Below are 129,407 nucleotides of genomic sequence, written 5' to 3'. Positions count from 1 at the left end.
ACTGTGTACATCCTGCTCATGCCACCAAAACAACTTTTACCTTTCAAAGCATGGACGCAGTTCTGTGGTATCAGCAAGGCAAGGCGTTACCAGCAGATTACTGTAGTCCTGAGTCGTAAGGTGACACCTCCACCATACTTATTTTTCAAGAACACTACATCCATACTCAATTTGTTTCAGATCTGGGGAATCTGGTAGTAAAGGCAACACCTTTAATTCTTTTTCATGTTCCTTAAACCATTCCTGAACTTTTTTATTTTTATTTTTTATTTTTTCCATTTTGGCTATTGCCCTGCTAAGAGAGGCCACTGCTATTAGAGAATACCGCTGCCATGAAGGGATGTGTGTTGTGTACAAAAATATTAAAGTAAATAGTACATGTCAAAGTAATATCCACATGAATGCCAGGAACCAAGGTTAACAACAGAACATTGCTCAGAGCATCACACTGCCTCCACTGGCTTGCCATAGAGCAACCTGCTGCCATCTCCCTCGCCAGCAAATGACGCACACACACCCAGCTGTCCACATGATGTAAATTAAAAGTGTGATTCATCAGACCAGGACACCTTCTTTCATTGCTCCATAGGTGTGGATGGGGTTACGACGAGAGCTCTGATTGGTCTGAGGTTATGCAGCACTGTGTCTTGTCACACCTTTCTATATTTTTGGTTTTCAGTTTTGGTAGTCTGGTACAGTAGCTCTTCTGGTTGTACTAACCATTGCATGTCAGGACCAGCCCATAAGACCGTCTGTTTTAGAGATTTGCTGACTCAGCCATCTAGTCTGTCCCAAGGGTCACTTAGACCCTTACACTCACCCATTTTCCTGCTTCCAAACTTCAACAATTGACTGTTCACTTCCTGCCTAATATATCCCATCCCCTGACAAGTGGAATGTAATGAGATAATCAATGTTATTCACTTTGCCTAGCAATGGTTTTAATGATTTGGCTGAATGTCGTTATTTAACACCTGAAACAGAACATTTGAAAACAAAATTTTGCTGAATTGGGTTCTTTAAATTGCTTGCAATATTTTGCATTTGTAAATGCAAAAATTATGTAACAATGCTCTCTGTTTGAGATTTCATAGGTTTTGGGGGTTCTTCACTTTATTCCGTTAGTTGTTACTGGGTATCTGTCTGTGTCCCTGTGGTCCTGAATGGTGCCATCAGGAATGGATGTGGTCTAGATATCACACAGGCCTCTCAGTACCATGCCAGATGCAGCTTTGCCACCCGTGGCACCATCTCAACCTTTTGAAATTTAACGGTTCATGTACGTCAGGGCTCAACCATCTGGTCCTCTAAAGAGTTTTTGCATGTCAAAATGACTTTGGAGGTGATGAATGGACAGCCTGATAAGTGCAAAATATGCATTTTTTTTCTGTTTATATTTCGTGCTATTTGTTCAGATTTTTTTGGTTTCTAGCACCATAAAATTAGATCCTTTAGCAGTCTGTTACATTGTCAATTTGTATATATCTGTTTATCATTTCTCATATGCCAAGATATTTTAAAGTTTGAATTCTTCTTACAGTAGCGGGACAGTAACAGATACTGTATCTTGCTATGGAGAGCCCCCAATCTGTCTCCTTTTTCGGTCAGCTGTTGTTCCAACACATATTATTGCATGTATTTTGTCTTTTTTTTTTTCTTTTTTCTGTCTTACTAAGATATATAATATTTGAGTTTCAAATCCTCATACCTGTACATCAGTTAAGATGTGTTGTCAGTATGTTCGAAAATGTCTGACATTACACTTATATAATCTTCCACCTCTATGATGAAGGTATAAAAGTACCTGGTTATGGTATTAAGGGACAGATTCACACACACAGAGAATGACAATATCACACTTCTCCTTTCTTAAGCTGCTGTTTTTCTTTTCTTCTTCTGACTGAGTATGCCTCCCTGCTCTTTGGCAATATGTTTATGTGGAAATATTCATATTAAATACCAATGTGTCTCGTTAGCCACTGTGAGATATGTAACCTGGCTACATGAAGCTGGTATGAAGGTAATAAAAACTTTTGTCAACAGCAAAATCACTTCCTCAATAAATCAATACATCAATAAACTAAGATCGTTGCATGATTTTCTATAACAAGATAAATAATTCAGTGTGATAAATTTGCCCGAGTTCATATCCGTTGATGTGCGATGTGACACCGCATTGTAAACTGGTGTCAGGCACATTGTGTCACACAGACAGTGGATCTGAGACAGCACTGTCACTGTCCTTCTGCCACTCAACTGACACTTGGAAAAAAAAAAAGGTGTTCAGATGTGCACTGGGCTGTGATCTGAGCGGTAACACTAGCCCAGATGCACGACACATGCACAGTTACACACTCACGTCACTTGCTGTGATAGTCTGGGTGGTCCGGAGGAAGAGAAAGAGAGAGAGAGACAAAGAGAGGCAGGAAAAGAGCAGTATATCTGAAAGGTGAAACATTAGAAGGGCATCTCTAATGTTTTCCATTAAGGTAACGGAGATGTGATGGCAGGGATGTTTGACCAGATAAGAACAGAAAGAGACATAAATGGATATGGACCGCTATTTTGTTTTTTGTTTTTTTCCCCTGGATAACCTAAGGACAGCATAATTTAACTATGACTCCAAATGCTTATCTTGTAGCAGTGCTTCAGTGGTAGCTTTGCTTTCAATATAAAGTTGCATCACTGTCCCCAACACAGGCAAAATATGAGCAGTGTGAGATGCATAATGTGCAGTACTATTATAGGCACTACAGATTTGTGTAGTGGAACCTCAAATAGAAAGAGGCAGATGGAAGGTACTACAATTGCTGAGCCAAAATTGAGAAACCTTAAAGATAATTTCCCTGCAGTTGGTTAAGTAAATGTCAGATAACATTCAAACAAATCAAACACCCAAACCAGGGAGTCTTTGTGTTATGTGGCACACATCTCTGGGGAGTGCCTGTTATTTACACCCTCTCATCCTGTCTAGGTTGGTGCTGTGTGGATGCATCACATTCTCACTTTGTTGTAGATCAGCTTTAGACTGCTTTAACTGTCAGCCGCAGCCCTTTAAATCCCTCAAGGCCCATTCTATTTGCACTAGCCATTAGCCGAGGAAAAGGCCTCTGTCTGTCGCCCCGCTTATTTAGCAACTCTTTGTTTGTTTTTCCCCTGCTGATTTGTATTTGATCGTCCCGTTCCTCACTCCTCATTGATGCGGACGGCACATTCATTTTTTGCCTGTGTTTCAGCGTATAAGTTTGGGGAATAGACGGGGGTGGGACTGGGGGTTCAAAGCTCCAAAGGATGGTCTAATCATATGCAGGCATGCTGTCATAGACTTTAATCGCCTTTGTCAGCCGTGTCTCTGAGTTCAGAGAGGGGCCGACGTCCCTCTATGATACCCACTGCTGTGTTCATGCTGGAGATACATAAACTTTGAAAACAAAGGGAGGAGGGCAGAGGGACAGGGCTTTGATCCGACAAAAAGTTGCCAGTTGTCGCTGTTGTATATACTGTACAATATTAAAGCCAGCAGCTTCACCAAAACAGAGCCTTTGAAAAGATGCCAACAGACAAATGTCTCACAGATTTTCACTGGTCAATTGACTCTCAAGGCTAAAGTCTTCAGCCATTTAAAGTGAAGTATTTTCCTTGTGGAAGCATTCATCATGCAAGTAGACTCTCACTGAGCTGCCATAGCTTCAATCAGATATAAAGGATAGATTTCACCTTAAAACAACAAGTTTATTGAGATCATTCTGCTTTTTCTTGCTGTTCTTTCAAAGGCGAAAGTTCAGTTTTCTTTCTAGGTATACTTGTATCACAGAAATGAAAATGTTTAATGCTCTCGCACGTGTTTCTGTATACCCCAGTGGACAGAAGGTGTTTAAGGAGAACAGCACTGCTGATAAGAAATACAGAATAGACAGAACTCCTGGCATTAAATCACATAATTGCTTTGAAATGCCATTTATGTTCTTATTTTAACAAAGGGAGTCAATATGACAGATAAAGAGCATCAGCTATTAAGGTAAATTTAATTATCTGCTCCGCTAATTTATTTTTCCTATCAAGAGATTTATCATGCAGCAAAGGTAATTGGTGCGAGGTACATGTCTGCATGTGTGTGCGTTTACAATTCTGTATGCATACTTATATGAGTGTAATTTTACTCACACATTCTGTTTACCGGCTTGTATTGACCTCAGATCGGGAAATGACTCATCCCTTCAAAGGTTTCTAACTCCGCTTTTAGCCCTACCTCGAATATGATTTTATAAAGATCACACTCCCACAAGCTTCCCTTCCACAAGAATGTCTAAATATAGAGCAGACAAAATGGGTAGCTCAGGATATATTCCAAAGAACATTGTCAAAATGACATTGTGGTGAAGCTCAGTTAATGATGGCATGGCTAATTGATATTAGAGCAAAGGATCAATGGTGCAGCTCTGCCAAACGAGAATGGCTTCAGTAGTAAGAAGTTCGTCCCCAAGGTCATATTCTGTTACTGTAATATTGACCTTCCTGTTCCCTCCTGACATTCTGTCCAAATCACATCCTGTTGTTATCGTCCAGCCATTTAGGTATCTGTCTTCTCTTTCATCCAATACATCCTTTCTGTGATGGCCTCAGTGGCAGGCTATCAACAAAGTCTAACAACAAAATCACTAAAGTATTGATTGCTAAAATAACTGATACAAGCATATTGTGCTTTGGAAACAAAAGAAAAAAATATTTTTATGCTTTCAGCTTTCAGATTTACAAATTATAAGCAATAACAATAGGTGTTCAGCATGATCCCTTCACCATTTGCGAAATTAACATTAAAAAATGACAGTTTCAAACACGTATAATTTAGGAAGCATTGCATTTGGTAATGAACCCGCTAATGTCTGTGTAAACGTAGGACAAAATTTGATGAATAAGAAAATAACCTTGACAAAGAAAGTACAATTGCAAAAAAAAAAAAACTCAGAGACTTGATTCTCCAACTTGACTAGAAACACCAAAAGCAGGAAAAATGACCAATAACAGGAAACAAAATAGGTGAATAAAATTGCTTTAAAAGTCCAGGTGGCATTTAGTGAAAGGTCCTCTTAGCACTTGAGTGTCTTACACACCAGACATTGGATATTTATGAATTGATTCAGCAGTGTCAGTCAGTCCCGCACTTTGCCAGGGGCACTAATCCATGTGATGGAATTCATATGTCTACTTCATATTAAGTTTCCCGTGTTGCTTATTGACCTTTTCATCTAGCATTTTCCCTCACTGATGTGAGCTGGCCCCTTCACAGAAGCTGTCTAGAGCCATTATTTTGCTGCTTTCGATTCTGCTTCGGGTGAGAAACACTTGAACACTTACAACATTGGGAAGGAGGACTGGAATGTGAAAGAGAACTGGCAGTCTGCAGTGCTGGGTGCAGTCACAAGTTTCTTGAAGGGATGCATGTAGGGATGCTTGATCTATTCGAAAAATTATAGACATGAAGTGTCTAGTCTTTGTCTTTGTCTTTGTTGTCTCGAGTTGTCTGCTCCTTCAAAGCCCCTCGTAGCGCCTTGAGTAGGGATGAGGGCAGACCCAGTTAGGCTACTAAGTGGTCACGCTTGGTTTTGATCAAGTCCCTTCATGCGCCCACTTCTTGGTCCTGCGGTGCTCCGTACACCTCCTGCAGGTCTAGCGACCCCGAGTGGTCTTCGGTCAGTCACTGCTGTAGCAGTCCTAAGTCTCTGGCTCAGTCAACTGCTTCACTACGCAAAAACTCCTCAGCAGGTCTCTTCTGTGCAGAACTTTCACTCCCCGGTTGTTTCAACAGGAAAATGAGGCCTCTCTTTGCCTCCGTGGTTCTTCAATGGGCGTGACAGACTTAGCCACGCCCCACGTTGGGCGTCAGCTGTTATTCTGCACCGGTACTACCCCGTACAGGGCTACTGGTCCAGCTCTCTGTTACTAGGGTTAAGTTCTAACTGCCTACAGGCCCTTGACCTAATAGGACTCTATGAACTGCTTAAGCTGGTGTCGAGGAAACTCGCCTAGCTTCTGACTGCCTTAATCCAGACGTCTACCTCTCTTCTTCTAATAGGCAACCCAACTAAGTAGCCTCAGTAGCTAAATCACCCACTAGACACGCCTGTTGGTGGCAGCTTTCCTCTTAATGGAATGAGCACTTTGGTGAATTGCTAGGTTTGATTTTCGAGGTTTGGCATTACTAACCCCAGGGATATGTTTAAATGTTTTATTTTACTTAGACTTAGAATAACCGTTAAGAACCACTAAAAGATTTTGTGCACACAATTGTCTAACTTTTTACCTCCATCAGATACTCAAAATGATTCAATAAAAGTTCAGTCCATATTGTCTTTAATGCAAGGTTTATGATTTTATTGCAACTCTTTGAGCATGGGCAAAGCAACAGCAATTGATTGTTTATTCATAATTATTCACTTTTTGATTAAACCTGATTATTGTAAAAACAGTAATATACTCTGTGCTCATCTAAACTAAAATTTAATAACAAATTACTTGATTTGAAGAGGGAGAGAGCCTAACAGCCTGGCCAGACCTGATCAACTTTTGTTTTTTGTTTTTTTTTTGTTTGGGCCACGCTATCAAATCACAATTTCCAGGAATAACTGTTTCTGCCGTGCCACCCTGTCTTCTAAATTCCAGCAACTTATTTGCACTTTGAAAGAAATGTAATTGCGACTGGAGATGTTGATACTGAACACATCAGTAACAGCATTTTTTTTTTTTTCAGGTAAAATATCTGATCTTGCACAACAGTATCCTTCCAGACTGACTCCAACATTAATAAACTTGTCACGGGTTTGTTACGCAGTCTGGTTTAATACAGAAAAAGTCCGCCATGACTTGAGACACAAAGTTTTTAATTGCATTTCACCGAAACCACAATCTTCTCCTAACCTCGACCAAAGTGCTTCTGTTGCCAAAATCTGAACACACAGGAGTACGGGCGTGAACCCCGATCTGTGCTGCAAAGATTCCTGCACTTTAGATGCCTGCCATCCACCTCAACCACCTCTGACTCCAACAGAGTTCATAAATGAGTCTGAGAAAGCGTAATTGGGAAAGCAGTTTAACTGTATAGGAATATAATTTCTATGAGACAGGGTTGTGTTATGGGATGTACATTCATATTTCTAGTATCTCTCACATCTCCTTTACACAACCACACACACACACACACACACATGCACACTCTCCCCGTCCCTGTCAGAGTCATACACATGCACGTATTTCAATTTGCAGTACCTTCCTGAACACTACCACAAATGAAAGGAGGACCCTTGTCCTTTAACAATAGAATATGATGAATACCCCTTCTCTTCTTCATGTTGAAAAGATCTCCTCTCCATTTGCCCTTTTAGCCAGCTCAATACGGAACAGTACTTGATTAAATCCCATCAGCACGGCTATTTGGATCAAGGACCTTGATTAAAATGCAGAAATATAATTTTCCTATCTAGTGTTACGCCTAAATCTCGAACTCAATTTGCCGGAGACTAAATAACTAAATGTGTCGCAGCCTCATTTAGCTGTTTATCCACCAAAACTCTTTGCATTATTTCTTTATTTATTTTTTCTGCTTCGTAAAATAAACTAACAATAAGATGTAAAGTCGTCTTCCTAATTAGTACATCTGTTTCCATTGCCTCACATGTGCTTTTGACCGATCCATGCAGTGAAATGCAATGTGTGTAAGATGTCAGACATCCGTAGATCCGTAGAGTTCTGAGAAATTATGATTGAAGTAGACTGACACATAGAAGCAGACGGCATGCTTTTTGCTTGAAGGTACGCTGCGGGTTTAAAGGAAACTCTTACCACTGGGCCAAATGAGACAGCCCTGCATTTAGACACTGCGGTCCTAGAAATGGTGTTTTTTAAGTAAGAGTGCCTCTACTATCTTTTTAATTAATATCTGCCTTGAGGCGACTAGTTAGATACAAACAGAAAAAAAGCCCTGGTGCATACCAATGGTCTGTAAATCCAGTATGGGGTAAAACATTCTCTCTGTGGTAAAAATTAAAATTAATTTGATCGAGTCCTTTTCAAATAATAAATAATTCTAGGAATAATTTATCTTGATGTATTTGAATAAGCACTTTGGCTCCGAATTTTAGTACACATAAAGCATTAACGTTACTGTTGCAGTCACTTTAAGCGTATTAAGGCTGTTTTTGAGATGGCTACAAACATTAGTTGTTCATTTAACTGGCACAAACACGAGTGATCAGTGAGAAAAAAGTCCACATCAACAAATGTTTCTTAATTTTTAATTGCTTTAGCCCCAAGATAATATCTACACTTTAAGGTTGTGGGATGCCTTTGAGTCAGGATATGAAGAGTCCTGTGCAAGTGTTTCGAAGGACAGCAGTCTGGGAGCTACTAATCTTCAGACAGCTGCATGCTGATTGATGCGTGGAGTCACAAAAGGAAATAACCATATGTACTCTTGCAATTAAACAGTGATGATGAAATGGTTTCCTTAGATAAATGTAATGGTGTATCATTAGCTTCCATGCTCTGTCATTTTGTATTGGGAAACACTGAAAAAAGACATTAAAAACCCATTTCAAAGCACTAATACTTTAAGCACCAGTCAACGCTAAAAAGTTTGTCTATTATTCTTAGGAAACTGAATGCTATGAGGAAGGTCACACCTGCCAGTGTGCTCCACTCTGAGCATCTACCTCCTAATTGCCATAAATCAGGAATTAAGCAAACCAGACTTGACTGAGCAATTGGGAGTCATATAGTATATCTCTCTAACCACAGGCCAGTTTTGAAGACACTTCAAATTGGCCTCTGAATGCAAATCTAGCTGAAGGGTGGAATGCAAAAATCTTATCTGAGAAGCATTAGTACACATAATTTCAAGCACCAATTTATTTGCCTCAGAAAATAGGGAAAAAAAAATAAAAAATCAGCATAAGCAGTAATCTTTTGTGCGCCGAAAATGTGAACTAATGTGATGAATGGAGAATCATTAGCCCAAAGCAGGACGGCATTTGTGTGCATGCGTATGTATGCTTTGGTAGGAGGCGCTTGCATATGCTCATTTAAAACTAAAGAACACAACTGAAAAGATTTTTAATTCATTTTTTATCTTTTCCAAAGTGAGCTGGCTCGAGAAGTAAACAATACAAACCTATTTAACAACAAGAAATTGGCCGTGTAGTTGCCTGAGCAAAAAAAAAAAAAAAACAACTATTGGGTGCACAAGGTTATCTCTGGGGAGAAGAAAAATAAAATCAAAGCCACGACTAACACCTCAACCAACTCATACAAAGACAAGAGCAAACGTTATTAGTAATTGCTTTTTTATTTGATCTTTTCATATTTTTTTTTTCAGATAGATCACAATGAACACAGCCTTTAGACAATAGCAGTTGAAATAATCCATACAAATGAATGTCTCTGGTCTTTTTCACCAGCTGCCCATTGTAGCGTGGAGCCCTATGCTATCAGTGTGGGCCTGGGGGTGAGGGGACAACACTGACAAACATCGGGTGCTTGTTTTAACTAACCAAAAAAGGCATGTTGTCTCTATGTGTGTGTGAAGCAGTTGCTGTCTGAGTCCGTGTGCACCTGCATCAGTGTGAGTCAGAGACCAGAGGTGGTTAGCCACATTCAACAAGGCCCTGTCCTAATCACTTGGTAAAACCAACAGTCTCAAGTGGGCAAAAATAACCCACTCTAGATTTGAGTAATGCACTGCCAACAGTGTATGATGCCAACAGTGTGTAATTAGACAATAATGAGAGGCCTTAAATTATCCTCAATCTCCAACTACGTGTTGACCCCAACAGCAGCCTCTGCTCTATTAAACAGCAAATAGCTCAAGAGAGGGGTGATGGCTTTAAAGAATACCTCCTTTCCACCGGACCCAGCTCATTTCCCTTACCCTCGTTTTGTGAGCGTGCAGACGGTAACTGGGCCCGGTGAACACCATTAGAGAGGACAGCACTTTAAACGTGCCTCAATTGCAACAGTGACTGCGGCAGCCTGGCTCTGAGTAAAAAAATAAAAATAAACAGAATTCTGCAATGACCTCCGTTTTAATTAATGCCAAAACAAAAAACCACAGCAATAGAGGTTTAATGCGAAATGTTGCAATTAAATCTATAGAAGGGAGGTAACAGAAATTAAAGAAGAAAGGAGTTGTTTTGTCAGACAATGAGGGCATGAAAGCGAATCAGGCACATGCACGCACACACACACATACACACACAGTGTAGAGAATGCTTGTTCTAGCATGAAGATTGAGCAAAATGAGATAAAAAGAAAATAAACCATGAAGACAAGTGTGGAAGTGTCACATTTGTCTGGGTAGAGTTTTGCCCCCTCTTTTCAGCCTTTACCTTTTGACGGGCTATGCATTTAAATGAAAGGCAGGGTGTTGCTCAAGTGCCTCTGTGTTTTTGTGTATGCGTGTATGACAACATTTTTTTTGTTCAGATCACAGTTGTAGTGAGCACGATGAACAGCACGTTTTAACTGTTTGTACGATGTAGATGCCAAGTTTGCTAGATATAATGAGAGAGATATAACCAAAACAAAAAAATTCTGATTTAAAAGAGAACCATAAACATGTTCTTTCCTCTTCCGTCAAATCCTCCAAGCCCTCTCTAAAAACAGCCTCTGCCATCTCCTAGGAAAAGAGCAAGGGTAAACCAAAACCAAGTACTTTACAGACGAAAAAGAGGAGAAAAGGCAACAGTTAGTTTGCTCCTCCGAGGTGAGAAAGCAAACAGCTGAAGAGGAGGGATGTAAGCACATGAATAGTAAAAATACAAAAAAAGAGAGCGATGGCAAGAAGGAAAAGGATCCAGCAGAATGGCAGATTGACAGGAGAATGTCCAAACATACAACTCAATTAAGAAAAAGGAAGCAAGAACAGAAACACCAAAACATTCAGATGCGATACGTCTACGGGACAGAATGTGTTATATCTGCTGTTGAGATTCCAATTCAGCTCAGACACTCGTTCTCCAGTGAACACACCAGGAGCCATATGGATGTAAGTCACTGTTCCCTCTCATGGCTATATCTGACATACATTTGGTGATTGTGGTCACATTTTCCAAAACATATCTAGTCTAGTAGCCTACTGTTCTGCGTATTTTACTGTCGGAGAATATTAGAAAAAGCACCTCCCACTATTATTTCAGAGAGTGGCCGAAATGTGCCAAAATTTTCAAAAATAAATGTCTGTATCTTTTTTTTTTTTTTTTTAAGAAAGCCTGAATGAGAAGACACCTGGTTGTACAAACCATGTACCTAAACAGCTAAGACATCAAATCCAAAGGAACTTCAGATAGAATTTCAGATGTCAAGTTTCTCTGCAAAGTATGAGAATTCTAACATGTATTGAGGAGTACATACATAAACAACACAGACTGCTGAAAAAGAACCTCTTTTGGTCCTTTATAGAAAATGCACATTCTGGTGGACCAGGGCTTTATAAGCAGTCACAAGCTCCACAGATACAACAAGCTCTCTGCAGAGACAGTAAGGCAGTTTTATGATCACCAAGGAAACCACTCCACTTTCCATATGGCAGGTTTCTTTTTTGGAAAGAAAGTAAAAACATAATGAACACAAACTACGCATACTAGTTATTGTTAAAGAAAATAGCTGCCCTGTAAAAATCTGCTCAGTAAAAATATTCAAACTGTTATCTTGTGGTTGTTGCTTTTTGTAGTTGGTTTGAATTGTATTCTAGATCAGCTGGCTCATTAAGCTTTCAACAGTTATTGTATTTGATCCAGCTGGATCTCAGGGTAAAAAGAGGCGACATCTCAAAAGCACTGAAGCCAGCCTGCAAAGATGCAGAATAGAGATGAAAAAAATAAAACACCAACAAAAACCGAAACTAAAGCAAACTCACAGAGTTCGACAGCTACTAAGGCAACTTTTGCCAAATACAATATAAGCCCATGTATATTGCAACACAACTATATATTAATTTAATAAAATACACAATATAGCTTTTGTACACATAACAATTTGGCTCAAATGCACAGAAATTGCAGTAAAATCAATAAAAAATATGTCAATTTTTTGATGTAAAACACATCTAAATTGGATACATTTACACATATAATGATATTATGTATAGTGATAATGTGAAGGGACATTTTCTTGTTTCTTTATATTTTTCGGATATTTGTCTTCGAAACAATGGCAGTGTCCTTTGCAGTTCTTTGAGTTAATACTCCGCTCTTGACCTTAACTCCAGGACACTTTTTGTTGAGATTCCTCATTTCTTTTTTTCTTATAAAATGTATAAATATTTTGTTAATATTTGGACACTATACATGGATTCATACATACAGTCATCTATATATTCATATAGATATCATCTTTTCACAGTTGAGGAAAAATGTCCCTTTTTATACAACTCGTGATTGCCTTAAGGCATAGTCACACACATGATAATTCACTGTACACAAGGGACTGAAAGCTGATGATGTACATGTATAAGACAAATCCACAGATGGACAGTTGTGTTTAAGCATTCTTGTGTATGTGTATCTGTGTGTGTGTGTGTGTGTGTGTGTGTGTGTGCACATCAGTGCATGTGAGTGTGTCAGCAATATGTATGTGCAAAGTGTAGTGCACATGTGTAAAATTGGTGTGTGCAACTACACTCGTCAGCAACATGACCATTTAAATAGAGGTGTGAGACAGACACAGCTTACACATGTAGCTACAAATGACAGGTGAAACATGGTTACACTGTTAATAATTCTCCTTCAGCTGAGCTTTTTAAGTCACTCCAACCCCAAGTCCAACACAAAGCCCCATGTGAACACATCTGATTAACCAATCTCTTCAGACACAGGATCCATCACATGTTAAACACCTACATTAAATTCAAAAAAGATAAGGTTGTTTTGTGTATTCCGGTCTTCCACTGTCCCGAACAGATTTGAATTTATTTCTGTTTCTGCGTCGATTGTCATGTCTGACCATAAATAGTCCGTTTTCACTCAGTTTCAATGTCCATCACACATAACAGAAATTCACCTACACACACTTGGATATGTAGGATTTTACAAGAGACCATGAACAACACACTTATGAGCTGGTGGGCACTTAGATAATAGCTTGCGAGGTGCCAGAGGCTTAAACCTCTGCAATTTGTTTAAGAAGCCAAAACAACAAAAAAAATAGTTTATAAATTCAGAAGAATTCAGAAGCTTGTTACCCAGTTCCTTTTTGTTGACGGGATCTTAGCACCAAAACTGGTGCCAAACGACATAATAAATGTTTGTCTGTCCAGAGTTGGTACTTTTCTACAACAAATGCAGTGAAAAGGGCTCCTATCATAAGAGCCATTCAAACTTTTCATTTTGTTTTGGTGACAGTTTTGGCGTGAGAGTTTTTGGAATAGCATCCTACTCCTCTCTCTACCTTCCCACTTCTTTTTGTCGCAGTCCTTTGTGTCACTTCCTGAGTGTGCCAGTGGCCTCACTTCCTCTGCAGTCCTGCAATAGTTTGTCGATGTCTCTCACCACCTGGTCAGCGTCCATTCCGTCGCGATTTCCATCTGGCTCCACCTGCTCCAGGACACACTCCATTTCACCTGTTGCCTCTTGGCTGATCCTGGAGCGGGCCTCTGCAAGCACCTTGGCCACGGGGTCTGAGGGAGGCAAGGATGGGTAGACTCCCTGGTCTCTGGTTTGTTTGGTTGGTGACAGGTACTGACCATCGGGAGGCCCGTAGTGGCCGGAGCAGGTGGCTGGAGGAGGTTTGCCTTCAGCTCCGTCGGCTGGGCTTTTGACTGACGAGCAGGGCGACATGGTGGAGCAGCCCTTAGTAGGACTGCTCGAGGCCGAGGGCACCTCTTGGAGCAGTGGGCTGAGGGCACGTTTTGCCTTCAAGTAGGGCTTGACGTTGGCAACAAGAATGGTGTGGTCACGCCTCTCTTTGCCAAAAGTACAGAACGTTTTCTTTCCATTGGGGTTGACAGTCTCGTAGGTCTCTGTCTCGGGCACAGTCTCCATTCCTGCTGGCACAAACATATTGTTGCGGTAGTCGATGCCCTCTGCTTGGTTTCCTCCAGCAGGGAACTGGGGCATCCAGCAGCGGTCAGAATGACCCAGTACTCTGCACTCCTCTGTACAATTCACACAATCCTCATCTGTAGAGACAGAAATAAAGGGAGGGGATGGATAGAGAAGAAAGTGATATTCACATCAGTAGTGTGCATAGACCAGAGTAAAACCACACAGTGAGAGAGTAATAGAATCATAGCACTATTATGACACTGAACTGAACAGTACAAGGAGTTGGAGCCTTAAGTTAGAGAAGTAGAGCCAAGCCTAATGAAATTATGTAAAAAAAAAAAAATTAAAAAGGAAGAGCCTGTTAGAGATGTCCTATTCCAAGTACACATATAAATGCATGCACATGTGCACACAAACAAAGACACACACATGCCCACAGCTTTCCAAGAGGACTGGGGGACACCTGCTAGCATTTTCCAAAGCTCTGATCAAGGGGATGGCAGAGCATACAGAAAGGATGGGGAGGGAGCGAGAGAAAAACAACAACAGTTGAGGTTTGGCAAAGGCATAGTGCCGTTATCATAAATTCATGTCAGTGGGCTTTGAAGCCCTCCCTAGACAGAGAGGCTGTGCCAAATGGCTTGTGCTTCTTCCCTGTGTGTTTGTGCCTGTTTATTTGTGTGCTCCTTGTTGTTGCCGTGTGTGAGCACATGTGTGTATAAGTGTGAGTGTGTGTTCCCCTCTTTCATCTCTATTCAGAAGGATGCACACTCTGGCTGATTATGGGAGTGTTCATGCCTGTGTCAAATGGATCCAGAACTTGGTTAAAAAAAAAAAATAAATAAAAAGAGAAGCACATTTTTTTTTTTCTCTCGGGCGTGAAGTGAAAAATAGTAGGGGGGGGGGGGGGGGACGGAGCATCTGTTGTCCCACAAATGGAATTTTTCCATTGGCAGTGTGGGATGAAATCAAGAGAATACACACAGAGAGACAGGATACTAACAGTGGTGACGATAGTGACTGAAAATAGTTCAACTAGTTCCTTGTTTGTCATCCTCATCCACACATCTTACAGCGAAATTAACTATAAATGGTCGGTTACAACAAACTTATTAAAAAGATATGGAACCCATATTGTTTATCATGGTTGCTGCTGCTACTACATTTCATCTTTGCGTTACTTAAATATGTGGAAAGTTGGCACGATGCAGGTTAAGCAAGGACAAGAACGGTATAACTCACAGGAGGCTTTAACAAAGCACTCCAGTAAAACCCACAGGTTGCTTGCGCAGGCTTCTAAACAGTAGCTTGGTCTAATTTGCATATTGGTTTTGAGATATGTGATGCATCTGTCTGTGAAAGTGAATGCGGAAAACAACACACTTCTAATTTCTTATAGTGGTGCAACACTGAAGCAGCCTTCTTTGTTGAGAGAAATAAGGCAGTTCTAGTCACAGGAGTTTGAGTGTCTGTGCAATTTATCTTCCCGCAAAACAAGCCTGCTGTGGTTTGAACTCTGAAACCAAAATCAGTAGGTGGGATTTTGAGGATTTCTTTTCTTTAAAATGAGGACTGAAACTGTTTTCTTGGGTTTTGTTTAAACACTTATAGGAGTTCAAAGTTACCCGGAGTCGTACAGCATCCACACTATAATTCTTAACTAAATGTGAGAAGACAGCAACATTACTGTTCGGAGTTGGAAAGCTAACCCCATCAATTCCATTATGCAACGCATGAAGCTCTACAGCACAGCGAGAGTGCTGCTTTAAAGACCACAAACTTGGGACTAATACAATCTTCCGTTGATGCGAATGAGCGGGCAGAGTGGATGTGCTTGAGTGCACTTGGCTAGGCTGTCTTTGCTGTGTTGCGGGTCAGCAGCCTAGATTCCTGGGAGACTGCCCTCCTAAGCTGTAGAGATGAGCTTAACACTTCACAAATGTTTGAAGAAGCCAAACAACGCTGACAAGGAGAGCCTGACATTTCCCATGTCAGGGCAGTCATCTGAAGAGGAAATAAGGTGAGCTAGAAAGCTGAGGCTTGACCAGTATGAGATGGACTACATTTAAATGGTGTGGGGCTGAGTGAATGCATCTGCACACACTGAGAAGCATATGACTGTGAGTGTGCCAGTGTTTGTGAAAAGTGATTCGAGTAGGAAAATATAAACAACATGTCAAAGCACAAAGATCGATGATTTGGTCGAAGGCTTGTACATAAAAAATTGAAAAATACAAACCTGAATGCACTTTCCGACCAAAACACACTATTACTGTAATCCATCACCGAGGTGCAGAATACAGAACCGACATGTAACCACACTTACCGGCTGACAACCTCTGTCTTTCAGGTACCCGGCATGCATGAATTCCAGACACAAACAATTAACTCGGCCTCTACAATGTCTTCATACTCTCAGAGGTGATTGTCCATTCACCATGTGCATATTAAAGCATAAATAATCCATGCAGACATATTTCCCTCTATTTAGTTGGAGGAAACCTCTGATAGATTATTCATGTCTCAGCTGCACATTCAACCTTGAGGCATTCTCTTCATATCTATGGCTAACAATATGACATATGAGAGCAGGGGTGACATTCATCTCTCTCTCTCTCTCTCTCTTCCTCTCCCTCCTTCTCTCTTCTCTCTCGGTTTCTTCACCATGGCTCCACCAGCTCTCTTGGATGTGCAATAGATGCTTCCACCAAGGACACATTTGCCAGTGATGATTTGGCTACCAGTCCCTCCCTCTCAAGTTTCTCTCTCAGCACCACGTGTGGTCTGAGATAAATTACACCGATAGATAAACTGAAACATGCAATCATTTGTCACAATTTGATTCACCTGTCAGCCAATGATCTGATAGAGTAAAATGATGAAACAGACTGGTAATCTGCATAATTAAAATGTTTAAATATATAGAATCATATTACCACACAGCATAACTATATTAGCATCATTATTTCTCTATTATTTTAAAAGCTGCGTATTCTGTCCAATCACTTTTGTTTTAGAGGGCCTTTCTGAACCAATATGCCAATGTTTGCTTTCATTTTGTGGCTGAAATTCTAAGCATTTGCAGTGAAATCAAAAGAAAAATTTCATTAATTTATCAAGTGCGAAATATTCAGCACTGATATTATATGGCTAAAGAAACTTCATCTTAGATTCAAGCCTTGAGAAGGACAGTTTTATAACCACAGGGCCTGTGAACCAAATGGGATCAAATGAAAAGGACAGGCCATGATGGAATGATATGTAGTAAAAATTTTAGACTGCGCGGTGTATATCATGACCAAATGACATCAGAAGGAAGAGAACAGGCAAGTTTCAGCGGCACCTTCAAGTAAAAGCGTCAGTGAAACTCTGATCGAACTGTCCAATCAGGAGTCAAGCACAGTTGATGTTTGTATCTTTGCAGTCCTATTGTAGACACTTGACCTGAATGCCTGATTGAAATCAGATATTTATTACACCTCTACTGCCAACAAAAAAGGCTTAATTAACTCCACAGACTCTTTTGTACTTGTGGATGCTTTCTTAACCGCAAGCAGCTGGAGCTATCTCACTACCTCTGGCAGGGTTAATTGCCTTGCTTTAGGGCACAATTTCAAGACTAGGTAACAATGACTTAGATAGGACAGCTCCATAGCTGCCACTTATCTTTAATGCTAAAAGTAAAGAACTGAAACCAATATAAAAGCAGCAAAGCTGCTCTAAGAAATCTTTGAGCAATGCCAGTAGGACATATGGTGTCAAAGAAACTTTTACCAATTCAGAAAGCTCCTTAATACTGCAAAGAGATGGAAAGTAACTAAATGATCCTGGTTCACTGTGCTATTTGTCAACATCAGATATTTGCTAACAACACCCAGGGTGAGAAGGTCAGTGAAAGTGAAAACATAGATGAATGAAGGATTTGTTAATTACTTTCCGAACCAACGAAGTGAAAAAAAGAAGTATAAATATAGGCCCCTTCATGTATCTCTTTAAACAGACTTTTAAGAGGTTGATCTTGCAGAATAAATTTTGAATAAAATATGAATAAAATCCGAATGAATCATTTCAGGGACAAATTGTAAAGGCAGAGTATGGCATCTGAAACCTAATGACAGGCCAATGTGTTAACAACGGAAGATGATGAAGAAGGAAAATTGTATACATACATCTGTGCAATTAAATGTTATGTGTTAATTTATTTCTTACCAAAATGACACAATGATTTAAAATGATCTATAAACACTGGACACAGCAAGGTCTTTATAATCCCCCTCTCCCCACCTCTTTTTTTTTTTTTTTTATTAAATAATGTTTGAGTATGATTTTGTCCTCTCTGCATTCAGTTAGTTGAATGGCTCGGTCTCAAGGAGCACTGAGCCTTTGTTGTGTAGCCATGGTGGATTTACAAGAAGAGGAAACTATTATTGGTATCTCATTTTTCAACCTACCATTTTGTAATACTCCTTGACGAGCACCATACCAGTGCAGAAGCAACAGAAAGTGCACAGAAAGAATTGTGGGTGGAGGTGCATACATACACACCCACGCACACAGTATCCACCATCACAAATCCACTGGATATGATTCACAAGCAAAGGGGCCAATGTAAAATGTCAAGATAGAATGAAGTTGATATTGGAAAAAAAACAAAAAATAAACTCCAATAACCCAATGTGGTCACAAATTAATGCTGGAGGAAAAGAAAAAGTTTGAAAAGTCAAATCCAGTACACAGCTAAATCCTGTCTGGCTGTTATTTAGCAAGTAAACGTATACATGAGCCACAATTTATTATCATCTCATGTAATGAGTTAATACTATCATGGAAAGCTCAGCATTACAGCAATGGGGAAGGTACTTCATCTACCGAGCCAGAAATGCCTCTCATCTGTTTCCAAATTAGATTAAAAAATGCCACTTTTTTTAAAAATCCCCACTAGAAGTCTTTTACTAAATTAACACTTCATTAACGAAGGCCAGGCCTCGTGACATCACACACAAGTGGGCATGAAGGCAGAGCACTGACTAACAGAACGCAACTGGTCATATTTCTAGGAAAACACAAGTTGTTTTCTATTTTGTTTCTTTTTCTTATTCTTCATTTAATTTCCCCAACTTTTAGAGAGAGAAGCGTTTAGCATGGTGCGTAAAGGATGTGCACCTAAACCTGTGAGCGTAAAAGTGTGCTTGTGTATCAGTGTGTGTCATAACGCACGGTGTGATTTCCCTAAACAGCCTTTTCTCCCTCCAGACGCCTGCCCCCCTGGCCCTACATGCCCATCCCTTCTCGCTTTATTACTCGGCCCTGTGATTAATGTCCCCCTGTCACACACTGTGGTTCCCTGGGAGGGAGGGAGGGATAAACCAAGAGAGAGCTGTACTCACAGGCTACTGCCAGCAAAAGAGCGGCAGCAGCAGACTCAACGCTGGACGAACCCATCATGTAGTCAAGTGTTCCCCAAGTTAAAAAACAAGAGCTGCAAACACATAACACTGGTGGTTGATCATTTTACCATCATGTGCACCTGAGTGGTCATTAGACAGCTCAATGAGCTACCAAAATAGCCCACAAGACTCGAGAACGATCTGAGATAATGCATGCGTGCATTTGTGTGTTGAGGTTGTGTTGCGGTATATCTCCCCCAACCCACCCAAGGTGGACAGGAGGAATGGCAGCTGACAAATTGTGCAGAGCATCTGTGGCAGACCATGACTGCACCTGTTCACCTGAGGGAGCTCACAGTGTGTGTTTATGTGTGCATGTGCACGCGTTATTTTGTTTTTAATCTCCTCGCCTACTGCTATCGAGCCCAGCTGATCCATGTAACCCCCTCCCCGCATTCGCAGCCAATCAGGGTAACTAAATATTTGAACTGCACAGAGGAGAGAGTCTCCACTCTGACTGAGCCTAATGTTTAGTAAATATCTCACGACTGCTCAAGTCACCCAAGTCTACCGAACAACGGCAGCTTGAAGACAGAATTTCAAACTTTCATTTTTGCTTTCGAAGGAATCGGTTGATATGGTAGTCTGATTTCTCCTGGGGTCTCGAAAACAAACGATTAAATATTGTTGAGGTAGATCTTAGAGCTGACACATTTGAGAATTTGTTAAGCTGTATTTATTAAAGAAACATTGTATTATGAAACTGTCTAATTTATTTAAACTGATGTGAATTGATTTTACCTTGACACAGTTCCCAAAAATATCACAATGTTAAATTTTTCATTACTTGAAACAAAAAGTTTCTTCTTGTTGTGGTGAAAATAAGAACAGTCCTCAAGTGAATTACTGCATCTGAAATTGTTTTGGTCCTCAAACAGAGTTGTGCTGGTAAAGTTAGTTGTTTTCTACAGTTGGCCAGTCTGTTTTGCCAACATTATTTCAAGTGGTTGCACCAGAATAGTATTTCCACGAAACTGCGTTTTTGGTGTGTTCATCACAGTTTGCTGTGGGACCTGCAGTTTTTGCTGGTCTAACACTCTGCTTGAAACCCATAAACAACAGTAAATTATGCCTGTGATGCAATTTCAAATGTTGCAGGTTAAACCAAAATTTTAAAGGCACTTATTACTTGTTTTGCTGAAGCTCTCATAAGTAACATCCCTGTTAATTTTGTATTCATGGTATCAGAGTCCACAACCAATAGATTGTAAAGCATAGCTGAATTGTTGGTTAGCATGCAATTATTACTTCAAAGTTTTGCTGCGAGTGTAGTTGTGGGAGTGGGTCTGAATTGTTTTGTGCAGTGGGTGGCTTAGCACAATGAGAAGGATACTTCTCTTCCGTGTAATAGATTTTATCTCAGTGGGAGGCGGAGAACACCGATGCATAGCAGGAAATGCTTGGCAGTGGCGGCGGGGAGCACCAGTGGCTGGCAATGCAGAGACGGAATCAAGGACACATATCTACGGATCAAACATGTCCTCTCTTCAGGCGATCCCTCACGAACTGCAGGCGCGTCCGTTAGCTAATGCCTGGCTAAGTTGTTCAAAGAACACCCCGAGGAGAGAGTATTTATGCATAGGAGAGAGAGGGATGAAAACCCAAGAGGAGGAGGAAGAGGAGCCTAAGCTCATATTCAAACAAAAACAAACACACAAAGCCTAATCAATGATGAGCAAGCAGAGCTGTGTGCTGTGGGAGGTAAGAAGAGTCTGTGGGTTGTAGAGATGAGGGGCATCTGGGTAGCCACACTGATGTTCTCAAACAGCACTTTGCCTTCAACACAAATCAGCAATGAGGGCCCTAAAATGTAGGCTGTGGCCCTTATGATTACAAATTTGTTTGCAAATAACCTACCTGGCTGCAAAACAATAGCCATATGTAAGTGCACATGTGTGCATATGTGTAGGTGCGTGTTTGTGCCAAGGCGGAATGTGCACTTAGACAATTCCAGTGTCAGTGTGTCTGCAACTTGAAGGCATATCGATTGTTTTTTAATGAACCTCATTTAAGCATACTCCATTTAAATATGAGTAGCTTTTCCCTGCATTCACTATGCTTTCATTGCATGCTTTAGACTTGTCATTCACAACAAAGCCATGTGCCGCTTGCTATAATCTCAATTATCAAAGATTTCTACTAGTTTTAATTGCTAGTAAAAGGTCAGCCTTGAGACAACTGTGTAAGAAAAGAGGAGGGAAAAAAAAAAGATTTCAACGTTTCCCTGTTATCCACTGACAATCAGACCTCACACTAGGAAAAAAAAAACAAAAACTCAACAAACAGGTTCAACAGTAATGAACGACCATGGGAACCGATCCAAGGCCAAAAGGTGCAGAGCACAGGCAAACTTCTGTTTATCTCTAACCAAATCTGTAGCGTGTGACAACATCTCACAGAAAGTTCCCAGTGCTGTGTTTGAATAACCAATTCTCCCAGTATTTAAGTGTTCATCACTGAGGTATTTCCACTGCCTGACAATGAAATAACAAAGAGGAAGAAAACTAACTGCAGAATAAACAAAGGAAAAACTTCTTCTTTTTTAACTGTGCATACAGCAGCTCTGAGCCTTCACTGTTCATACCAGTGAGAGGAACTCGATAAATATTGCAAGGTCAGTAAAGGAAGGTCCTAGCCTCAGCCAATCATCAAACCTGAGCCTCTTTTCCAACTTGTGACTTAAGACCTTGTATAATTCACATTTCCTCTGGCTATAGATTGCCTCTCTCTCCCTCTCTCTCTTTTTCACCCTTTAAGTGGTTTAATGGTGGAGCAATTGCAGGGGAGCAGCCACAGGCAAGCTATTAGATGTAGATGTCTGAGAGGAACAATCCTTACATCATCCTTGTTGTCATCAAGCTATTTATACCTGACAAACAATTAGCATGAAAAAGCTATAACACTAAAAACAAATAAATAATCTTAGTTTAGCAACATATCCAGTAATTTATGCACATATGGCAACTGTACTCTATTCAGCTACAACATCGGTTGTGCATTATATATCTGTGTATTATATATATATATATATATATATAAGACATACACAGGTTGGAATAATGTTGAGTGCAATGGGCGGCTGTGGCTCAGGTGGTAGAGCGAGTTATCCTCTAATCGCAAGGTTGGCAGTTCAATTCCCCCGACCCCTCCACAGTCCTTGGGCAAGACACTGAACCTGAAGTTGCTCTCAATGGCAGGCAGGCACCTTGCATGGCAGCTCTGTCGCCACTGGTGTAAGAATGGGTGAATGAGAAACACAATGTAAAGCGCTTTGAGTACCACTAAAGAAAGGCGCTGTGTGAGTATACATACTGGTATAAGCCACTTTGTTTCCCATTTACAGAGCCAAGGCTATGTAAAAACACCCGATTTTTGTTTTTCAAAGTGGACACATCAGGAGATGTTTACTGAATTTGACAGAAAGCGTAATGAATCCCGTCCTCCACCTTTGAGTTCAGAGTCATTTAGGTACATTTTTGTAAATTTAACTCCCACTGTGGACCATCTTTAGACCATCTATAAGGACGCTATCCCTGGTTTTATTTTCAGGAAATTCAGAGTTAGTCAAAATGTTTTGAAAAGAGTGTATGTGAGCACTGTTTAACATCTCAAGTCTGGTAGAGTAGTCTGTGGTACATAAAAACCAATTGGCAAGGATTGTAGAAGTTGATGGAAACATTATAGGTAGACCACAAACAACATTTGATTTGTTATATAAGACTGGCCCACTGCTACTAACACTAGACAATCGCTTTATTTAAAATTAAAGCCTTTAGGTGAAGGACACCTCTGGCTAGTAAATATAAATATAAAGAATCATGTCAACTGTACTCAGTCCAATAAATACGAGCTGTAAACAGCCCATATTGCATCTCTTATGCTGACTGCACACGTGTTAATTGTTTGTATTGTCTGACTAAATTACAAATATTTACACAACAATCTTAGAGAACGATTCAAGGTTATCAAAGATATTATTTACTACCTGGAAGCATGAACTAACAAAAAAAAAAACAGTACAAAATAAAACCAGTAAAATCTACTTACATGTAGAGAGATTATATCACAGATCAGTTTCTCCCTTTTACAGTATACAACAGAAATAACTACACCCTTGAACAATATCATCTAAATGTCAAATGATTCAAAATGAGTCTCACCTTGCAATAACCGGATGTTTTTTTCTAAATTGACATTTACAGTCCTTTCTCTAATGAACAATCACATACAAATTCTTTAGGAAGGCTTTATTTTTTTTAAAAGAAAAAAAGATGCTGTCGCAAAAAAAACACTTCTGATCACTGCCACACCAGTTAGAAAATCAGTGATCACTGAAATCAAATTGAGAACACTTTTGATTTCTAATGAACAGTGATGGAGATGAACACAGGAAGATTGAGACCATATAAAAATGGGTCAAAAACACAGTGGCAGCAATAATCAGGAGGTACAGAATGCGTGAGTGCCGCTAATCTAAAGCCAGTTGCCATCCTCCTAAAACGCACTACTTGCACAGCTTTGAAAAACAGACAAGTTCTTCAAACTTGGCACATGGGCTGTTAATAAAAATCAAAGTTTCTGTGACAGCTCAGCTGAGCATTCACAATGTCAGCCTCTATGGATGCCATCCAAGACAAACCTCCTTTCTTGCTGTTTGGTACAAGACTGCAAGAGTGATGGGAGCACATTCTTTGGTCAGATGATGCCAGCGTAAACAGTTAGCATGAACCTGGACAGAACTACAATGGGTGGATGCATAGTCCCGACAGTGAAGCACGGAGGTGGGAGTGTGCTAATATGGGGCTGCAAAAGTGCAAAAGTTGTTGGAGAGGTGACATTGATAGATGACACCTTGACTGCATGTGGATATACAAAAATAACAGTTATCAGGATGACTATCAGTCTCCAGAATCTTGGCAGAAGATGAATATTCCTGCATGATAAGGATCCAAAGCACACTGCCAAAATCACATGAGTGTTTTCTTCTAAAGAAGAAAAAAGCATAAACTATGACCTGGCCAACCATGTCGTCTGATGGGAATCCAATAGAAAACCTGGGGGTATTTTAAAGAGAAAGGCAAAGCAACGCAACCCCTCCATCAAAGAGCAGCTAAAAAAAAAAAAAAAAAAACTGCCTCTGATGATTGGCAGAACATCTCTCCAGAAATTTGTGCTACACTGAAATCCTCCATGCCAACGAGGTTTGAGTCTGTCATCAAAAATAAAGGTGGACACAGGAAGTACTGAAAAAATAAAAGATTGGAAACTCTGTAATGCTGCACTGAATTCCAACTGTGGGGTCTGTATTTTTTATTTATTTTTTCATAAAGTAAGTTTAAACTGTTTTCAGTTTTATATAAACGCAAATACTCCATTGTTAAAGTTTAAGTAATGCAGTTACGGCACCATGATACAAATCATTTGACATTTAAATGATATTGCAGAGAGATACATTCACTTCTACATCAAAGTTTTACAAATTTCTATGTGAAAAAGGTCTAGAGACACAGTCATTTGAAGAAAAGCATCTTGGAGACATTACCACAGTTCTGCAGATTTAGCCCTGCTTCTCTATTTTCATTTTATCCTAGATTGACATAATGATGTCCAGATCAGGGCTCTTTGGACCCAAACCATCTGTTGCAGGACTTCTTGTTCTTCTCATAGCTGAAGATGGGTTTGATGACTCTAGCCTCAAGTCTGGGGTCATTGTCACGTTGCAGATCGAAGCTGGGAACAATCTGATACTTCTCTAATGGTACTGCATAAACTCAAAACATCTGACGTGACTAAAACTTCTGCACAGCACTGTAAAGTTGGTTATTTTGCTATAAATTGAACATACTCGGGATATGCTGTATACCATTAAATAAATGGACTCAAGAACTACAGCTGATCAGCAAAAAAAAAAAAAAGAAAAAAAACATATATTCACCCTTTAATAAATAGGCAGGGTGTACTCATTAATACTCAAACAAATGAATGCTCTGTCCCATAAGTCCAAATACTGAACATAAAATGATTAGAGCAGCTTGAACAACAAGTCTGCATCAGAGCTTTCTGTTCAAATGGGATTAGGTAGTGTTGTCTGAGGCAGACATGTTAGTAAAAGGGAACAAAGGCAGGCAGAAAGTCACAGGTCAATAGTATCTTGCTACCTTTACCTGGAGAAAGACATGGGGGGTGGCGCAAAGGGTGGCAAGGAGACAAGAAGGGGACTTATTAGAAGATGAGGCGAGAAGCGTGGTGAATCAGTGGCTAATCCTCCGTTTCCTCTAAGCCTGTGTAATTAGGACATGGGGGATTGCACCGTGACAGGGGATGCTTCTGGACCGCCTTGCTTTTTTTCCCCTCTCTTTTGTTTATTTCTTCCCCCTTTAGCCTGGGTTTATGGCAGTTTGTCATCTAAATATAGCGCGCTTGTGTGTGTCTTGTCTTTATTGTGTGCGCATCGCAGCATGTTCACTCATAAGCAACACAAATAGACACAGCGTGTCTGCACCGTATTTTATTTCTATTCACTAGTACTTGCAGACATGAGGGGAGTGCACTCTTTCTTTTTTTGCTGCTTTGGTCACCGCATGACACTCTCAGATTGTATTTGGGCATATTTGTGGGAATCAAATGGGCTGTTTCAGTCAAACAGCACTTCCTCCACCACACACCCACACCAAACAAACAAACACACCATGTTTGAAGGATGCCTATAGCTGTAGGCCCTTAGGAGAAAGAGAGCACAAAATGGATCAGACATTAGACCAGAGACCAGAAAGGCTGATCAGCATCCTTCTGCCTGTTAATAGCCGTAATCTACTTCCTTCCCCCAGTAGACGGCAAAGAAAGTTGCCTTGGCCCATTTAGAGAGACATTGAGCACGAGAAACAGAAAGCGAGCAAGAGAAAGAGTGAAAAAAAAAAAGAGGGAGGGGGCAGGGAATTTAAAAAAAAAAATTAAGCCGAGAGAATCTATGACTCACTAGCTCATTACAGAAATCCTGTTTCTATCCAAGTAGAAAACAGGTTTAAAACACCCTATTAAAGAAAGAATGAAGGGAAACCTTTTGTTGCTAATTCACAGAGGGTCGTCTTTTGAAGTGCTTCACTCCACCAAATTTTTACATTTTAACCACACTACTTTAATGACGCTATTTCTAACACTCTAGAATTGAGGGATCTTTTCTTAAACTAACTGGATTTAGTGTCTCAAAAGAAGGTGTTGTGGTCTTTCCTGATAACTAGCCTAAAACAACAAGGAGAATTGTGGAGGCTTCATTCAGACAATCCATACAATAACAAGATCCACCAGACATACAATACTGTCACATTTGCCGAATTAAATCACTTTTCTTTTATTGTCTCCCTCTCTCTGTCTGCCGCTCTCTTTTGAACAAAGGGATTTGAACAACTCAGGGTGTCATCGCTTTGTGCGAGTAATCATTCCCATGTGTACTGCTTTAGCGGGATTAGGGAAAGTGCTTCTGATTTTCTGTCTCAACAGAACCATCACTGTAATACAACACATACACATACAGTATGCAGTAGAAGAATGCTGTCTTTACTATTGCATTGGGGTTCTGTGGTATCAAATCGCCAATGTTTAAAATTGAGGTGTTGTATATTGCAAGAAGTTAGCTAAGTTTTGACAAAAAGTTGCAATGGTGAAATTTATCAAAACCCTTCTTGTCTGCCACTTGCAACACCTTTGTCTTGAAGTGGCTAAAACAGATGAAACTAAACAAAGACAGAGTAGGTTGGAGAGAAGCTTAACAATCGAGCGGAATGCAATCCAAGAAAGGGGGGAAAAATCTGGAAGAATGCGTAGGTCACGGCTGGTGCTGAGTTGAGGTTATTGAAAGATGTTCCAGGCGTCAAATGTATTACAAAAAGTACTGGAAATGCATGTTTTCAACAAACAAAATGCACATCTTCAATGATTTGAAACCCAATGAATAATGCAAAAAAAACAAAATGTATTGGTTCTTAATCCTTGTTAATGCAACAAAGCCAGCTCCCATATTGCCGGATGATAAGGGAAACCAATGATTTGCTATGCTATTTATTTGTATTTAGATTTAATTCTGCAGAACGAAAAACCATAACCAGAACTTTTGGTATATCCGTGACCAACCCTTCTTCACAAAAGTTACATTCCTATACAACTAAACTGCAGTGTTAATTGTGTTTTGCAAGAAAAGTACTTTCACTTATTAAGTTAACAGTATGACGTGGTAGGAAATGGTTATGCTTTTTCGGCTTTACTTGCTGTTTGGTTTGGGTTAAAGTTGACCCTTTTGCAACAATGACTATAAGTTACAAGTTTGATCAGGTTTATGCACTAAACCGTCTTGCTTAGGTTTCAGACGATATGATGGTTTGGGATATAACACACCCTTTGACAACATTTTAAAGCTCCTCCTAATCTTAGGAGATTTCAGTAGAAAGCAACTAGACTTCTCCTTCAGGTTTCAAGAATCTAAAAAAAGACGTCCAGTTGCTTTCTACTGAAGCTCCTAGGATTATAATAACCAGGATGACTGGGAATCTACACAGACATGAGCTCCTCCTCGATTTTCTGCAAAACGATGAGTTCCACCACATCTAAAGTATGACTGATTGACAAAAAAGGGGTAACAGTAAAGCAATATTATAAATAAAGATATGTTGATTAGAAATGTATGTGTGATACGTTACAAACAAATGTAAGCTGGAGGAAAATACATTTCCTTCAAAACGTTATCAGGGTGCAGTTTAGTCGTACTGAAAGGTATTTTCTGTGAACCGGGGGAAAGATCTGTTGTGTCTTTCTCTTCCATTAATTCAGCTAAACTAACAGCATCTATAGCTGCATAAAAAAGATTTTAAGAATTTAAGCACGCACCTGCTATGACACTAGTCAGATGTTTTCAAACAGCCTAATCTGACAGACCAAGCCTGCTTACTAGCGTGTGCATAATATTTTCATTTTTCTTCCACTTTGACAACTGTGAGCAGATGAAAACAGGTATTTTTGCTATATGTATTATTTATCATTACATTTGAAATCACAGGTTTGCACTGTTTACACGTAATAGAAGAATAATATATAGTAAAGTTTAATTACCTGTAATTTTTCTAAATAGAACACATGAAACTCATACAGTGTCATATTATAAAATAGTATCATGACTTACCATAATAAAATGGAATCATCCTCAGTCTCACTGCCTGCTAAACAGTGAGATGCAGCTGCCAAAAAAAGGCAACTGAGTGTGGAAGCACACCACCTGTAAAGCTACCTGCCGTGCTGCATACCACTACACTACTCTAAATTCATCTTCCAGCACATGTACTCATGAGACTAATATGTGCAATAAGAAAACTGTACACTTTAGCATGTAGGCATTTGATCAATTGAGCCAATGAACAGCAATGTAACTCCCCTAAGGATATTGGCGGGTGTTGAACAGAGGCTAAGTGGAAGGGTGGAGAGAGGTAGGTTGAGTCGATGGTGTTGGCTTTCTCAGCCCCGGGGCCTAACACATTTAGAGAGCTAACTGACACACTTTGGATGTATTAGCCACAGTGAGCTCTGCCAACCTCTCCTCTATTTCTGCTGCACCACCTCCTCCTCCTATCGCCGTCTGTCTGTCACTGCAATCTCCTCTCCATGCAAGACTGAGGAACATGCCTAGTGTTTCAGCAACATTGCTTTAGCATTGATGTTTCTCCATGGCCCAGCCAAATTGGTGTTTGCCGTCTAGACACTGGTTGCTTATGTCTCTGTATGGATAAATATACGCACACACCAACGCTCTCACTCATCTGTTTATAAGTATGATTAGATTAAAAGAAACTGACGGAAATGCAATAACAGTCTATTAGTATACCCGTCAGGGGGGATAATCATTTCAAATAGAAATGTGTTTTCCATCTCACTATCTAATTTATACTTTCTTTGCCTCTCCATCTGTTTCACTCCTGAGACTGGTGGGTTATGAGCACAAGGCTTTAAAATAGGCTGGGTTCAAGTCCAGGCCACTGCAATAAAGCACAAATAAATAGAAATATATAGCAATAAATACCTTTCAGACTCTGCTCACGAGAAAGAAAACTCAAAAGCTAGAGGCCCCGTCTCTTTCTGAGAAATGTATGCATTGAATTTGAAGGTGAGAAAAACAACTCTCCTCAATCCACACTGCCCTGTTCTATGTGGCGGTTTAAGATTAGGGTCAAAGATTAGAAGGCTTACACAAGATAAGAATGGGATTAAAAGAGCTCAGAGATGTAAAATTACAGATCAGAGAACTGGTGAAAACACACCTGAATTGTAAACAAATTCATGACAGGGCAGCCACCTGCCTTGCTGGACAACATCGGCATCACGGGGGAGGGGGGGGGCAAAACAATGTATTCCTGACGAGAGAGAGGGAAGTGAATATTATGGAAGCAGCATCCAATATTCCAGAGAGGCATTCAGCACACATCAAAGGCTGCCTCTGCAGTAAGTCTGTTAGATTTGGGATTAATGGACTCCAGAGGGGCCTGGACACACACACACAGGCACACACACACACATACTCACACACACACTCACAAACACACACAAAATCCACTACCACAACTCTGCCTGATAAGATTCACAACCCAGGATAGCAAAGCACTGCAGTGCAGAGTGACTATCTATCCTAGTAACTCTCCACAGTAGGGTCTCTACTGCAGTGTGATACTGTGTTACAACATATTATAAGTCAGCGGAGGCAGTTAGTGTAATTTCTTAACATTTCAGTAAATTTTGGACAACAAAGCCTTCAACTTTCCAGGCGATTGGAGTACAAGATTTCCATGACTGCAGCGCAGGTTCCTCCAGCCATGTTTATTAGAGTGTTTGGACAAGTTCTTTATTTTGCTTGTCAAATTACAAAGCACATGCCTAGACACACACGCATGCCTGCGTACATGAACAACAACAACTGTAAGTTGCCTCCAAGCACCAATGAGTTCATGCAAATTACAAAAATGCAAATACGGGTGGTAAGGCTCAGCTGTCCTCTGATGCATTTTGAGGAAAACACAACAAAATGGGAGGGAAACTCGCTATGAATCTATTTTGTTTAATCTCGACAGACAGAAAGACAGCCTAATCCCAACTCCGACTGCCTTTCCACCTCACTGCCCAGCCTCTCCCCATTCTGCCACCCCCCTCCTGCATCCCGTGCCCTCTGGGCTAAAACCACAGGTGCAGGCAAATGCAAACCACTGGGTGGAAAATGCTCGTTGACAGCATTCTGGTGTGTTTGTGATTGGTCAGTGAACAATCAGGGAGTTTCCTGAACCACTTGTCGTGCTGATGGAACAGCTGGACACCAACACCAGACACAGATCAGGGTGGGATGAGACCATGCGGAACAACAGGGAACTTAAGACTAAAATGAGATTCAGAAAAGCTTAAGCTCACTGTCATTTCAAAAACTGCGAGTCGCAAAGAACAGAAAAAAATCACAAGTAACAAACAAAGCTAAGTCGCAGTTATTTGCAAGAAATCCTGTTTTGATCATTTTTCACACAGCAATTGTTTTTCAGGCAAACAACAGTGTAGGCTACTAAATTGAATACAGTCAGTAAAAAAAATGATGGAATTTGTGTACTTTTTCAACAGGTTTGAAGACACAAACGTTTGCTCATCTTTGATATACTCAAACATATAAAAGCGACATTTTGTAGTTATTTTTAGAACTTAAATAGTTAAAAAAAAAAAAAAAAAACACAACAACAACAGAAAAAAACAGATCAGTCACATGGAACAGTCACCCAAACATTTATCACACCTTCAAATCCCTAAAATTAGAATCAGGGGTTCCAGATTTGGTGTTAATGATAAAAACCTCCTTGGGGAGTGACAGATGGAACCCGTCTTATTTAAACCTCTGACATTTAGTGTCTGGTGTTCTCTTTGCTATTGAACTGCATGGTGCCAAGATCTCTCTAAGGCATTTAGAAAAAAAAGAAGGTTTGTGAATATTTGAGTCTTGCAAGAGTTTTAAAAGGGATTTCCAAATTATTTGAAAGATGAAAAAACATATTCCACCAAAAGGAAAATCAGCTGCATGAGGCATAGATTTCAAACTACAACCAATTTGTCCAGGACTGGCAACCCAAGCAAATTCAGCCCAAGAGCAGATTGTTTGATGCAACAAGAAAAACCCAAAATTTCATCACAGGAGGATCTGTAGATAACCGCAGCTGTTATTGAGCAGTACAGTTTTGCCAGTGAACATATAGGCAAAAAACTAGCCTTTCTTAATAATGCTCTGCACAGACAAATCAAAGATAGAGTTGTTTGGCCACAGTACCAGTAGAAATATTTGGCACAGATCAAAGGCAGCTTTTCAGGAGAAGAACCTCACAGCAACTGTGAAGTATGGTGGTGGAAATGTTATGGTTCAGAGTTGTGTTGCTACCTCTGGGACTGGGCAGCATGTGGTCATTGATTCCACTATGAATTCTGCATCGTATCAAAGAGTTCCTTAGTAATAATGTGAGGCCATCTGTCCGAAAGATGAACCTGATTTGCAAGTGGGCCCTTCAACAGGATAATGATCCTAAGCACACAAGCAAAACTACCTAGCAATGACTCAAAAAAGAATAAGAGGGGCGATGCAATGGCCTAAAAGAAAGAAAGAAAAAAAAAAAAAAACAGCCCAGATTTCAATCCTATTGAAATTTTGTGGGGGGAATTTCAAACACGCAGTATATGCAAGAAAACCCGCAATCATCTTGCAAATGAAGGAATTTTGCATGGACAAGTGGTCAAAAAATTTCAGAACAATGTCAGAGACTGGTGGACAATTATGCAAAACATCTACAGGTAGTTATTTCTGCTTTAAAAAAAAAAAAGAGAAAAAAAGGGGGGCAATACTAGCCTCTTAGACCAAGGACGGAATTATTTTTTTCCACAAAAGAATATTACATCTATCAATATCTTCTGTTAAATCATGATTAAATAGCTCATTTTTCTTGCAGCATTATTTAGTAAACCCCGTTTGTATGGCAGCTCTGTATCAAAGACCATCGGATGTTTGCTGAGTAAAATTAATTTTAAAAAGCCTACACCTCCCTATAATGTATACTTTTTCCTGACATTTTAATGACTGTACATTTCTGTATGGAGTAGGATTTCTTGTTTTATGTGAATTAAAAGCTGAGTAGAAGTGGTCATAATTTATCCGCTTAAAATTGAAAAAGAAAGGTGGCGGCAATCACCTGTTGTTCGGTATGTCTTGAATTCTGATGTGGTTGCCTGGATACAGCAACAGCAAGAGTGTGTATTTTCCATGGGCCTATGCGTACTAATTCACTGGCTCACTCTGCTATTGTCTGCCTCTTCTCTGTCGAGCACCAACACACAGGCACACAAGCACATGTAAGCACAAACCCACAGTCGTGAGCACGCCCAAACCCGCTCTCATCCACATGATCATCCTGAGCAGCATTATCACAATCTAGGGAACTAGATTATCCCTCGGCTCAAAACTTCATCCTCTTTGAATCCCACTTGGGAGGGGATGAGAGACAGCACAGGGGACCATTACCAAGATTTCCCACTTGTTAATCAAGGCAGATTTTGATCACCTTCAGGGACAGATGGACAACTGTTTTCGAAACATCCCCACAGAATGGGCATTATGCTACCCAGGAAACCTCCTACAGCAACAACAACCCCACAGTTCTTCTAAGATCCCTTAATAATCTCAGTGGCGCTTATTTCCTAAAACTACATCAGATACAGTTTCAGACATTTCAATTAATATGATGCATTGTGCGGAGCCTCCGAAAAATGCTGCATTTCACCCAAAATGGAATAGCATTTACTTAAAATGCATAATGTTCTGGCACACTCCAGGATATTTCAGTGAATATTTTTAACTTGCTACAATTAATTCCAATAATGGAAACTGAAACTACGATTGAATTCGGTGCAAACAAGTGGGAGTAACGCAGATAAGTTGATCTGATGAGCAGAGTTATCTTTAAAAACCTGTTGCAGAAAAACATATGCATCTGCAACACGTCCATCCATCTACCTCACCACTGTCTGAATTCCAATGAGGTGTGTGCGTGTAAACCAAAAGAGGAGGTGCAAACAACCATAAGCTCTGTAGAAAAATCCATCACACTTAGTTGTTTACACTGCAAGCCTTCTAAATCTCCATAATAGATCTTTGTTGTGGTTTGAGGTGGGATGGTGAGGTCAGCTGTTAATTGGCTGCTGGTAATTACAGATGCATCTTAAGCTTGCTGACATTGTCCATGGGGCTTTGGAGACCCTTGCAACTAATGCACCGCAGAGACAATTGCAATGTACAGAAAATTACCCAACTCTCCTTCTCCTACTGAAGCAATTAAAATTCCTCATCTTAAGTCTAATCTAGTGTTTACCCTGTTGTGGAGCAACTGTAGGCACTGCACATTAGGTGTATAATATATTCACAGTGTAAATTATGTTAAAGCTGAGCAGGGTACAGTTTTTTACACATCTAAGATCAGATCACACCATTGTTGCCCCCGTGCTTCTTCATTTAAATGTTCGTGTGTGTCATTCCACAGCTCCTCTATCTTTCGCTAGTAGCCATGAGACTGTTTTCCCCCCCGTTTGTGGGGCTGCTTCCCCGAAGAAGGGAGGCAACGTCAGGACAATAGCAGCCACCCAATTAAAGCTGTGTTGGCCTCGCAATTCCTCAAGGTATTGCCATGTGACAGTTTAATTAACCAAGCCCCTTATCTTAATTTAGCAGGATCAAAAAGTAACAAACTGAGGTTATCGGAGAAAAACACTCCCAGTCGCCATCCTCACATACTCGCAAAGGCACACATATACACATGCTGTATATCTCTGTCAGTATGGGAAAGCTACACCGCAGTGTCACACGTTCAACAGAGACATTTGATGAAATTCATATGGCTCCCTTTTATTGCCATCCCATCCCACCTCAGTCTTTACAGTTCACGCAAGTATATCTCTGGGTGTGTGAACATGAGACCGGGTTCAGGCGCGTCTTAGCAGGATATATGTTTACTCTGACAGGTTTTTCTTTTGAATTTGAACTGATGGCTTGGCTACCACAGGGAACCAGGGCACCATGCTACTTAAGCCAATCTCCCATGGAGCCTGCCTGCTGTCCCGCCCCTCTTCATCCATCCATCCATCCACCCATGAGCTCTTTCTTCTCATCCCGGATCACATGGTCGCTGCCTTTTCCTTTATTATAGCCCCATATCTTAGATTTCTACATGTCCAATACACCTTTGAGTTTGTATGTGTTTCATACTTTTAAACCACATGGCTGTTGTTGCATATTCTCTTCCCGTCTGCTGACATTGCTGATCATCTCATCCGCTGTCATCGCACAAACCACATATCCTCTCTTTGTTTTAACGTTTCCTCTTCTTCAAATACTCCATTATCTATAGCACTGCAGGCAGTGGATGAAAGGACATTACTAGTTATGGTTGAACAGAGGAGAAGTCCTGATGCCTTGGACAGGCCAGGCCCATTTATCTCTCTGGTTCCTGATGCAGTGTAACATGGGGAAACAATGCCCCAGGGCACCACAAATATTCATTCACATCAGCCAAGAAACAGTCAAGACAGAGGGGCCCCTGCACTTGTATCTTAGCGATTCAGAGGAAGTTGTGTTGAATTCACCGTCTAGGGAAATTTTTTATTGAGCATTGCATTCTCACACAATCAAAGCAGAACAATCCCTTCCTCTTTGCAACGGACTGTGTGGAATTGATCAAACAATTTGTCATTTGGTGTTTTCATAATTAATAATGTTACTCTACTCAATACAGCATAACTGAGCACAACAAAAGTCAAACTTCAGTGCAGACCTTTAAAAAAATATATTAACTGGTGAGTTTATTTTGGCTGTCCCATCAAATTCATGCAAAAATATATGAACATGACTGTGTATTTACAGATGCCACCTCTAAGCTGGATGCTGGTTTGCAAGTTGTACATTGTCAGTGATAAATATGTCACTTGTAATGATGTGGATAGATAGTGTCTAACAGTTGATTGATGACAGTTGATGAAATGTGTTCCAGCCAGTTTGCAAACTCAAATGAGCTTCTCAGGTATCTGAAACGAGCAATTCACTGTTCAGTGTGTTATATTCAGTAAAAGCCTCCTTGATAACACCCATCAGAAGAGACACTGCAGCAGCATTTTATTCTATGAATCCAGCTGCACAGCTTTTACCTTAAATGAGACAAGAATTCATTAACAAGCCGTGGAATTGAAAGTGATATGCATATGGTGAGTTCAGAAACAGAGTCATGTGAAAAAAAGAAAAGATCTCTGCAACCCATGACTTCACCTCCCACTACATTGTTTCCAGTTGATGAGAGACAGAACTTGTGTTAACTGGCTGCAGGTGTGAATTAGTCATACACAGCACTTTCCTGACGAAAAGTAAAAGCCTTGTCGCTCTATAAGTCTCTGCATAACAAAGTCAAATTCTGAAGGTGGCTCATTTGATATATTTTTAGGTATAAAGTGTTAGAGTAAAGCATTAAATAACTCTCACCCAATTAAAATTACATAATGCACCCAACCTGGAGAACTGTTGTTTTGGCACTCCAATAAAATACAAGTTCCTGTTTCCAGTGTTTCTACTAACATGTGCACGTATAAAACATAGCACATGAGTGCAAGTCACAGGGTGCTCTTTATTTTAACCCCAGAACATTAACAGGAAATCCCAAACTGTTTCATGTCATTATCTGTAACATTTGTCATGTTTCATTAATTTTATGGCCTGTACTCTTGGAAGATTAGCTTCTTGTGGTTTGAAAGGGATCCAACTCAAGATGGGATGGGGTTCAATTGCATTTGATCAAGTCTGAATCGTTTGTAGGCAGTATGATTAATTTTAAATTAAGTTAAAAACGCGTATGGTTTTCAATTTACTCAGTATCACTCCTAACTCAGAGATCCTATGGAGCTGTAGCGCTTTAGCACATACTGTATCACTGCTCTGTGACATTACCATTGACCCTGTCCTGACTAATTTCTTCTTTTGTTGCACAGGACAATCGTCTTTGCTCCCCACTGTGGGTTGTGCTGCAGCTGCAGAGGTTATAGTTTTACTTCAGCTAAAATGAAAACAACACAGAAGAAAAAGTATTGCCTTTGTTAAGCGCTATAAGATGACTTGTTGTTGTAAATATGTGCTATACAAATAAAAATTGAATTGAATATTAATTCTACTTCATGGTTCAGTGCATGTACAGTGCACTTAACATTATCTGAAGGGACTCCCACAGGTGACAGAGTCAAATGGGTGACAAAGTGTGCTGCAACACTGCTAAGCTGAGCTGAAGCTCTCATCCTTCTGAACTTATCAGAAGTTTTTTGGGGTTTTTTTCATAGTGGGTAAGGGAGTTATCATTCCCCTATTTGTTGCAAATATTGCATTTTGCACTTGGGTGAAGTGTATCCATAGTGTGGGACATTTAAGACCGTCTGCCGTCTTCAATCACTTCAATCACAACTGACAAAACAAGTTTTCACATACATTACCAGTTTTTTTTTCTTCTTTGGAGATGTCTGTAGTCTCAAAGGAAGGGAAAAGAAGCTTTTGTGAAAGACAGATTTAAGGGATTTGTTGGCCATAGAACTTCACAAATATGGATATTTTACCAACATGAAACCATATCCAAAATGAAACCAGCTGTCAAAACCCACTGTTAAACTGAAAAGACGAAACCACTGATCCCAGAACTGCTTTAAGTGCTACAACACAGACAGAAATCTACAATGAACAATAAAGCTGCAAGTACGTTTTATCAATATTTTCTTATACCATTAATCAACTAACCATTTGCCAATAAGCCGTTGCAAGCGATGACAAATACCAACTAACCAGTTAACTTATTCTCATTTGAATCCAATGCATAATGGCTGAAAGTGGAGCAAAACAAGTTGCTCTATGCTCACAGGCAGTAACAATTTATTTATTTATTTATTTTTTTCCTAACGTACATCGAATTTGAAACCATGCAAATGTGTGCGGAAAGAGATGAGCATGATCATGTATATGACTGAAAACTGATAAGTAGGAAATAAAGAGAACTATCAAAGCATATGTAAAAGAGAGTGGTTAATGTCTAGAATTACATCCGACACACACACAACCACACATATACAAATGCACAAATGCCCAGCTGTACACGGACAGAGGACAGATGGCCGCGGAGTGGCTCTAGTCCAGGGAGTGACGATGTTCTGTATCATTATAATCTGCTCCGTAGTATCCTCCCTACTGCTGTGCTGGACAACATGTTTCACCCACTGAGAGCAGATACTAGAACAATTCTGCTGCTGCTCTGTAACACATACTCCTAGAGAGGTGCTGTGACGAAAACAATACCGTACCAAAAACTTGGATTATGACTGCTCGCTTGTTTAATCCGTGGAAAGTTGGGGGTAAACGGTCATTTAACAGCCCATGACTTAAAATGTCATCATCAATCGTTCCCTTAATACAGAAAGGAAACACACAAGGATAGTCCAAATGTCATACATCTGTGTGTCTAACAAACGCACAGATACCAACACAAGGCTGCAAAGCGTCGTTTTTGAGTCACAATTCAGCAAAAGCCTCACGCGCTACAAACCATAAGCTGAAAAACTGCTGCAATGTCTCCACTCTCCGAATTCAGTGGCAGAGCGTCTCTCTTAAAATATATCAGCATCAAAAGTTGTGATAACATCCTAATTGTGTGCGCTGTAATCACAAATTTAGCAAAGCTTTGCGGAGAGAGGTTAATGCCTGGAAAAAAAATTAAAAAAATAAAAAAAATTAACGTAGGCTGCACTGCCATGGGGCTCAGGCACACAATGTTAATTAATTTCATTTATAGCACAGACACCACATTTACAAGGTTGTTGTTTATGTGATTACAAAGAGAACAACTGGGAGCGGAAACATGTCTGTCATGATGATGGAGCTGATAAATACCCGGGATTGTCTCTCTTGCCGCTGCTTTGAGGGAACATATCTTAAGTGTGTGTGTGTGTGGTAGAAACAAGTTTGACGTGTTTTTTTTTTCAGTTATCTCTCAGCATTGTGTGTAAGCACATACTGGATGAAAATGTAGGTTACTAGTGTATTTACAGCAAGCACGCCTGTGTGCATGTATAAACTGTAAACTTGAAATATGCAAACTAATCAAACCACCTAGCCTCACTGTCTGAGTTCTATTATGCACAAATGAGGCATTAAAACAAACACATTCAAATTCACCCAACAGACGAGGCCTCTGATAAGAGCAATAACAAAAGCATGTCTAGTCAGACAGTTGAACATAAAAAAGTGTGTTTGATGTTGTGCATGTAAAATCTATTTACTGAAAACAGTGAGTATGACTGAGCAAACAAAAAAGATGATGATAATAATAATGATATCACTGATGTGTTACTGGACCTGAGAGTGGATAAAGCTTTAACAGTATGGTTAAAGAGTTATTACCTTTAAATCTCCATAATACTGGACTAATCCTCATCCTCAGTGCCCCTACATTTTTTAATGGATTTCGAATAACATTTTCCAGAGTTTTAACTGGCTTTGTGTGTTTGTCCTGTGTAATATGAGTGAGCACACACTTTGATTAATACCCTGTCATGTTCTCATTACATGTCGGTGTGAGGAAAGAGGGTCGGGCATCTATAAGTATTTAGGGTCAGCAACCTTTACTGAAGGTGCAAGAGAAAAGCATTCTTGATGGAATTTTAGATTTTTTTAAGACGAGAAGTCCAATCATGCCATGTTGAGAGGTTATAATGGTGCTTAAAATGAAATAAGACACATTTTTGCTCGCTGCTTCCATAAACATGCCGTGATTATTCATTGTGGCTACCAGGGTGAAGGAATAATGTCAGAGATTTACAGCCCAAGTGGTAAGAGTTTGAGATATTCATCAATCCTCTTCAACACTGTGGTGCCACAGTGCTTGAGATAGGCTTCACTAGCTGAATGAGGATCAGGCGGTGATCCGCCATGCAGGCGGGCTGAGGTTTAGGGAAGGAAATCAAACCCCACCGCCCGCCCAGCCCAAAATCACACACATTCAGCACAAGACGAAGGACACAAGAATGGACATTACCCTTCATGAACCACAATCATAACAATGGAATTTAATAAAACTTTGTGTATTAAAGAAAATAGACTAATCCTTTTAAATCTTCCATAATGAGAGAGAAGAAATCCTAAGACTGTGATATTTCCCCTCCCTTCACCCCACAAGATTTTAGGCTTTCCACAGGATTCCACTAGCTTAGCCACAAATCGCCTCACTGCTGTGCGATACCGCCACATCCTCTAAGAATGGGGTGAACGCACGATCTGGCACATGTGTATGTGCACACAAACACTCACAAATCTTATGTGACTTTGAGTGATGCCTCCTGGAGAAGTCCAGATTGCTGATGGTTCTTATTTTCCCCACCAGGAAAGTAGCTGGTGATGTTGCCATGAATCAGGCTATCAGCCCAGCCAGGGACAGGCCATGGAAAACCAAGGAGATGAGGAGCAGGAAAAGATGAAAGTCTCAGAGACAAATCCTCTCTGCCCAATGGCTCGCACAAACAGTAAGAAGAAACATGAGCATCTGGCTGCTGTTTTCAGATGATGCTTGTTTTTCTAATCTACTCCCCAAGGCCATGCTACAGACTTAGATAGATTCTTTAGTGGTTTGATATTAGAACTCGGCAGATACTTCAGACACAGGAGCTAAAAGTGGTCCTAATTTCTAAATTAATGATTGCAGATGAAAAGAGCTAACAGGCAAAGAGGAGCTCTGTAACACATCGAGTCATGCTCGCTGCTATGAGAGAGTTCACTGGAATGACGCATGTAAATGTCTCCATTGGAACAACGGGTGTAAACACGGCCTGATGGCCTCAATTAATCATGTTTAAACAGACAGATGTGATAGCATCACATGAAACCATGACTCCCCCATATGCTACCTGTTTCGAGCAATATTTGTAAACTGACTAATTACAATGCTCTCAGATTAAGTTTCTCTCAGCAGATGTTTGTCCATTAACCTGCAGAACAATTACTTTAACATCCTGTGAAGAATCACACATTAACAATGCCCTCTCTGCAGTGGAGAGTACACCCTAACTGAGGCTTCAAACAAGTTTATTGTCCTACCTTGCTAATGGGAAAACAATAAACGCTTTTGCTTTTCACTTGAAAAAAAGCTAGAATCCAACAGAATAAGAATGTGCTCGTTTTGCATGCATTTTGTGTGCAAAAAATACGAAACAATTGTGCTATATTTGTTCATATCACCGATATATATGTTTACTAAGAATACATGGAAGGTTGCAATCAAGTGCCTTTATCACATGGTGAAAATCTATGAAAGGTAGTAATATTATATACAATAATAATCACACATCCTGTATACTAATATTATAGAAAAGGAATTATTTTCTAATGTCAATAAAGTTCAGTTTATTCTTCATTCATTTTTTGTGTAAATCAATGAAAAAATATTGTGCTATATCCGTCATAGTTACTGATATGTATACATTTATGAAGAATATATATAAGGCTGCAGTTAAGTACCTTGATCACAGGGCAAAAATGTGTGAAGGGTATGATATATACAATATTATCGTGCATCTTGTATACAAATGTTATAGGTGGAGGAACTCTTACAAAAGAAGTCTTTTGTAATGTCATTGAGTCATCACTCTGCAGTCCCACACAGCAGCTGTAACTGATGTTGTTTTTTTAGTTTTCATCTGATGAACAAAAGTCAGCTTCATTGTCCACATGATATGACTGAGTCACGTTCTGGCTGTGCCGTTGTTCCATCACAATTCCATGTTGGATTCAATGCCCACTGGAAATGTTTCAGAAGAAGTGCGTCGACAAGCAGCCTGTCGCTCAGCAGCCAGATTTTGTGTTGCTTTGTTCATTTGTTTTCTTGAGTTCCGCTTGTGCAATGTCCGAACTGTTTTTGTCTTCCTTAGACAGTCTTTGTCTTTCTTTTGATTCATCTCAAAACTTTTTTTTATAAACAGTTATTCATCCCTAAAATGGAACCCTAATGATTAACACATAACTAATCATTTTCTCCATTTTGCCTATGGTGGAACAATTGGTCAGTCATAATAAAAATCACGTTATATTTTCTACAGAGAGCTTTGAAAGAAGTTCTAAATATAAATATATCCACGTTACATTTACATGCATTAATAATTGCAACCAATATAGTGATATATACAAATAGCACAGTGTTTGTATGAAAAATTTACATGTAATGATGAAGTTATATCAGGCTGATTGTGCTGGATTCTGAATACAAATTCTGAATCATTCAAATTATAGATGTAATACGCATCTACCGTGCCAATGAAAAACATGTCTGCATTTATCTGTCCATGAAATATGAATGATGTTGAACGGAATGCCCTTTTCCAAGAGTCAGATAAAGGTTTATTGAAGGCCAGAGTGAGCAAGATAGAGGTTGCCATGGCTACAAGTGTGAAAAGGGCATCTGATCTGACTTCTGACCAGTCAATTAATCTTGGAATTGCAATTTTTTATTTTTATCAAAGGTTCACTCATGATTTAAAATTAATTGCTCTGAATGAAAAGAAAAAAGAAAAGATTGAGATTGTGGGGACTCAAGATGCCTTAGAGAAGAACAGCAATGTCAGAGTCTTAAGATTAGGACTGCCGCAAGGGATGATGGGTGAATATGTAAGATGGATAAAAGTCTGAAAATTAAGTTTGTTTGGTCTCAGTGTGGACTAGAAGAGAAACTCTATTATACAAACAAAATAACTTATTAGGACCTAATTTTCTCATGATTTTACAGATGAACAAATGTAAAATTGTGCACTCTTTTAGCTCGGAAGTGTCACAGTGTCATAGTGGTTACTCAAAAATTCTCTGCCGCGATATTGCTTTTTAAAATATAGGTTGTAGTGCGCTTGTTATTTTTGGATATTGCATTAAATTGAAAATGCTAATGACAAACATATTAATTGAAAAGATAAATTGGATTTGTATTGTCTTGTTATCTAAAGAGGCATAATCGAATGAAATACTTACAATAAGATCGCCTATGAAATTGCCAATAGGGCTTCCAAACATATTCTCTTAACTTAAGCTGCAGAACCTAGAGAACAATCCAGATAGAATTCATATAGGATAAAATATACGATCCATGCAAACTAAGGGCTTTAGTTTTTTGACTATTAAGCTTTTGCAACTGCATATAAAGAAACTAGTAAAACAGGAAATCCTGCGTTACAGACTAAAAGGAACAAAGTGCGCCATAAAGTCATAGCCACATCCTCAATTTCTTAACTATGCTCCTTAATCTTTAAACAGGGAGCTAAGAAGAGGGCTAAACAGGCAACAGATGTTTTAGGAACATCCCTTTAGAGTCGCACATCACCGACATCCTCAGCACCATAAATTACTAAACTGCCACAGAGAAGACAACAAAAATAAGGGGTTTGCTGAATAACAACTGAATTTAATGTCAACATTATCATTTATTTAGTTCGGTGTGGTTGTACTAGGAGTTTTTGTATGAGAAAATTTGACAAAGTGCGGCTTTCTCTTTATTGAAGCTATTCACGGGCTGAGGGATGATGTCGAGGTAAAAATTTCTTCCACCCTGCCACAAACAACAGAAAAGTCTATTTCACTGCCGTCACATGAACACATCTAACGCCGTCTCTCCTCACTGTATCCACGCTGTCCTTGTGGTACCACAGCCCCTCTCAGCCCCCTGTCTCCGTCCCACTTTTGCCTCCCTTTCTTAAAACAAGGCAGGAGGCGGTTTGATTACCATAATCCAGTCGCAGCTAATTAGGATAGGTCAGCTGGTACAGTCAAACAGCATCCGTCCCTCTCCGCACTCTCCCTCCTCCATCATCTCTCTCTCTCCCCATTTACTCGGACAGCCCTATCAGTGGGTAACATCTCGCTACACCACTGCCGCCTGTCTGTTCGTGATAGCGACTATGGCAGTCATCTCCACAGAGGCGAACGATGTGCTGCCAGCCACTCCACCAGAGCCAGACAAGCCAGTATTAATGTCTGCTGCAGGCGCGTTGGAGTATCAATTAATCGCTGTTTAAAACTGGCAAAAAATGCATTTGATATACTTAAACTTAATTAATACATTGCTACCAATTTTGCAGGGCTAATTAATCAATTTGAGACTGATCCATGGTGCGACGATGTCCAGATTATGTTGTCTGGAAGGGAACCGTACTGAACATGAGACAAGAAGATAAATTGCAAGTATGGAACAAGGGAGCTTTTTTTTGTTTGTTTGTTTGTCCTACTGATGCCTGTTACCAGAGGAGAGAGCAAGTAGAAACTGATAAATTGACGGGAAAGAAGTAAAATAGGAAAAAAAGAAGAAAAAAAAAGCCAACAAAGGATGGTAAATCAGAAAGAAAAAAAAGGAGAAAGAAACACAATTGTGCATACACTGTAGGCTACAACATAGGGACTGTCAAGGTTAAGAAGGAAAACAGGTTTGCGGATTGATTGGGACTTGAACTACATGCTTTGTGCACTTGTAGTTTTGTTTATACTGAGCCAGTGAATGAGGCCGCAGTGTTCTGGCAGGAAAGCAAAGAGAGCTACAGAGAGTAATTGGGAGGGCTATGCTTAGAGGGAAACAGAGGACTTAAGATGGGATGAAGGAGGGAAGGAGAGGGGGGGTAGAAAGAGAACTATGAAGTAGATGCTAAGTGCTAAGATGTGAAGAGAATAAACCTGCCGAAAAATAACCCCTGGGACAGTGACCGATGACAAGATCCCCTTTCTCCTTTTCCACCTGATAATAGACATACCTGTGTGACTCCATGTATACACTATACGTATATATGCACAGAGGCAGCTTTATTTAAACCACAGATAACTGCGGCTGAATGTAGAGAAGCAGAATAACAGCTCATGCTTCACTTTCCTCTATTTGCTTTACTTTTTTTTACTAAGCCTCATTAATTAGCCATAAAAGGACTATATTACCTGTACATGAGTGGGTCTGAGTCAGACAGATGGGACTACTCCTGAGCTTACCGGGCACCAGATGACCCTCCTACAGGAGCAGGAGAGCAGCAAACTCAAAGGTATACTTGTCAGAGCAGAAAATACTGCAGTTTGAGAAACAGAAGATCAAGTCAGGGGGTGGTAGTTTAGTCGCCCAGTAAGAGTTGGGTTGGTGGATCGATTCCTGTCCTCGGGCAAGACACCGAACCCCACATCGCCCCTGATGGCAGGCCGGCTCCTTTCATGGCAGCTCTGCCACAGTCGGTGCGTGGTTGAGTGAATGAGAAACAAATTGTAAAGCGCTTTGGAACCATCAAAGTAGGAAAATCGGTATATAAGTACAGGCCATTTACCATTTACATCTTGTGTTTGTTTTCTCATGTAAAATCCAACTCACAGTGAGGCCTTTTGAACATTCAACTGGTATTTTTGCCAGTTAATAAAGATGCATTGGAACACTGCCAGATTGATGCTCGTCACCTCTCACTCCTCATCACCGCTCTTGCACCATGTCTTGGCCCCCTGCCCCTGCCCTCCCCCACAGCTTAGCTAAGCCTCTATGTTATTGTCTAAACACAGCCAGCTGCAGCCAGTTAACTGTCTAATCTCACATCAATCGATTTCCCCAAACAAGGAGAGGTAGAGAAGTGGAACGAAAGTCATGGAGCGGGGGGTGAAAACACAGCAGAGGGTGAGAATAAATGGGAGGGTAGCAATGAGAGAGAGAAACAAGTAAAGGCAGGTTAGAGCCTTTCAGCAGCAGCTCCGCTGGACTTATAAGTGCGTGTGTGTGTGTGTGACGATCTCCCGTTAAAGACAAAAATAACAAACCGATCAAGGACAACTTGCAGAAAGGTGGACGGAGAAGGCTGCGGTTGGCTCTAACTGACGGTATCAGCACACATCCACTGACAATTTTGTATCAGGACAGTTTTTCCTGACTGACAACAGCCCAACACACTCTCTCAGCTCTCTCTGCCATGTGTCTTGTGTGTATAAATGTGATCCTTTCAGTCCCTCATGGACAATTAAATGAGAACATTTTCAAAATGAGAAACATATGGAGCTTTTTAATTGGCCAATTTCTCTTGCCAACGTGTGTGGCTTTTTTTTTTTTCTTCTTTTTTTTTCATTCTAAAAACCAATGAAAAGAAAAAAATGCTATCTCGTCAGACATGCATATTGAGGCACAGAGTGTTGCACAAATTGTCATTGTCCTTCCGCAAGAAGTAAAACAGCCCTTCTGTTCCCTGGATTAATAGCACTATTACAGAGAATCCATGTTCAGTATACAAGACTGTTAGATACGTACTTTTTATTTCTTCCTGCACAGACTTTTTGCAAATTTGTATTTCTGTGGGAATATCTGTTTTGCCTGGCAGGTAATGGCACACACCAAGGTACATGACATTTACAATACCTCTTACCTCATTACTTTTCTCTCTGCCGATGTATGATCTTGACTTCCTTGCCTCCCCTGACCCTGCACTCATCTTACGAGGTGGGCGAGGTGAGGGGGACTGCAGCAACTCATATCTGGGGAGTTATTGTTCTACACATGTCATGTGTAATCTGCCCGACCCACAACGCTTAGAATAATTATTCATATTTAATCACCACACTACGAAGCTACATCGCTTGCCGCTCACTAAGTCATTTTCCATGTTCCATTATCAAAGTTTCAGAGACGGGTGCTCAGGGAAGGGGGACTAAATGGAGAGGCTGAAGTAGTTGGGCTTATAAAAACATAATGGGCTTGTCTGCTTTGATAAACTGAGGACGTGTATAGAATGCACACTCGCTCACACCCTCCAATACACACATCGATGCGCACACACACTACACGCACTTTAAATGAGAAAAGTGCTGAGAACAAAGTAGGGGAGAATAAAGTAGCCAAGTTTAAGTTCAGATTGTGAGCGTTCAGGCAAGTCAAAAGCTCAATGATTAATCCAAATAACAGCGGCACAGAAATCGGATTTACAGTCGCTCGGTTCGCTAGTGTTGGCTTGCGCAGCATCTTGCATTTCTCGTACAATCAAATTGGCTGATGAGGGCTCACCTTGCTCCAAAGGTGGTGGTTTCACACTTGAAGCCTTCAACTTGAGGGCTTCTTTCGCAGACATATCACAGCAGGAGCCTTTGTTGGTGTCTTGGTCGCTGTCAGCCTGGTCGCTGTCACCGTGACCGCTGTCTCTGAGGCTCGCTCGTTCCGGGTCTTTGAATGTTGAACTACTAGACGAAGAAAAAAAAAACAAAGACAAACAAAAAAAAACAGAAAAGAGTAAAAGCATTAGTTTGCAGTGTATGGCCGAGAATTTATTAAGCTTTTTAGCTTCTCTCAAAGAGAAAGTTAGAGACACAAAACATTGATAAGCATCCCTGAATCCTGAACAAGCAAAACCGTGATAATAGGATTTAGGATGTAATAAAAATGTTTCTAAAATACTGTCTCACTGTCTACTAACCACAAAAAAAGGATTTCTTGTGGGATTACATTATTTGTGATGCACTTTTAAACCAAATAGATGTATCACTCAGTACAGTTAATTGCCAGTATAGTTACTGTTGTTATGGCATTGGGCAGACACTATTGGCGGAAATAAAACAAAGGTCTGAGATGCTGTGATGGTTATAGATCCCAGCTCTTACCTTTGAACAAACTGTTGTCTGCTGCCCATATAATTAGGCTCAGTGGGGAAATTGTCCGTCTGTGGAGAAGAGAGGGAGAAGAGAGTATGTAGTAAGCTCTACAGATATGAGACCTGCTGTGAAACAAGAATTCCTGGTGACATATGATTAATTAGGCAGAAAAAAACGAGGCAGAGGGAGCAGAGTAGGGGCAAATAAAAAAAATAAAAAATACTATGAATGTGAGCTCTATTGCCAAGGTTTGAGCAATTCATTAACCACATGAAGCAGGCTAATTAGCTATTCGAGAGTAAACCGTAGAGCTGAACATCAAATCTGGCAGGCATCATATAATCCATAACTGCTCCTAGAACAGTCTTGGTGAAAATAGAAAACTTTACAGTTGCTGTGTTGATGCACAAGCTGGATATCTAGCATCCAAATTATAGCACTGTTTGTATGGAAATTAAAATGCAATTTGCTCCTTGTTCATTTTAACAACATTTCAGTTACAAACTGCTGACTCTCTGAAACGCAACACTTCTTTTCTTTTTTTTTTTTCACATTTTCACACAGAGAGATAAATTGTTAGTGGGAACTGGGACTTGCATTTTTTTTTTTTTAACAATGTAGTGTTGTGGGGGCTTCACGCAATATGGATCGATAGGGGGAAAAAAACAACCTATACATGCCTGTACACACATTCACAGTGAAGTCTTATATGTACATTCGCACAAACAAAGAGCGTGTATGACAAAGTACAGGAGTATAATGGAATACTGGTACAAACCCTGCTGCATAAACTGCACAAACACTCAATCCTCAGCAACGCTGCCCTACAGACTGGATCAATCACACTGGCACAGGAAGCACTCTGTCTCTCTCCCAGTTTGTCTCACTCACTTGGTAATTATATCAATGTACAGTATATTAGGGTTTTTAATCATGTCAAAGGAGATAAAAGGTCAAAAAGATTGCAGTGTGCTTTCTGGCATCCCCCGATATAGCTATCAGCCTTTATATTAATGAAAACAACTAATTCAATCAAACATATAGACTTCGCTGGAAGCCACAAAGAATGCAGGAAGAGAGAGACTATGGTAATATTTAGTTGAAATTATTACAAGAATATCTCAAACTCTTTTATACTATAAATGGAAGCGAATGCCTTCAAGAGAAATAGCTTCCATACTGTCGTAGCGGTATTCATCACACTAACACAAATAATTACCCTATGTTGTGCACAACTCTCTGTCTTGAATCCATAGTGGTAAAATGTCATGTTTAGTGAATAATGTCTCCTTGCGCCAGGGTTTTTCACATGCACAGCTTGACTCACAGTCGATAGAGTATTTCAATGTCATCCGTGCTCCGCGGTGGCTCAGTATGAAAAAGGGTGTGTGAAGGTCAAACAGGCCACCTCCGTACTTTGACCTTCTATGCTTTTGCCAGCACCTTTATCTCTACCTACAACACGTTATTCCACCTCAGCCTTCACCAATATTAAAAGAAAACACCCACAGAATATATCAAAGGCCGGAATCTGACCACAAAGTACGCGAAGAATGGAGGCTTGAAATCATTTGGCATTGAAATGATAACAGCCTGAGTTTTTCAAAAATGGCAGATGGAAGTCTTTATATTGATGTGCCCCTTCTGTACTTTTACGGCCAGGGAATCAACCTTGGACACACTTTTCAATCAACTCAGCTCTGTTAGCACTGAGTCTGATCAGGATGGAAAGGACATTAACAGAAAATGGTTTTTCCTATTGTTATATGCTTCAATTTACTCTCCGCACCTGTGCGTACAGAACAAGTGGTATCCTTGTGCATGGAAACATTTTCTCTTTATTCCAGTAGACGAAAACTGTTCATTTTTTTGCTCACCATTGTAGTGTTGATTGATAAAATAAACTCAAAATGGCAAAGGTTCACTGTGTTTTATCAAAAAAACTGCTTTAAAAGTACATTAAATAGAAATACCCAATCACATTGTATGATATTCACTATTGTAGTGTTTTTCTTATCACAGGAAATAAGAATGCATGTCACACTTAAAGTAGCATGTGCTCCACCTTCCACTAGCCAATAAAAAGCACATTACGCCACTTCATAGAAACCTCTTTCCTGCCAATTAGAGTCCAGGCTGATCTTAAACCTCCATCTCTTCCTGACTGTCTATACTGCCCAGCCCTTTCACTACAATGGGCCACTTTCCAATTAATGGGTCGATAACGGCCAGTATGGGTTGCTTTGTACTGAGCCAGTCAGAGCCCACAATGAATACCGGATAATTTGAGGAAGTGTGATAAATAGTGGATAGATGTCCAGTAGGTTTTATTATTGTTATCAAGACATTGTATTATACAACACATAAATTCATTTAGAATTGTAAGTGTCATTCAGTAACCCACACTACATGTTTTTCCAATATAAGGTTTCTTCAAATGAACCGATCAAAAGCAAAGGAGGTTGAAATGAGCTGAACTACAGCAACCTAAAGTGAACCCACTAAAATTGCAGCGTCTGTATATTCAGCCTTTAAGGTTTAAAAATCTGGCTAACTTATTGACCTAAAATATGAGCCTTTGAACCTAAAAGTTGCGAGGTGCACTGAACCTATTCAATACAAGATAAATCCGGCAGTTCTGGGTCAATCCACTTTGTGTGGATAACAGCAGAGGTTAGTTTATTTGGTAGTGTGGATGAGAATTGCAAAAGCATGTTGTTGAATCGCAGTGAATGATGCGGTGTATCTAGTCCATGTAGCAAGGCCACAAAGGTCAGAGAGATACTGAGTACAGTGTGGCTGAGTAAGTGTAAAAAGCTGCACTCTATTCTGTATTCCCATTGAGCCCCCAAGACTGACTGCTCAGGCAGCAGGCCGATTGAGACAAATGGGACGAGCATATTGGAGAGCTATTCTACTCTCAGGGCATGTTGGTGCATTTTGGGGCACTGTTCATTTCTATGGGACCATGTTTGTGTATATCTGTCTTTGTGTTGGCGCGCGTGTGTATATTTGTATTTGATATCTAAGGTAGTGGTGGTGAACGAGGACAAATTGCAGCTTCTCTTTCACACATCATTGGACAGCTCTCTTATTCACAGCAACAAGAGTGCACCCCCTCCCTCCACCTAGCCCGCTAGGTATGATACATGCATTTGTCCTTTACTGTCTTCGAGAAAACACACACATAATTCTCATTCTGTGCGTGTGAGCACATGCATTTCGTCAGGTCAGACGGTGTGAGCAGTTCCTAATCAACCATACCCTTGTCAGTATACCAAAAAGACCTAGACTGCAGTTTTTAATTTAATAAACTGCGTCTCCATTTCTGTGTTTGCCTGTGAGTGACATTACCATCAAGGGAGCTCGAGTTTATTCCTCTTGGAAAACTCTCAAAGTAGATCAGCAACAGCAGCAACAGCCAAATAGGAATAAAGGATAAAACAGAGGTAAACAAGTTAAGGGGGGGGGGGTGCGTGCAACAAAAGCAGGAAATATAAGACAACAGAGAAAGCGGAGGCAAACAGCAAAGTGAGAGGATGACAGAGGAAGTAAGGAAAAAGTGGGGGAACAAGGAAATAACAAGGCTGCATTGATTATCTAGTGACTAAGGAGCAATTGTAAGGGATCAGATCTAATTAGCATTGAAACATCTTCCTGGAGATAGCACCCCAATCAATCAATGGGCTTAAGTGAACTTAAAGCCATCACAGTCTACTGCCTGCTAAGTGTCTTCCACTATCTTCCAAATAACTTAGAAGAGGTCAAGTCCAAATGAAATTCAGACAAGTAAGGTAGGACTCCTGATGACACTAAAAGGGAGACTAGACAGATTTCAAGCAAACTGAGGTCTTATCAGTCCAGACGAACGCCCCCTGACTAATGATTGTGGACAGAAATCAATCATAAAATAGTCAGTGAGAAGACGTCTTTCATGTCTTAGAACAAATTAGGATTTCAAGGTGACACTGTTGGAAATATGCAATATAGGCAAGTTATGCCAACTGATAACATGCCGTTGTATTATTTTTGAATGCCATCCCTATGTCCCTATTGGAAGATTGGGGTTTCTTTGTGAAAAAAAAAAAACAAAAAGCATTTCTTTTTGTCATTTTGATGCTATATTGTACATACGCTTAACTATTTTGTCTTCTACTCTAAATAATGCTTAACATGCCATTGGTCTAAGTCAGTCAATGGTTTGTTAGACCATAAATGCACACAGATAAATTTGAGATAATTCCTGTTTGTACCCCATAATTTATCCTATCCCCACAGAGAGAGCTATTGAAAAAAAAAAAAAAGACAGGTTTAAAAAAAGGTCTCACAACAAATGATTTTTGAAGTATGTCTACCTACGAATAGCAAACAAAGAAGAAAAATGAGCCCCATAATATTCTCTGCTGGTTGCAATTCTACTACATGTCAGCGATACTCAAACACAACCTCTAGCATAATTTGGAGGTACCCAGGTGAGCGGTTTTTGACAAATGTTCAAAATAGTAGTTAAACTGGTACTCAAGTGTAAACAAGTGCAGCGGTATGAATGACTGGAGGCACAGCTGAAATCAAGCATGCATGTTCAACAGACCTCTGCATAAAGTAAAAAAAGAAAAATCTCCAGTTCATACCTACTCTGTTAAGTTGTTCATCTGAACTACTTGTAGTGTAACCTTCTATTTCTGTTGGCTAGAAATCTTGTAACCTACACGTTTTTGTTTACAATTCCACAGCAGGATGCTTACAGACTTTTAAAAAAGCCCTCATTATATGAACATGTTAAGATGCAGGATGCATCGTCTCCTGTTGCTTGGTATCTGTGAGGTATAGCCTTCTGTTGCAGTCTTGACTGACTTCATATACTTTTTGCTGGTCGGACCATTGTATAAGTTAAGCAAGTGTTTGCATCAGGGGCAGAATGATTTGCTAGTGAGTCACCTGCACACAGCGAACTGATTTCGCTCTATACCACAACGTTTGTCACAAGATGGCAGGTGACCGAAACTGTCATATGAACAAGTGAGCTGACAGTGAATGTAATTTGTGTTCAAACAGACTTGATGAAATATTCATCCTTTCTATGCAGCATTAGAGGAAGTATTTTTTTATGGACAGTTTATCCTGGCTGTTATTGAATATTTCAGAAATGTCTGCAAGGAAGGACAGAAATACTTCAGTGAAGCAAGAGAACACACAGTGCAATCAGTGCCAGTGTAATGATAACATATCACTAGAGGCTGTATCGGAATATATTGATTATTTGTCCCACCCCTAGCGATTAGTCATGCAAAGTATCTCCTTTACTGACAGTCTCTCCTCTCCTCCCCATCTCTAATTGTAGTGAACTCGACTTCGGTACCACAAATCTAATACAACTCAAGCTGAATGGAATCGCCCACACGGGCATGTGTTAGAGCTGTTGCTGCCATGAAATATTGTGGCTGCATCTTTTTTTTTTTTTTTTTATAGAACTACTATAAGGCTTTTTGTAAAATTGCTGGTTTATTATGAAGCTGGTGACTCCGGCAGCTCTAATCCAACTCAATAGTCTCATCTTGTTAATCATGGTTTGCCATAATTCACAATTCATAACAGAACTGCATTTCTTTTTATTCTTTTTTTTTTTTCATGTTCATGTTCATTTAGCGGGGAATGGGGCTTTTTCCTTCATTAAGTAGGGCTAAGTAGCACTTTAGAGGCTTTTATATAGAGTTGCATAAACAGCATGACCTGTCCCTTGCATATTCATTGCTCACCAGCAAAGACACAATATTCATAATTAATATGCAACCACTCTCATTGATTGTCTATTATTTTGGTTGACCATACAGTGTCATTAGAGATGTCTATTAGGAGCCCAGTGGAAAGCATTAAGTCGTCTTAGTGGAAAAACGTTTTTCACCCACACCCTCAAAAAAGAAATACTTCACATGGAGAAAAAAAAAAAAAACAGAACGCAATGGAAAGAGTTGACTTTTAACTCTAACCACAGACTGAGCAGAGGGCTAAAATCAACGATAGGTGAACAGAAAAAAGTAAGGACAGCCTGTGCTTTTACTGATCATGTATTATTCTTTTTGAAGAAGAGCCTGAGCAAGCATAGATATAATTTTGTTTTCTGTCTAGAAATGACTACGTTGGTCACATTTCTGAGGTAGTTTCCCTATGCACAACTGCTATAGCTGCATTTGAGAGTAGAACTACTAAAGACCCCATCAATTCAAATAGCTGCTTTAAAAAAAAAAAAAAGGGAAAGAAAAATTGTTTGTCATTTAATTTTGCAGACTAAATTACTGTTAAAGAGCATGCAAAAATGACTCCAAGGCATAAATAGACTCTGAGTCTGAGAGATGGTCAACAACGCATTGTTAAACTTATTTTTAAGCCTGTCATTATCATCTTGACAACCAGCTCACGTAGAGTACAGCAAAATGCAAATCTCCAGAGGGAGTGCATATCCTTAGACTTATTTCTCTCTCATTTACACATACAGGCCACACACATACCAGTACAAGTGCTGGAGATCTTACAGGCTAGCCTATTTTATAATTCATGAAAAATCAAATGATGGGGTAAACTAAATCCTGCATAAGCAAAATGGTTCAGAAGGCTTGCCATAATAGGCATGCAGTAATACAGAATAATCTGTTTACCACCAATTACAAAATATATATATAATAATAATCTGTTTTTAACTCCTTTGCATGTAATTGATTTATTAATGGGCTGATTAAGCTATTATTGAATGAATCATCCTTATCTAACCAAAAAGAACATTACCCAAAAACCATTATAATGTTGACCAACATCCCCTCGGGTAAAGATTACAATAATCTGCCACATTGGAAACACACAACTGAGGGTTTTAAAGTGTGGCAAACTGTCAACTTCTTTTGCTAAATGGAAGTAAATAAAACCAATTTGACTGTGACCCATTTTACAACGCACCTGTAGTATGAAATCAAATTAATGGAAGTCTACATGAGTGTTTCACTCAAAAATGTCAAAAAAATAACCACATTCTGTTAAAGTGAGCATACTGATATATTCAGAATGTCATTGGGATTAAAATGAATTCATATTAATGAATATTGATTACATTCTAAAACAAATTATACTACTAGACTAATACTAACATGCAGAGGCTAGATATATACTTCAAGGCTTTCTTTGTTTTTTGTATGAAGGTATACTGGGAGAGTGTATTGGCAGTAAATTGTACAGGTGATTTGTGATATCATTAGCTTTGCTTTCCTACTTTTTCTCCTAGGGGTCGTCTGGTTATCAGTTTTAGCCAATTACAAGCATTTTCCAATTATCAGTATCATTATGTCTTTCGAAGCAGTTCACAATACAATAAGTTAGTTTAAACAGGTGCTAACATGGCTCTGATACATAGATACGGAACTACAGCATCTGATTGGTTACACGTCATAAGTATGGGTCACTCAACACTGAAGAATAAATGGTAAAAAGTTTTCATTTTATCAAACATATGTAAAGCCTAAATAAACAAAGGCATTTCAAGTTTCTGTCTGAGTTTGTATTATTCTCAATGTTGAGACCACAATTTTCATTCTTACTACAAATTTGTATCGGTGCCAAATATTGGTTATTGGTCTCCTTCATGTCACTGTTTGGTGACAGTGTCCACATCTCTCAATCATACAAATGCGTTTTTCTATCTCAAATTACATCTTATTAATCTTCTTTTTGCTCAGATTTTTGCAGTATTTTTTTTTGTCATCTCTTAATTTCATTTTTCAACCAAAAACATACATGAAAAACAACTCTGACTTTTTTCACATTAAAAATAAATAAATAAATACATAACAATCTCCAACGATACAGTATTGTAAATTCACTCTGCCTGCTCACCAGCTGCTGTACATTTGTCTTTAGGCAAGTCGAATGTGTGATCACTAAAATGCCATGCGAGTGGGATATTCGAGCAGCAAAATTAATTCCAGCTTCATGAGGGTGGCATTGGCACAATTCATATCCTAACAAGCTGCAAACTAAATTCAAATTGAGCGAATTCATATGACTGACCCTGGGGTTTTGGAACTGAGTGAGAAGTCTGTCATAATCCTCTTCTACCAGACCAGGGAATTGGTGTCTACATGTGTGAGGGTATCTGTACGTGGACGTTTGTGTGTGTGTGTGTGTGTGTGTGTGTGTGTGCGTGTGTGTGTGCATGAGTGTGTGCGCATGTGTGTGTGTGTGCGTGTGGTCCCAGTGAAGGGACGCACTTATTAACTAAAAAGTGAGCCACTTGAATCAACTGAAGTGACTTTATTGTCTTCTGTGATGGCGTTCCAAAACAAGCCAAATTACTGTCGGGGCACTATTTATTTTCTCCGGTATGTATATTTAATTGCATTCGCATAAAATGAGTGAACTGGTGAGTGTGGGGATGTGTGTGTATATATGTATATGTTATTACTGAGCCAGTGCTATTAAGTGCAGTCTCACCTTAGTGCAGTGCATTTTAATGAGGTACTCTGTTCAGGTGCTGGCAGTCAACATGACACCAAACCAAAAAATAATTACACAGGACCAGGACATGAAATAAAATTGCTCTAAATCACAGTCCGCGAGACCAAAAAGAATCTGACTGGAACAGGTTGTGACGTCCTCTCTGTTTTCCCAACTGGTCGGCAATTGAAAGGGCAAGAAGGATTTCTCGTTCTACTTACTCAAGAATTACAGACCTCGTTATATTCGCAGTTATCTTCTGCATTATTACTTTTGCATATATGTGGTTCCTACCAGCACTATCTTTTATAAACACTACTGACAACAATTCAGCAGCCAATGCAGTCTCTGCTGCCATCTCTGAAGCCAGCTCAGAGGAAACTTTTTTGCTCTGAAGAGGAGGGGCGACACAACACAGCGTGTTTGTACTCCTATCAACACAATCCACATCTGTGGCAGTTTAGCCCCAGGAGTAAATGATAAATGTAGCTTTTGGCATATATATTTATTCCAACACACAAAACTCCTAGCGCAGCAGTTTGCAAGCTCTCTAAAATAGCAGTGTTGTTTTCCCTCACTACTTGAGACATTTTGTGTAGACACATTTAACCAGCTGGTCTGTGTAGCTTACAGCTGGCAGGCGTCTTATGATTATTGATAAAGGAAAACATGTAAATTTTGTGAAAAAAGTGAATGAGGAATGGCATGGAGAGAAATCCACTTGATGTTTAATTATTTACACACCTTTGCAACTATGGGGAGAGTATTTAAGAGAAGAAAGGGTTGCAGGATATGATCTTGGTGTTTGAGCTACTCATCACTCAGTACTTAATCATCAATAGTTGCAACAGCTTTGCAGTTAACTAATGTCTTGAGTCAGCACTGACCTTGCTTTGCCCTCATTAATCCCAAGCCAACTCAGCCCAAAAATCCAAAGCTGTTCAGAGGAAACACACTGCACCTATAGAGGTCACGCATGTAGTGTAATTAGTACTAGCACATATGTGGCAAAAGAATGGCACTTTAAACAACACGTTAAAGCAATAATATGAACAGCTTGGTAAATACACTTGTTTGCTTTCTTTCTGAGTACATCAAATACAAACCCTACGGTATCAACCAGACTCCAATGTTACTTATTAAAGGTGAGAATCAGCTCCGGACATTACCGCCCACAAAACCACAAACTACTGTCTGCTTAAAGGATCAGTATGTGCCACTACTCCTTTGTTATTAATGACACCAGTTGCCTTTTAAGTGGACTTCAGTCGGCATCTTGTTACCCGTGACATTGGCCAAAAAACAGTGACGTGACATACACAACGCTGAATGTGATTGACCAGCATCATGTTGACAGATGCGATACTAAAGTCACTAAAATTACATGTTAAAATGAAGTGTAAAGACAGGTCTGGCTATGCAAAACTTTTTTTTTTTTTTGTCCCTCCACGAATCCAATGCCCCACTGATGTTGACCCAAGGGCACATTCCCACTTCTTTTTTTTTCAGTCGTTCGATGACGTTGGTGGACTCCATTTCTAAGCTCCTGTTAGAAAGTGTTTTACATTGTTGGTGCTGTAGAAGAGCTGAGGAGGCACTTTGAGGCGAGGCACTTGAGAGGGAGCATAAACTCACATCATCCCAAGTTATTTGCATAGAAAAAGGTCCACAGGGTGTCACAGGCAAAGAAAAAAGTCAAGTAAGGTCTCATTTTCTAAGTTACATTCATGCATTGGCAATAAAACAGGGAATTATGCATGTAAATTGCAACACATGGTACCCTTAAAATGGAAGGATTTTGTTATATTTAGACAGATATATCATATTTACCATTCCAACATGAGAGTGGTATATTCTCCTCAAACTCTTGGCAAGAAAGCAAATAAGCTAATTTCCCAAATTGCTAAACTCGTTCTTTCAAGTCCATACAAAGGAACCTAAAATATCCTGTCATTATCATGCCAGGTTATTTACAGTCATTTTCTGTCTAACCGGAAAATGTCTTGTTAGCGTTTCTTTGTCTGACTGGTGGCAAGACTTGGGCTCACTTGAAATTCCCTGTAAAACTAGTCATTTAGTCTAGTACTATGCACACAATCAAAATAGGACATTACTTAATACTTAATATGTAATTATGATTCCAGTAAAAGCAGCAATTATTATGCAAAATCAAGATTAAAGAAGAAAATGTAATTGTTTTGTTATAGCGACAGTATTTTTTGCTGTTCAGATAATGAGGTTTATACAAGTACTGACCACAGAGTGCACCAATACGATTAGAACAAGCCAGAATGCAAAGAGGCGTTCATAAAATAAACACAACCAAAGTCTGTATCCTTCAAAGGCTGGGGTAATATCTACATAATCATGCTTGTCATTTATGGTGAGCCAGCATTCCAGTTTAGCGCGCTTACACTTTAGCATTTTCATACCAATATTATTAAGCCCTCTTATCTCATACATGCATCAAGTTTTACTTTTAAAAAAAAAAGAAAAAGAAAAAGCTTTTTATAATTTCATGTTGAAACAAACTATACACAATTTGTGGCCTAGTTTGCAGGTTAACAAGAAAGCTGAGAGCTTGTGAACAGAAACATTAAAGAACAAAATTATTCCGTTTGAATTGATGGAGGAAGAGCCATTCTGTGGATGAAAGGATTTTAGATATTTCCCAAAAGCTCAGAGCCGAGGCCAGACATGGATACATAAACACACAAATACAGAGGCAGAATGCGCGCATATGTCTAATATCAATACATGCACAAGTGCACATACACACACCTGGGTTCTCCCTCTCTGTTGCTATACACACATACACACACACATACCCACGCAAACCGGCACACACACAGCAGATGGGCTATGTTTCACTTCAAGGTGACCTATCTACTGTATATGTATCAGGTCATTGGGGGTGGGGTGTCTTAGCGGAGCGTGAGCCAGAAAAAGAAGGAATGGAAGACAGGAAGGATACTGTCCGTACACCTGGGTAAAGGCTGACAGAAGAGGCTTTGGGATAATGCTTCATTGGACGCCGGTTCCCCTTGGTCTCTTTTAAGTGTGTCTATGGTGCATTAAGAATCTGTCAGACCAGCTTTAGCATTAATCAGCTAGCCCACAGAAGAAACAATCACACATAATCTCAGGCTCTAAACCCCGCTGACCTTCTCTTCAAATGCATAGATAAACTCCCCTTCAAACCTCAGTCATTTAAAGACACACACACACGTATACACGCACACACAGGCCCTGGCTCCAGAGCTGGTAATTTGTTTCCTCCCCGCTCTCCCTCCCTTGCAGTCTATTTGACTGGTTCCTCCCACAGCAGCACCCATGTCTCTCCATCTGGGAGTACATCGACTCAGCATGTCGACGTGACCTCGGAGGGGAGAGGAGAGGAGAGGAGAGGAGAGGAGAGACAGGAGTAAAACAGAAACAGGAGGAAAAGGCAAAAAGTTCCATTCATCATCTGAGCAGTGTGGAGAGTGTATAAATAGCAAGATCTCTTCAGAGTTATCATTGAGCCAACGCTTCCATCGTGGTACTTTATTTATTAGGACTGCGCACAGATCAATACAGCAGACATATACACCCTGTACTGTTGACAAGATAATCTCATCATTATGAATTTGGCTTGGGTCGTCAGTAACATGAGCAATTGCAACGCTTATCTGAGATGACAAGAGCAGAGAGAAAGAAAAGGGAATCCGAAAGCGAGAGGCGCTGCAAGAGCAGGGGAAAGCCGGGAAGAGAGAACAGGCACTAGTTCTTTTTTTTTTTTTTTTACTAAACAATGCTCAGAGCAATAGATAATGAAAAACAGTATTTCAGTACCAAACAGAGCAAAAATCAATAACAAACGGAGCAAACCAGCAATTGATCTGAATGCTAAAGGCCCCAAAAAGATTTCTCTCTAAGACATAAACCCAGTGAGGGGCCAATTGAGTACATCTGTGTAGTACAATAGAAAAAGATGAGACCGGCCAAACATACCATTTTCAATACGCCATTAGCACTCAACGTTGCCACTGCTACCCCCGAAGAGCAGACACAGTCAACGTTTGACGACAAATCTTGTGTGCCCACCACTTAGTGGGCCTTTTGTTTAGGCAATAACATCTGAGAGTGCCGACTCATTCGCCTCTGTTGCCACAAACACATAACAGCCACTGCAAAACACAGTGGCTGTCAATTCCCCTCAGACACACACAGGGCTTTAGACATGGGAGTCAGATTTCAAACTGTGCTACAGATATAGGCAGGAACAGAGGAGACAGTGGGATCTCTCCTATTAGAGTGTCAGACTTTCTCAAACACACAAACATACACTGGCTGGGTTACACTGTTTAGAAAAATACTCCTCAAATTGCAAACACAAAATTGCAATTTCCTGATTGGGCGACTGTAACATACTCCGGTGATTGTAGAGAGAAGAAGTCATTTTATAACGGCTTGTTTTGACATGTAGTTAGGTGAAATTAAAGTAAATGAGATGGCATTCATGGTATATCCCTCCAATCAATTAATCATATTACTGATGGAGCTGAAGAAGTGCTGAACTGTAAAAGGCAAGGACAAGGAGAGAGAGATTCAGGCAGAGAGGGATAAATCATTTCTCTTATACTAATGAGATAGAAGGTGAGAACAGATTCACATAACTCATTCTTTGAGCTGCGTGTTGTTTCTACAGCACATGCCTAGGGGGCACAGTGAAGGAAGATGTGGCAGAAATAAAAGCTCTCTCAGGCTGGACCGTTGCCAAGACACAACAGAGCGAGTTCTACTTTGTTTGACTTTGAAAGTGTTTGATTTACAGCAAGGAGACCCGACTGCTGGCAGTTCAAAGAATACATCGCCATGCCATGCACACCTATGCAGCCTTCTGTGGGTTGTGCATTTTACTGCACATTACTGTGTGGTCACTCCTATCTATGCCCATCTATTGCTGCAGCTCTGGCACCCTGCTGCTTAAAGTCTAAAGACCCCAGGAGGGATCTAAGAGCCTTCAGGGGGCAGGCGGCCTCGACAGGGAAGCCCATTCCAATCTGAGGGAACCAGCAAGACCGGTGCTTCAGAGCACAGCTGGTGGTAGCACGGGTGCGCGCAAGTGGGTGTACGTACGTACACACTCATGTAGACACATGGTCGCCGAATCTTGGATTCCTCCACTGTGAAGGTTATGTTTTGTTCTCTTGTTTTTGCGACCTCTGTTAATGCTAGGTTGGCTCCTTGTGCCTGACTTGTTTGAGCACAATGCCAGCCGCACCAAGGTAACTGGGGACATGCACAAATTTTTTAAATATTTTTGATCAGAATCTTCTTTTTCTATTTGTATTGCAAGGGTTGGTATTAAAAAGAACATATATTACAGGAGAAGGACTGTCAGGTACAAAACGCACAGATCCATCGGGTGTAGGCGTGCACCTGCAGGGCTACAGAAATATGGGCAACTGGTTGTATTAACAGGGTCAGGGAAAAACAAGTCGCACTGCCACACAGGAAAATAGTCACAGAGAAGGAAAAAATGACAGTGAATGAAAGCAAGAGCAGTCATGGGCTCGGACACTTTGTAAAAACATAACAGGCCAGTAATTAATAAGTCGCATAGGACTCACCAGCCTGCCTATAGAAAATAAATCAAGCAAACCGGCGGCCCTTGCTACTAAACAGAACGACATGATATTCTGAAGCTCCGGTGTTAGTGAATTAGGAAGAGGAGTCCTGATCATCCACTTCCCCTTTATCACATACACACACACACCGAGGCATACACAAAAACACAATAACGCGAGAGTGAATGTCTCCTGACAAGCCACAGTCTTATTATCATGCCCATGTCATCTCCAATAGGCTGCTTCCTACTGAACCAAGTAAATTGGTTTAATGTGTCCGGCCAATCTGGCTATCACGGAGGTCAACTTGTGTTCTCATATCCTGTCTCTTTCTCTACACTTGCAGCAAATAGAATTCCTTTGTTGCTCTGCAATGCCAGGTTGGGAGGTCTCTTAAAAATAATGAAGTTATGCAGCACAGCTAAGTGTTGTGTACATATGAATGCAAAACAGCTGGCTGAGTGGATATCTAGTGGCTGATGAATGAGATTAATATACTGTTTGCATACATTGCTATACTTATCCATTTCAGTCTACTGTCTGTACTCTGCTGGAGTTTGTTTTAAGTTACAGGGGGAAACTGTGTGTAGTTGTGAGCATAGTCAGGGGCCCTACATTTCAATTATTTAGCAGGGTTAGTTGGATTTTTGAAAACTTGCAATAAATAAAACATTCACTTCTATGGCTGCCTGAAATTTCAAGACATTTTTTCCAGAATATCTATATATGTAATGAAGTACTAACCGCATACATCTTTCATCAATTGCACAATTGAGTTTTTAGCCTCAGTCTATTTAATGTTTTGCATGAAAATACTGGCCAAAAAAGTAAAAAAAAAAAAAAAAAAAAAGTGAGTGGGAAGATAAAGACATTGGTGGTGTGCATTACCACTGGAACAAATTTCCTTAATTTTTATCTCTTCTAAAACTTGACAATGTCATTGCCACGGGGGGGAGTAGAAAAAAAGAACAGGCTTTGAGAGGTTACTACCAGCATCTCTACTTTCTCTGATGCTGCCTCACAATGCAATCAGACCCAGGGCAAGTAAATGAATGCTCAAATTCTTCTTGTACCAGAAAGTTAGGAGCATCTATTTCCCACCTACCCTGTGTTCTGCCCTCCTCTTGCGCCCATGTTCACAAATGTGTAGCCTGAGACCTCCGATGTTTATCGTGACATCTTCCGCTTTCCTCTGATTTGTTAAACGTTATGATTTATTAATGAAAGAGGATGCAAATATAGCTGCTGTTTTCTGCCGTGTGTTACACAGCTGCTACAGCTTGAAGACACTGTGACGCATGTGAATTGAAACAAGCACCTCTGCAAATACCACCAATAAAGTACCAGTAACAGGAGCTAATAAACAACACATCCATTGCCAAAATTTTCAGTTTTGTTTAAATGGAGATAACATAATTTACTGGCGTTCCCTAGAGCAACACTCTGTGGTCTGACTACACTTCCTCTCAGTTGTATCTATCATATGAGCTTTGGGGGAGATGAAGAAAAATAAAACTGCCTATTAATAATTCAGAATTTCGGCATGTAGTGTTATGTACAGTAGCAGCAGGTTTATTTGTGGAAATATGAAGATATGCCCCAAAGGCAAAGTGGTATTTTTTTATGCACTCGGAAGCTCAAATAAAACAAATCTGGCCTAGTGACTCAGAAGCTCAACTGGGGGACAAATGTACACAAATTACACACAGTTTCTTGAACTGTCCCCCATTCCTATAAATGATTGTTTGTGTGTCTACTTGCTGAGCTGCTCAATCCTCTCTGCAAGCAGGTTTCAATATATACAGGTCTACCAAACTTGTTCCATAGAAAGCTCCAGAGGAAAGCAGTTATCTAAAGATGAAGGGAGAGAAATGAAATAAAGAGTGTTTTTCTATTCATTGCTTCAGTGGCCACTGAAGTGTGGGAGCAATTTCAATACAATATACAGAGGAGGCTTTGATAAGACTTTTCGGTGGAATCCTCAAAAACAGCCCAGGCACGGTTACATGTGCATCTGTGTGTTTGTGTGCGCAAGTGTGTGCGTTTCTTGGAGGAAGGGTGTTTCAAGGTTCGGACAAATGCAAGATTGTCACGCTCATAAAAGAGAGGGGCTCTGTCACGGAGTCTGCCAGCTAAAGGCTTAAATCACATGCCTGGAATACACAATGACGTTACACCCACATCCACACACACACACACACACACACACACACACACAATCTCCCTAAATTATGCAGAGTAAGACCATTCCTCGAAGCATCCATTTTCAACATCTGCTCCAGCGACGTTGTTGGCATGCATATGCTCAACCTAAACAGATCAAAGGAGTGAAAATTGTATCTCCTGTATAGCATACACACTGCGTAAATGATCACAGTCACACCTCTTAAAAGCTTTTTTCGGCAATCTTTAAATTCACTGAATAGGATTATGGCTACCAGTCATTTTGCGAAACCATTCTAAAACTAGGGTTGATTACAAGCTGTTGCACTGTTTTTTTCTAATTCATCTGTAGTGAAATTTAGCTGATTTTTTATATCATTAACTACGTCTTGATAAATTCAGTGATTGTCAATCACAATAATTAGAGTAAAATATTGTGAGACAGATAAATCCAGAAGAAATACACTACATTTTCCTGAATTGATGTGTCTAATTTTTCATTAGAGAGCCGTAGGAGCCTTCTTACCAAGCGACAATGTCAAGTCAGCAGAGACTAGAGCCCCTTTTCTCCTTGCCAACCTCATCTCAATGCCACCGTACACAAGGCAGAATGCCGCCACCTAAAGGCAGCCTTTATAGCCTTGCAGAGACCCCCTTTGCCTTTGTACCACTTGCACCTTATTAACACTGACAGTATCCCAGCGAGACAGGCTGCTTTTTAATTAGAGTTTTATGGCAAATCAAATTACAACACTCAAAACTTATCAAAACAAATCAGTATGATAAATTATGGGCCATTTGAAAGTAATGGCACAGGAATCTTTGAATGTTTGTTCGCAATGAGGTCAGATTCTCGAAAAGGTACAAGAAAGCAGCAGAGGCGCGTCTCAACCAGTCAGTGGGCAACAACTTGGCACAGTTGCTGAAGCTAAACATAATGTGCAACAAAATCCTAAAACATAATCAAGACAGAGTGGGCACAGGCTAACTCTGTCGAGCGAATTACTGCAATCCCTCCTTCCTGAGCACTGAGGAATTCTGCTGCAGATTGGTTTTAACCTTGATTCCACACTAAGTAATTCCCTTCAACGCCTTAAGCGGAATTAGGCATCATTACGTATCATCCATCTCCTTATCCCAGGAATTCTCTTTACAAATGAAATGAAGCTCTCCACTGGGCCGGTTGCTGGCATGGTGGTGACAATGATAAGGGCAGCAGAGCTCTGCTGATACGTTCATATTATTCCCCTCTCCCAGCTAGAGACCAAGCCCAGTCTGTCTGCCAGTGCACCACTATAAAACATCATTAGAGGCCAGCAGCAGTATGGAGAAAGACTAGGAGTTGCAGACAGCTACAGTGACTCCACTAGGTGCAGATGAAGACAGCAGCACTAAGGTGCCCTTGTAAAACTGACTGAACAGGCGATATGCTCTCCCACTTTATCCATCTCTTTATTTATTTTTCCTTTTTAGTCTCTCCTCTGTGGCAACTGTAGTGACAGATGGGCTGAAAGGCCTTGGGATCGATGGGAGGGGAATTCTGTCTTTGTTTCCTGATATTTTTCCCATAGCCACTCTCCTGACTCAGGTTACTTACTGTCCACACGAACGGAGAGAGGAGGACGGAGTGGAGAGGAGGGAGGAAAGTGATACGCTTCTGTACAGCCTCTGAAGAAACTTAATGCCTCAGGCCATCTCCCTCTACACAGGTTTCCGTTGAATAATACAATATAGCACCCTGCACGCCTGATGCGTCGAGGGGACCCTCTGTAAACAAGACACTAAGGAATGTGTTGTTCCTGCTCCTGCTTGTGTTCCCTTTGACGGTCTGAAGGGAGAGGAGAAAAGGAAGCGCACAAAATGTGTACACGGCAGCCTCACACAGTCCAATTCATCATCACTACATTAGCAGAGAAAGAGCCTGCAGAATGCACCAGCAATTATTTTGTCCCTCTGATGAGGAAGCCTTAACGGTCTTTTGTGCTGACCTTTGCCCTATGCAGCTGGTTCATAATAGAAACAGGGCGAAGACTGAGAGTGAGAACAACAGACAGTGGCCTTCCTCCCTGGTGGGAACACGTCACATCTGATAACAGTCAAATCCACGTCCAGTGAAAATAGTGGTGGGACACAACAGATAGCAAAGAACTTAACACTATAGTTGAAGTCCATTAGGATGTAAGTGGAAAGAATGTTATTCTATAAAATAATAGGCCAAAGGCAGAACAAACTGATGATAAAAGTTGCTGCAGATCATATGAGGAACACTGAATTTGTGACCGTTAGTTTAATTCAACACTAGTTTAGTTATATTGTTAATCATAACATTTATCATTTCAGGCAATTTTACACACTACATTATTAAGACAAGCCAGATTATTTCCCCTGTAAGCAAGCACTTGGAGACAGTGAGGGAGGAAAAAACTTGCACTTAACCTGAAGAAACTTCTGACAGAACCAGACTGGAACAAAACGTAAACATCACAATAAGGGTTAACTCTGCCCATTATGCACAGTGTTACATACCACTGTCTTAAGCAGACTTTAATCCTTGTCTGACACGACAGACTTTTAATGGGCTTAAGGCCAAAGACATACAGAAGTTATCACGTTAGAGGCTTATACACCAAAGCACTCCACACAAAGACGTATAAAGTGGCCGTGAAAATAAGTACAATCTCCTAATCTCTAGGAATTAAAGTCGCAAGAATAAACCACAAAGAGCCATAGAATAACATGACACACCGAGCAAGCACCAGTAGTGGCTTGGAACAACTTTACTGTTATTGTCAAACACCATAACTGTTGCTGTTACCTGCATGGATGTATATTAATATAACATATGGGTACATATAGCAAAAAAAAATAAATTTAAAAAACATCTGTGGAATAGTTGAAAAGTTTTAAAGCTAGAACTTCAATAATAATTTAAATAATCAATTATCTGTCAATTATTATATCAATCAACTATTTTGATAATCAGTTAAATGGATTTGAGTATTGTTTCAAGAAACAAGGTATTTGAGGACGTTATCTTGGATTCTGGTTAACACTGATGAACATTTTTCGACATTTTAGAGAACAACTAATCGATTAACTGAGAATAAAAATTATAATAACGCAGCTCTATGTAAAATGGCATTGGTCCTACTTATGCCATATACCTGCTTGTAACTCAGCCACAGGCTAAATTCTTCATTCCACAGGAATGAAATGACAGTGACTGAGTGATTAATGGAAATTTTCTACATGTAAACTGATTTCAAAAGCCTGCCGTGACATATTTCAAGCACAACTGATTTGTGTTGATGTCACCAGCTCTGTTCTATGAGAGCACCAGAATGACTGTTTAATCCTTCTAATGCTCACCCCTCCCTTTCTTCTCTTTCTCTGTGCTCCTGGGCCTCTCTGCTTCTGCCTGTCCTTGTCTTCTTTTTTCTTTCATTTTACAAAAAAAAAGGGTCAAATGCTGATAGAGAAAATGGGAGCTTTGTGAGGGTTGTGACGTGCAAACGGTGGCACAACAGTGAAGGAGAAGAGTGCAATTTCTCTTACCTGTATGATGGACATGCGGTTAGTAGGTGTGTCTGTAGTGCTGGTGACTGGGCCTGTGAAGCTGGTGTGGCATCCCACGTGGCCTTGGGGCACGCTGAGGTTATTGGCAGTGGGCTTGAGGTACATGACCTCTGACCTTGGTGTGCTGAGTGGCAGGCGTGTCTGGTAGTCAAAGTACATGGGAGAGGTGGCCAAGGAAGGGCTGCTTACCACATTCATCACATTCATGGCATCCCGCTCTTCCACCTCGCTCTGCACCAGCATGATGTCGTTCTTGTTAATCTTCTTCTTCTTGCCTTTCCCCAGTTGAGGGTGCGAGTACTCTGCAATGCGACAATTATAAGTACGAATCTCCTTGTTTTCCCGCTTGCACTTGATAGCTATGGTCACCATGGCGGCCAGAAGCATTATGGATATGATGCTCAGAGTTACAATAAGAGGCAGAGACATGTCCCAGTTCTGATTGTCCTTCATATGTGGCAGTCCATCAGGGGGGCGTCCGTTGGAGGCCTTGATGATGAGTCTGGCAGCAGCAGTTAGAGTTGGCTTGCCGTGGTCCGATACTCGGATGATCAGCTCCACAATGGGGCTCACGTCGTCCCAGAACGGGTGGGCTGTTCGCACATCCCCAGTCACCGGATCAATCTCAAAGAGGTGCTCCTCATTGCCGTCTGAGATCTCATAGGTGAGTCTCCCGCTCTCGCCGTAGTCATTATCCATCGCCCTCACCGTGGTAACAATGTAGCCGACACCAACATTGCGCGGAACGTGGATTTCGGCTGTATCATTTTGCAGAAGCGGCAAAACTATAACAGGGATGTTGTCATTGACATCCAGAACGCTGATGCGCACTGTCGCATTGCTCTCTAGGTGTGGAGACCCTGCGTCTTTAGCGAGAACCTTAAAGTCAAAATACTTTATTTGCTCATAGTTAAAAGATCTCACAGCATAGATGGCTCCGTTAGCAGCATTCACATTAACGTAGGTGTTGACATCACCCCCACTCACGTTGGAGTTGATTATGCTGTAGTACACTGTGCCATTCTGGCCGAGGTCAGGGTCATGTGCCAGAACTGAACCTAGGTACTCCCCAGGGATGTTGTTCTCAGGGATCTGCAGAAGGTAGACTGACTTGGTAAAGCGAGGAACATTGTCATTCTCATCCAGAATCTTTACAGTGAAAGATTTTGTGGAGTTTAGAGGAGGAATGCCATTGTCTTTTGCCACGATAGTGACATTGTACTCATCCTGCACTTCCCTGTCCAAGGGCCTGTCTGTCACCACTGTGTAGAAGTTGTCATAGTTCTCCTCAAGTTTAAAAGGGACATTACCCAGCACTCTGCACTGAAGCTGCCCATTCCTGCCTGAGTCCTTGTCTGTGACACGGACGAGAGCAATGACAGTGCCTGGAGGTGCTGCCTCACTGATGGCTCCCTGTCTCACAGACACAAAGCCTATAGATGGCCAGTTATCATTCCTGTCAAGCACTTTAACAGTGACTTTACAATGGCCTGGGATTGGATTAGGACCTAGATCCTTTGCCTGGACGTCAATCTCAATAACTGGGCTTTCTTCGTAGTCAATTTCACCCTGAATCTTTATGACCCCTGTTCTGGAATCTATGGAGAAGAGCTCCCGGATTCTCTCTGGGGCATAGCCACTAAAAGAATAGACTACTTGTCCATTGTTTCCCTCATCAGGATCAGTGGCGTTTAAATCAATCAACACTTTACCAGGAGGCGAATTTTCAGGAATTTCCACAACATAAGAGGGCTGATCAAACACAGGGCTGTTATCATTGGAATCAATAACTTTGACATTTATCTGCATGGTACCTGAGCGAGGATATTCCCCACCATCAGTAGCTGACAAAATAAGGGTGTGATGGCTTCGCTCTTCTCGGTCCAGTGGTCGTTGGATAACTAATTCTGGGAATTTAGTCCCGTCCCCACGGGATTTTACCTCCAAGGAAAAGAGATTGTAGTCATCGCGTGTTATTTGATAGGTTTTCAGGCCATTTTCCCCTGCATCTGGGTCATGCGCACTGGTCAGGGGAAAGCGTGTTCCTGGCACTGCATTTTCCGAAATGTCAATATCAATCTGATCTGAAGGGAACGTAGGTGAGTTGTCATTAATGTCCTGAATGTCTATTTTGATCATGCATATCTCCTTGTCATTGGCAAACACTTCCATGGAGAGCTGGCACTTGGGGTTTCTCTTACACAATGTTTCCCTGTCAATGCGCTGCTTTGTGTACAGCAGTCCGCTTTGGGGGTCCACGTCGATGAGATGCGGGGCTGAGTTCTCCAGGACCCTGAAGTTGGCTTTCTTACCCTGTCCTCCCTGCCCAGTTTGTTCGAGTCCAAGTCTGGCATCTTTGGCAATGTTCCCAATCACCGTCCCTGGACCCTGTTCCTCCGGGACAGAGTAATTCAAGTTTTTCAATGTCAGGGCTTGAGCCCACAAGAGCAGGAAAAAGAAAATCGAAAGATACATCTCCACTCAGTAAAAGCTGCTACAGTCTGTGTTGTGTTTACGCCTCCGTTGACCTGTTGATATCTTGTTCAAATTTGGTATTTCTATTATTTGGGATTAAATAAAGAGTCCTGTTCATCATGTGAGGCCTTGACATTTGTCTTTGTGGATTGTCTTTGCTCTGTCGCTCTCTTCCTTTGCGAGCAATCTGTGGTGCTGAACACCTAATTTATATTCAGCTGAGCACCCAGACTCATCTGAGCAATAATCGCGATCCAGTCTCCAAACAGAATAGTCATTGTAAGTGTTCACTCAAGCCACCTAAGAAGGAAAACAGGGGAGGGGAAACAGGCATGTGTTATAATGCATATGTGTTAATTCAAATAGAAATAAATAAATAAAAATAACAGAGTGAGCTACACTGTCCATTCTGCCAGGAAGAAATCAGATCCACCTCCGAGCCAAAAATGAAACAGGGCTCATGTGTAATTCATCTCCACAATTATGGGGGACGCTTGTCAATTAGTTAACCTTGGGAAGACACTCGGCGCAGCCCAGATACACGAAGCAAATAATGATTCCCCATGTAGTTTATTTACCACATGCATTATTGTAGCCACACGACTCTGAATGCAGGTTTTTTTTTTTTTTAATCCATCTCTAATGTGCACTTGCACTAGACCTGAGTCAGGCGTGATAATGGCACATTCACACATTATGGCGAAACTGTAATAGGGCAACTTTAATAATGTGGTACCACTGTAGGCGTACAACTGGAGATGGCCTATTGTGGCGGCTATTTGAATAAGTGTGTATAAAATGAGCCTCTTACACGCATTAACAAATCCGCATAATCCGGATATTTAAAATGAGCCTTATAAAAATTCAGAAATGAGCTGCCAACATCTCAGCACAGCCGTGTAATTCTCTCCACTGATGCTCTCTCTCTCTTTCTGTGAGATTCAACGGTCCTTGGAAGAAGCTGTTGCATCCGCATGAACAGGGATGCTCGTGAAATAACAAACAGAAGAAAAGATAAATTAAACTTACCAAAAAGAAAGCGCTCTGATAGTAGTCCGAGAAATAAAAAAATAAAAATAAAGGAGGAAAACAGTCAGTTCCAGCAGGGTTCAGGGAGAGTTTCATCCCCTACTTCAGTATAGGTATAGGTATATATATTTAAAAACACAAAAACAAGCCGTATCCTTCTCCTCTGTCTGTGTGCAGAAGGGGGGAAACGCCACAAGCCCTCCGATGCACACGCAGGCTACAGTGCAGCGCAGTGGAAATAAAAAAAAAAAAAAAAGTGCTCCAGAAAAGTATGACTGTAATGTCAATGAGCTGAAGTCCTCTCCGCTGTCTGATTAGAATGCAGCGGCTCGCCTTCTGCCTGCAGTGAGTCACCGTTCTTCAGGAAAAAAAAACTGTTCACACAAATGCTTTATGATTTAAAAAAAAAAAAAAAAAAATTCCAGATGTGTTGCAAAAAAATAAAAAATAAATGTAAAAAAAATAGATCCGAAGTGGACGTTGTTTCAAAAGGTGATTTTTTTCTGTCCCTCTCCTCGTCCGAGAGTTACTGATTCCCGTAGTGGCATCACTCTTTCTTTCTTTCTTTCTTTCTTTTTTGTATGTGTGTGTGTGTGTGTGTGTGTGTGTGTGTGTGTGTGTTTGTCCTTGTCCCGACGTCCTCGTCAAAGTCCAAACATGAGAGACACAGCGGAGGTTGGTCAGCAACAATGCCGCATTCTGGCGCAAGTGGCTCTCCCTTCCCGTGTAGCTGTCAGGAGAAAAATGAGTGATTTTACTTCACGTATACACGCAGAGTCGTTATTTACTATTTCCCGCACGTAACACAGCTCTAAGCACACAGAAGCGCTTCCTCTCACTGACTGAACTCCGGACACCGCATGGTGCATTAAACATTGTCGCTGCTCCTCCGGCAGCCAATGAATTTGAAGAGGTGGGAAGAGAAGGAGGGATTCAAAAGCCGCTTTGGGTACAGACTACAAATGATTGGTGGCTCGCAGTTCACCGGTGGCGGAGGCTGTCTTTTTTCAAATATCACACTTCATTGTTGTTTACAATAAAGGAAACGGTGCGTCGAGCACGCTTTTACTGACAGATGTGTTGGTTGGTTGGATGGAGTGGAGGAGAGGAGAGGAAAAAAAAGGGCGGGGGTGGGGGGTTGGTCGGAGTAGGTTGGAGTGGTTTGGAAAATTTCAGTTGGAGCATCTAGAAAAAAAGCAAAGAGCAGACAACAGGTTCAAACTCGGTGGAGATAGAATCCACTGATTAATTAACCGAATTCCCTCCTCTTATTTTGAAATTCATTCAAATGTATTCAGGCTGAGAGGAGACCAAGAAATGTAAAAGAGGAACATCAATTAGATTTTTAGATACATAAGTGTAAAAGTGTTCACCTGACTCATTGGACAGAGTATGCAATCTGCTTTAGAGACTTACATTTACATTTCTATGGCACAAAAATACATGAATAAAAAAATAAAACTCAATCCCTGCACCAGTGCCTAGATGGAGCATCTATGAAACAATCCCGCATTACTATGCAGGTGCGCTGTGCCACCTGAGAAGCAGCAGTAATTGTGTTAAACATTTTTCTATGTAATTAAAAGTTCTAAATAGCCTACCCAGGAAATTGTGTGATGGGAAATTATAAGAGATTTGATACTGATGATTGCAGCAGGTATTGGAAGTGACACTGAGATCTTACCTAGTTTTTCAAAGTATTATGCTTGAAAAATTCTTGATGGAAATCTTCATTTAACCTTGACTGTTGGAGTTCCTGCTCCAAAGAGAAGAACCCACTGAAACACTCCATTAAAAAGTTCTTTCCCAGTGGAAGCTGAGCTGAAATGTTCAGTCAATCAACAGTTTTTCATTTGATGTGGCGACTGTTTTGTCAATTTAGGATGCAGAATTTTCAAATTTAGGCCACCAGGGACCTTTCTGTGTGGAGACTGTGTTGTCTCAGTGCCTGCTTGGGTTTTCTTTGGGTACTCTGGCTTCATCCTACAGTCTAAATACATCCATGGTACCTGAATTGGTGATTTTGAGATGGCAGTAGGTGTGAGAGTGAGTTTGTGTGGTTGTCTGTTTCTCTGTGTTAGCCCTGTGATGGAGTGGCAACCTGTCCAGGTTGTGCCCCGCCTTTCACCATAAGTCAGCTGGAATGGGCTTTAGCTTTATATAGGCTTTAGGATAGATAGATGGATGGATGGATGGATGGATGGATTAAGGGTTTTCTGATTTGTCCTACATGAAAAAAACATTCATCTTTTGAAATGTGTGTTGAACAAAGCAAAGAAATTTAAGACTTCGCCTTGGGCTTCAGAAAACTGTGATGGGCCTTTCTATTTTTAACATTTCCTGGCATTTTATAGATCAGACAACTGACTAAGACGATATTCAGATTACTCAATAATGAAAATAGTCTTTAACTGCAAGTCTAACAGGGAATGTAGGAAAACTGACCAGTGACGATGCCAGAAGTGCATCAGGGTCAGAGCAAAAATAAGGACGACATGCAAAAAAGTAAACAGATCCCACTGTGTTTTGGCCGAGTTTAATCAAACCTTTCATTTGGTGCTGCTATTTCAGCATGTCAGCATTGTTCAGTATAATCTTGTAGTCCATCCATGTATAAACATGGGTCTCAACCTCTTTGACTTTCCGACTGACCTTTCTCTCTGACAGGAGGGAATGATAAGAGTGTCAGATTCGCTCAGTCAGATGGCGACCAAAGCTCATTATTAAACAGCAGGTTTGATGTACTAATGTCAAGATGTTGATAACCGATGAAGGTAAATGTCACATCACTGTCTCTATCTCTTTGCCTCTGTCTCCCTCTCTTTCTGGGTGTGTGTGCTTCTATTCAAATGCGATGCATATTTTGTTGCCTCTTTCTACCTTCCTCTAAACTCTTGTGGGTGTTCCCAGTATTATAAAGCCTAAGACGAAGTGCTGTGGGCTTGTTGCTGGTGCACATTTATGCACAGTTGCTGGTTACATTTTCCAAGTATGATCAGCAACACATGTGGAAAAATATTTCAATCTGCTCTTGCAAACAAAGGCGCAACTATGCATTCTTTGGGGGATCGTGGTCTCCCAAAATTTAAAAAACATACTATTTTAAGGGAAGAATATGCTGTTTGACATTACAAGACAATCACAGCCTATGGATGTACTGTTACAAGCAGTAAAGTTAGTTTTCACAGTGAACGGCAGCAGTTTCCAGTATTTTGGGTTTTTCTTCACATTCCTGCACAGAGATTGTTCGAGAATGAAACTGCAGAGTTCAGAAGCCTCAGTTTGGGTGTCTTTAGTCAGCAGAGGTGCACACACAGAACAGTACAACATCACACATCAGCCTTCATGTCGGCTATTTTACTTCCTGCGCTTCTCACTTATGACGAAGGCTGCCTATTAGACGTCATTTAGCATAGAGCGCATTGCCTTGGTGCACCTGTGTCAGTGTCATTGGGCATTTTAGGTCTTTTAGAATCACACACATCCAGACAACCCAACCAGGGTTGATTAATCCTCAGCTTGTTCCCACCCATGGGTATGTTTTTTGCAACATACTGATGTATCTGTAAAAACACAGCTGATGTGACAGATCTGAAACCTGTCAGATGAATGTTCAAATCTTATGTACCCAGGTGTCATTTAATGCAATTCTGGATTTAACAGAAACATTAATACTGAATTCCTGTTTGTTGCCCACAGCTGCCTGCATGTTAGATTCTTTCTTTTGACTTGAATGAACACCTGCAGCATCGCACAGCAGCAGAGAGGATGGATGCTTGACAGTGATGCACACTTTTTACATACAGCAGTGGCAAATTCACCACAAGACCACATTGATCCCACTACTGGTTTTTACCCCAGTGAAATAGTTTTTGCTTTTTCTCCTTTCCAACTGTGAAATGCTACACACCAACCTTAAACAATGCCTGGAAAATCACCTGCCTTGATGAAATGTCACCAGTGCTGCGAGAGATAAACCCAGCCATTAGCAGCTTTCTTCATTAGCCCAATTAAATGGCCCTCAGGAAATGCACTGACAGAAAGCGTATTTGGAATGAGCTGCTGGTGAACAGCTGCATTAAAACCCTATTTCGTAAATTAAATTTCAATCTAATGGCAATGGCCTTTCTTCAGGTGGTAATAAGAGAGAGGCGGCCTCTTCATGCCTACACTATTTAACCCATTTTTGAATTCTCTTTTCCTCCCTTCCTAACACTCTGATTCCACTTCTCCTTCCCCTCTAGCAATAAAAAGTGTTACAGTCTTCTACCAGAAAGAAATTTAAGCTTTGACGATGGAACATGTGGAGCCCGAGTGTGTTCTTTTTCTCTACTACCTCTGTCAGAAAAAAAAGGAAAAAAAAAAATCAGAGCTGACTTTTACACATGGAGAGTTTTTCCAGCAGCAGACTGTCACCTCTTTCACTGCTACTTTTTACTTTCCTCTTGTTTGTCTCCTACATTTTTTTTTTCATGTTGCCATCTGAATCTGTGCCTCCCTTCGTCTTTACACTGTTCAACTGTTTGCTGTGTTAGAGGGAGAGGGAGTGGAGCACCTTATTGTTTACTTCGCTTTGCTGTGGTTCAGCAGTAGAGAGAAACTGGTTTCCAATGCAGCACCTGCTTTGAATGTTATCAGCCCATTAAATAGCTGTTTCTAGGTGAAAGCAGCATGAGTAACTCTTTGCTTATGATAGCATGAATCTGAGACCTTCATATCAATTATATTTTTCAGGACATATGTCTCTTTTATGCTTCAAAGACACAAGCCTTTTGCACTGTACATTAGCTGCAGCACCCACATGTTATGCAGCCTGACTGCTTGAAGCTATAAATATTAATCATTTTCCTCTATACAGGTATGATCTGCTTTACTGTAAGTTAGTTCAACCTGCATTTGACCCTATACACTGTATATTTTACAGGTTAATCCTTAAGTGTCTAAGAGACTGTTGAAGCTGCAGTTTCTCACAAGTTCAGTTCAGACCATAGAATTGAAGTGAATAAGCAAAAAAAAAAGTAAATTATGCCCCAAAGGGTAAGACCCCAAAAAAGCTAACTTTAAATTTTATTTTTGGTTCATCTTTCACCCACTGCTCTTTGTTGTCCACTTATTGGGTTCTCTTTTCTGGAATGTGTTTCACTCAATACCCTATTTTTACACTTCTCCAAAAGTAGGTAAAGATTCGCTTAAAATGAATTAAACTTAAACCTACTTAATTAAACTTAAAGGCAAGTGTTGGCCATGCTAAAACACAGGGTCACCAAAGAAAATGCCATCATTGGAATGTGAATAACACTGTACGTTCTTGGAAAGCTTGTGCCGTACACATGAAAAGTCTTGGAAGTTGTGGTGTGATGAAAAAAAACAAGAGCCTGAGCCACAAGCATTTTAAGCGAGACACAGCAATACCGTAAATCTCCATGAATGTCATTTAAATGTTACTTAAAATGGATAAAAAAATAAATAAAAAAAAGTTCCTTTCAAGCACAAATGCATGAGCTGTGACCAACCTGCATTCTAACAACCAGGTCAGGAGGAGAGTTGGGATGCCAAGTCAGATGTCAATACATTGATGCATTAAAAAAAAAAAAAACTCCATTGCAGGTTAAACCCACTTGACTACAGCTATATGTTGACCTACCTTGTTGCCGTTGTTGCAACAAAGCAGCTCGCTAACCTGGCATGGAAGTATCATCAATCGTCAGGAAAAACAATGATTTAATAATAAAAGAGGTTGATAGACTAAATGCCTCCCCAACTCTGTGTATTGTGTGTATGTGTCCATGCACTGTTTGTCTTTGCATGGGCTGCAGGTGATGAATGCTCCCTCGGCTGAGTTTATTGAACACGACATGTTTAATGGTCAAGCACAATCTGTTCGTTTGTCTGCGCGTGTGTTTGTGTCAACCAAATGTTCACCGTTTTCACAAACCAAGAAATACTTCCTGATCAATGCTCACTGGTAGCTGTGTAGCATCAGTGATAGGCTTTTAGTTTATTTTGCAAGTTGTTTGTCAGTTGATCTACTTGTGCACAGCGGTGAAAGTCAAAATAGATTTTAAGGTGTGGTTTTTCATTAGCGAATAACATGGATTTCCTGTAAGTCTGCATGCCTGAATTGAAGTTGTTGAGTTGGATGCTTATATTGGTGCTCTCAGCATGCTCTTAGTGGAATAATGCCCTTCTTCTCTGATGGAACATGTGAGAGAGATTAATTGTAATTATCTTCTGTGACTTCTTAGCATTGCCTAATGCTCGTAAAGAGCCAAAATCCCCTTTGGCCAGGTGAGGCTGGACACGGAATGTTGGTGCAGTAATGAGGGGCATGCCCATGGATATGGGTACCTGCAGAATGACTTTTATTCATCCTGAGGTGCAATTATCTCCTCTCTCACCAGCAGAGCCAGGTAGCATGCTGAGACAAAGAGATGAGGCCAACCGTGCCCTGTGGCATGGGCGGGTTTTAAAATATTATCCTAACGTCAAATGACACACCAAGACGCATTACACAATTTTTAATCATTATGCACTCTATCAAAATTGGTGTCTCTACTTTCCTCTGTCAGAAAAAGTCCACTATATCTTTATCTTTTGAGTTTCTTACATTTTCTAAATCAGATAATGCAAAAAGTTACATATATTAATTTCTCAAACAGCAATTTCGAAACCTGGTGAAGAAACAATACCAGGCAGACAACGGTAGTGACACAATCATTTACTCCTTCCCCTAGAAAGCTGTTGTTTCGCTTATTAATATTACAGAGATTAATTAAACCAACAAACAGGTGTTTATTAGACAGCATAAAGGGCTTACCAAAGTGACAGAGGAGCCCCCTGAGAAACAATACGCAGACAATAGCTTTTCATCAACACTTATTAGCAGGATATTAAGTCTTTTTTTTCTATTAGGTTGACAATGTAAAATTAGGTAATCTAATAAAAGGTTCATTTTCACATGCTCCTTTTGCAAATTTGAGCTATGCACCCCAAGGTGTTGTTTCTCATATTGTCATGAACGTAACAGTAAAGATATTGGTAGTGATATGAGCATGCAGTGACATTCAAATGTTTGCACTGATGGTCCCCTGAATAAAGGTTTCTAACATATAATGTTTGAAATGGTCTCTCCAGTCATTGATTAAACTGCCCAAAACTCATTTCTGCATATCAAAGTTACATGTATAGATTTTTTTCCCCATGAAAATAATCCCTTCATGCTTTTAAATGGCTTAGGTGTAACTCTACCTCATTACATCCCTTAGAATGTACAAATCTATGAAGTCCTGAAGTCTTTCTCCACCCAAACACCCCTACTGCAACTTGAGCACACCAGCTCACCTATTACTGCAAAACTGCTCTCTGATACACACCGGCAAGAAAGCATGCACAAACTGCAAAATGAATCTGCAGCAGAATGATGATGCAGAAAGCAAACTCGACAAGTTGACAGGACTGGTTTCTTAGCTCAGTTCCATACGAAAAACTCAAAAGTCTGAATCTGTATTTTTGAGACAGTCATCAGTAAACTGCTGTTTGAAGTTGGAAATGCTCAGCTGTGGCATCGACTGCTTAATTTGCTCGTGATGTGTCTTTCAACAAAAAAATCGAAACATTATGTCATATTATCGAGGTAAAACAATATAATTTTCACCAGAGAGGGTCGTAAAGAGAGTGATAGAAAGGTCAAAATTCATTGTCAGCATAGATCTGAAAGATTTATTCATATTTTTGGCCACATATTGACTTTATATTGCGTGTTTTATCCATCGCTTCTACAATTCCCTGCACTTGAAAGGAAAAAATGTATACATCTATGTTTTCATATCATACCATCATTGCATGCAAAAGGCAAAAATATGTTGTTATTTTCACTGGACAGCTTTGAACTGGATGATGAGCAGCCTAAACAGACCATGTCCATGTAAAAACACATGGTTTTTTCAGCAAATATGTTAAGCAACAAAGACAACTTTAAGCTGCAAAAAAAAACTACTAATAAATCCCATGGTCTCGTAGACCTTGTCCCTCTCTACACGACAAGTGACTGACATTATATCTTTCAGTCTGAAACCTACCATCTGCTCTGTTAAGAACGTGGGTGAGCTCAAGAAGTGCAAGCATTCCAGGAATGCTAAATAGTAAACACATGGTTATTTAAGATACTCTTAAGATGTGTATTGGTGACATTTCACTATGTGCATAAATGGTGGAGAACAGTTTTATTCACTTCAGTCACTCGCGAGTGCCCATTAAGATACAATGGGCACAGCAGGTTTCAATATCACTGAATGAGCAGATGATCTGCTACACCTCACCACAAACTGAAACAATAAACCAGAAGTCATGTTTTAATACCTGCGAATGTTGGAGAACAGTGACAGATAAAAAGAGAAGGAAGCAGATTTTTCACATTTTACGATGCAACACAAAGTTATCTTGTGCTTAAATCATCACCTAGCCTCCAAATCTAACGTAGCAATAAGGAAACATACTACGTTTTGGTACATTATTTTTTCACTGGACTCTTGCAGTGAGAGGAATACAGTTTTTTTTTGTTTTTTTTTTCCCAGAATGTCACTAAGTAGTCTCTATACTGTAGAGGCACATGTCCAGACTTGCACCTCTGTTTCGTCTGCTTAATTCATTTTTATGATAAAGGGCAGGAATAAGAACATGGACTACTTTACATCAAAATAGGTCAAAGTGATTTTCTACAGAGGAGATAGAATCATATGGGTCACTGCATTATTTCTGGAAATTCATAAAGAACAAGTGTTGTAGGATTGTTGAAAATTACAGACCAATTTTATATAGGTGACCTAGTAGAGCGTCTATATTTGTCTTGCATTGGGTTTACTGTATGTGGAGGGAGCGGATTTGTCTCTCCCTCTATTTCACATCTCGTCTCACTTTGTCCAGCCTTTTTTTCATCTTTGTTCCCTCTCACTGTACATGGCTGCCAGTTTGTGTAGCTGCCCATGTCTGTCAAAGCTGAACTGCTACAAAACCACTGTAAAATCTCTCTTAAAAATCACTCACGTCGCATATTTTGATGTGATAGCTCAAGGCAATGTTTAAAAGTAGTTTGAGACGTAATGACTCATATTTTAAAATTATCTCAAAAATCATAATTGTTTCTATTTTACTACAACAACACCCCTGAATAGCATTGTCACTTTGATTTCAAGATACTGTGGATCTGAAAACAGGATTTGAGGTTTCCTCTTTGGTGTTTGGCTTGACTTGGACTCAAATAGGCCAGCTCAATTTGTCTTGTCTAAGGCGATTTTGACTCCAAGGATGGTCACAGTCTCACCCTCTGTAGCTAAGCGTGTCTGTCTCTTCCTCTTTATCTCTCTCTGTCCCCCTTCTCAACTGCTATCTTCCTCTTTCTGTCTGTGCACTACACCATCCACTCCTCCTCCTCCTTCCCCTTCCCTCTCCGCGACCTCTGTCTCAGTCACCCTGTAGTGAACAGGTGTATCTGTCTGTCTCCTGATGAGTTTATTACTCTGAAGTGTCTCCATAGTCCCCGTGGACCCCCTGCCTCCTAATACGCTTAGCCCTCACAGCTTATGTCAGCCAGAGTGGGTGGTCTGATAACGCTCCACTTGATCAAGCCGTCCGCATCAGGGTCCATCTGGCCGGCAGTCACTTCGGTCAGCTTGTATGTCAGGAGTTGACACGCAGACGGACAAACACCCATACCGAGCAACCTCCTCCCACCCACTAAAGGTGATGAGAGTGACACTGCAGTGTGGTATCATGGTGACCAGCTTTCCAGACCTTGGGAACATTTATAGACATCTTTTCTTTTTTTTTTTTTTGTCAGTGAGCTGGTATGGAGATTAATGCAGAGTGACTCAGCTTGGTTCCTTCAACACATCAAGCTGCTGTGCTCTCAGGAGGAATCAGAAAGAAGTTCATTACATATACAGCAGCAAAAGGAATGAATTCTCAGTTCGCTCTCAAAAAGTATTTACTGTTATATCCCAGGTTTAAAGCCATAGTACTTCAGCTTGAAGCTACATTTTTTTTTCTTTGATTATTACATCAGTAGGGCACCTGAGTTTGTGCCTACTTGGAGCAGCATTACAACACTGATGTATTATCTCATTTTAAATTGAAACACTTGCTTTGCAAACATATGCTTAATAAGATGTCCTGCAAATCCAGGAAAACATCATCATTCATTTGGAACCGTGGTTCTGGCCACCTGATGAAAATAAGTGCAGCATTCACTCTCTTTTTTATTTTTTAAATTCTGGTTTGGTCTCAACCGACTCCTAAGGGAAAAAATATGGCTTTTATCTGCTTAAAGTTTCTTTATGTTTACAAGCAAGTCTGCCATTTGGCGCTGAAGACGTTGTGTACAATGAGCTTACAAGAGCTGATTCCCTAAAAACAGCCACCTGCTAGCTGCATCTGAAAACAAAGTGAGTGCAGTGAGAGTGAACCTAAACTTGAGGGGCCTGAGATGAAAGCAATGAGTTGACACAATCTTGCAGGGGAACAGCAGAGCTGGGTGGTGATTTATTTATTTTTTTTTTTTTTTGCGGGGGGCTTCACTGCAACAAGAGAGCACTTTCACATTTCATGCAACCATTTAAGACATCTCTAACATGTAAAATATTGATCGTAAGTGCATGAAAAATAATAGGTTCTGTAGATTGAAGGAAGAAAGAAAGAAAGAAAGAAAGAAAGAAAGAAAGAAAGAAAGAAAGAAAGAAAGAAAGCATCACAGGATACACTACTGTGATGCAGGGATCAGGATTACATGTCACGAGATGCTCTTACAAGGCCTCTAGGTTCCTACTGTGGTTTCACTGGTGGAGTTACATGTTCTATATTTACAGTATCAGGGAGACTGTATCCTCCTTTCATTCATGATGTCACCCTCCACTGCCTGTTATTCACAGCACAGTATATAAATAACCTCAAGCTAACACATGTACTGAGTAATCCATAGTGGCTCCATGCTATGATCCTGGACAGCAGAGGTGACACGGGAGGTACGTTTTTGGCTTCCCATCAACCAAGAAAATGTTCCCACCCTCCACCCACCTTGTCTGACTTCCTCTCTTTCTCTTTTTCTCCCTCTCTCAGCTCTCTACTTGCAAACACCCCCCCCACCAACCTTCCTACCAGGAGATATCAAAGGAGTTGAAAGCAAAACAAAGCCTCGCAACCCATCCCCATAGAGCGGTGCAGTGCTTGCACTTAGATGTGTATCACGCTAAAGTGAAAGTGCAGCACCTGATTCCCTCAGAGCTACTGCAAAGGCTTTGTAGACTCTCAAGGCCTTGAAGTATGCATATGGGATGTGTTCATCATCAGTACATTGGTGCACAGCAGCCGGAGACTACCTTCTGATTCTGTAAAGCGCCCACAGGTGTTACTCACATGTGATATTTTACATGCAAAACGACATGAGCTGTGGCACTCACGCAGTGTGCTTTTCCCCACCAGCGTCAGAGTTATTTCCACTGTGTAATTTCATGAACCGAAGCTGCTCCCGAAAGAAGAATGGATGGAGCAGTAATATTTTATTTGCAGTGATATATAATGCTGCCGTGTGCATCATCCTTTCCCAGTTTTCTTTCACCTGCCACACAATCTTCATCAATTGAAAAAAACAAAAAAAGAAAACCCTCTTTATGCTTTTCACCTTTACTTTAATGTCTGGTTGTCTATGGCAACCACACACTCATTTTTCCTCTCCTTTTGTTGTTGCAGAAGATGCACACAGCTCAAGCAGACCTTCAAGTCTTTGAATCATTTGTTTCTCCATTTTTATGTTTTTTTTATTTTATTTTATATACAACTATAGGTACTTAATATAGGACATTTTTAAAGGATGTCTTTAATTTATGTGTTTAACTCTAATGGCTCAGGTATTGCACAGTGACCATCCATCTTCTGAGGAGAATGGGGTGGCAAAAACATTAGCACCATCTGGTGGTGAGTTTAGAAGAGCCTTTCTGTCCCATTGCATGATCTCACGTGTACATCGTATACTCTGTTCATCAGTTTTAGTTGCATGTCATCATGTTTTAGATAAAGAAAGAATATGCAATATAATATCTATCTATCTATCTATCTATCTATCTATCTATCTATCTATCTATCTATCTATCTATCTATCTATCTATCTATCTATCTATCTATCTATCTATCTCTTTGTTTCTCAGAAAAGGAATTAAATTGTACATTCTGAAACACTGTCATCGTGCCTTGCAGATCAAGTGCTCTGATTAAGAGAAATCTCAAACTAGAGCTAATTAGCCAGATAATAAAGAATTCTGAATGTCAAGTAAATTATGAATTCACTTCCAGCGTGTTCCTGCAATTATCTTCAAATGTGTCCTTTTTAAAAAAAAAAAATCCCCCTTTACCTGTTTGAAAGAGCCAGCACTCCATGTTTATATAATAGCTCAACCCATTTGCCAGGGCATTTTAGAGACTGCTAATAAGCCGTGCTCATGAAAGTCACGAACCCATCTCCAGACCATCAAAGACATCAATGCACATAACTAGCCTCTCTGCACACATACCACAGTGTTCCTCCCTTTGTGATTTGCAGGGATTTTCTGATTTGTGTCGCTCATGATGACGTGGATGTTTGTTTTCGTGTCTAAAATGGAATTCTTATTCTACTTGAGTGGCCTGAGTTAGTGATGTATTTGCAAGAATAGGATCAGGAGCAGCAGACAGAAGTTCAGAAAAGTAAATATTGATCAGTCTGGCATAATGTGAAACCACTGTCTCTCTCTGTGTTTTGGTTTTGTGGCAGTCGTGCTTCATTGCATATTTATTGTTGAAAGATTTAAACCACCAAAATCTGTAACCGTTAATCAGTGTAAAGTTATATGAAACAGCATGTCCGCTGATGGGTAAGCATGTAAAGATATGTCATGTTATTCAGACTGTCAGTCAACTATACACACACTGATCAGCCACAACATTGAAACCATCTGCCTAATATTGTGTATGGCACCCTTTTGCTGTCAAAACAGTTCTGACCCGTAAGGGTTGAACACATGACGTCTAGGTCAGTTTGTGGTCTGTGGTACAAGGATGGTGGACGGGTGAGGCCTCTTTTGATTGGGCTTGTTCCAGTGGAGCAGTACTGGGGGGGGATTTGGAGACTAGAGAACACCTTGGGCTCTTGGTTGTGTTCCTTGAGCTCTTCCTGTGCAGTATTTTTTTTTTTTAAAGTGTGGCAGGGGGATAAATTATTAGAAATGAAAGTGATTAAAAGAACTGCCGGACCACAGAGAGAGGAAGGTACATATTCTTGGAGGTCAGTTGTGTTGTGAAACATAAGAGAACACAAATCTAACATTCACAAATAAAAGTAGACTGCTAGACAGGCTGAGATATAAGAAAGTACATACCTGATTTCATTGCTATCTAAAAGGAATTTAGAACAATAGCCATGGTTACACTAGACAACTAAATGCAATGTGGCAAAATGTCATTGCTAATACTGAATACCTATGAATGAATATATAATTCTTAGAACATTTTTTAAAAATTATTTTAGCATTTTTTTAAAAATATACTTTACACATTATCAGTACTATCACAAATAAATAATAATAACTCAAAAAATGCCTCTAGAATGTCACTTTTAAGAGACTATTTTTAATCCCAAGTGCTCTAAGACCTGCGATGAAGGCCGTGGTGGAGGCATGAGTAAACATAGCAATTTATGGACACTGCATGTAATTGTAGTCTTTTGCTCGTCCACAAGGAAGAAGGAGGCATGAAATCACAGCTTGACTTTTTTGGGGTCTTATTATGGACACACATGAAGACAGCAGGCGATAAAAAGAAAGAAAGGAAGAAAAACATGAAGACAAAAAAAACAAAAAACAAAAAAAAAAACAGCAAATCTGTGAATACTGTGCTGCTGGATTTGAAACAAATACAAATCTTACATGTTTTTATCTGCATTAAAAATGCAAACATATCTCCTTGAAATAATTTTCCTGTCTTACTAAACTGTTTTCCTAATTATGCCGTGTAGGCAAACGGTTATGTTCAGAGGCAACATGTTCAGTGCTACATTTTGAAGTATCACAAATGAGTCAGGCGAGACTTCTTGGATAAGGGGGGGAGATTCACTTGACTGAAAAAAAATACACGATTTTATACTTGACACCTACTTGGAATAGCACCCATTTCAAATATCAAACTGTATGATTCATTCAGGTTATTTCTTTATCGGGATGATCAGTTCAATTTATGCCATGCCTTTGTCTCTGTTTGCTTAACAGTTTAATTTTAGGTTGACAGTGACATTTTTTCAAGACTGTGCACTGTGCCACTCTCCATGGTGCCGATGTTGCAGGTAGGACTTGAGAGAAGACTATTCTGGTTGTGGGAAGCTAAGTAGAAGTTACAGTCAATAACTTATCAGGTCTGCACAATTGTTAGTGCTTTCTGGTTGCTGAATCTCAGGTCAAATCCCCATTTCCACCCTATGCACTTAAACCCTCACAGACATTACTGTTAGGTGATTGAGTATGAGAAGCGACAAGGGCTTAAGAAAATAAATAGGAATGGGACAGCACTTTGTGATCCCTCATGTTGCACATGTTTTATGCTGTTGTGGGTTTGAGACATTTATGTATTTATTGATTGATTGATTGATTGATTGATTGATTGATTGATTGATTGATTGTATATATATGTTTTCCTTCATGCTCAAGGCACTTAAGGGAAAGAATATTCGGAGGTCATCTTCATGCTATTATAGGACATTACACTACACCCAGTTCTGCTAATAAATCGAAACTGAGCTATGTGTTTATGTACATGTACATTTTATTTTTATTGTTATGTCAAAGTTGATAGCTCTGGTTTTAGCATTGTTGTTTTTTGTTTTGTTTGTTTGTTTGTTTTTAAATCATTTTCTAATGATTCCGCTCTTGTTTAAATTGTAAATGATATACATACATAGTGCCTTTTAAACCTTGCTGGGTTCTAAAAAGCACTTTACAGTGTTTTTTTTATTCACCTATTCCAGCGGTTCTCCAATGTTTTCTATCAGGCCCCCCTTCAGAGGACAAAAATCCCCCTTCCCCACAGCTATTGTATGTGGTTTCTTGCACTTGGCGATTCTGTTACAAGGCTCCAGACTAACTTTTCCAATGGTAGCACTGGTGCTACCAACTCTCTTCATTGGTCGCACCAGCTCATGATTTGGTTGCCCTACTCCCTTATTTTGGTTCAGCATTGCCACAGCTATTAATGCACCATGCAGCTGATGAATACTTGTTTTTGTGTAACTTTGTTATGTCGCAATGATTTTAGTGATACAAGACTAGATATTTGTAAAATGTTTTAACCTTAAAACATATTTATTTATTTTTCACCAATCCTCTTCTAATATCAGTCATTAACTGGACACAGGCTAAACAATTGCTGAAAGTGCCCATGGGTAGATGGTACATACTACCGATGTTCCTTAACGCCTCACATGCTGCTCCGGTAGATGGTACATTTTACCGAGGTCCCCTGAACGCCTCACACGCTGCTACTAGGTGTCTACAGTACAGCTCCTCTGACAGGTGAGCGACCAAACTTGTAGGAAAACAGTGGAAAGCACATTCTACACAAATTTTCCAAAGTTGAAAAGTTTTCTATTAGTGTTTTTTTTAATTTTTTTTTTAATGAACGGACTTTTCTACAAACTGAGCGCATTTTAAATGTCCATACCACTGGACATCATGTTTTTAGAAAAGCTGTGATCGCTGTTAAAATGTTAATCCGGGGGGGGAGCCACACACTTTGAGAAACACAGGCATAGAGGATGGTTGCAATTCAGATTGTCCGACAGGTCAGCGACAGCGTTTTCGTCACGTCTCTGATAATGAACAGAGATTTCGTTTCAATTTTAGTTGTCAGTAATTCTTAAATTAACATTCTCGTCATAAATTAGTAACGGAAAAATGGGTCGTCAATGAAAAGTTTTCGTCTAAGTTTTCGTTGACAAAATTAACATGGCCCCGGGGTCAGACGGTGCGCCCCACTATTTGAGAAGGACTGACCTGTTCACACACACCAATGGCAGCAGAACTGCCGAGGCGCTGCCCTGCATTGCCAACTTTCTCTCATTGTCTTGCTCAAGGACACTTTGGCACATTGAGGGACTGGAATTTGAACTACCAGTCTTACAATTTGTATACAACTTGCTCTACTGTCTGAACCATGGCGGCCTTACACATGGCAACATTATGAACTGTTTATAATATTATGAAATTCCCTCAGCCAAAGTCTGTAGAAATGCTGACTTGCAATAAGTGTCCATAAAGGGCTCAAAATGTCTGCAAGAGAGACCTCATGCACTTGACAATATGACAGTGGGACTGCCCTAAGCCCTCGCAGACTTATCAGGAATGCAACTCAAACTCTGTTAGTCCGTGAGTGTGGACATTGGGATTGGGCCTTTTGTGTTCACCTCCCATATCTGCTTCTGCCCGAGAATACCTTCTGCTCTGTTCTGTTCAATGCACTCTTGTTAGTTGCCATATTTATTTGATTCACCAGGATGTCCTCAGTCTTCTGTGTTTATCTACACTCAAGCCCTTGCAGCATTCTTGTTTGTCAGATATGGCTTATTGCATTTTTTCATTTTTGCCAAGGTGTCAACTGAAGAATGGAGAACTTTCACATAACGGAAATGGTCACTCTATACTTATCATTAAAATGACAGTGCTGGCAGTTTGTTCAAACAGTTAAAATGACCTATGTTTACATCTTTTGTGACAAATGACCTCTTGGGGTCATGCAAATAAGGATTGTTAAATGCCAGGGGGAAAAAAAAGTCTTAAAAGGTATCTTATTGTTATAGTCCCACAAATCTTTACAGAAAGAAGGTCATGGTAGATCATTGGCCAAAATATGTGTCAAAATTTGACAAAAGAGTTTAAAGTTCCACATTGTTTCTTCATATCAGGTAGATTTCACTCATTTGACTTTAAGCTGCATTCTTCTTAACATGTGGTGGATGTAAAAAAAAGACCCTATTAGTCATTTTGAAGGACACTGGAAGTTTTTTGAGGACTTGATGAGCACCAGAGCAGGAAAATCTTTTACAGGTCATTTTTGAAGTCAGTGACAAACATGTTTTTGTTGTTGTTGTTGTTTTTGTGTTTGCTATGAGTTGACTTCGTCACTTAAAAGTGAAGTGTGCAATTCTGATCCAAAACATGTTTTTATCAAATTCAGTGACTTTTCGTGGTCCGGTAGCTCTCTGTTCTTTTTTTGTGTTTAAAAAGAAATGTGGTGTTTCTATGTGAAAGGAAGCACAATTAATGTTTATGAAATCACATGCATTATGTATTTTGGGGAGTAACACTGTCTGTTAACATATAATTTGTTCATAAGGTTGCATCAAGTCCAGAAACTCTGGTTCATATATGAAAGCAACTGGCACCTAAAATCTTACAATATCAACTAACTATCTAAAGATGGCTCATTGTTTTAAGTATTAGTTTAGAATTTATTTAAGTGCAAGTGAATCAAGGATTGTCAGTGTTTATTTCTGTTCTTCAAAAGAAGAGTCAAAGGAGTGAAAATAGCAACATTCACTATATAACCGTAGATCAATTTTTAGGAAGAAGTGAAAATCAATGGATCTGATGTGCAAAAATATCAGTAAAATCTTGTTCATTTGTGTCTTTTGTGGCAAAACCACAATTTCCTTTCAAAATGTCAACACGCCTATTTGGAGTTTTGAGACAGTGTCCTTTTAAGCTTAACTGACATTTAGGGATATAAACAGCAATTTATGGACATAGATGTTTATATTGTTGAAATGTATTTAGCCTTTTGTTCAGGCTGCTTGACATTACAGCACAGCAATTAGAAGAAAATCATTGTTTTATAACCCAGCTCTTTCTCTCAGTCTCTCCCTCACTCTTTGTACTTAATTTTGCCGTACTGGCATGCATACACTGCTTTCAGTTTGTTAGATAACAGTTTTCTAAAATATCAAGAGAATAATAAAATAAATAAAAACTTCAAAAAGATTGAAGATTAGATAACAAATCACTGGAGACAAAACTAATGAGAATACATAAGTAACAGAATCTCTAATTAATAATGTATAATTCTGCTGTCCTGTCTAAATTGAACATAATATTCTTAACTTTTATAACTGCTTATTGCAAAGTGATGAAATTAGATTCAAGTCTAAAAATTCAAAAAACGACAATATGTTCTCAGTCCCTTTTTTCATGCTCTACTAGATTCTTTTGTAAAGAATTTTAAGAATCCTCTTTGACTTTACAAGAAAAAAATCTTAAAAGGTTTTTTTTTTTTTAAATGTTGATCTTTCTCTCTGCATCTGTTTATCCTGACAGTCCGCCAGACAGTTCCTTAGCAACCAAAAACACACATTATCCCTCGACAGCACCATCCCTTCGCGCTCCCCATCCTCAGTCCTTACAAAAACGTGCGCACATACCCCTTCAGCATCTGTTTCCCCAGGTCTTCTGCTAAAGAGGCAGAAAATGAGTCTCCTCTTTGATGTTGGAGCATAATGCAAACACTGTGTACTGCAGTGGTAATGGAGAACAAAGCCCGGAGAGGTGAGCAGGCATGACCCTTGACTTTTCAATCCTCTTTTGTCTTTCTTAATACTACCACCTACAATCACTAGCACTTCTCATTAAAGGGCACTTCCCATTAGAGTGAGTCAGTTCTTCAGAGTCTCTGGCTACGAAGCTCGGGTTATTGCAGTCCCACGCTGTATTCATTAAGTCCTCTCTTCTCCATCGTTCGTCTATTCAGATTAATGTATCCGACTGGCATGCCAAAACAAAAGATAAAATGCTTCTATTTTCATTAAAAAGAAAAAAGAAAAAAAAAACAGCACCTACATAGAGAGGAGAAGTTGGGTTGGTTCCCAGGTGGGTAATCAGTGTCAACGAGTTTGTCTATTAAACACAATGCATTAATTTATTCAAAGATGTGGGTTAAAAACAGATATCTAAGGTGTCTATGTTTTATGTGTGGAAGTTTCCTGCTGGTTGAATCAGACATACCACAGATGCTTTTGAGCATAATTTCAGGAGCACTCTGCACAGATGGTCTCAAAAGCAATCACAGGAAACCTTCAGCTAACTGCCAAAGACAATATTACAATCATGGTGTAAAGTCTATGCACTAAAGTTTGACTAGTGACTAAGCCAAACCCAAATATTTCAGGTGCAAAACATGAAAACAAATCATAGTCAGCTACATATATGTGCTAGAACTCCATCCATCCATTATCTATACACTGCTAACTCCTCACTAGGGTCACGGAGGGGGGGCGGACGACTTAGGGCGAAGGCAGGGGACACTGGACAGGTCGCTAGTCTATCGCAGGGCTACACTTAGAGACAGACAACCAAGCACACTCACATTCACACCTACGGACAATTTAGACTCACCAATTATCCTCAACATGTTTTTGGACTGTAGGAGGAAGCTGGAGAACCCAGAGAGCTGACCTGTGCTAGAACTCAATTTGGTTAAACTTATTAACCATAATTATTACGATGCTGAATTACTACCTTGATGCCAACTTTGCATAATTCTCAGCCTATTCTAAAACTCTTGAGCAGAGTTTCTTTTTGCGGGGTCATGACCTCCCAAAGAACCACAGGTCAAATCAGAGGGGATTTATTTATACTGAATACTGAAAATCAGGAGAAACACACAGTAGTTCTACTACCAATTTACTGTTGTTGTTGTTGTTGTTGTTGGTGGTGGTGGTGTTTTGTTTTTTTGCTTTTTTTATGTTTTCTGTAGTCCTTGATGTTTACTTGTGAGTTTCTTAATATTCTGACATCTCTAGGTCCTTAAAAAAGAATCTGTGATGAGTGGACCATAGCTGCAAAAGAATCCTTTTAACGGGCTAGAAAGGTCAGAAACTAGTGTTTTATGCAAAACATAAAACAAAAATAGGAGAATAGTGACATTTCTTGACTATGATTTTGTTTTATTGGCAATACAATCCAAAAGAGCTGAAAATACCCCCAACCAGTTTGTGCTTCAGCCTTTAGCCATGTCACCTCTCCAGGCTTATTCTTTTGTAAAGGCAATCCAGCTTCAAGTCTTTGAGTTTCTATCGTAGTTGTATATAGGAAAGTCCTGTAGCATTTTAAGTCTTACCCAAAGACAACTGCCACTTGTCAATCCTCGGTCTCTTGTGCAGAGGTTTTAGCTGCACTCTATCCAGCTGCCATCTTTGTTGTTTTATGTTTATAGTGTGTAAATCTTTATTATCTACCACAGTTTCTGAGCATGTTATAGACCCAGAAACAAATGGAACACACAAGCACGTACTCTTCAGCTTCAGTCCATACTTAACAGGTTCAATACAAGTGCAAACTCAATATACCAATCTAAACTGAATGGGTGTATATGACAGGGATGAAAACAAGAGAGCAGGGTAAATGGGGACCTGAGCTGATTTATAGCTTCTCCTCCTACAATGAGAGGCCAGGTGTTTGGATTGCAGTAATCCTCATCTCTCTGTCAAAAGCAGAGGTGCTCTGCTGCAAAGATGGCCTCTTAGCCCACCTAGGCCCTTATTGGATTACCTTTGCTTTTAAAAAGAATTACAGGTGTTATCGGCTTTTGTGCCCATGTTGGTTTGTGATTCATTTTCTTGTACTTGTGACAACTTTTGTTTTATCCTTTGTCTTACCAAGAAGTCAGAACTGAAATTGGCTGCTTACTTCATGGAATTCTGTGTTTTCAAAGTGTTGGTCAACACATGAAATACTCCCCAGAGAGCTTCAGAGAATAGAATAAAATCAATAGAAGACTTGCAGAGAATTTCAACATACTGTAAGTTATCCATCACTGTCACAGTATTGGCAGCGCTCTTGTTGGGAAAGACTGTTTGGACATTGTTAAGGTAATGGAACTCACTCAAGGAAACAAGCCGAAAGATTTTCACCACAAATAATCAAGATTCTTCAAGATGATTTCCATCTGAGTGTTCTGCTTCAAAAGCACTGCGGTTTACATTAAGGAACATCTGCTTGTAACTGGGTAATCCACAGATTATGCTATCATGTAATTAGAGGTCACACAATGTTTGGCTTTTTCCTGAGTAGTAACGACAATAGAAGCTGATCCCACTGAAGTCGATATTGTGGTTCAACCTCTCCACGGGCCAAATACTTTGTCTGGAGTGACAGAACTCAATGTATATGTGCGTGTGTATGTATGTGTGTGTGTGTGTGTGTGTGTGTGTGTGTGTGTATGCACATACATACATTTAACTGCAAAACTACAAACCACGCTTATTGATTCACACCTAATACACCTAACATTGTTTTCACCTTTTTGCTTTCAGACTCTAAAAGAGAAAAAAATAAAAATAAATATATATATACACACACACACCAAGAGTTAAGATTATTCATGACTACCCACCTACCAGTCATTTTGCATGATGATGTCAGTGTGAAAAGGTGCTAAGACTATATCATTTTGGCCCTTTTGAAGGAACACGCTTTTTATGTAAACGTATAATAAATACATATGGGCTTTCTCTCTAGTGGCAGGTGAGAAAATTGTGCGGTTTTCTAAAGCTACCTTAGACACAGAGAGGGCCTGACTCCGCAAGGGCAAAGTCAGTAATCCTGTCACATGCTGATTGGTTCAGATTCATTTGAATGACAGCGATCACCTCATCAGGTATGAGTTCACGTTGGTGTGCCCCCCACTCGAGTCTGAGTTGCATTCTAAAGAAAGCTTGATGCTCACATTAGCATCCTCCATAGAGCCCAGGCTGAGGCATCCTTGTCATTTGCATGCAGGGCTCACACTTGCCTCCCCATGCTCAAACTGACTGACACAGGATGTAATTTTCCATTGGCACAACACTGTATACAGATTTACTTCAATCTCTTCAGCGAATCTGTCTTTGGGTAGCCCACTGCACTGAGAGCCATTAGCTGGAGCAGTTTAATAAACTACATTGAGTCTCGCATTAAACATTTCACACAACCTCCTTTTATTGGCATTAATGCCCAGCGAGGCCGTGCGTCATATAGCATCATCACTGTCGCACGTACAAACACATTTATGAACTGTAATTGCCACAGTAATGAAAAAAGCAGGCTAGCTGATGAAATAAATTGTTATTTATGATAATTAAATGATAGATATGTGTAGAATTAGAAGTAAATACCGACACGGAACTATTAAAGTGGCTCTGCTGACCCTGTTTAACTGAAGTACCCTTCAAAACCAAATAAATAAACAAAACGCACATTAACTTTACCAATAAATAAATAAATAAATAAACAAATTATGCAGTATTGTTATAACTCTAGAAATACTTCTTAAATATGCAGCGATGAGAAGAAAAATAAGTAAAAGAAACAGATAAATGCTTAAGTTAGGTAGCAGGTAGCATCTGTACAGATGGTGAATTGGGGTGTTAAAAACAGTCTCTCTAAACGATGATCAAATTCGCATAAACAGTGGGAGACAAAAATTCAGTGTCAAACGACAGTTTATGCAAAGCTCCTGTTTAACAAGTAGTCACATCAAGGCAATGATGGCAATGATTTCTGTAAATGACTTTTCTCTCCACTTTTTTTTTTTTTTTTTTTTTTAAATCCGTCTTTGTGTTTAATTGAACTTGTCAGAAGTTATTTATCATAAAAGTTGGGGATTCAATCAGCCAGCCAAGGGTTTATGTTTACTAGACAGTAAGGCTTTCCTGTATGACTATTTCATTCTTAATTGGATCTCAGTAATCAGTTCATTAGCTCAGAGCACACTGCATGGTTGCTTTACTGTGGTCAGTGTGTTGTAGCTGTTATAATGGCTAGCCTTTAACAGTTAATATATGCCATAATCTGTAGAAAAGTATTGAGGCTCAGTTTCTTTAGATGTAATCATGCTCATTACTGGTTGATAATAAAGTGACTCAAGCATCCTCTTTAACCCAATCCTGTTATTAGAATCACTTCACACCCAGACCTGCTGATACAAACCTGTTGCTTTTCTAAGTAGCCACAGGATCAAATGAATGTTAGCACTTTATAAAACAGCAATGTAAGTGCAGTGACAACAGGTGGTGCAACTTCTCTTGTCACGTCATACTGTTTAATTTAATTATAAAGCAGTGTCGCTTCTAGTCTGCAGGCAGGGAAAAAAAAAAAAAAAAACGTGGGCATGATCCCTGACATAAATAAGCATGACAAATGAAAACTTATCAAAAGTGAAGCTGATATTTAGAAGACTAATTAACTCCAATCCATACATGGGTTAGAGCATGATATGTGTTTGTGTATGTGATGTTTCAGCAGCAGTGGGACAGTGTTTGTGCTATTTGGCAAACTACAGGTTTACACTACAGGAGTTTACCCCCATTTTACCCCTCCCAACAACTGTATTAAAATTTTTCTCAGACTCGTTGAGGCAGCGCTAATTACAACCAAACATGTTTGATAAGTAAGAGTTCATATTGAGATGCTACGCCGCAGCAATGGATGCTGCCGCCAAGTAATGCTAAACATTCTTGACTGTTAAAATGTCATCTTCAGGTCTTGCTGAAGAAGCGACATCCCACGTCAACAGCATCTCCTGACTATTTTCTAATCCAGACTTGTTCAGCCTCCTGCTTTGGTTTTTTTCCTCACTATTATTGGCAACGCAGCAAGTTGTTGCACCACAGTCTCCATTTTGTTTACATCTGTGTCCCCATGTGAGGTGGTGTACTGCTCTCTGATTGCTTACTCTGGAACAACAATCTTAACAATATCCTGTAGCGTGTAGTGCGCCATTATTTTTTAAATCTTGTGGTGGAGAGAAGGATATCTGCGAAGTTTCTGCTTATGCAACCGTATTTCAAAATCTGTCAAGATTTCAAAACTGCTGGAGTGTGCGCTCGGCATTACTTGCTGTCTGTGCGCCAAATGAAGTTCTACAACAGGTAACTTTGGAGGTGGGCTGTCACCTGAACATCCAATTTGAAAATGAAATGTTATTCATATTTTCTGTTATTTTGGCAGTGGCTATTGTCCTTTTTATAAACCCTTGATTACCGCAGTTTGGCCTCTACTACGTCACCCCTTCCTATAGCTACCACCAGCATGGTTATCTCCTATTCAGATTAAAAGCTATTATCATATTGTAGTCAAAATTACACATAATCTATATCAAAAGAATATGTTCTGTAAATAGAACATAAATTGTATATTTTTACTCATCTTTTAATGATATTGTTTTAATAGAGAAATGCTGAAACATAACTTGGAAAACTGCTGCCAAACATTATTTCCATTAACAACTGGAAATACAATCACAAATAATGAAATAAATTACAATACAAGATATATATATGTGTCCCCAGGAGTGTGTGTGTGTGTACATATATATATATATATATATATACGAGAGAGAAGGAAGTGCAAACGCTACGAACGTTAACAAAGGAGGAGGGAGAGAGCCGGGATCCATGCCGGCGGACAGACAGACAGACAGACAGCTAGCTCTGAACTTTTCCAGAGCCGCTGCAGGAGCAGGACACTGAATATTGCCAGGGACTCCTCACACCCTCTCCATAAACTGTTTGAACCTCCTTTGTTTACGTTCTTACCATTTGCGCTTTCTTCTCTCTCGGGTAACTGCCGGTATAGTCTCTGATCGGACTCTGTGTTGGTGTAGTATGTCCAAATCACAGTTTTAGCCACGTTCATTGTCCTGATTTTCAGCAAAGTCTCTCGGCTAGTTTTCTGGAAAGAACGTCTGTGATAGATAAGACACTCAAAATGTTCACTCTCACTGTTTACGGAAAGGGCTGCTGGATCTATGAGCGCCGCCATCTCATCTAACCCATAGAGATTCGTTTTATATATTCAGACTGATATATATATATATATATATAAACAATATGTACATTGACAGTTCTAATGTCTCTCAGGTGCATTTAGTAAAAATGCATCTGTGTTTTATTTGAACTGAGTTTAGCAAAGTGAAACAGTTTGAGAGAGGCAGCAATCTAAGTGNATTGTCAGGGACTCCTCACACCCTCTCCATAAACTGTTTGAACCTCCTTTGTTTACGTTCTTACCATTTGCGCTTTCTTCTCTCTTGGGTAACTGCCGGTATAGTCTCTGATCGGACTCTGTGTTGGTGTAGTATGTCCAAATCACAAGCGGCCGCACAGTTTTAGCGACGTTCATTGTCCTGATTTTCAGCAAAGTCTCTTGGCTAGTTTTCCGGAAAGAACGTCTGTGATAGACAAGACACTCAAAATGTTCACTCTCACTGTTTACGGAAGGGGCTGCTGGATCTATGAGCCACGCCATCTCATCTAACCCATAGAGATTCGTTTTATATATTCAGACTGATATATAATTTCCTAAACGGCATGCCATATATATATATATATATATATATAAACAATATGTACATTGACAGTTCTGTCTCTCAGGTGCATTTAGTAAAAATGCATCTGTGTTTTATTTGAACTGAGTTTAGCAAAGTGAAACAGTTTGAGAGAGGCAGCAATCTAAGTGGTAAGCCTTGGGAAACTGTTAAATCTCCTGTACAATATTTTATTTAAACATGTTTTTTGAGTGCACCAGGATGCACATTGCTTTGCAGCCTTGTAGGAATTGGAATACACATGAATTATACATGAATACAAATAACTACTGATAATCACACCTTTTAACTTTATGGCTGATACGTCTCATGTTAATTTACTGACATGACACGTAAGTTGTCATTAGCGTGTGTACAGACAAGGCCAGCAATTAAGATCCAATCTACCGCAGAGAAAGGCACTTGAAATTAATCAAAAGGTTTTTTTTGTTACCGCACAGATGAAAAAATATGACCATGTTATATTCTGTCATCAAAATAGCTTCTGACATAAACAAGAGAATATACTGTAGCTGAAAGGCTCTTTCATGCTCACATCTTTGAATACAAACACTACAAAATATGGTAGCAATCATCACCCCATCATCAGTTCTTCATTTATCACAATAATACATTATATTCTAGATCATTTAATGTGTGTGGCTATATGTATCTCTTTGTATTTGAATTTTATTGCTGTTTTTAGTTTGTTTGTAATGTTTAAGAGTAAAAGAAAGTCCACACAGAGAGTCCATTTAATTTCCCAGTTCAGTAAACTTGCATGATATGAACAGATTCATGCTGTAACAAATATTTTGTGGGTAATACTGATTTATACTATTGCACAAATGGTGACATTTATCTGTCAGCATAACACCTCACACATTTTCTTTTTGGAACTATAACTAGGAACAAGCAAATAGCAAATTGTGACTAAACTGGTCAAACTGGAAATTGTAAAACTGATGAAACTGTTGGTTTGATAAGGTATACATTATATTTTGTTCAATCTGAATTGGTTTTATTTGACCTGGCTTAAGTGAATGCAAATAATTCCACTGTAACCAATACAGCGCTTAATCCTCACTAGGGTCGACCCTAGAGACAACCTGGACAGGTCACCTATGAAGTAGACTTTTCTGCTGTAATTGAGAACTGAGTCCGTAATTATTTGATAATTTATCTGTGGTTTAATATTGAGCTCTGTGGCTGTTTTTAAATAGACATTTTGTCAGTTTTCAAAGTCTATATGAAATACTGGATGGAAATATGAGGTTTTCTTTCCAAGAAATTTCACAAATTCTCCTTATTTGTGAACTTAATGCAGTGTTTTTTGGGGAAAGAGTTGATACTGTTAATTGGAAAATGGGTTGAGTTGGAGGCCCAGAGAGTTATGAAAGCTTAACACTGGCATAATTTTGCTTTTGGCTCTTTGCCATTGTCAGTTCACAGCAGCTGAGAAGCCCTGTTACTTTCACATACACACTTACATTCAACACCTCCTGCATGTGTTGCTCCGTGCTGAGACATGGTTGTCGTTTGAGAAGCATAATCCATTACAGCGGAAAAAAAGAGGCAAATTGTTGCCTTTATTACAATGAAACTGACACTTTTTATAGGTACTTGTGACAACAGCTCACTTCCATGGTCTGGTGGCAGTAAACAAATGGAAGAGTAGCATTCAGATGCAAATAATTTATAAAATATTTACTGCTGACAAGACATTGCACAATTGAGAGAGAGTGTCTAAATGACTTTTAATTGTATCAAACATCCTTTTGAAAAGAGATGCGGGAAGGTGAGTGTCAAGAAATGAAGCAGGTGAGAGAGAGGATTAGGAGACTCCCGCTGTGTTTGAGGTGACTAACATAACTGATGTACCCGTTTATGTGTAACTGTTTTGACTTAGAAGACCATATACAGACACCACCACGAGCCACTCCACCCCCTCCTAAATTAATCCGCTGAGCTTGTACATGACTTGAATCACAACATTGTACAAGGTGCCTTTATTAAACAGCTTGTTACTCAGTCAAAACAATTAGGACTGTGCATTACTGAAGTGGTATCCTGGCAACTGGGTATGGCAATGCAGAAATAGAAAGAGACAGGGAGAAAAAGGCCCATACACGCTGGCATAACTGATTTGTTAAATTTGACTTCATGACCGTTGATCTATTTATTTATTTCGCTTCAGTGTCATCTGCAGTGAGGTATGGATGTAGTAAGTTTCTGATGAGACGGTCTGTCCAAGTTTCAAGCAGAGCCACAACTGCGAGTCCAACCCACAGGCTCTTCATACAGCCAAGCAGCGCTACAGGGACTTGCTACAGAAGATAATTTTGACAGTGGCTCGAGGGCTTTTCGCTACAGTTATTTAGTATTCCCACCACATAGACACACAAGCCTATGTGCATGTGCTGTCCCTACTTCCTTCGATCTGTGCCACACACGTTCATGTGCGCGCACATGCAGACGTACAGACATCATATGCACGCACAAATAGTCATAAACACAGGCTCCCGCTGACACAACAAGTATCCTCTCTCTGTGCTTTCCAGGGGAAGAGATTGGTTTCTTTTTGATGTGGCGTGTGCCCCTGACAATGAAGTGCAATTAGGCTGCACACTTTACAATACAATTTGCATTTTGCCGTTCAGCGATAAGTTTAGGAAACACACATTATTGCAGATTGGCATAGACGCATGCGCAAACATTTGTAGATTGTGTTTCCATCTTTTGCAGAGATAATTTGACAACTGACATGAAGAAACACAACATCCACTTCAAGACACATGGAATTGAAAGCAGCCATACCAACTGTTTGACTCCTTGCTTCACTTCACAAACAGACGAACTCACAAGGTTTCCTGAATAACTGTCCATAAACATACACAGCACTTACTTCTTCAGGCTAAAGAACACTATTTGTTCAGCATGATCATGTATTGATGTACTGTCACATCAAACACGTTAATAAATGGATGGTATGCTCCCTTAAATAGAAGAGGAAATGCATACTAAACAACATTATTTGGCCATTATTTAGATTATTCTTGTGTTCTGACCTTTACCAAAGGGTTAAAATAGATTAAATTTATATTAGGAGGTTAATGGACAATGTCTTTATTGCTAAACTAAATGAAAACACATTAAAAAAATGACACCCACAGATGTAATGGTGCACAAGCACTCAACATGTGCACAGACACACACATGGACTTGCACACATGCCACTTTTAGATACACATCATTAGCCACAGCAGGTTTTAAAGTGGCAGTTTAGGATGACTTGTCACTCACTCTACTGCCTCCACCTTGCTACACTCAAGGCTGCCAGGCCAGTAACGACAGGAGCAGCGGCACCCAGCACACTATGCTAACAGCTAAGCAGAACATAAGGTGACATTGACACAGTCATTGCACCAGATCTGGTTCTGCCCATGACGTCAGTGTCCTTCGAGAGAGAGCACACGGGATGTGGGCTAGCTGAATCATGTGATCGGCCATCCCTATCTCTATTTGTCAGAGCCTCAGCTGTAACGCGCCTACCTGTGTACTGAGGAGCCGGGTTGATGCATGATGCACTGCGTAGCACAAGTACCATCCAGAGAGAGGATGAGGGACACAGACAGACTTAAAGACAGAAAGAGATGAAGAGAAAGAAAGAGAGACACAGAGAGCTGTTGTCTTGTTGTAGCACCTGGAGTGGAGTACGGTGGCTTCACACCATCAGTCATGAAGCATCCATAAAGCATGCAGAGATAAGGTTAAACGGCATTTAAAGCACATGGTTATAAATGGCTGACCATGACCTTAAAGTCTCAAGAGAAAGGAAGATAAAAAAACAAAAAGAGGGAAACGGAGAGAAAGGAATCGCGAATGAAAAGCCGGGGTAATGAATGTAAAAAGATATAAAGGACAAGAAAAGGACAGAAATGAAGAATTGCAATATAAAAGGATGTTAAAGACTTACTGTCCAGAGTGAAGTGTAGTGATAAAGAGTGTCAAATCGATGATAGTGTCTATAAAGAGGCTAATCGGAAGCATAAGCAAGGACAGGAACTGGCAAAAGAAAAGACAGTTGACAGCGTGTCTTTGATATGCTGTTGGTTCACTCGTGTTGTATTTCCTTTTCGCAGGAAAAAGGCTGTTAAATGAATACAACAAGAATATGATCCTATGACCTTGAACTTATATCTATTGAACAAAACATTACTGAATAAATCCAAAATCAAAACAATGAATACCATATGAATATTTTCACACAAAATAGGGAAATTCGTCTCTAAAAATCTTTGATCCTTAAGACCTTCCTCAGTTTTCTTCTTGTCTCTCTTCAGATTATAAACAAGGGTTATTGTGTTTAACATGTGAAATTTTACTTGTTTTCTTTTCTATTAAAATCATTTTAACACATCTGTTATGATTGATTTTGCACAGCTGAATTGCGCAGCATTCCAGCACACCTCTGTCTCCATTTTATTTTTATTTTTTACCTGTATCTGTTTGACTCAAATACAATGTCAAATCTAATTGAATTGCAAAGCTGTTTTCACAAGCACTTGCAATAGGGGGCGAAGGCTGAGCTGCCACCATGCTTGTCAATAAAACCACATTAAAATGAACACATCATAATTACTGCCTCTATTATCCTTCAAGATCTAGGACAGAGGCGCCTGCTTGTAATTGGCTGACTAACTACCCCATATGTGCATGGCCAATAGAAATAATTGTCCTTGTGTGTAGCGCTGACATGTTAACAGAGTCATATCACAGTTTGTGACTAAAACAATCACTTTCAAGGTGCTCCCAACCAACGTATTCCTACTGGCAATTACTGGTTGGGTACACAGAGTGGTGCAAACATGATTAACAACCTGCTGCATGATAGAAGCACAGCACAGCTATGGTTATAGATTTGTTCCAGCGAAGATTGGTTTAAAAGTTAAAATAAAAACAGCCTCTCAGGGTTCATTTTTCTTTAACTGCAGAAAAGGATGGGAGTAGCACCTGTTGTTTTCCTTGTGTGTAAGAGGGTTTATCATTACACTAAAAGCCTAGCGATCAGTAAACACTGACAGTTGTTTGAGCTCTTCAAAACAAATTATGCACAATATCTATAATACTGGATCCTTTCATACATTTGATAAACAAGTGAAAGTGGACTCGTTCAGATATGGCGTTCGCTGCAATCTTGCCACATCTATAAGCTGCTTGAGTGGATTTGATTTATTCACCATCTTAACTTTGTGAGTAGTTGTGGCTTAGTTTCAACACTCCTGTTGCCACACACAAAAAAGAAGAGATTAAGAGACTAATGCTTTTAGAACAAAGAGAGGCTGCCAGTCTGTTGTGAGCTTTGACACTATGCTGTTTTAAATCTGCAGAAATGAAGAGCTTACAGAGGTAAGGATGTAGTAATTCTCTCATCTCCTAAAGGATTTAACAGTCTTCATGATGAAGGGGAAAATGAATCTTTGATTAATAGTTTGGATAGGGCTATGCACAGATGTAGATAACATCTTTCTAATCTCTCCTTCTAATGTGTTACTCCCCCCACATTTTTTTCCTCACTTGTGTGTACAGAACAGCATGAAAAGGCAAGACGTATTGTCCAATATTTCAACATAGATTGTTTTGGGAACCAGCTGTGAAACAGGGATGATGTCCTGAATAAGTTACATTCTTAGATCAGACCCTAAAGCTTCGCCAAAAAAGATGCGGTTCAATCCCTGATCTCCACTCGCCTCCGAAAAAGATTAGATTAGGGTTTCTTGATATTGAGTGCTCTTTCCTTCTTACTTTAAAGTTTTATCTTCAGGCATTGACCTTTCAACCACAGATTTTTCTTGTTACATTTATGTTATTCATTATCTGCTGTTCTGACCCAGACTTTGTCTTCAGAGTGTTTTCAGACATCACTGTGACATAGATGTGAAATCTTTGCAGAATATTCCTTCTTCTTATGGAAGCTTTAGATAATCTTTTGATACAATCAAATAAAAAGGGGAAAATGACATTTCTGAGTATAATTTCCCTTCCAAACAGGCTTTTGAATACACAGAAGTATTCTAAGAATCCCGCATTGTGCTGAGGAATTACAATAATTGTCACATTGATTTTGCTTGTCTGCTTTAAAGTTTCCTTTTGTTCAATTGTGAAACTGCTTTCCTGAACATACGACAAAGCAAGGTATTACCATATTTTCTTGCACCTAGCTGCTATTTTGATTATCAATTGGGCTTAGTTTGACTAAATCTGGCCTGAAGGGTGTCAGATGGGTGTAAATACAAAGATAGAATAGTCACAATCATCAGCAACTTCACTAACTATGCTTCCTTCTGTTCATTTCTGTGATTCACTTTGTTTTCTCACTCTTTGTTTTTCCCTTTTCTCCTTCCACCTCTGGGCAATTTCACTACATGCATATTATACTGTAGATATCATACTGTGTGCAGCTTAGGGCTTTCCTGGCTTAGGTTTTGGGTAATGATCAAATTAATTAGAGAACAGAAGAAACATGGCTGCAAATGCAACATCTCAGTTATTTCTTTTCACAGATAAAATGTGGGCAACAGCGATATCTGGATCGCATCTGCCGAAGGTCATTTTGTCATAGGTGTATACACTGTAATTCACAATTCATTAGCTGAACATTGGCTTAAATCAAGTACTTTCAGCATTGTTTGTGCTGATTATACTTTGTGTCTAAAGAAAAAGGCAGTGGGTGCGGGTAAGTGTGCGTCTGCATGTGAGTACATGCTGTAGTTCGGTGAGTGTGTGGCCGTATGATGGAAGCTCATCAACTGAATGATAATCTAATTACTGCTCCAGACTAAGAAAGACAGAGGCACACACACATCTTTGTGAGATTTAATTTGGTCAGTAGAAGCTACACAAATAAAGTAGGCTCTCGCAAAAGATCTGATTTTTGATGCATGTGTATTAGGTATCGCAGCTCTGAAACTGGGTCTGTTACATAACTCACAGCATGCCAGCCTGTCGACAAACTGAAAGTCTGTCGAAACAAACTAAGAGATAAATTGAGTGGCATAACTGCAGGATGTGATTAAAAGTAAAGGAGAGCAACATTTTAAAAGTTATTGGGAAGTGGTGACAGATGTAATGGCTGCCAGTGATAGATACCATTTCCTCCTCTCTGCTTTTGTCTTTGGCCTGAGCAAATCCTGTCTCTTTATATTTAAAACGAATAAATAAATAAAAATGATGGAACATTAAAGAGAGTGTTCACCAGTGTTCACCTTAGAGAGACGGAGGTAAAATCTTGCACGGCACACATCGTGAGTACATATGAGCAAATCAATGTGCGTGAGAGCAACGCTGGTTTTGAAGATGCATAGAAATCATGTCGGCTTTGTTCAAGGGAGATGGTATTTTCCATCACATCTGACCCCCGGAAAGAGATGTCTGTGTGTCTTCTTTCCCAGATATGCAATCCAGAATCACAATCTGTCAGCTGAAGGCCTCAACAGTCTAATAATTGGATTTTTTCTATTTTTTTTTTTAAAGAATAAATTGTAACCTGGTGAGGTCATTTTAATCAATTCTTGTAATTACAAATTACAAATCATTGTGTGCCACGGGAGCTTTGTGACATGACTGCTGTAAAATGGTTCCAAGGCAGCGGATCAGCTCCTCACCCCTTTTTTTTTTTGTGATGCAGTGGTGGCGAAGAAATGCTTGGTGTTTGGGTTTAATTTATGGACTTCACTTTTCAGGTCCTTTGCTCTGATTAATTAAATTAGACACGGCTTAAATGAGAATGTTAGTATGTCGGAATATTCTGTTGTAATATGCCCGATAGAGGAAGAAGCCTTTGATACAGCAAACATGTTTTAGTTTAATTGTACTGCATATCATTAAACTTTTATCACTTCTTCCTTAAATAAACATGTGTTCAAGCAGACAATTGATTTCAACTAAGTCACAATGGCTTTTAGATACCGCCACCTGGGAAAGTAAAAAAAAATACTAATCATTTTTGAAAGAAGCATAATAGTGTGTTACCTTTGAATACAGATACTATCTGTGATGTTTTGCTATTAGCAAATTGTAAATGAATAAACCCTTTACATTGTAGCTGTAATACTGTAGAGCAGTGTTCATTCCAACGTTGCACAGGACACATTCCACATATTAACTCCTACAGAAAATTAGTAGTAAATCACATATTTGGATATTACTTTACAAAATATTGCATATAGTCCAGAACACACCAATGATGAAAATGTGGAATTAAGATTAAACTGTGAAATCTGATCTCTTTAAAAAAAAAAAAACAGTTTAAAAAGCCTCGTGCATCCTTCAGAACAAGTGAAACAATGCGCAGACAACACCTAAAAATTTCTATTTACAGGCTGCACAGACTGGAATATGCAGTAGTTCCTTTTCAGTGCATAAAACTATTGTGTTTTCCCACAAACTTTGGAGCGTACAAGGTGAAAGATTCAAAAGAGGTCTTGAACAACACCAAATTTAAGTGATAGGTGCATCGATCGCAAACTCCGAAGAAGCACCGAATTCTGTACACTATTGATAACTTCTTCATATTCCTTTCAGTCATGAATGAATGTTTTAATGGAGGAAGGGGACTGAAAACATACTGGTTTGGTTCACAAGTGTGAGCTTGGACCCTTACAGCTAGCATTAAAGTGTGGCAACTGTGCTGCAGGCTGGTTTCAGTAGACGCTGATCCAACCAGATACACATTTTACTGCAAAAACAGCCAACAAGCTTGCTTCTTTCTTTCCGTATTTGCACCGTCACAAAGCACAATGTGTTTTCAGTATCACCTGTATTTGTAAAATGAAAAAGATTTATTTTATTTATTGTAAGCATCCAAACTGCAACTATCTGCCTGAGCTATTATCATTATTAATATTAGCATTTGAAAACAATGTGCAAAAATAATGGATTTTCTGCTTCCAGTTTACATCGGAGGTATTTTGCCTGATGCTCTGATGCAGAACAACAAAAGTGTACCACAATACAAAAGGCTCAAATTACTACCACAAAATGTAACAGGGAGGCGAAATGGTGGACATGCGGAGGTCAGATGAGTGTAGAACTTAAGAGCAGCAGAATTCATCTTCCCAAGCTGATTTTCAGGGCTCCCACTCGTTCTCTCTCTCTCTCCCTCTCTCTCAGTCTGCAATGAAAGCAGATATTTCTCCTCCAACAACTCTTTTCTTCAAATTTTCTCAGCTTTACACCTTAGTCTATTTCTCAGTTGCACAACTCCCTACCTTTTTAATCCCTTCACTGGACTCGACTGTATTTTCGAAGTGTCTTGTTGACAGGCTCAGAGAATGTGATTCTGCTGCCGAGACAACTGCTCATCTGTTGTCCTTCTCATATCCACTGCTCATCTCCCCCTCTCTCTTCTCCTGCTGTTCCATCTCCTCCATTTCTGTGCTGACAGAAGCCCATTTTAGATGGAGTGTCCTTTTGCGTCACGTACCTTTCTCATCAGCGAGAACGAGTTTTTTTCCACATACCCTACAAGGCCCTCTCAACCTCAGATTTATTGTCGGTGTGGAAGCTGAACTTGACTGCTTCCTCTCTGTGATGTATTTTCATTGATGTGCTGACACTCTGGAGTGTAGAGATGAGCTCTTACCATCAATAAAACACACTTTTGTTGGTATAGACATACAAGTAGATCAGTGGGTGAAACAAGACGCAGTGACGATTGAGTAAAGAGGCGCCATAAGGAGGCATTAGTATGTAGATCTGCAATCTGAATGTAGTAGAAGTGTTTTAAACTACAATGTGTGCCATCTAACATTTACCCTAAATGCTTTGCTGCATGTTTCTTTCTTTCAATATTTCAATCCTCCTCTTTCAAAGTCATTTTTTTGTCAATCTCCTGAAGATCCCCTTTTACTCTCCCCTTCACTTCAACAGCTTTTCCACATTTTCCACTTGCTTCACCTCATGCTGCAACACTTTACTCCCATCTCTCATCATCCTGTACCTCTTTCGGTCGTCTTCCTCGTTTCCATTTGATGTCTGTGTCCTTCACCTTGCCCTCATCTAGGGAGCAGATCAATAGAGGCTGAGTGAGGCCAAGCATCCCTCTTTCAGTAATTTCCTCTTTCCCTTGGATTTGGTTGCATGACCGTTTACAGATTCCTGCCTATTGAGGTAGTTGCCTGGCAGTTTTCTGTGAGCTAATTCAGGCATTGCTGCTTTATGTTTTGTTTGTTTTGATGTGATTAACAATCTAAACCTCTTTGATAAAATGATGATGTTTCTAACATTGTACAGGTTTTCATTTTCCTTCGGTTTCCATCTACCCATGAACCACTTTCATCTCCAGGACAAAACACTTTAAATTGAAACTGAACTGAACTGAAACTACTGCACCGTTCCGGCACCAAAGGATGTCTGAAACATCCTCCACTGGCCTGCAGCTTTATTAAACTTGTTTTGTAATTTGTTTCAGCAATTATGTCAGTTTAAAAGACTTAAGCTGCCCTTCTGAAAAATGTATTTTGCACCTTCCTGACCAATGGGCCACAATGTTAACACGCGGTCCGACATGGTGTTTCCGATTATGTAATGAATACTACCAGATGCTGTTCGTTAATCAGCTCTAAGTAGAGCAAATCCTGCCTATCTCTGCTGACACAAAGCTTCCTGTGTGAACACAATTTTTGCAGTCATATTGGATATTTCTGATGCAAGTCATTTTGCAATGAGGAAAATCCAGCATATGCAAAATTAAACTGTGTCACACCTAGTGGCCACAAAGCCTCGGAAATTATCTTACAATTAATTTGTTAGGTTGCTAAGTTACTGCAATGCTGTGACCTTTCACAGCTAGACAGCATTTCAGAAATGGAGATTACTAAATGAGTGAAATACACATCAGACCTCTCAGTTAAATATAGTTTCATCAGAACCTTAGTGACAATCATTACGCCAACCTTGATGCAATAGAAGTTACGAAACAGATAATGAAAGAAGCATTTCAGCATTTACTTAGACACATTTCGCAGAGTTACTCAGAAGCTGAATTTTGGAAGCTAATATATTTCCAGATAAATAAGAATTAAGTCTATTGGTGCATTTGTCTACAATCACAACAAGAGAAACTGTGAAATGGCAAATATAACGGATACTTGTAAGGTTCTGAAGCACCTTGGTGCTTTTTTTGCAGATGTCACTTGTGCAGAACAATTACACATTTGATCACAACCTAAAACAGACCAGATGTCACGTCAGTTTAACTTCCATGAGAGTTTACAAGCAATACAAAGTCAACAATGAGGCTACGCTTATCTGTTTCACTCCAAGACATTTTTCCCCCCTTTGTTATGAATGCTATGCAGAAAAATTGAAAACATTTAACTGAGTGGCAGGCATGTTTGCAGCTTGCTGACTATGTGCTGACTATGTGCTGATCTTTATTCAAGTCTTACATATTCATCATGACACTAAACTTTAACCTCTCAGTTGTATCACCTCCAGCTCAACTGAAGTGTGTGCTGCTTGTGCCGAACTGCTGTCTTCTACCAAAAAAAGGGAAAGACACAGCTGTGTGGTCAATATTTTACAAAACTTTGCAACCATTTTTTTTACAAAAATGTGTGTGTGTGTGTGTGTGTGTGTGTGTGTGTGTGTGTGTGTGTACGTTTGAATTTGGGAGTAAAGCTTAGGAAGTGGGAGTTCCCACAGAAGATGAGTGTGAACATGAGCAGCAGGCCATGGCAGACTTTCAGAGAGGTGTTGTTCCACCCCCACACTCTGCCAGAACATTCTTCATTTTCAGACCCTAATTGAAAATAAACAGATCGCATGGGACCGGATTGTAAATCTGATGGGCTGGAGAAGTCCACTACCAGTGGTAATGTTTAATCTTATTACGCTCTGAATCTGCAGCGAGATTAATTAACCCAATTAGATGCCAAATAGCACACAAAAGTGAGCTTAAGCATATCAAAAAGGCAGCTATCATTTTTGCACATTGGGAACACAACATGCTTTGTGCATTTCCTTTTTATTACATTTTTTTGTGAGTTGGTATTTCAACACTATTTTCTTGTAACTGACTGGAAGCTATCTGTATACACATTGTATTCACATATAGAAATACATATAATGACATTTACATTTACTAGTCATACACAATTATGCATATAGATGATCCTTTTATGCATATACATTATTTTCAATTCTTTATTGATATTGTTTCAGTAACATTGTCCCAAACTGACACTACAAATTAGAGCAATTTAAGTGCCTTTCTATATATCAAAAAATGACTCACAGGAGTGTTTTCCTCTCTGACAACTTAAGGTAAAGAATTAGTTAAAGCTGCTCTAATCAATATTTTACAATCACAAGGAATCAAATGACCTTCTCTAAGGTTAAAGGTTTCAATCACAGCACTAAACCCCCAGAGAATTATTGCTTTCTTCAGTTCAGTTCTCATCAACTGTTGGTTTAGTGTTTTTCAGCTCAATTTGGTTGTGACTTTACCTTATTGGATCATCCTCACCATCGTATGTTTTCAGGCTGATAAACCGACTGCTTTCCAACACTGCAAACACAGTTAATAAATAAAACTAATTGGTTATGGTATGTTTTTTTTTAGGAGACAAGACACAAACCACAGTCCTTTGAGTCAAAACTATACATCTTGTGTACCCATACATGCAACCTAACCTTTTCCCTTAGAATTTAGCAGAGTAACAACAATATCCCAATGTTTGGTAGTGAGAGTGATTATACATGAGCAGTCTTGTCAAATATGGTTGGAATCAGACACATTCCAGCATCGCATTTCCTCAAGCTATTTGTCGCTATTTGTGATATACTGTATATTAATGACCGTGTGGGGTTGTTAATAAATTTTTTGTGATACCTGTAGGAATTGAGACCTGATTAAATTTTAATGACCCTAACGCTCTTCACGACTGCTCCTGAAGAATTTTTAAAAAGGAGGGACCTTGCCCCGAGCAAATAAATTTTAATGACACAGTAAATGCTGAAATCGTATCCTAGGCATGGTGAGCTTTTGCCATTAGGGCTGTGAGATCAAGCAGCTTAGGCTGTGTGAGTTATGAATACATGATATAAAATATATGTTGCTAACACGTTTCTCATGCAGCTGTTACACAAACGTACCTCTTCTGTAATGCTTGTGTTTATAATGTTGCTAAAATTGCTTGAATTGGTTTTATTTTATGGATTACAAGTAGCTTAACGTTTCTTCTTTCTTTGTCAAAGGGCTTCCTTATATCTTGGGAAAGTTGCCCTCCTAAAGTCAATATTAACAAGTGCAGAGATGAATGAGCAGCAGTCCGTTTTATTCAGGTTAACAGCATTCATCAGATATAAATTCATGTATCAGTGACGAGGAATGTGGCAGCAGGCACTACATACTGTGCAGAGGAACCTTAAATTTTTATTTCTCCCCATCTGCAGATGGTTTTTACAGGATTCTGGTTTGTCTTCATGACACCCACCAGATGATGGATTTGGCATGACAGTTATAGCCTGAAGGTATGTATAATCTTTATCTACATCTATTTGTATTCTCATGTTTCTTGGTTTTTGAGAATGTGTGGGTGATACTTTGAATTTTGATGTACTAATCTACACTGTAGCTTTATATGGTCTTTTTCTCTTCAATATGAAACATCGGCAGTTTTTTTTTTTTTTTTTCATATTAGAAATTTTGACTGATATCAGTTAAAGCACAGCTGTCACAACGATGATGCTTGTTCTATCACAGTAAAGCTTGAATTGTACTTGGCTATCTATGGGGAAAGTTCACCGTAGCTGTATACCCTCCGGCGTAGTCCACACTGTAGACTGACATGCATCAACTAAGAATACTGCAACACTTTACTCCCATCTCTCATCATCCTGTACCTCTTTCGGTCGTCTTCCTCGTTTCCATTTGATGTCTGTGTCCTTCACCTTGCCCTCATCTAGGGAGCAGATCAATAAACATGGTATATTGATTTGCGTAAACATAATGCTTCCATGAAGCAAAATATAATATGTAACAGGCTGTAACTGTATCTGGCTTGCTCATAATCCATATGCAATAGCCAGCATTCTACCAACGTGGCCATCTGTTGTTTTCTGGTTTTTAATAACAATATCTTTTGATTCTGACATCTTTTTATGTCCTGTGTTGTAGTAGTTTTGGTAAAATTACTTGCTGTTCAACATTTATTAGCTACACCTTCAGCACGATCCAATCTGTTTCACCATTGTGTGAAACAGGTGGAGAAACTCAACAGATTCACATAGAAACCCCACAGGCAACTAGTGTTTAGGTGGTGTAAAAATCTATTCACATGTCTGCATCATGGCTCCCCATGAAACTGAAAATATCTGATTGTTAGATTTCACAATGATGGAAAAAGATGCAAGCATATCACTGACTAAACTAAAAGCTTATCAATACTCAGTCACAACAATCAAGGTGTGGAGAATGAGCCATAATGCCACTAATCAGAGCCACAGTGACTGTCCTCCAAAATCGTGCCACAGTCTACTTGCACAAACTAGCTCTGAAAAACAGGCAGGAAAATACTACAGACCTGGCACAGGTACTATCAACGTAAATTAGAGTTTCTTTTAAATTGCCAAGGACAAAGCATAATGTCAACCTCTTTGAATGGCGTCCAAGGGAAAAAAAACCCTCCAATAATAAAATACATTAAAGAAAATGGCACAAAAGAAGCCTGATGAATACTGGATGTCCATTCTTTAGTCAGATGTGACAAGTTAAATTTAGGTTGGGTCCAGCATGTTTGGTGTGAAAACAACCACAATGAAATCATAGTCCCGACAGTGAAGCACAGAGGTCAGAGAGCGATAATACGGGGCTGCATTGTTGCAAAAGATGCGAGGAAGATGGCATTTATAGATGGCACAATCTGTCTGTGTATATACCAAAATACCAGCTGAAAAGATGACTCGCAGTTTCCAGACGCTTGGCAGAAGAAGAATATTCCAGTACGATAACGATCCGAAGCACACTGCCAAAATCACACAAGAGTGTTTTCTTCTTAAGAAGAAAAAGGTGTAAACTATGACCTGGCCAAGGATCTCTCCTGACTTGAATCCAATAAAAGACGTTTGGGATATTTTAAAGAGAGAGCTAGATCAACCCAACCCGTACAGCAAAGAACAGCTGAAAAGAAAATTATCCCTAAAGAAATGTAGAACATCTCTGAGGAAATTTGTGCAACACTGGTATCATCTATCCCAAGGAAGATTGAGGCTGTCATCAAACATAAAGATGGCCATTTTTCAAGTATTCAAAAAATAAACAATCTGAATCTTTGTGCTGACTTTTGCTGCATTGACTTCCTAATATTTGGCCTGTTCTTTGGATATAACAGATCTAAAGCTGTTGTTGTTTGTTAGTGTGGCACAGTAGAAAACATGCTACTGTTCAAATTAGGAGCAATTCAGCTAATGTAAGGCGATACAGTTTCAAGTCACTTGGAATATAGGTGATATTTTAAACTGTAAGTTCCTCATGTGCTGTTCGGGTTTGCATAATTTAAACCAATGTTATCGTATACTTTATGATAATTGTGTCATTGTTTCGTATTAATGAGTTCATTAGAATGCAGTGTGCGGTGTCTATGTTAGTGGGTTTTTCGTAATGAGTGACTGTCCCTGCTCATTTTTATTTTATCTTAGTGGTTATAAAATATGCAAACCAAAACTCAAGAGATGCTACAGATTCAACCACTGTGAAGTGCATCCAAACACAACATGTTAGTGCCCAAGAATCAGTCAGAGATGCTCAAGCATGCTCTTGAAAATAGGATCTACAAAGGTTATCATGGCTGTGTTACAAGTACTTGATGAGAAGCAGAGCATCTGACAAGCAATAGCAAATACACATAGCTGCGTCAGAATTGTTTGTTTTCAATTGTTTTTTTGTTGTATTTTATATGAGAAAAAAACATTTCAAAGGTTTATTGACATTTTTATGGCTGAATTATGTATTTGCTTGCACTAAGGTTGACCATATTCTAGTCATCCAAGGAAGAAATAATATTTTTTTTTTTTAAAACATATTTTTGCAAGAATTTAAATTGTATGTGTAAAAACACTGACGCAAGATGGATGATGACAAAATAAAGAAACTCAAAACATTAAATATCAAAGACTCTGCCTATTTGGAATGACTTCAGACAACACTTTGGTTTCTCTTAAAAGTACAGCCTCAGGCTTCTCCTTAACTCTTTCGGGTAACTACTGATCCCATTCCGGTTTTCTCATGTTTCAAGATGCGAGTTGAGTGGGTTGAGGTTCTCAGCAAGGGTATTTTCCTCCACAGTGTTTTCCAACTAATCCTCTTGCATCATCATTATTATGGTAAATAATTCAACAGTTTGTTTCATGTAATGACCTCCCTGAACTCCCCTTTTTTCTCCTTTATTCGTGCACACATAGTTAAGTGATAACAGAATAACCTGTTAATACACACCTACAAAGATACATCTCTTCTCTTTTGAACCTGGTTATTCAATATATTGTGCACCTCTTTTTACACATGCACACACAGTCCCACTCACATTAATGCAGCCCACATACTGTAGTGGACTGGTACTAGCAGCAGCCATGATAACAATGATTAATGTGTTCATTCTCTTACATCTACTCTCACTGAGTGGACTGATAATTGCTTGTTGCTGATACTGGCCTTCTCAAAATCTCGAACTGTTTCGATGTATAATCCAAATGACAAAACAAGTCTGGTCTCTCAAACATTGTGAAATGTGACTAAGACTTTAAAATACATTATGAGCTCAGGGCAAAAAAAAGGTCCTCATATTTCTGTTGCCCTGTGTTTCTTTCATTCTGTGTAATTATTGAATGCTCTTTCTCTTTCCTAGAAAAAAATCCTGAAATAAAAACTCACAAAAACACAACACAATTACATATCCAATTGTGAATTGATTGCATTAAACAGATACAAAACCTTATTCATTTCAATAACTATGGAGGTCTTTTTATTTTATTTTTCATACGGTGCAAAACAGCAGATGAGGACCATTGGACTTTGTATTAAATGCCAATTCACTTGTCATGCTGATAAAAAAATAAGGGTTTTATTTTCTAAATAATAGCCATAACATAGTTTTGTGGAATCATGGAAATTTGGAATAAAGTGCATTTTCCCTCCAAAGCCCGTTTTCAATTTGCACATAAAAGACTGTGATGGATATTCCACAAATGAAAAACGGAAGCTGAAACACGACAAATACATTTTTTTTTTTGGCAGCTTTTTCTTCTGCCAAGGTTTCAGCGATATCTAACTAGAGAGTTAGTGCCACCAATACATCCATCTCCTAATAATCACAAGACACAGTGGATGGAAACGTGCATTAATTTGCATTTTTGGTTGTTGACTTTCTGCATTTCTAAAGAAATTTGCTTTACATCTAAAAGGAAACTTTCTTGCAGAGCAGCATCGAACCCTGTTAAGCAAAGCCAAGGTTATTGCTGTAGATAAACTTTAAAATGTTACGCTAAAGTACATACATTCACCATTAACCAGATGCTTAATAGCTTTTTGCTCCGTATTAGTCACGACAAAGGACTCAGTTATTTCCTATTCTGCATAAGCGTATTCGACAAATACTCTGCCATTAACTAACTTTACTTTTAATTATTGTATGGATTGAAGTTGTTATACCTGAGTTATGATTTTAATATTCTGTGCTCAGTATGGCCCTTAGGCTAAGAACAAATGTACTGCTTAAACTTTATTTATACCATCCCAAATCCAAAGACTGATGACACAGTCAAGGCAGAGAACTGATGGTGTAGTCTCTGATGCTGCTGCCTGGCCTGTCATCAAATGTGAGATTTCAGATGTAAATGGAATCTGTGTGTGAGAAACAGAATATTGACAACTGTCAGGATTTATATAGGCACACCATATAGTATGATATTACATACTTAGATTCGTTTGCAAACCTGTGTGATCCTTTACAAAATAAAAAGCTCTGTCAGCTATAAAATTATACACCAGGTTTTGAGAGTACATTTGTTCTTAGCCTTGAAGAAAATTGGTAAAAAAAAAATCTTTCAACAGACGTATTTGAAAATCTCTCAAGTGGTCTATTAATAAAGGAAATAAAGTTCTCCTTGTGCTGACTTTGTTCTTCTACCACTGAATGGGAATAGAGCCTGCACATCTCAATAGACCTCTGGGTTTTTCAAGGTGTATCCCATCACTAAAGAATAGGCTCTGTTAAGTAGTTGGTGTGCTATAATGGATTCACTAAGTGCAAAAAGGAGGCAACTTTAGAATGCCGGACAAGTGCACGTAAATAAGCAAAATTCAGCTCCTAGTGCATGTGAACGAGAACTCAGTTTAGAATGAGAAACATATTCTGAGTTAGAAAGGCTTAACACTAGTAGTTTTAAGGAGGAATGACTATTCTTGTGCTACTACCAGCTCATAAGGCCTGTACACAGCAGAGTGTCGTCATTCATTTACAACAACTTTACAAAGTGCTTGTTTACTTACGATCAGCAATAGTCAGAAGGTTATAGAGGGAAAACTCTTAGTAGCTGTCAAAGACAATATTCTACTAATATGTATGCTGTAAGAAACTAGTTAGTGGTGAATATGTTAAACTTTATAAGCAGGTCAGATACCGCTAATATTCTTGTTTCATTTCACTTCATCTGTGTACTTCCTGTGTATTTTGTTAACTTGGATGATGCAACATTTTCAATGAATTTGAGGATTGAATAAACGTTCAATACAATAAAGATCTGTTTAGTTCAAGAGGACAATGATACAACTTTCCCAATATCAAGGCCTACTCAAATACACTGCAATGGCAGAACACTTTTTTCATTTTTAGAGTATTTTATTTATTATTTTTGATTAATACTTGTATTTAATTGATGATTCATTGATAGTCAGTCCCTACTAAATTACCTTCATTAATTTATAGACCGAGTGTAATCAATCGTGTTCACCACACTGATTGTGTTCATTTTGATTAGATGAGTTCTATTCCTGCAACAATGACACTTATGTAAACACTATTGCTTTTAAGAAGTAAAAACACGATTCTCTGGAAGAAACAATATACATGCGTTGCATCCATAGCCGTGTTGGTGCTGAATTCATCCTTAACGTGGTCGCTCTGTTCCCAATTATTTCACTGCAGAAGATGTGAACCTGTGCACCACAGCTTTGTTTGCTGGGCAGTAAGAGCATATAGTTAAATAAAGCTATGTAAGATTGCAATGGCACATCAGAAGGTGTAGATAATTAATGCTGCTGCTGAGCCACCTGTGTAAATTGTGCAAAAACCCTTCTCCTAGTTCGGAGACAGTATAGATCATGCTGCTGTATGATGCTACAGCTGTTTAATAAAGCTGAAGAAGGGAAGGGGGCGTTCTATATTTGTGTGTTCGGTGAACAACAAGATTCGAGAATTAATTATGTTAATATATGAGTTGGTTATGCTGTAATACTGAAGTCTGCTTCATTTAACCAAATGATCTTCTATATTAGATGGGACAAACGTGATGTGAAAAGGTGTATTTTAACTCAAAGCCTGATATTTTTCAAAGTAGTTACGGTACTTAAACAAACAGTAAGTGAAAATGAAACTAAAGTCCACAAGGCTCGCACATTCCAGTCACCTTGATAAGAGCCTCGTGTTGAACTTACGCCACCACCATCCTTCGAACCTCTTAATGTGGATCATGCTGTTCTTTGAAAGTGCAAACATTCCCTAGCATGTCATACTGTTACCTTAAAGCGAGATAATGTGTTTCTTTCAGACTGTAATGCAGTTTACTTTTATAGGAATGTAGCCTTTGCGAGACAGGGTTGAAACATCATTCATGTCCCTGGATCAGCTGTACCTGCTCTGTGAGTTTCACTTGTGTCATATTCAACATCCAGTCCAACAAACTTGAGCACTGTGAATGAGAAAGAATGATATTGTTGCAAAAGTATGCAAGAAAAATGAGCTTTTTTTTGTCTGTGTTCACCTTGAATTTCCATATATTTACAGTATGCCATTGTGAGCTAAGAAGAATTCCTGTGCAATTTTCTCTTCTTTTTTTTTTTTCTTTCCTGTCCTGTGCCGCTTTGTCTTCATCATCTTCGACTGTATTTTCCATGTGATTAAGTCCCCAGTGGTCATGCACTTTGTAATACCTTCTAATCACAAGCGCCATTGTAGAAAATTCATCTTGAACTGCCATCTTAATTCCTTTTTGTCCATTGACTTCTATATGACATTCATCCCTCTAGCTCTCCTCTGGCATTGCCATGGCATGACGGTGCAGTGACAAACTGCACGGCTGGGGTAAGAGGAGGTTAAATGACTTGCCTCCAAGACAAAGAGTTCATCATTGCATCTGCTCTATAATGAAGGTAAAGGATTGCTGGCCTCTTCACCTCTGGGGAAAGAAAATTAGCACCTTCCCAGCGTTCTGCCATTTCAGGGAAAGCAACTCACACTGCAATGTGATCCCTGGAGCCTTTTACATAATATTCTTATGATCTTATGAGGGAGAATATTGGTGTTTGGCTATGAAATTCAAATAAGCTGACGCAGTATAGCTTAGATAATGGATATTGATAAAGGCAAATATATGTAACTGACCAGAGTCTGATGAGCAGTTCCTTAAAATCAACTGATTTTGGAGGCTGTATTATGAAAAGGTGGATTTTGACAGATTAACTCCAACCAAGGAGGCAAAACCTGACCTATGTGAGATTGTATTTAATCCAAACTATTTGGCCTCTGGTGCTCCAAAGCTTTCTCATTATGATGCAATACAAATCATTTATATTGCACTGAAGAAGGCATTTCGTGTCTGAAAAAGTCTGTGCTGCCTATCCATCATTCTAAAGTTCTCCTGCTGTCATTATACTTGTTTGCTGCCTAAAGTTTATCAGGAAGTCTTGTCTAAAAAGGCACACCTGCCATCAAATTTTAGGATGTAACCTATAAAGAACGTACAGTTTATTCTTCATTCATAGTGTTAAAATACATGCTAGTTTGGTTAATTCTTTGTATTTCGTGGCAATGTTGCATTATTTACAACATTATAAACACTATTATTCTACGGAATCTGCTTAAGTCTTTGAGACTGCTTCGCCATCCTTCTGCAGAGTGCAATTGAAATGTGACATTGCATGGCAACTGACTAATCAGTGCCAATAAGGCACAGTGTAATAAGTCTATTAGATATTTGTTATCAGTTGGGAATTATGTCAGCTATCCATTTGCTATCACTCCACCTTATTTACCTTTTTATACCCCTGTCCAAGCAACCTATTAGCTGCTATCAGCTCAGCTCCACAAAGTAATCTGCAGCAACATTTTTCTAGCGCAGGTGAAAATGGATTATAATGACATTGTCAACTTTACTGACTTTGAACTTCTAAATGAGTCTCTGATCAAAAAAATATAATGAAACATATTAGTTTATATCACAGGCATAATGCAATTCCAATGATAAACAATGGTGGTCAAACAAGCTGTCCCTCTAAGGTCCCTCATGTCCACAAACCAAACATAATTTATAGTGAGCTACAATTCAAAGCCTCTCTGATGTTTTGCTGGAGGAATGAAAGATCATGTCTGTAAGTGGACGTTAAAATAGAAATCACTTTCAAGGGTTACTGCCAAAATGGAGCACTATTTAATTCATTGCTTCGGGAGTTTATTTATGTTAAGAACTGTATTTTCCTTTACGTAATCTATATAGACTTTCTCTCAAAGGTTTTGTGTCACGGTTGCCTCAACAGCTAATTATGAATCTCATGAATGAAACTTCTGTAAATAAGCAAGGATGCCCATAATGCAATGCTATACTGCCACGCTGTTAAACAGTCTGTAGGCTGCTGTTGCATACATAGCCAAAAGGGCATTCACAGACCGCATCCTCCATTAAAATACCCTCAATTTTAACAAAAGCAGCATGGATCCGCTCCAAAATATTAAAGGTTCCCCCAGTGGCCGTGCTCCAACCCTCCACCACGATTCATAAAATTCAGGTTGCTAATTTTATTGCGTAAACTGCATACCTCCACCTCAGCTCTCGCCTTGGCGGAGAAATCAGTTCTTCATTATGAATGTTATGTAAGAGCTCCTTAGCTCATCTAATCAGTAAAAAAAATATGATCATTGCTGTAATTTACCCATTTTCAAGCAAGTAAGGACTGGATCAGACATGATGCTTCTTTTTCATAAGCAAATGCTAAGTGCAGCTGTAAGTGTCACTAGGGCGCAGGGAACAAGAGTGCAACGAGTGTTACATGGGCCTCATTACCACGCAACACAGTGTTTGACAACCTAATTTAATAATGTAGCTGGTATAGATGTAAGAGCAAAACTTACAAAATGTAAACAGACACCAAGGAGAGGAGAGAGCATGGAGCCTATCATATGTCAAACTGCACTAATCGTTTCCTTTCCGTCCATTGCTAACACCAAAATATATCTATTCAATGAAGTGTTGAAGACGGAGGGCATCTGTCCCAAAAAGAAACAAGCATTAGTGATGTCTTAAGAGGAAGGGGGGAAATTTTCCTTTAATTAAAGTAAACTCAGTAACTGCAAAGCTGATGGTAGTTTTTCTTTTTATTATTTTAGCCAAAGGTTTTTAACAAACTGTACTTTTGGCTTGCAGTTGATTTCAAAGCAATACAGGCTACCTATTAGTCAGCCTTAAGCTAAATTACCTTAAATTCATAGACTGTCTAAGAAACTTTATTTTCCTTTCTTTATCTTGTACCTACTCTGGCTCCTGAAAGGTTTGCCATTGTTTTCTTTCTGTCTCATAGATACAACATGTCCCACAGTCACTTTCACTCTTTGTTGTGTTCCATTATTATCCATTATCTATACACCGCTTAATCCTCACAAGGGTCACGGGGGGCTGGAGCCTATCCCAGCTGACTTAGGGTGAAGGCAGGGGACACCCTGGACAGGTCACCAGTCTATCACAGGGCTACACTTAGAGACAGACAACCAAGCACACTCACATTCACACCTACGGACAATTTAGAATCACCAATCAACCTCAACATGTTTTTGGACTGTGTGGGAGGAAGCCGGAGAACCCGGAGAGAACCCACGCTGCACGGGGAGAACATGCAAACTCCACGCAGAAAGATTACGGTGCCCCCACCGGGACGCGAACCGGCAACAGTGCTACCAACTGCGCCACCTTGCAGCCCTGTTGTGTTCCTTCATTCCTAAAAATCCAAAGTAAACTCTGAGTTACTGTACACAATACTATGCTGCAGATAGACTATTACACAGAATTTCACATTAAAATAAACAGCTTCAACTGTTCTTCCTAAAAGATACCTTTTGTCCAACAACAGTCTAATGCAGTCTGACATAGTCTGCTTACACAGGAGGAGCACTATTTTAACCGTGAAAATGCAGCGGCAAGTGAAAAGGTATTCGCCACACAGACTGTGTGGGCACCACCTAAGTGCACCAGCTATTTTAGTTTCTTGTAGGTGCAGCTGCGCAAAGTGCAAAAAAAGGGCTGGCTGAAGTGGAATATAAATTGGAGGGTATGGTGATTAATAAATTCCCCCTTAGCCAGTCGCAGTACTGATCTCATTGCTTTAACAGCTATGCCAATCAGTGAAGCATGATGACAATTCCTCAACAAATAGAACAAGCCTTCTCTCGGAAATTATATTACTGTCTGAATGGGGCAGGGAAGCATGACCTGAACACACAACACCTCAATTTTGCCTCAGACGCAGATGTTGTGTGTTCTTATTTAAGCTGAACAATCATGATAGAAATAAGCAATAAAAAATTATTGATAAAACTAGTTATATGACCACATCAATTCAAGCTATTTCACTTTTATTTCTACTGTAGCTCTCTTCACAAATGGCCACATCAAACCGTAAAATGTGACAGAACGGCAATGGCACAAAGGATTGATGAGTCACTGTAATCTGCCATTTCCTACATAGGAGAACACTGAGTCACAACAGAACAGGCTGATGCTTGTGCTGTTGAATGGGGCTATTTTGTTGCAGCCTGGTGTCATTAGTATGTCATTTGCAAAAAAAAAAAAAAAGGTAAACACAGTGCATGTCCATGTGTAATGGCACTGCACCCTGGTATGGCACTTAAACGTTAGGCTGCAGATTGATGTGTCCTGCTGCAGGGATTTAATAAACTGAAGAAGAAGCTTTTCACCCACTTCAGCAGCTTTGGACAACACTGCTGGAATCACTTGTACCAATTTGGTTCAGCTACATTAGATCAATTAAGATCAATGCTGACTGACTTACTGCTGTTCCTGTTTTAAAGACAATGGATGTAAAAATGTTAAGCTGCTTTAAATGCATAGGTGTTTGTTTGTTTTTTTCACTTTTAAAGTATTAGTTCATCACTGCTGCACTTTTAGTTACATATTTAGTTTGCTTTTGTTGATAACATTCCCAAAATAACAACAGATTTGTGTTGCAAGAGGAGCAGACATGGTTTTGAGATGTCTATATTCGCATGCGACTAAAAGTTATTTCTTGTTAAAATCCAAACAACTGTATTTCCACTGCCACATTAGAAGGAAGCTCCTAACTGTGTACTACGCACTCTGCTCATGCTGCACAGAAATACCACATAGATGAGCAAAGTGAATTTCAAGGTCAGGAAATTATCTGACTGCCTGTCACAGCTCTGCTTGTACTGGTCATCGTACCACCACAAAACAGGGGCTAAGACGTTTAATTTGGTGTGTCCACAGATTTCACTTGTCTTAACAGCAAAGTGCATCATTTGGAGCTCGCATGAAAACCTGCTGCATCCGAGCAGTAGAAAAATATCTGGGAAAGGCTTGAGTGAATTTAAAAAAAAAAAAAAAAAGCATCCTGTCTCATAACTCTGTAAACAAGGCTGATGCTATTAGTGTGTGTGAGCATTTCCAGCCTGCAAATTAACTTTATGAATTATTTAGCCTGCATGCTAGCCTTGAGCTGTAAAATCAGTCACACCAAGGCTCGACATACACCTGAAAAAGCTTGAATTGCCATAACTTCTCATTGTGTTATATTATCAAAAAGCAAAATGACCACATGTGGCCTGACATCAGAACAACCTCAAAAAAAAAAAAAAGTAAGACAGTTATTCAGCGGGATTCATTTAAATCTGTGATATCTCCAGTGGCCAAGCCAGATCCCTATTCAACAAGTCTGTATAACAATAAGTGTTCCAGTGTAATTACTTGGAGAGGAATTCGCCAGAAAGTCAATTTATCAAGATGGATGCTTCATTTGTTATTCTTTAGTATTCTTTGAGATTTTTTTTTTTTTTTTTTTTTCAATTGTGCACAGAATAATTTTCACTAGGGGCTTTTTTGATGTATTGAAGGTGACTTCCAGAATTGATGTGTGAATGGGATCTTTGGCGGTAATAAACTGCTGTAGAATGGTACGTCCTTTCTTGTTTGAACCTGTGTCTTCTGAAGCTTTTGTTGGGGGAACATCTAGGGAAAAGAGGGAGAAGAGATGCTGATTAGACACAGCACAGCGAAAATATATTGTTCAGCTATCTCCTAATGATGAGACTAAATAATAAGTGGCTCGGTACAACCAGTGCAGCATCCTCCTTATTTGTGACGTGCCCAGTACTGAGTGTTCATGATAAGTTAGGTTAGATAGTTTCTCTTATAATTACTTAATCACAGAGATGATTCATAAGCCAAACAGAGCTCGTTTATCAAAGTTCATTCGAAGCTCATGTTTTGATAATGTATGTCTGTGAATGCATCGTATGTAAAATCATTATATGTAAATGCTGTATTTATCAGCCTTTCGGACAGAAGGGGAAAGATTTGGATGTCAACTGTTTGATAAATCGCTAATCTGTGCGAGCTCATACACAAAATTTAACAGTTCATTAACATACATCAGCATAGCAAAGTTTATTTAAATAAAGCAATTAAGGTTTAGTACATTCTGCAGCGCACATGGTGAAAATATCAAGTCATTTAGCTAAGCTGCAATGCAGAGAGTTGCAACTGAAAAGATACCATTGCATAAAAAAGGTTATGCATATTTGAATTTAAAACTGCTGGAATATGATTGAATATGTGGATTTGGAATGAATCTGACTTGTTTTGTTTTTTTGGCTTTCAGGAGAACAGCTTTACTCGAGTAACAATTGAACTTTCTAGCATATTTTACTTCATTAGTTTTAAAACATGAATCTGGTTTCACTGTGCAGACCGGATATACATTTTAATCTAAATACTTAACACACAGTTTAGGGTCAAACTGTTACCTTGTTTGTATAGATCTCCATGATGTACTTTGTTTCTTTTATATTAACAGGTTGTCACTAGGACAGGGTTTTTCAGGCCCATTATGAAACTCGGTCTAATTTCAAACCACATATCACATGATACAGAGATAGCAATGTTGCTTTGCACATATTTCGACATTGCATACTGTTGTAGAGCATGTTTATTTAAATATATTCTTAGATTAAGCTTCTGCAACACTTCATCTAACTCGCCTCACCTCATTTGATCTAATCAAAAACGTAACTTCAAACTGTGTGGCTGGTGTCTAGTGGCAACACTATTTGTGTTACAGGTAAAGCTATTTTCTCATAAATCTCTCTTAAAAATGTGAACTACAAGCAGCCAGTGGACACCTGCTGACCTCAAAGGGAATCTACTAGTTGATGTTACTTACTGTGATGTCAAGCATTTATCACAGTTGTTTTAAGTGTTTTCTAGCTTTCTAGTACTTTTCTAGCTTTTACTTGTGCATCAGCGTTTGTCTGTCTTTGAAAAGAGGTTATGTTCTCCATTAATCTTTACAAACTAAAACTGAAAAATTGGCCAAAAATTGTACCAAAAAAAAAAAAACTAACAAAAAAAAAAAACAAATTGATCTAGTAATTTTATTTCTATTGTCTGTGTTGTTCACTCATGATGGACCCCTTATTATTTTAGTATAATTGCTTTGGCAACTAACAACAGCGCTGCACTGTTCCATGATTGAATTCACCAGATAATGTCTGCTACAGTAGCTGTTCAGGTAGTCAACTCACCGCACCCATGAACATGATTTCTGCCAAAATTGCATCAGATTTTTAACAGCAATGGCGATAAGAAGAATAAAAACAAATTCCCACGATTCCACGCTTTTTTTTACAATGTCATCAAACTACGTCTTGTCTCAGTGTTTTAATTGAGAGACCCACAGCAGCAGAAATTACATACTGTAATTCAAAATCTTTTCTTTGATCTGCATCCTTTGATTATGTGTGGACGAAAGCTACAATTATGGTGTGAAAAATAGTAGGTAGACTTACTGTTTCTACACTTTGCAGGGGTGTTCACAGCAGCTTAAAAAGGCAACTATGAATCACCGCATGAAGATAGCCAATATGACGACTACGCCTGCACTTCAACAAATATTTACACAGCATTGTGTTGGGGGGCTGATGTTTTTGTGTTGACAAAAAAGAAGAAAAAAAAACTTGATGAAGCATGATTGATTATCATTTCATAAAGGTTATATGCTTCATTTGGAATGCGAGTCCGTCTCACTGACAAATGTCACTCGGGGCCCTTCACACTGTGCGGTGACAGCATTTTATCCCCTGGCAGAGGGATGCTCACTGTGGCCGTTCATAGTCCCCTCACACAAAAAAAACTTCAATAAAAGGTTGTCTCTTAGTATTTACATTATTTATCCATGGGCTGTCACCTCTGAGGTCCAGATTGTTTTTCAGGCCCTCAGGGCACAACTGAGAGATTTCATTCATTTCAGCTCAAGGTGCATTGGTGATAAAGTTCCAGTATACCACCTATATCTTAAGCTGTCAATGTTTCATGCCCAACATAATTGGAGTAAGGTGGTTTATTGCATATCTATATTGTAAATGTAGGGATAAAGAAAAGAAAGAAAGAAAAATCCAGAATGAATCTGTTACCTATCCTATTACCTATTAGCGGTGTTACGTGTTGTGTAAATATTTAATGTATTTATGCATTATTTTATGAAAAACAGTTTGATGCAGGCAGAATAATGACTAATTATACAAACCAAATGTGATTCTTCAGTCAGTTGGGAACATCCATAGGATATGAATATCTAATTTTGCCTTATGTACTTTATTGTATCATGTTTAATTTGTATCACAACATATAGAAAACAGAGAATCATATCTATTATCATTTTGAATCAAGTCTGTTTTTTCCAAAGCTGAGTGATGACCATTACTTGTACCAAGCATGATTTTAAAATGTAACAGTGTGGAATAAAAGTATACTGTAGTATCGAGATCATTTGATCGCTGTATGGCATTGATCTGCAGTCTAAAATATAGATTATAAAGCAATTCAGATATTCTTGGACAAGGGGGCTCAGCTCAGCTCACTGCCCTTAATTATTTCAGTTCTGTTTTATTTATTAGCACCAAATTATCACATAAGTCATCTTAGGGTGCTTTACATGTTAGGGTCAAGACCTTACAATATAATAGTGAGAAACCCAACAATCCCCCAGTGAGCAACCATTTTGCTACAGCGAGAAGGAAAATTCCCTTTTAACAGGAGGAAACCATTGACAGAATCAGAGTCAGGGTGGGCTACCATCTGCCTCGACCGGTTGGGGTGAGAGGAGAGCGGATTTTAAACACTTCAGTCTTGTCTCGCATCCAGCTTTCACTGATAGAGGCCTGTCCCTTTCTATCTTTAACCCCTCAACCCTTGCCAGTCGAAACACATGCTGAGTGAAAGTTCTGCTGCTATATATTGAATGTCATTGGCCCTGATTATACACCATTTGGCAGCCATTAGAATAGCAGCACCACAGCAGCAATCTCAGCAGCAGTTTCCTATTTTCCAAGAGGAGTGCCTACACAGCAAAATGGTAGTTTTCCTTTACCTTTCTGTCATCTATAGAAGCACAAACTTGTTGGATTATTATGTGCAACACACTCTTTTAGCTGTAAGAGTCCTACAAACAAAATGCTTCGGCACATTTTTTTTCTTTTTTGGTTAAAAAAAAAACGTGGAATGATAAGAGGTTGAGACGTACATATCAGCAACTTGCTTCTGTCCCTGTGGTTTTGGTCAGAGGTCATTATTCAGTCATGCTCTCTTATAAATGTTTTTTGCTTGTGAAAGGACTGTTCACTCATCTGGCCTCCATCCCGTGGTGCTCAGAAGGTCGCACTGTTGTGGGCCATATGAAAAGCTTTCCCTTAAGCTGTTCTCCTTAAAGAGAAGCTTAAAGCTAGCACTGAATTTGACAAAGGATGCAGGTGAGTGAGTGATCTGTGCACTCTGCCAGTCCATGCAAGCTGTTTAGGCATTTAAAGATGCATTTAACCTGCCTGAACCTCTTATTCAGAGCTTAGAACATCAGCTGATTTTTTTAAAGTCCAGTCAAAGCCCTGAATTCTTCAGGGGGAACCATGCTCAGCGCACATAATGCAGGGTGTTTAATTTTAGGCTGCTGGGCCATTGGGTTGGGTCTCCATGGGCTTCTGTAAAGGTTCAGCTGTGGAGGTTTTTCACAGCCAAAGCATGGGGCTGAACCCTTACCTGGTTGGGTCCTTTTCAGCATTTTAAGCTATCCACTGCTTTGAAACATTGGCTACATGGATGGTTCACAGGTATGGTGTCTTTGTTAGGGCTCCACTGTAACCTACTAAAAGCTACATTGGTGGTAAGGTTGGATGCACAATGTGACCAGACTTTGACTGAGAGAAGGGCTAAATCTGAGTGGCATGACAAAAGTAGCTTAACTCCTTCTTCGGTTTAACTTGGATAACTGGTATTAAAGGCTAAGGACCCGCTTATCCTTGAGTTGTTCTTATGGACTGACATGTATGTCTGTTGCGACTCATCCTCCTTTCTCCCACAGAGACAATCAGGTGTCATATGCTCACAGTGTATAACCAACAGTGATGGGCAGTAAAGCATTACTCTATTTACTAAAGCTCTACAGTGATGCCATTGTTTTTTTAGGAATAAATAATTTAACTGATTAGAAGTACAAATTCAACAAACACATTACAATTACTGATCACAGTAACATTCTTTTTTACATTTAGGGGTCCACTTCATCTGCATTGAGAGGAGTTTGATGAACGGTTTATGTCAGCTGATTTCTCTGCATTCAGTGGTCCAGGATATGGTTGTGGTGCAGGGTAGACAGTAGCCTCTACCAAAACAGGACAAATGCAACTACATATTATTCCAAAGTCTGCTACCTTTTAGCTGAGGTGTTGCCTTTTTTAGAATTGGATGCTGTGTAACTACCGTTCGGATTTTAGGACTTCTGAAGGTTCCATTTCTAAAACTACCTGAAGGATTGTTAGTAAATCCCGCCAAAATGTAGGGTTTGCATACTTGCTAAACTTGTTTGCCTACTTGTTTTCCTACTTGTTGTTGATTTCTGTTTCTGCAGAAGATGCATTGTGTGGCTGTGGATAAATTGGAGTTACTTGAGGGTCATTCCATCTCCCATAATCAAAATGTTTAGAACAATTTGTGCTTGACTGTCTTTGATTTGCCTGAAAATGTTGTAGCATAAAATATGGATATTTTATACATATATATATATATATATTTCAACTCACCTAATATCAGACACTACTTGATCTACTTGTCCTATGCTTCAGATTCTGAATAAAAGCCACGATAAGAAATACCAGTAAAAAATTTCAGGCTTCTATTTTTAATAGTTCCTGAGATACGGTTGGCTAAACATAACCTAAAATGTCAATGTGTGAAAAAAAAATAACATGCTGAAAGTGGGTCGACTGGCAATTTAAAAAAAATAAAAATCTCTGAAAGCACTTAATATATCAAGCTCGTGTTTTACAAATACCATTTTAAATATCCATAGTTTAAGGTTAAAAAAAAAAAAAAAAGTTTCAAGCAAATGGTCGAGCAGAAGGCCCCTGATGACTTGAGATGGAATAACCCTTAAAAGAACTCCATGAGTAATTGATTACAGTTTTTGAAGAAACTTGTCCAACACTAATGATGTGTCAGGCTGTGTTGAGTGCACCCACGTCTATCTTTTCATCCCCGGTATGATGGGGACCTTGAAGCCTGGCAAGCTCTTGCATCATCAGGTTCATGGCCATTTCTTTCCATGCTGGTGTTACAACAGGCGATCACAGCAGGATCCATTAGAGGGACACAGTGTGAAGCTGATTGAAGGTTACACATTAAAATCCTAGTTCTATGAAAACAAGTAAGACCTTCTACACTCAAACCTGCTGCAGCTGCATACTCTGAGGATGCTGTTCATAGGTGAGGTATAACAGAAATGAACAGTGCTTGGTCGAGGAATGGTGGATTTCTTCAGATAAGCAAAGAAAATGGACATATTAACACACCAGTGAAGCTTCTTAGAGAGCTAGTCAAAGATGCTGAAATCACAGGGCATAATACATTTTTGCTTTACAAAAAAAAAAAAAAAAAAAAAAAAAACCCGCTGCTATTAGTTACCCTCATTTGCCTCATCATCATGCTGCATCACACTTCAGTAATGGACATGTTATGCAGTTATTTCAAGTGCAAAGACACTTCAACATTTAGTTGTATTGAAACTTTGAAAACTATTATAACTCTGTCTACACCATCCCTTTATTGCTTACAAAACCAGCACACAAGACACTGTTTAATGTATCCCTGTGTCTTGGGAATCTCCCAGGGGCACGGGAAGAGCACAGAGGCCATCACTTATTACTTGGGAAAAGACAGGGTTCCCATCAATGCCACGCACAACAGGGGTTTAAAGAAAATGATTAATACCCTTAACAAATGTTATATAATCCCCTCTTGCAATTGTTTCTCAAAAGCTGTGCTGCGTGCTCTGTATACCAAATTCGGAGGGAAGAATTCCAGAGGATCTGAGAAAGCAGAATATTTTTGCCACAACAGAGCCTTATATGAGCCTTACAGTTCATTATATCAGTAGTGACTTAACAATGAGGGCTCTGCAAACGAGATTCTTTTCCCCCCAAGTACACTGGAGAGGCTACTGCACAGGGACTGAGGGAGGTTTTGGCATAGATCGTACAGGAGGGTGGTCTGCATTAATGGATTGGACACTGGTTTGTCTAACATTGTGACAGCCTTTCCTGTTCTTTAAGTAAAGGAAGTGCTTTGGCGATCATACAGTTTACAGTTAATGTTTAGTGATTTTGTGAAAATGCTATATAATATGGATGTATGTATATATATATATATATATTGTACTAAAGTGCTTGTATTTTACAGTAACCTAACAACCAGGCTCCCCATGCTCATTAAAATTAAAAGGCAAGGTAAGTTTCCTGACCTGCGCTCACATGTTGTTTGAGCACAGGGCCTCGATTGGACAAATATACCGCCTGACAAGCATATGCTTTCCAAAACAGCTTCTCTACTGCAGGTCAGTTTAGGTAAAAGGTTTCAACTAGCAGTTGTAGCCCACCCACGCTCTGTCTTTTTTACAGCATGCTGTGGAATACCTCTGAGCGTCAACAGCGTTGCATGAGAGGTGAATTGGTGAAGGTTAGCTCATAGTATAGCTATACTGTAAATGTGAGTTCAAACATCTCCAGTACTTTATTTTACAACCACTCCCACTCGATCAAATGCAAAGTACAGTGTGAATAAACAAGAAGAAATGTCAAGCCACAAGGTTAAAGTGTAAAAAGCAGGTGAATTATTAGTTAATTGATATGTATTTATGCTTCCATGAATCCAAATAAAATGAAAACATAACTGGGGTTATTGTTTATTGATTTTTGTTGTGCCATCATTACCACACCACATTAGTGTGTATGTTGGAGCTAAATTGAATCCTCCTAAATAGTATTCAGTCTGTACTCTTTTTTTCCTTGGAACCTCAGAAAACTGTTACCACCCAGTTGGTCAAACCATCTGTCCAGAGGTGAGCAGTACACTGGAGGAACACTCCAGAGACTCTGTCCATATGCTTGAGCAAAAGGTGGGTTCTTCGAGCATGCAAGTCCTTAGCACCTCTACTGCAGCGGTGTGTGTGGCAGCATCCACAGGCTCATCCAGCATTACAACGAGTGCGGTAATGGAAAATGCATCAATTTAATGAATTTAGCGACAGAAAACAGCCTCTAACATACTCATTATTCTGTTTCACCTAACATCCGGCTTCTAACTTAAGTAATGAACACAGATTGTCAGACTTTAAATTTGCTTTAAAGTGCTGGGGTTCTCTCAGACTCTGCCTCCTGAGCTCGCTTTCATGTTATCTCTGGTTTCATCCATGTAGGAAAAGAGCAGGTAATAATATCAATATCTAACAGGTTAATAAACAGGCACTTGGCAAACCACCAAACAACAGAAAAAAAAAACAAAAAAAAACATGAGGTGGCTTCAACAAGTCTGGTTTCAGCCGTATACATGACAAAAAAAAATACACCGG

The 129,407-nt window shown here is 39.5% G+C and overlaps 1 protein-coding gene across 2 annotated transcripts; it reads right to left on the bottom strand.

The window, feature by feature from the left end:
* Positions 1 to 9,318: 9,318 nt before the first annotated feature.
* On the bottom strand, positions 9,319 to 71,369 carry pcdh17 (protocadherin 17). 2 transcript variants are annotated; one of them, XM_008275518.1, is made up of 5 exons: positions 70,538 to 71,369; positions 67,013 to 69,808; positions 47,214 to 47,272; positions 46,624 to 46,796; positions 9,319 to 14,164 (listed from the first exon to the last, which is right to left on the bottom strand). In XM_008275518.1, the coding sequence occupies exons 2-5, from the start codon at positions 69,506 to 69,508 to the stop codon at positions 13,467 to 13,469; spliced, it is 3,426 nt and encodes a 1,141-aa protein (XP_008273740.1). In that variant the 5' UTR covers positions 69,509 to 69,808; positions 70,538 to 71,369; the 3' UTR covers positions 9,319 to 13,466. The 2 variants fall into 2 exon arrangements, with proteins under 2 accessions (XP_008273740.1, XP_008273741.1); XM_008275519.1 differs by having other exon boundaries at positions 46,624 to 46,793.
* Positions 71,370 to 129,407: the final 58,038 nt, after the last annotated feature.

This window comes from Stegastes partitus, unplaced genomic scaffold, assembly GCF_000690725.1.
Source record: "Stegastes partitus isolate 25-593 unplaced genomic scaffold, Stegastes_partitus-1.0.2 Scaffold54, whole genome shotgun sequence".
Lineage (NCBI taxonomy): Eukaryota > Metazoa > Chordata > Actinopteri > Pomacentridae > Stegastes > Stegastes partitus.
The sequence above is the reverse complement of the archived record's forward strand: the minus strand, read 5'-3'. Positions and strand labels throughout refer to the sequence as shown.

What these genes read in the sequence shown, in the direction of transcription:
- pcdh17 (XM_008275518.1), bottom strand. Translation starts at nt 69,508, where the DNA reads ATGTATCTTTCGATTTTCTTTTTCCTGCTCTTGTGGGCTCAAGCCCTG. An exon ending in ACCGCATGTCCATCATACAG is followed by an intron (nt 47,273 to 67,012) that starts GTAAGAGAAATT and finishes TCTTCTCCACAG; the next exon opens with ACGGACAATTTCCCCACTGA. An exon ending in ACCACCACCTTTGGAGCAAG is followed by an intron (nt 14,165 to 46,623) that starts GTGAGCCCTCAT and finishes CTGTCTCTACAG; the next exon opens with ATGAGGATTGTGTGAATTGT.